Genomic DNA, 120,001 nt, shown 5'->3' with positions numbered 1-120,001 from the left:
TTGCCACGCTTCTACAAAATCTACTAAGGGAACCAGCCCCTTGAGGCTGGCCTCGGGTGTTCTTCGAGCACTGTTCTCGACCCCCTGAAGCGGAGGACTGGCAGGAATTGGTCGAGATTTTGTGACCATAGTTGATGCCCGTTTGCAAGCTTTTGGGACAGCACAATACAGTGTGCGTTCGCTGGAAATTGATGTGGCCCGAAGCATCCTGGAGGGGTGGCAGCCCTTAGAGGTCCTATTACTCAGGTTAGGACCTCTTTCCTGAAGCCCTCTTCACCTGAATGACAGCCCTCAGGTTGCCCTTATGGTCAGAGGACTTCGAGCAAGAGCGTTTCCTCTGTTGCCAGGCTCCTGAGGGAGGGACTCTAGAGGCAATGCTCTCCTTTTGTACCTGGCGGTACGAGGAGCTCGTTGACAGCTGAGGCTGAATGCTCGGTACAGCCTTCTTAGATTTGGATCTAGAGCGGCGAGGGAGGAATTGCTGGAGCAATCTGTGGAATTGCCACAGATTGCTTCCTCGCCTCCTGAAACCTGTAGACGACAGTATTTACTGCATCACCGATTTACTGCTGCAGGAAGTGCTCATCCAGCTTGCTTTTACTAAGCTATTCCTGTTTCTTATGCGGCCAGCTGATGTTTAGTCTGGCCACAGCACGAGTCACAACCTCTATGAGCTCCTCATAGGCGGGAACGTGAACTGGCGAGTCTAATTCATGTTCATCCGCCACGATGCTGAGCACATCCACTTCCTCAGAAGCAGACAGCTCGAGCATCAGGCCCTCGCCATGGGCATAAGAAGCCGCAGCGCGTGCTTCTGCACCATAAACGGGGGCCTCAGAGCCTTCAGATGAAGAATGAGAAGGTGCTGCAGCAGTCTCATTCTCATCTGCAAGGTCTCTTTGCGAACCCCATGATCTGAGTCGCCGCGCCGCCTCAACGGACGTGGGACCCGGACCATGGGGAACGCGAGCCTGCCATCCTCATCAAAGATAGCCAGGCGAGAGCGCAGCACTGTGATAGGGAGTGCTTCACAATCACCACAAGCAGCCCCCTCAAGAGCTGCCCGGCCATGCTGCACTCCCAAACAATTCACACACAACTGATGCGTGTCCCTACCCGTTGAAAATCTAGGGCAGGTGTGCACACATCTTTTGAATTGTTCACTCGCCACAATATATATATATTTCTGAGACAGACAATACCAAATAGTAAAAGACAACAACAGAGAGCGCTTGTTCAAGAGCGAAAGCTAACGCGTGTGTGTGCCGGCGTGACTTGGTGGATTGGCACATCAGGATTGGTGTTTCCAATCAGGATTGGAATAGAACAGGATAGTTTCATTCATAATTCAGAGACATACGAGAGTCCCCAAAAAGTCGTTTAACGACGCAGTGTGAGTTCCCTTGAAAGGGAACTGCCATTTTTTATCCCAGGACCATTTAACTACAAAATGATGCAATCTTTGTTAAGAGGCTTTCATTCTGTTGGCAATGCTTCAAAATGTAAATTTTTACTATTTTTTACCAGATGGTGCCTTTTTTTCAGGTCTGGCCTATAAAGCAAATACTTGCTTTATTCCTGTTTTCTGCTTCGGCATATTATAGCCAATTAGATAAATTATGCAACAATAATTGTGTGTGTGTTGGTATGGATGTCTGAGTGTGGTTTGTATGTGTGCAATAAAACAAATGTGTGTGTGTGTTTGTGTGCTTGTAATATTTGAGAGAGAAAAACTCTACTGCAAATAACAAATTCAATCACTGTGTGCACCAGTGGAGTTTTGCTGGCATCCAATGGGGAAAATCTGTTACTGTGCCAAGCTCATTTTTTGAGATGTCAGCCTCAAATTTGGAACACAACTTTTTTAGATTCATGGCTTTGATTTTCTAGCCGTTTTAGAGTTCAACTTGTTTCATAAAATATATATTTTATATAAGATTATGTTCATAAATACTTTTCATAAACTTAAACCTATATAACTATGTTTTGGATTTACTCATTAATTTGTTTTACTTAAGCAATAATCTGCCAAGGGTCTTCTTTAAAATGAGACCAAACTTAAGTCTGTGGTCACAAGCTTAAAATTTTTATGACAATTTTTTGACACGGACATCTTTGTCCTCTATCTGTGTAACTTTTTTCAAAAATTGATGCACAAGGGTTAAAGTGCCTGATTCAGTATATTTTCAGGATACTTTGGAGAAATAACCAAGCACACTGATGGCAGCCTATAGCCTTAGTGTATTCGGTAGGCTAGTCTACAGTTTTAATTCATAGAAAATATAAATAATTTAATAATATGTAAAGACAGAGAGGCTGCGGTATTAGGTGAATTGTTCTTAAAACTGTAAAGGTTTGAGTGTTTTAATACGATGTAGAGGGGGATGAGTTGTGGGGTCCGCAGAGAGGCGTGGAGTGTGTTGCCCCTTTAAGACTCACAGCATCTCAATAAAACAAAAGCGCATCGCCGCCGGTCAGATACGTGATGTAAAGCAGTTACACAGATTGTTTAAATCTTCGTTTAGTTATCAGGTGACAAGAGGTTGACTGAGCAGATAATCTAGTTTAAAGTGTTCGTGTGATAATATTGCTGTCTGTGAGACTCACTGGTTGCTGTGTTATCAGGTGTATGTAGCCTATGTATGAGTGTGGTAAATAAGACGCGAAATTCTTAATGATTCGAAAGCCGATGGATTATACGCGTTAATTCGGCGACCATCATCATGACCGCCGTCTGCAAAAAGTGAAAGACGTGCACTGCTGGTTTATTTCACCCTGTCAGACATCACAGGTGAGTCAAAGGCGTTCATGACAGATAGTGAAACAGCTCATTACACTCCTTTCTGCACAGCGAGCTACGCGACGCGATAAACAAGTAGGAAAACGTTATAGAGTTTGATCTGAACTGAGTTTGAGTCTTTTTCACTAATGTCAGTGTTTATCTAAGATACTCGCGCAAACAATACAATGGTATTATTACATTGCCTATTCTTGACATCTGGTTTAATGGTAACATGGGATTCTTTGGGTAGGCTATCATGTAAAATAACACGGGATAAGAAAATGGTAATCAGTAGCCTAACGTTACCATTGAATAGCTAGGCTATATAAGCGTACCATGCTTTACCATCTGATACCATCACTGTACCATACTACATAACTTTATGTGTTCAGGCTGTATTTCAAATGAAAACCATGCATTTTTTTGAATAGATAATAATATTTTTATTTATTTATTTATTTATTATTATAATTATTATTTTTACAGTTAATTAACAGTTCGGATAATTTACAATGACGTCACCCATCATGAAGACTTTGCAAGATTGATTTTATCACAAAGCTTTTATGAGATATTTTAGTTGTTTCCACTTCATAAATCATAAGGAAAAGATAGATTCTGTAATTATGATTATAATGGATATACTTTATACATGTATATGAGCGAAAACAACAGCTTCACTGCATGATGCTTAGGCCAAACATGTTTATATATTTTTTTCTATTATGGTTGTGAGACATTTGTCAAGGTTATTTGTTTTTATTTGCTATTTTGTAATTATAATGTTGCTATTTATTTTTTATTAAATTATATGTATTTAAATTCCTATTACCATATTTCTATTATTATTGAATTTGTTCTTTTTTTGATCTGTTCTTTTAACATGTGTTTGCTGGCTTGTGTGGGAAAGTCGACACCTCTTCAACTCCTACATTCTTTTCTTAGTCTCATTCATAAACATGACATGACCTCTCTGCTTCTGTTCCACTCTGTGTGTGACAGCTTTACCCACGTGTGCAGCGCCAGGGATGGTTTCCATGAAAACCGGTGATGTAGTCAGTGCACTCAATAAAAACAAGTGACATTGCAAAACGGGGTATATGACTTAGAAGGTCTAAGATGTTTAATATTTCAGATTTGATTGATTTTGTTTGGATTTTAAAATTGTTATTGGCTATAAGGTAATTTACATGTCTTCGACTGAATAATATACAATGTGAGACACCAACATGCCATGGAAAGAGGTTTTCAGTCACTCGTTTGGCACATTATTGTACACCAGGTGGCACAACAGCTGCCAAAGAGGGAAATGTGCTTATTAAATGATCAGTGTGTAGACACACAAAGACAGTTCTAAAAGCTGACCACAGATTGTCCTGAAACTTGAAACCAGCCAGCCAGTTACTTGACTAATGTACATCACAATCTCGTAATAAAGATCATCAATTAACTACTAAATTACATGCCTAAACACAGAACAGCTCTATACAAGATATACTCTCCAATTTTCCAGCTCTTTTGCTCCATTCAAATACCCTACAGTAGAGGCTCTTGGGATTTCATGTGTTGCCAGGCAACCGTTGCTGCAGCTGCGCACCCGGAGAGTTAATGCTATACAGTACTGTTAGTGCTGACCTCCCACTGTCATCTGCTGCCCTGACTGCCTTTGGTTAATTGAGCTTATGTGTGTAACTGTGTGAGTGTTTAAAACGGCTGTATCTGCGTAATTCAGAAGTATTTTGAAAAATATTGGGAAAATATTTTTGCTGGAGAAACTGTGAGTGGTGCTTTGTTTCTGCAAATTCACAAGTGGATGGCCGAGACTCAATGCTGTTTGCACCTGTTATTAACATGCTTCAAATGTGTCAGGTGGAAACAGGGCCCAGGGTATTCTGGTCTCTAGATATTTTAAGTCCCTTCTTCAGTGTAAGTCAATAAAGTCAGGCAAAACATCATAAGTCTAATCAGGCTACGTTCACACAGTGAAGCTTAGTGCTCAATTCCAATTTATTGCTCAGATCCAATTTTTTGTATAGCTGTTTACATTGTTTTTTTTAAATGTGGCCAATGTCAGATTCCAGTGTGAACAGATCATGGTCCTGGACTGACCCGCATGCGCAAAAGAATGAAAAATGACGTCACGCAACAAGTGATTGCGTGTTTATTTATAGTGTGATCTTCCTCCAAAGCCAGCAAATTTATGCGCAGGCAATATAAAAAAATCCATCCTTCCATTGACTAACTTTTGCAACTGTCTTGATAACTTCAGGTATGTAAAATCTTTGAAGTGACTCCCATGAGTGCAGAATTGTGACGAATGTTGCTTTAGAGTGACGTAAAAGCCGCATTAATTCCGATATGACTGTTCAGACTGAGGTTGCGTTGCAAAACATCTGACCTGTATTGGATTTCTGTCCACACATGGAAGTGGCACAAATCGGAATTGAAAAGATCAGATTCCATGTGGTTTGTGCTGTTTACACTTTCATGAGAACAGATCTGAGTCACAAGTGAGCAAATTTTTTTATTTAGGCCACATTTACCTGCAGTCTGAACTTTATATTACTTAGTGTAATTCATGTCCATAGTACAAATGATGCAGGATAAGTTACTGAAATTTAAGTTTATTTTGGCTTTGTTCAAATCCCCCTCCCTGGCGGATTTCCCTGACCGTGTTTCTATGGGCCGGAGTGCCAGGCTGTTGTTGAAAATAAGAACTTGTCCTTAAGTGGCTTGCCTGGTTAAATAAAGGTCAATAACAAGTGTGCAGGAATGTTGTTGTTACAACAGAACAGGCTGGGACGTTGTGTGCAATGGGCATGCAGCATGGGGCTCCTGAACGGGACCTCGAATTTAGTGGCATACCAATTGCTGACGGTTACATACATTAACCACTAAGGCGAGGTACAATCACGTCGCATGTCACACCTTGCCGCCATTTACTCTGGAGTCAGCAGCGGCTCAGGTTGCTCACCACCATTCACATTCCAGACGAGCTCAATAGTGTGGCTGATGTGCTCTCATGACTGCTCATTCTTCTAGGAGAATGGAGACTCCATCCCCAGGTGGTCCAGTTAATCTGGAGTCGATTTGGGGACGCACAGGTTGACCTGTATGCCTCCCAGGAGTCCTCCCACTTCCTGCTCTTTTACTCCCTGACAAGGCACCCCTCAGAAACTTTGGCACATTTTGCCCTGGGGGTCGACGCAAATACGCGGTTCCCCAGTAAGCCTGCATTACTGGCCCACCCGGACCTGGTTTTCGAACCTGATGCTCCTTGCGACAGCCCCTCCCTGGCGGATTCCCCTGAGGAAGGACTTTCTTTCTCAGGGACAGGGCACCATATGACACCCGCATCACAAGTCACTGGGAAAGCACGACCTGATCATCGGGTTCCTGAGAGGCGCCAGGAGGCTAAATCCTCCCAGGCCGCCCCTCACCACGTCCTGTCATCTCTCTGTGGTCCTTTACGGTCTGCAGAAAGCCCCCTGTGAGCCGCCGGAGTCAGTTGAGCTTAAGGTCCTGTCTCCAAAGACAGTGCTCCTGATCGCGCTCGCTTCCATTAAGAGGGTGGGGGACCTGCAGGCATTTTTGGTCAGCGAGTCATGCCTTCGGCATTCGGTTCGGGCTGGCCTCTTTAAGAAAAACAAGAAAAAATGTTGGGCGGTACTTCATTTTGTTCATTGGGAATTGATTGGATTGTTGAATCGTTGTCATTTGCTATTGGTGTGATCTCATGTGAGTGACAGGTTGTCCCACCCTTATACCAGTAAACATTTCATTAGAGAAGAGATGTTGCTGCAAGGAGATGTATTTTACGGAGCCCCTAAAGGGACCTTTGCAAAAATAAAAATATACAGACTTTCACGTGCTCAGGAGAAATGTATCCCGTGAGCACGTGAAAGTCTGTATATTTTTATTTTTGCAAAGGTCCTTTTAGGGGCTCCGTAGTATTTTGATTAATTTACAAGTATTTAAAAAAAAAATACATTTACAAGTAATTTTGATTAAAGGGCACATGAATAAAAAAAATAATGATGTGCACAAATAAATAATTAATAAATAATCCTTAAAAAATAAGAATTGTCAATTCTGATTTCATAGTTATTTTAATAAAACAATATTTTTATGAAAATTTGTGTCTTTAATATTTTATTTAAGTAGTAACCATTTTATAAATTGTATTTGAGGTTGTGTTAAATTGTCAAAGCTTTTTATATGTTTTTTTATAGTAACTAGTAACTTATTTTTTTGTAAACACACCCACATCCTTTGCTCAAAAACCACTACTTGGTGTAGATTGTAATTGCTATTTAATGTAGTCTCTGTCATTGCCGTGGTGAACCGGCACAAGGGAGAAAAAGAATAAATAGAAGCTGCGTGTACGAGCAGAGCTTATGGTTGTCTTGGTTACAACCATTCTCCCATGTAAAGTAATGAGAGGCCCAACTTGAGGGAGCGGAAAGGGGCTATTTTTAGCCCATTTTCACCAGGACCTGTGGATTTGTGCCTTTTTTGAACATTTGTTTGTTAGAGTTGTGTTCTTACACTGAGCTTAAAGGGGTCATGAACTGAGAAATCAAATTTTCTTTGAGCTTTTTACATGTAAGAGGTTATCATACTATAAGAATATCCTGTAGGTTTCAGAACTGAAAACTTCCTTGTTATTCCAAAAACAGCTTTAATTGTCACCAAGTCCAGAGAACGACTCGTCCTGGAATGTGCCTCTTAATGATGTAATAGAGTGGTGAAAGACCGCCCCTGCAGAAGAAAATCAACACCTACTTCACCATTGCAACTTTGGCCCCGCCCACTGGGGTGTTGAGATGACGAGAGTAGAGCTATACAGGATGAACCACAAATAGTATCTTGCAAAAGATCCCAAAACTAGGAATATGGTTATTTTATTTATTTTCGACAATGTGAATGTCTCATTTGAGCATTATTTATTTGTATGCGGTACATTTCACCGTGGAGTCTTTGGTAAAACCGTCGCAATTTTGGCACAGGCTTTGCAAAAAGACTTTTACGATATGGACTCGACAGTAATGCCACAACATGTAAGTAACTTAATTCTAATGTCTGATCAGTGACCGGTGATTTCTGATATGTAATGATTCATGTACAGTCAGATGTTCTTTGTCTATGTGCCAGTAAATCAAACCAGTGAGTGACTTAACGGTCTACTTCACATTGTTTCTCTTAGTAGAAAGAAAATAATCTGTTATTTAAACTGTGATTAAATTAGATATAGAACGCGATCACAGAATGCTCCCTTTACAGTCGCTGGAGCTGTCAATCAAACAGCGCGTGTTTATCAGTGACTGGACCAAAACTCCCATAGTAATGGGCCAAAATGAATCTCTTATTTCCATTGTGTTTGCACTGTTAGTTATGATGAAAGCATTCGTTAGTGTGCAGAAATCTAAAATCAGGCTAAAATCAGGGTAAGAAAAAATGCCTTTTATTTCTAAATTATGACAATTTTTTTTATATAAAAATCATACTAACATTATAAATGCACCACAGGAAACATTATAAAACAATCAAATAATGCAGTTCATGACCACTTTAAACTGGTATCCCGGAGTGAAATTTTGTCCATGTTAAACTTAATGTGCAGACACTACTTCAAAGTCATTTGTATGTTGTCATCCTTGTCATTTCCGAACAGAGGAGCGGTTTGAGCAACCTGTTTGAAACTCTCTGTTGAAGCTCTATGTTAATCTACTTCTGGTCTTGCAGTTTCCTAAGGAGAAACTGGAACGTAAGAGATCTTGAATTCTAGATTATCTATATCACTGCATCTTTTTACTCACTAATAGGATTCAGTTTGTATTGTCATATACACTGAAAAGCCAAAACATTATGACTGCCTGACTAATATGCTGTTGGTCCTTCGCATGCTGCCCAAACAGTGCCAGATTACTGAGGAATGCACTCTACAAGACCTCTAAAGGTGTCCTGTGGTTTCTGGCACCAAGACTTTAGCAGCAGATCCTTCAAGTCCTGAAGTTGTGAGGTGGATCAAACTTGTTGGTCCATCACATCCCACAGATGCTCAATTGGATTGAGATCTGGGGAATTTGGAGGCCAGGGCAACACCCTGAACTCTTTACCATGTTCCTCAAACCATTCATGACCAATGTGTGCAGAGTGGCACAGTGCATTATCCTGCTGAAAGAGGCCATTTCAGGGTGTACCTTTTCTGCAACAATGTTTGGGCAAATTTACTTCCACATGAATGGCCGGACCCAGTGTTTACCAGCAGAACGTTGCCCAGAGCATCACTTTCCCGCCACTGTAAACGGCACACACATACATGGCCATACATGTGATGTAAAAAGGAATGGGACTCGTCGGATCTGGCGACCTTCTTCCAATCCTACAAGGTCCAGTTCCGACGCTCGCGTGTCCATTGTAGGCACATTAGACGGTGGACATGGGTCATCATATGGCTCTCTGATTGGTCCCCATATGCAACAGAGTGCGATGCACTGTGTGTTGTGACACATTCCTCCATAACCATTATTAACATTTTCTGTTGGCTTTGAGCAGATGCCTTTGTTGCTCTCGTGCATCGATGAGCCTTGGGCGCCCAACACCCTTTCACCAGCTTTTGGTTTGTCCCTAAAACAGGAAAATTATTCAATGATGCAAACATTTGTTTATTTCACTTGTACAGCAGCTCTAAAATAAAATATTGTCATTTTTCAGCTGAAGTCAATTCAGTGTTGAAACAGTTCCGTTGTAAAGACCATCAATTATTAAATTAGTTTATTGAATCTATAAAGCAGTTTTGCAGAAAAACAGTAATGTCGTCATCCTGCTCAGTTCAGTTCTCATCCAACAGTGTCAGACAGTGCAGTCAAATAAATAATATTGTTGAATATTAAGTCACACTGATGTCACTTAATGTTTCTAAACGAAGTCAAATTGGTTAAGCCAATCAAGCCATTGTTTTAACAATCTAGGTCCATTCTGGTTTTAAGTGCATAAATTGAAATACTACCACCACATTTTTTACTATTACATTTGTAACATTACACAAATGAACATTACATAAAAAGTGTTGTGAATGACACTGACATGTGAATGAAAAAAACATTTCAGGATTCCAGATCATCTTCACGGCTCTAATACACTTTTAATGAGAATCCTTTATTCCTATATCATCCACATGAGAAGTGAAAACAAAGCATGTATTATTAATACTATTCACTATTATTATATTAATGTAGACTTGCCAGTGTATTGACTGACTGCTCTATAAAACACCCTCCTCCAAAGACATTAGCAAATACAAACACTAAATATGATTGACAGGCTCTAATTGCTTGCTAGTTTTCTGATTGGCTCACATGGTGGGCTGCAGATGTTCCAAATCTTTTAGCATTATGAGAATAAATATGTTTGTGAAATGCAGTTTCTTTCCTTGATCAGTAGAGATGGTCCATTTCATGTAATGAATGATAAGTGAGAAATCTGAGATTTTAGGAGGAGGAAAGTCCATTAGGTTAAAATCTATTCAAACGGTGCTATTAGCTCGCTTCAAGATGAAAAGGGTGCGTGTGCCTCCAGCATTTTCTTACTTCTCTGCAAGTTATTAACCTCTATCTCACTCTTTCTCTCCAGATCTGTTTCTCGTTACGTACTCTCCATCTCCCTTTATTTTAATTTAATTTTTTTAAATTACAGAAAGACTGAACAGTACACAGGATACAAACAGACAGATCTGCAAATTGACACTTATATTGTACATAACCGTAACATACATTATTGCAGGTAGTAAGAGGTCTACAATACGGTGGCCCAGTAGTGCACAACACAATGAAATTTAAAAAGCAAACATAAGTTCACAACACAACGGAAAATGTATAACACAACGGAAATAAGCCACAACACAACGAAATAAAGCCACAACACAACGGAAATGCTCCCAACCACTAGAGGGCTCCTGGAGCGCGGTAAAGTTAGTTTTCCTGGCCATTGTTCTATAGAGAAAAAATATATCAACACCAGGATTAGTTTTACCAGTATGTAGCTAACCATTGTATATCAATATTTATTAATTCGAAATCACCTACGTGCATTAGGCTATAGGTGCATATTTATACTCCAGAATGCTTTGACGTGCTTCCACAGCGCATGATCCTTCGGAAACATCTGCCAATTCCTCCAAGTTTTTAAAACTAATAATTTGTATTAATTAAATGTTCAGATGTTAAATGTTAAATGTTCAAAATCCAAAGCTTGATTGTATTGGTAAGACTGACTTACCACAGGTGATTACAGACAGGTGTCATAGAAAAGTGAAAGTTAATTTTAGTTAGGCGCAAATATATATATATATATATATATATATATATATATATATATATATATATATATATATATATATATATATAAAAAATTCTTACAGTTGCAGAGACAGGTGGGATTTCTCAAGTTACAAGACTTGATATTTGACAGATTGTCAGGACATTTTCTGAGTGACATTCCTTAAATGACCCCTTACAACAGCTTTAAAGTATAAAGCAGTTTGTTTTTATATTTTTTTATTTAAATATTAATTTTAAATATGTAGTTTTTAATTAATTAATTCTGTTTTAGTTGTAGTTATTTTGGTAAGTTAAACTACATTTAAATTGTTGCCTTGGCAGCTAGCTGAAAAAAAAAAAGTTTAGTTTTTTTTAAACATTTTATTTTTTGTTAATTTGTTTTATGTCAAGTAACGAAAATTTAAAAACTAATTATTTTAGTTAAATTTTACAAACCCTGCATCATCCAACCCGATCTCAAGAGAAAACAATTATTTTACAAGGCAATTACAGGAATTTGTAACATGTGATACTGATATGTACAGAAACAAGTAAACTTTTCGAAAAAAGTTATTCCACCCCTAACCCCATCCCTAAACCTGCTGTCAGTGGAGCGTAAGCATATTATATGTAAATGTATGAATGAGGTTATACAAATTCATAAGAATTAGGCATCAGCTTGCCATAACGCAAAATATACGAATTGCCATGAAAGTGTGTTGTGTATCAGCCATAAAGTAAAGCTGTTCCAGTTCCAAAACAATTTACTTAAACCACTGAATCCAGCTCAATAAAACCAGAAATTTTATTTGGTGACACTAACAGACTTCACCACTTTTATTGTGACAACTGAGCTTAGTTAATAATGTGATCAGGATTGCTTCAGGGTGTACCCTGTATTTCAGGGTACCAGTCGCCTTAAAATTATTAAGTAAATAAACTTTGAAAAAAAGTAATTGAAATTTTTTATAGCATATATATTATGTGAACTTGACTATTCCACATAACTTAATTTTTTCAATTATGCATGAAGTTTATTTATTTTTCTCACTTTTTATAAGTTAAGTAAACTGATCACTTTTTACCCTGCATAGCAAAACATTAAACACTATTAAATCCCCCACTTAACATTAAGCATGCACATAAAACATATAACACTTCATTTTAGCATTTACCCTTCATTTTGAGTGTCATGACAAAGCATTCTGGGAAATAGAAATCCCAGCCCTGTTTCAGTTAAATTTAAGTTTGTCTAAATTAAAAGAAACACGTTTGCTAAGCTCAAAACAATGAAACAATTCAGATTACTTAAAATCTGCAAGTTTTGTGAACTCAAAAGAAAAATAAAGTTCTAAATGTATTTATAAAAGTTCATTTAATTTAACAAACCAATTAATTGTTTTGAGCATTAGTGTTTACATTTTAGCCAAGTTTCCACTACTAAAAATATTAGTAGTTGAGATTACATGGTAATTTTAAGTTAAATGTATGAATTAGCTTACTCAAATATTTCAAGTTAAGAGCAATTAAAATGTATGAGTACAAAAGGTAACACTTTATTTCGATAGTCCACTTTAGACATTCTACTAACTATCAGTAACTTTGCAACTACATGTCAACTAACTGTCATTAGAGTATTAATAGACTGTCTGCTTAATATCTGCTAACACTTTATTTTGCTGGTCCCCCAGCAGACAATCGACTGTAAGGAACTTGGCAACTACAAGTCAACTTATTCTTCTAACCCGAACCCTAACACCTAACCAACAGTCTACTGACAGTCTACAACAGTCTACTAATACTCTAATGAGAGTTAGTTGATATGTAGTTGCAAAGTTACTGATAGTTAGTAGAATGTCTAAAGTGGACTACTGAAAATTTTTTTTTTCCGTGAACGTTTTTGTGCAAAAATATATTTCATTGTTATAGCTAGTAGACTATCATCAAAATGCATTAAGGCTCATTAACAACAACAACATTAATAATAATACATTTTGTAAATAATATTTTTATAAACTCTGACGGTATTTATTCCTGTTACTGAAGCAGGATTATATTGATTCATAAATTGGATTATGAGTGGTTTTGAATAAATAAGGTGATTAGTTATATATTCTTGCATTTTGTTAATTGTAGGTGGGGAGTGAGTGACACTGATTTTGCTGTTGAAAATCATCTTCTTTGTCTTGTGAACCAAAGGGAAAGTTCTTGATTTATGTTTTGATATGTTATCATTAATATTACACTCTGCTCAAAGTCTTTAGAAACCCTGTATTACAATGTTAGTAGTTCTCCGTGCTCAATCACTGCTGTGTTTCTGTGTTAAGAGTTCGGTTTTGACATTAAGCTAAGGAGAATGTTTAAGAGCACTGGAGCGTAATACACACACACTGACACAATCTCTCTCTCACATGCACATTCAGCTGGGTTATGCAAAGTCTTGCTGAGGTGCATAGTCAGAGTTTAACAGCTTCAGTGAGAGCTATATTTAACATGGTGCATGTGTAGTAGATGTGTCACACCGTAAGATAGCGCCTTTAAACTCCCCGTAATAAAGTGCCGTTTAGCTGTGTGTGTATCCAGGTGTGCAGCTCAGAGCTAAAACTGTGTGAAAGAGATGCCAAATTTGCCCATGGCTTCACACATTTTTATTTTCCCACTAGGATAGTGTAACGTGATTCCTTCTCAGGAAAGAAAAAGAGACTAAATGTTGCAATGATTTCTGTTTATTTCAAATGTAGAAAGTCTTGGAAAAGCGTTTGTTTGCTTACCTGAAAATTGGATGATTAAAAAAAGAAAAATTAAAACAGTAATGTATTTAGAGCTGGGTAGTAACTGATTATAAGTAACCTGAATTTTGTAATCAGATTCCAAAAAATAAGTACTTGTAATTGGATTATATTACATTTTAAAATGCTTATAATCAGATTAGTTACTTTTTTTATGGATGGCATGATTACATATTATTAACATTATTTTGACCTAAAATATTTACTTATTTACTTAGATTTGAAGTTAATATTTAAATAATTTGACAACACATTTGCATGTTCATGTGTTCTCTAATGTTGTTTAATGGTCACACTGGTATGCAGGTAAAAAAAAAAAAAAAAAAAAAAAACATAAAAAAAAAAAGTCCAAGTGTTGTTTTTATTTTAAAAGTATCTATTTTTTCTTTAAATTCACATTTTTATGATTCAATTAATTCCGTTTTCATCATCTCACAAACTCATTGCAGTTACTTACAAACCCCAGTTTGGGAAACCCTGTCATTTAAGGCCTTATGTTGCTGAGAATAAAGAATGGAATCAATTTTTTTCTCTTTGTATTTTTATATCAACAAGGTACAGAATAATCTTATTAAAATCTATGAGATAAACGTGTTGGGTCAAAAGTAATCTAAAAGTAATCAGAATACATTACCTAAAATGTTTAATCTAATAGATTACGTTACTAACTACAAGTTTTGTAATGTAATTTGTATTCAGTAATGGACTATAATTTGTAAGTACTCTTTCCAGAACTGAATGTGTTATAGCTCTGTGCAGAGAGGGGGGATTTGGGGTAAATACTTGGACTGACCATGTGATGAAGTTGCTTTTCATACAGAAACTCTCTCTCTCCCTCTTTAGTTGGACAAATTTGATACGCGGACAGACACAAACGAAAACGAAAATGCCAGTGGCGTCTGCCAGCTCTGACTCAGGTATGATGCTTTATTTTAACAGTTATCTGAACGTAGAGTTTGTTACCATGCCAAAATCTTGTTAGTCCACTAAAGGGTTTTGTGAAATAATGAGGAGGGAAAGTCAGTGACAACCTTAACAAGCCAGTCAGCCATTTCTGGCTGGAACACCACAATAAACTGGGATTAAATGTTACTGCTTCACTGAGCATCCACTCATCCACCAAGCTTTCACTGGAGAGACACTTGAATCAATATTATTGCATTTCTCTGGACAGCTACATACTGTAGAATGAAATCAATGCATTGTTCTGTTATGATGTTCTTTTGTTGAAAGAAAGACAAAAACAGAGAGATGATCACATGGTGTTGATGGAAAAACAGTGGTGATGAGACAAGTAACATAAGATAAGTAATTAGATTTTACAGCTGGTACAAATTTTTTAAGAATTAAGATTATGTAGAAGCAAAATGTGCATGAAAATAGAAACTAAATCCAACTATTACAGTTTATATTTAGATTGCTTGTCCATATAGGTATTCATTCATTTTTTAAATTGTACCTCATGGCACCATGATATAATTAAAGGAGAAGTGTGCAATTTTTGTAGTTTAAGGTAGGACTGTTTTTTCTAAACAATGGAAGATGGATAGTGTTTGAAACATGTTTGAAAACATTTTTGTACCTCTAATGTACCTGCACTGCAGAAATGACTCACGTTGCATTTTTTTTTTTTTTTTGCCATTTAATAACTCAGAGTATTTTAAAATGTCATGTGAAAAATTAATTAGAAGTTATTTTCATTTAATTAGCAGCACTTTACAATAAGGTTAAATTTGTTAGAATGCAGGTGTCAGGCCCTAACAATGAACGTTTCGGTTACTAACGTAACCTTGGTTTCTGAGATAGACGGGTGCACAGACCAATGATGTTTCAGCGTGCCCAAATGGGCGGGCTCATTTGCCTATATTAGCTGCCGCTGTGTGCCATTTCATCAGAATCTTTCAACTTAGGAAGCAGGCAAGTGACTGCTAACAGTGCAAGCATAATAACATGGCAAGCTTATGCAATGTTTGTTCCTGTCTATCTAAGGGAACCGAGGTTACGTTAGCAACCAAAATATTCCCTTTCGATAACAGTTCACTCACATTGCATCGATAGCTGATGCTATGGGGAATGCCAAAGGACTGTGCTTCGTCACCGGCAGCCCTTTAGCCTCCGAAGCACACAAAAAGCTGCTCTGATAGCCAGAAGTGGCTGGAGCGCTGAATATACACTCTAAGTGCCCGAACCAGGCACAGCGGGTGCAAAAACTGCTCGTCCACAGAGTCAGGGAGAGCCAACAGGGTTATGACCAGTGAAAATTTCTGGAAAAGTTCGCTACGGCTGGTAAACACTTTTGTACTACCTTTGGTCCATGGCGATTACATAAAAGGTAGGTGTGGACAGAGACTCCACCTTCTTTCACATGGAAATCTTTTCCGGTTTATTTCTCCTCTTTAGTCTGTCAAGGTCAGATGTGACCTGCAAGTGAAAACATGAACACACTGGAGAGTTGCTTAGTAGAAAATTAAGTTGTAGTTCTGATGAAATGAAACACTGACACTGTTTCTCATGTTTAATATGGTAAAGCTGCTTGATTTTAAGCAATCTATTGTATAAAGTGATATATAAATAAAAGTGACATGACTTTACTAGAGTGCCGAATTGCAAGAGCTTGTGCAAACATCCACATCCAGATGTGTTTCTTATGCTTTATTAAAATGCTTGCTGTTTTATCAATTTTGTTGTTTTATTTTGTTTATTGAGAGGAAAGCGTACAGCACATATTTACATATTCTTCTAACCATTACTCTCAGCAGAGTGGCCAGTGTCTGATGTTTGCGAACAGTGTACCGCTGGTCATATATTTCAAACTTCGTTTTACCCCTAAACGAAGAATGAAAAAGAACCTCACCGTGAGTATATCGGGGCCTTTAGGCACATAACCATGCCTTGGCTTAAGGATGAACTTACAGTCATTTGGCCCAAACTCAAAGTAGGATGTGCTAATAGAAAGTGCCTACAGGTTACCAACTCTCTTAACCGATGCCAGCACTAGCAAAAGAGCGGTTTTAAGCGAGAGTGCCCATAATCTGGCTGACTGTATCAGCTCAAACGGGGACCTTGGACCTGAGGACGGCGGACAGGTCCCAAGTCAGAACCTTATGGGGGTGAGTCAGGTTTAGTCTTCGGGCTCCCTTAATGAATTTAATGATCAGATCGTTCCTACCCAATGACTGGCCAGCAATGAGGATGTGGTACGGCACATTATAGACCTTAAACGTGGATGGGGTTCACCCGTCATCCAGCCGCTTGTGTAGAAAGGAAAGGATTAATTCCACATCACAAGTTACAGGGTTGTGATTCCAGACTGCGCACCAGTCGGAAAAGAGAGACCACTTAAGGGCATAATGGCGCCTTGTAGATGGGGCTTTCGTCTCCGCAATGTTGTTTATTGTAGGCTCCGCAAAGCCTGCTGCTTGGGAGAGGAGATCGTACTCTGGTTCAGCCTGCCCGGCACATGAGCAGAGGTTGTGCTGTGCCCACAGGAGGAGGCATCCACCGGCGACCACCATCATGTTTTCCGACCAGACCATGACGTGGTGGCCTCTCAGGTCTGGCAGAAAGGCCTTAAAGGGATATTTCACCCAAAAATTTTAGTTCTGTCAGTAATTACTCACCCTCATGTTGTTCCAACCCCGTAATCTTCTGAACACAAATTAAGATATTTTTGATAAAATCTGAGAGCTGTCTCACTCCTTCATTGGCTGCTTAATTGCATCTGCCGGCCCAGAAAGTTAGTAAAGTCATTGTTGAAATAGTCCAAGTGACTACAGTGGCTCAACCTTAAGTTTGTCAAGTGAGAACACTTTTTTGTGTACAAAAAACAAAACAAAAATAACAACTTTATTCAACTATTCATTTTCTGCCGTGTGGGCCTCTGACGTGAGTTCATGAGAGCGCCACGACGCATACGCGAGAACTGAGAAACATGCATCTTGCTGTCTCTAACTGTAGACCGGACAGTCCGAACCTTACCCTTGAAGCGGGTCATTGAGCAAACTGGAGTAAGTAGCCTCGTTTGATCGTGTCCAGGACTCAATTTGATACTCCTGGAATGGCCTCCCATGCATGCCGACAGGCAGCCAGAGGCAGGGATGCTCCGTGTGACAGTGTGAGGTGTGGAGCTGACCTTTGCGCTGTTAGGAGAGAGTGTGAGAGAGAGAAAAGCCCTTTTTGTGAAGGTGTTTGTTTTTTGTTTTTTGATCCGCTGTAACAGATTATTACGCACACACTTGGTGAGAATGTATGCTAGCCTTTTTTTAAGTTGTACAAATTAACATTTTATGTATTTTTAACGAGTATGAATTAACAATGAACAACAGTATATTTATGAATTCATCAACCTAGATCATTCAAATTGCGGAACCTGGGCCCTGGCTTGGTTCCATCCAGACCGTGGGACATAATTGTGCCATTTTACTGTACACACCACAAGCTCTCATATTCGTTTTAAGGTAATAATCTTTCGCCTCTATATCCTCTTGAATCGCTTAATTCAAGCCACTTTCCATTCCGTGCGCGTTGCTTCTCTGAACCTCCACTGGGAAGGAAATACAGAGACTGGAACTCTTAGAACTTTAATTGAATACCCCTGAACTAGATTAATAAATGTTGTAATAACTGTTGTTCATTCATTGTTAGTGCCTAATACCTAATGTGTTGACTAATGGTAACAAATTCAAACCTTCTCGGGCAAGAAGAGTAATGCAGTAATGAGTAATGAAGAGTTGGTGCAGAGGCATGATTTATAAAGACCCTGGGTTAGGCCTCAATAAGTCGTCCCCGGTACAATGGGTCTTTCTTGAGCAGGGTTAGGTCGTCTTTCGCCTCACGAAGAGACTGGGTTTTGTCTGCCAGACCCCGCCGTGCAGAACTAGCATATGGATTTGGGCCGCCAGAATAGGCTCCACTCACCTCGCTGAGCTACTGCTCGAGCGTCTGGTTGTAGGTGGGTGGCTTACAAGCAAGCCCCACTCCCCTAGGCTGGGCTCAGATAAAATTCTGTCACCTCTAGAGCCGCTGGCGGGCCCGCACCCTGTTAAATCTCAGGGTGAGGTGGTAGTATTCCCCTGTGATACAGGGTAGGTCTGAGTACTACACTTCAATTCTGTATTATCCTACCTCGCACCATTTTGGCTCTGGTCGAGCGTAAAGTTCTAACCTTCATTTCTTTTTGGTTTTCGAAGTACGCTCCTGTGAAGCCAGAGCATTGCCATGAGCTGACGTCCATGCGTACAGATGGTAGGCCCCTGACTCTGGGGCCTCTGTTGAGGCAGAGTGGTGTATGTTGTACTCCCCTTTCTTAAAGGGTGCTGCGTTTTTTTGCTGAGTACACTGCCATAGGCAATGTGATTAGGTACCGGGATGCTGTAGGCACTGTGTAAACAGCTTATCTGCCATTGAAGGCTGAGTCGGTAGGTAGTAGGCCTCAACAGGCCTCCTTTATTTAGATAAAATATATTTTGTGTTATGCAGTAGACACACCCATCATAATGATTTCTATATATTGCCAATCCTGCCTGATATAAACATTAGAGATAACATCCGAAGTAACAATTAATTTACATATTTCCTAAAAACTAATTCTGTGCAACTAATACGCTGTGAATCGGGTGATTTTAAATCAAAGTTTTGGCTGTCAGTATGTATATAGTGGGCTGTACTTTATAATGCCGCTTAGGATTTAATCATGTAGCGTTACCAGTCTCTAGTATCCAGCATGCTTTTCTGCATTGTGCTGAGGGAGCAATGCTATTTCAGCAGATTCTAAGCACCTAAACATGCTGATCCAGAAGGCCAGCTCGATTACTCACTGAATGAAGTGCATGGCAAAATGGTTCTTGGACAGAATGCCTTTAGCTGATAGGTTCTTAGGTGGGTTAGGACAAGATTGTCAAAGGTCTTCATTAAAAGGGATGTCAGAACGTTTTTGTTGCCTGTTGTTGGCACTAGCAAGGCTTTTTTTCTAAGCACTGGAAAGAACCTAATCAACCTTCCACTTAGCTAATGAGCACTTGTGAGCATCCCCTGCTCTTCCTTTATCCGATCAACTTAAGAAACTGCTTTCATTGCCATTACTGAAGTGTCAGTGTCAACCAGAGTCCTCGTTTAGCTCTCGATATATCACCTCAGTTGATACTTGTCATAATAAGGTCCAGTTTGCCACAAACACTGAGGCCAACGCTGTTGCTCAGTTTGCCACACAAACACTAGCTGCCAACATCCTGACAACTAACTTATTATACAGCATGACTCCCTCAGCCAGTTATTAGAAATGTGCATTCTTGTTTTTTTATTTTTTTTTTATTTACTGTTTGCAAGGTTATGTTTACAGTAACAGTACACTAAACATTTGCCCAATTTGCCATATGAATTGGGGTGTTTATTAGAAACTATTTCTTGTACTTGTAGAATCATTTTTTACAATAGTACTTCTACAATATATATTGCAGTTAAATATAAATAGAGTACTGTGACTTCACAATGAACAAGAAATGAATGATGTAGCAACATTGTGCTTTAGAATTACAGTGATTATATGTCTGTATTACAGTCATCTCAAAGTAGTTACATTCAAGCTAAGGCATGAATAATTATTTTTCAAGGAAAAAACATTTAAATATGTAATTTTGGCTGAGATAAAAAGGTTTGCAAAGATTAAAGAAGAAAGAACCGATTCGAAACTGCATGAAATGAGTCGTCAGTAATTCCAGTCTTGCTTCCTGCACAAACCAGCTAAATTCCTAAAATCTTCATTGGCTGCCCACAAACAATAGGTGTGTTCATCTTGATGCGGCGCTGTTCAGACCGATCGTTGTATGACATCAAAGTACCGCTAGAGAAATTAAAGAGTAGACGGTTCCGTATGCTTTCGAATTGCTCTTTCAGGACTTTGATATCATATACAGATCGGTCTGTGCAGTGCCGCTTCAAGTAAAACACACCTAGGGCCCTATTTTAACGATCTGAAACGCAAGTATCAAACACGAAACGCAAGTAACTTTGTGGGCGGATCTCGAATCTAAAATGGGTTGGTCTGAAGTAGCTACATTACTCATAGGTTTGGTTTGGGCGTAACGTGCAATATACCAAACAGAGCGTCATCTCACATTCCCTTTAAAAGCAGGCACGCTTGTTCCATGGCGGATTGCTATTATAACGGCGGATTTGCCAGGCGCACGCCAGGAGCGTTTCACAGCCGAGCAGACCGACGTTCTCGTCAGGGCCGTAAAACACAGAGAAGTGACATTGGGGATGGGAGAAACCCACCCAAATTAGCTTCGGTTAAACATGTATAATAATTTGGGTAAATATGTAAGCTAGATTTATGCCTATTTTTTCACATCTTCATGAACACCACAATGATGTCCCTCTGTGGTAATATGTTTCCTTGTAATTATGTATGATTTGCAAAAATGGGAACTGCTGCGTGTAGATGAGAGAAGCAAAGTGTATGCGCGTTGTTCACACGCTACATTATGGCCAAGCATGCGCCCTTAAAATAGCCTCTGAATAACGCGCAGCTGACTTTAGACTAGGTTTTTCCTGGTCTGTGGCGGAATTGTTTTCTGAAACTGCAAAATAGCACCAGGGAAAGTTTGCGGCGGAACACGCCTCCTCTTTTCGCTGAACCGCCCCCGGGAGCGTAAGTTCATACCCTAATTTACTGACGTGCGTCTGTGGAGGGAAAAGTCCACTGTGCGTTGGATGCAAAATAGGAACATGCGTCAGTGTACAACAGGGGTCGGCAAGTAACTTTGGCCGCGGGCCAATATTTTTTTTTAGCCAGTAGATGGCGGGCCAGCTACACGGAGTAGGCCTATGTATACAAATTAAATACCCTTAATGAACTCTGTCTCACCTCCCATTTTAATAGCAATCGCAATCGAATCGAATAGCAATCATGCCTCATCCGCTTACAGTCCGACTTTTGAACTTTATTCCTTTTTTATTATTATTATTTATTCGGGACATACACATACACACCTAAGGTTTAAGGAGGTCTGCGCAGGACTGTTTTTTTTCGTCCCGAAAATATAATGAATAGAATATAATGCATAGTGCTAGTAGTAGGCCTAAGTTTATTAGTCACATTCTTCCACTTGAGTAAACTTAGAATGAACTATCGCTACTTAATATATAATATAAATGAGCAAAACTTGGCCACTAAATATTTAATATTCAATTATTTTAATGATCACAATAAAAGTTTTCATTTTATTAAATTGAACAAGCGCAACATTCAGCATTCAATCAAATATTCTAAAAGATGTATTATTAATAATAATGTACTTTCAACATAATATCTCGTTATATCGACATAATATGTGTGCGTGCAACAAGCAAGATGTGCATTTGTAAATCCGAAAAAAAACGAAATTCACTTTAAAGAAAGGCTTTCTACAAAACAAAACTTAATGAAGTGGTCAAAATCATGTCTGGCCCGCTCCATGTCTCTCGATATATTGCGCATCCTATCTTACTCATGCTGTTCACTTTTCATAAATCAACATAAATGGAAAAAAATAACATTATAATATTTTAACAAATATGAAACTAAATGCGCTTATTTAATGGCTACAACAAGCCTACAGACTCTGCACATTCATTTAATTCTGAATTTTGCATACACAAGTTGAAAGGCATTTGTTCAAATCAAGTTCACGGATAATTGTGCGTGCATTTATTAATCATTATGATACTAAAATCATAACAAAGTAGGCTATGCTATGTACAAAAAATAAGATGAGCCCAGAATATGAATGCAACATTTAATTTAATTTTATTTTAATTTATTATCATATTATTGTATTTATTTATGAAATACAATAAACGTACAAATAAATATCGGAAATATCGTACAGTTTTCTAATTCTATTAGGATATTTGATGACAACAATACATTTGGAAACAAAATGCAGCCATTTCTGCTTTTTTTCTTTTAAACAAAAAAACAAGCTGCACCCTTTTTTAAATTTCATCTTTCATTCCGAAATAGAATAATGAATGAACGAAAACGTACACGGGCCAATACACGGGGCCTCTTTGTAAACCGTTTTTGTAAAATAAAAATAGGCTGATAAAAAAAAAAAAAAAACAGACTTCCAAAATAATCTGGCGGGCCAGAAAATTTTGCCTTTTGCCGACCCCTGGTGTACAAAGTCAATTGCGCTGGGTGTAAGATAGGGCCCATAATGTCTGTTTTGACCAGTCCTCAAACACTGTAGTTGTAGCTGAGTCCTGGAAGAGTTTGATTCATGTTGTCAACATGTCAAGCAGATGCTGTTCTGCACTGCGAAAGCAAATCCACTTTGCATGCACTTCCAATGGACTTGGGCTCGAATTGATTCAGTAAAACTGACTCCATTGTTACAGTTTTTTACAAGTGCTGAGGAAGCCACTGGAGCTGAAATACAGATATAATAATGGGCGTTTCATTTCCGACATGCACTGTAAGCTGTTGACCAATCACAATAGATTGGGCCATCTGACCAATCAGAGCTGAGTATGCTCTCAGAAAAGAGGGGTTTAGAGAAACAGGATACTTTATCAAACCATTTCAGACACTGTGATAAAAGACATGATGTGCAATGTATATTTTGAGAAAATTAAATGTTTTTCTTTCTTTTTTTAATACCTTGTATGCATGTTGTAAACCTATTGTAGGAGACCTACAAAAGAAATGTAGGGACACTAAAATAGAAAAATAGCTGCAGTTTTACTTATATTTGGATTTGAATTTTGTCTGTAAAATTATCTTGAAACATGTGAATGAAAAAACTTGTTTGAGTAATTTGAGTAAATTTTACTTATTTTTCAGTGTGGATATGATAGCTCAGATCATATTGGAGGTAGGCTACCTCACAAGAAATGTTTCATTGAAAAGTTAATATTGAGATCTCTGATTGCAGATGCATATTGGCAGGGTTTGAGATGTTGTTGATATCTGAAAATCTACAGCATCTGAGATCTAAGAGACCTAAATAAAAGACTCCATTTACTCTTATGTAATTTAATAGGAGAAACATTTAAGGAGATTAGCTTTTATAGAGATCTCTTAAGTAATTCTTCTTATACAGAGAATTTCCACTCTTTGTTCGCGATCGCATTTGTCATTTTGTCTTCCTCCTCTGTTCTTCTATATTCTGTCTTTCCCTTCTGCATTGTCTCCTCTTATTAGGTCTCTGCGTTTAGTTTTGAGCTTTCTCTGTGGGTCTATGCAGGCATTGAGACAGACACAGTCTTCAGCTGTTGAGAGGGAGTGATGGGGAGGAGGCTGAAATTTTCTGGCAACCTGTGTATTTGGAAACAGTGCTGTTAGAGTCAGATAGAAGCAAATTAAGAGGCAGAATGCAAAGACGCCCAGTTGTGTATGCTGCTTCAAACTACCTTTTATAGGGAGGGGGGATGAAGAGAGAAGACTAAAACGGGAAAAACAAGGAAACCTGAGGTGTTACCAGACAGGGAGGGAACAGTCAAGAAATTAAATATCTAGGAAGGTTCAAGCAAGAGGAAGAATGAGAGGTTGGGGAGCTTTCTGGTAACTGATGCTGACGTCAAGGAGATGAAAAAAAGGGAAGGAACAGAACATAGGGAAGGAACGCATGTGAATTAAAGGCAGGAAAAGAGGTTTGAACTATGGCTGGAAGTCTCTATAGATTGTCCCTGGAGGAGATTGGATCGATCAGATCTCTAGAGGGTCCAGGAGGTAAGACAAAGAGAACAAACGATCAGCTCAGCTCTTCAAAAGCATGCTGTGGTGTCACTGGATAAATAGGGACTTTAGTTTTTGTTGTGGTTTTGCAGTTATAACTATACATGCAACTATAATAATGGATGAATTGATTGAAATGCCTATGAAATGTTGGTATCGAGAGTTGTCATATTCTCATTGTAGTTGATAACATGATCAAGTCATACCACTTTTGGTGTTAAATTAAAATGTTTAAAAGTTAGATGAATCATAATCATTAGGCATTATTTGTGCACTATAAACATCTTTTTATAATTGCTATCATAGTGATTCTATTTTCCCATTCATGGTATTATTTTTCTATCAGGTCAAATTAATTGTTCTTTTGATCACAAATCACTAACCATAATTATGAATAATATAAATAATCGTAAATAGTGCTTTTTATTGCTGTATATATTTTGTATTTTAAAGGCATTCCTAATGCAATGCAAAATATACCAATATACCATATGCAATCTATTATATTTATTTCCACAACTTCTGATACATTATAATACTTAATTATTTACTCAATGCCAATAAGGTAAAACAAGACAAGATGCAAAAGCTTATGTAAGCAGTTGTTTAGTAAAGGACTAACACATTAAATTAAGTGAGGGTGTCAACTTGTATTTGATATACAGTGGGTTGTTTTAGAATGAAATAAACCAGCTATACTACAAAAGGCCACAGAAATAATCAAATCAATTCACAGTATGCTTGTGTTGGTTTTCCCTACAAAAATGAAATCACCTCTTGCAGATTGATGTCTTTAGTCCTTATTTAGCATTCATGACTCAATGTGTCAAAGTTCGCATGGGATATAATTGTGTGTAATTTATCTTGTAGAACCAGTATGTCCTATAAAAAATAACTAATATGATTTCTGATCTTTTACATTTGCAAATATAAGATTTTATCCAAAACATCAAAACACTGGATGGGAACATGAAAATGTACTAAGGCTATAAAGAATGTAACATTATACATGTTTGGCATCATGTTAACAGTGATCAACAGCACATTTCATGTGTTTTATAGTGCTATAACGCACAATACTATTGAATAGTGTAAAATCTAAGACCTTATTAATGAATTCCCTTATTCATACAGGCTTCATATAAATTGTCATAAAAAATTTTCATTCCTCTCTAGAGCAGACTGTGTGTGTGTGTGTGTGTGTGTGTGGAGAGGAGAGACAGGGAGTGGTGCATTGAAAGAGAAGTGACAAACTAGTGTCCAATTAGCTTTGTGTTTGAGAGCACATCCTGTGTTTGTTATCGCTGCCTGGAGAGAATGAGTCTGAGTCCTGTATTTCCACATTTCCTCTCTCTCTCTCTCCCTTTCTCTGAGGTTCAAAATACAGTAATTAATGAGTGGAATACATTCCATTGCATCTTTTCATAAAAAATGCAGTTTTCTCATATTAATACGGACAGTTTCGTCGTTAGACAACTTTTTATTCTGAATTAAAATTCCAGTGACACTTGAAATGGTTGACAACATATTGACAACGTGTCCTTCCCAAACACAGTAAGCAGCATCAGCCTCATGAATATTCAATCTGCCTTTTGAATTATGCATGATTACATTCAATCACGTGCTTACACACCTGTAGGCCGGCTGGGTATATTGCATGAATAGGTGGGCTGACATTTCCTATAAAATTTTTTGAAAGACCAACAAGATGAGCCGCTTAATATTCTAGATGTGATGTGTCAAGCTGTTGAGAAATCAGTCGAGGGAATTTCGGGTGTAATAATGACAGACTGCATCTAGGAACTCAAAGATTCAAATTCACAACTACAGTGGGATCGCAGATGGAGCGAAGGAGATTTGATCAGTTGTTCTGGGGATGATATGTGATTTCTCATCAGATGATATGAATTCTACAGGGTATTCGGCAGATGTGTGTGTTGTGTTCTTTAACGGTCCTCCTGGAAACAAAGCCGCTGTGACGCCAAACCCCCTCATAGAAGAAAAAAAACGTCATGTTTACAACTTTGACAAATGTACTTATCAGGATGAACTAAACTGGATTTACAGGATGAACTGTGATTAATTGCTTTACATGACGGTCAGACGTCTTCTAGGCCAATGAATACCTGCCGTCATTCCGAAGGTATAACTAGTGTGAACTGGGCATTACTTTACATTTTTTTCATTTCGCCCATGCTTTTATGAAGTGATTTATAAATGAGGAAAAATAAAAACAAATAATGATAGTTGTAACGATGCATGATCAGTCAAAGTAGGGTATTTATGTAGAAAAATATTTCAGATGACTGAACCTTTATACTTTTACATATAATGCAGTATTCCTCAGACGTTTTTGCATACTTAAACCCTTTCATATCAGAAAAGGGAGATATTAGAATAATTTTTTATTACATGCTTCATTTCCGGACAATATTAGTTTCTGTGGATCAGATATACATCTGGTATCGTAAGTAGATCATAAAAGAATCGCAATTACACTTGGCTCAGTTGCTGTTACAGTTGGCTCAACAACAAAAAATTAACACAACGCTTTGCATTTATTTTTTTGAGTTCTGACAACTTTGAATGAAACTAAAAAAAACGTACAAACATTAAACAAGCAAGTTATTAAAAATAACAGCATTAAACACTAAAAGGTCTTTCCCTTCACTAAAAAAAAAAAAAAACACACACACATAAAATAACACTTAATTTCAACATTTATTTTTAACACTTACCCAGTCCCATGCAAAGCATCAGACTTGTAACCCAAAGGTTGCCAGTTCAATTCTCAATACCAGCAGGAAAAATGTAGGTGGTGGAGTGAATGAACAGTGCTCTCTTCCACCCTCAATACCCACCACTGAGCTGCCCTCAAGCAACTAAGGTAACCCCGAGTATGGGTTACCATACTTAGCCTTCACATCACGTCACTCTAACAAGAAATCCACTGCCCATTTTCCCAAGTTAAGTCACTAAAACTAAGGGTGGATTGAAGGGTCAACACTGTATTTATTGATGTAAATACAGAAACCAATTAAAGATTTGGTATTACATGCAGGCATTTTTAAATGTAAGTACAATGTAAAAACATGTATGTACGCAATAAGTGCATTGTATTAAATGTTCAATTTAAATGTTAGTACAGTAGTTATAGACACTTAATATAGAGTTGGACTGAAATATTTTCACTGTTATTGTAGATATTTAGCCTGTGATCCTTTTTGGAGAGCTGTTAAAAGTGTAAAATGGACTTTTCAGTTATGTCAGGGCCCTAATTTGGTCTTTTAGTATTAGTAAATACATTTTTGGGGGCCTTTTAATTATAAGAGTTAAAAAAAAAAAAGTATAGCCACTGTTATGAGTGAGTGTGTACAGTACCAAATGCACAAACCAATATAAGATCACTAGTAAAAGATAAGACGAAAAGCATTAAAGCTAAGAAATTATCAAGATTGAACCCCATGAGAGGTTTGGAAATATGTAATTAGAAATTAGGTTGAGGCATTTTTATTCAAGTAAATGAGAAGAGGAATAAATGTGAGTAATAATTTGGGCTCTAGGGAATGAACAGATTGCATTTAATAGATCACTTGCAGAAATGAGTTGGAGGTTTAAGTTACTTCATTTTTATACACAAACATTTATAAAAAAAAAAAAAAAAGATATAAATCATTAATGCAAAATATATATCTCACGGTGTGGTGCAGGCAGAAGAAGAGGGAAAAAGTTCCAATGCAAACTTTTACTAACAATATGGCACAGACACACTTAATAGGACAGAGATAAGACGATGAACAAGGCAAAACACAGGGCTTAAGTACATGGGGAAACAGATCAGGAAAACGAGACACAGCTGACAAGACTAACGAGGTAAACAGATGAGTGGCGGGAAAACAGAACAAAGGAAGACATGTGACTTACGAAAATACAAACAAACACTGACACGTGACATTATATATATATATATATATATATATATGTATATATATATGTATATATATATGTATGTGTGTGTGTGTGTGTGTGTGTGTGTGTGTGTGTGTGTGTGTGTGTGTGTGTGTGTGTGTGTGTGTGTGTGAAAGCAAATCAAATTGCCAACAATGTCTTTTTTACTGATTATACGTGTCTATGAAGGTATTTAAGAGCAAATACATAAATATTGAGACATCGAATAACATTGAATGGCTGTATTTTTAAATACATGGCCATCTCTATGAAATGAATTGATTGTAACTGTGCTGGATGAATATTATTAGGAGACACAATCAGTCTCAAGTTTGTGCTCCACGTGAGGAAATGTCCCTCTAAATGAAAGCAAAAACAGGCATAAAGTAAAAACAGTGGCAAAATTTGACATTTAAAAAGTCATGGGATGAATCAGTTAAATAAATGAAGAAACATAATTTGATGACACAGTATGCCAAATTGTAACCTAGTTTGTCTTGTCAGCCAGGCTTCATGCAGTATGAGTGTGAAGGAAGGTTAATAGTTCCAGGAAATGACTGTTGTACTGGTGTGGAAACTAAATACCACAGGCTTTCTCCATTTCTGAAGGAGTGGTGGAATGGAAATGAATCAGAGGCCAAACGCTTAGTCCTGAGTTGGGAAAATAAACAGCAGTAATGTAGCTCTTACATATAGATAAGCATTGCAGAATTTCAGAGACCTGAATTTAACCAGTGCTGCAGCGTGAGAAAGACATATTGTGACAGTATACAGTGACAGATTCTTATTGAACATCAAGGCATGTCCTACAGGTAAATTTGCACAAGTTAGTCACGTACTGTATACGTTCCATACACCTCTCCATAAAACATGTTTTAGAATTCTAATCAAGCATAGCTTAAAAATCTCAGGGCTCAGACTCAATAAATGTGTGTATTTCTTTGGTGTGTCCTTTCAGCTTAAATGTCAGTAAGTCTCGGCAGGATGTCGACATTAAGCTAGTAATGAGCTTGACCCTTCTGCTCAGAGACACACCAGTAGGATGTGTTTCCATAGAGAGCTGTGGTATAAATTATAGCAAAGAGGTCTATAATACCTGGAGAGGGCTCTCCTTTAGCATACGCATTAATCTCAGTGGTTGTTGTTTGGCTGGCGAAGGACTCTCTCAGAATATGCAACCAAATCCTCTTTGCTCACGGACAACATCATCAACAACAAAAGAATCTAAAAGAGAAAGGAGTGGCATAGAGTTTTAGCAAAACTCCTTAAGCTGCTTTGGATTTCTATCTCATTAGAACCCAGATCACAAACTCTGTTCCAAACACTAGTCATTTGCTGTGAAAAAGAAGTACACTTTAGCATACTTTTAAAAAGAGTACTTAGTAGAGAAAGGATATACTTTACAAGAGTATACTCAATGCAAACTGAATGTATTGTTTTCAGACACTTAATTGCATGTTAATTGCAATTAAATGAAAATTTATCATAGTTTAGTTTTATATGAAATACAGTTAGCTGAACTTTTGAGAGCTTTTTTTTTTATCACCTATTACATGTTGGATTCAAGTACATCTTTATATGTAATTTGACATTATTACAAAGTGCACTTAAGTGTGTTAATTAACAGTCATGAAAGTGCACTCTCTTTAAGTACACTTAAGTGGCGGTTTGTTTCTTTAGTATTAAAAAATCTACTTTTAAGATTTGAATTTATACCATGTAGGTATATATTATACCAAGGACCCAAATATGATAATCCCCTATATATATATATATATATATATTTATGTTTTTACTGACCAAATTAATTGTATTTTTGTAAATATAAACAAATTTTGATTTTGATGGCTCCAACACACTCCATAAAAGTTGGGACCGAGGCAAAATAAAAGTGAATATCCGAGTTAAACTGTTTAGAAACAGTCCACAATTAGCAGGTGAACTGGTGATAGGTGATCGTCGTGATTGGGTATAATAGTACCATCCATCAAAGGCTCAATCTTTGCAAGCAAAGATGGGTCATGGCTCACCACTTTGTGCCAAATTTCAAATTTTACTTTGTGCCAGAGAATTGTCATACAATTCAAAAATCACATTTCTCAATGCAAGATTGCAAAGTATTTAGGTCTTTCACCATCTACCATACATAGTATTGTGAAAAGATTGAGGGAATCAAGAGAAATCTCAGTCCATGTAGGGCAAGGCAGGAAACCTCTGTTGAATGTGCGTGACCTTCGAACCCCCAGACAGCATTGCATGAGAAACCGTCATGCTGCTGTGTTAAATATAGCCACAACCATGAGTTCTCAGTCTCAAAGACGAAAAACACCATCCAGACTTTCATCAGCGACAGGTACAGGGCAAACATCTGTCATGGTATGGTGGTGCATCAGTGCAAACAGCATGGGTGACTTGCATATGTGTGAAGGTATATTTATGTGGAGGGGTATATTGGGATTGTACAGAAACATATACTGACATACATCAAGATGGCATGTTTCCTGGTAAGCAAGACAATGCTAGGCCTCATTCTGCACATGCTACGTACAACAGAGTGGTTTCTAGAAGAAATGTGCTTGACTGGCTTGCTTGCAGTCCAGGTCTGTTTCTTATTTAAAAAGTATGGTGCAGATTGACCATGAGGGTCTCGTGGATCTCTCTAGAAACATTTTTTTTTGGTTTTTTTCATTAAAATAAACTCTGTTTGAGTATGAGGAGATTGAGCTTTGATGGTTCTCCACTGCATTGATCTTCTCTCATGGCTGTTCCAGTGCTTCTCAAGTATGAAAAGAAACATGTCTTTTTTTTTTGCATCTATGTACAAACAAGGACTTCAATGGATAAATTATGGCTATTCAAGCAATCTATAAACATTATTTTAGCAAAATGACTCATAGAAGACTATAAATCATCTGCTGTCTCTCTGATCTGCCCTGGAACATGATGTTAGATGCTTTTAATGAGGCTTGTTTAAATAATGAGTTGCGCACTGAAGAGAAAGAACTTAGTCTTTGATCAGTGGGAAATACATCTATTTCCCATTGACATGTTTCTCATTTTAACAGTGTATAGGGGAGTTCTTCTGAAATAAATATAATTATCTCAATATTCATGCATTTTGTGGTTGCTACAATTTTTGTCTCCAGAAGTGTTTGTCATTAGTGTGTCGGCAAGTCGGCAAGAAACGAAAGTTGCAATAGTCTTTTCTTCCCTGTTGTAACATATATCCGAGTGAAACGGCTTCTCAAACTATAAGAAATGTATTAGTGTACTGATAAATCATTTATAATAATAGTACTTCAATATTCCATGAGAAATCAAGAATTGTCCATTTTTATTTTATGGTGAATTTAAACTGTAGTTTGAGTGTCCCCTCATGCTGTGGTTCAAACTTAATCCAGATTTATGTACAAACAGGCAGCATTTGCAGCAGACTTTATCAGCCTGAACCTTAGACACCAATGGGGCAATGGCATAGACTGCCAATGGTTCTAATAAACCATTGAAAACAGTTATGAAATGGCCTGAATCATTTTGTCTTCCTGTCCTCAGCAATGCTGAGTCTTCTGGACACCTTGAGTGACAGCACCAGTTCCACCACAGCCAATGACCTGGACCTCATCTTTCTGAAAGGAATCATGGAGAGTCCAGTGGTGAGACACCCACTTTCTTAACTTGATGTCCATTTGTCAACATGAGACTTTTCTTTAATTAAGAGTTGGGTCTCTGTCTGTAGATAGTTATCATATTTGATCCATTTATCAAAATTGAAAATGTGAGATATAAACAGGCAATTGCGATTTACAAAGTCTGAATTGTGAGATATATAAACTTGGAATTCCGAGAAAAAGTCAGTATTTTTCTTCCTCAGAATTGGGCTTTATACTGTAGCTCGTATTTGCAAATTTATATACTTTTTTTGTCGCAATTCTGCCATTTTTTTTTTTTTTTGTTTTTTTAATTCTTGAGTTATAAAGTCCAATTCTGAGGGGAAAAAATACTGACTTTTTTTCTCAGAATTGCAAGTTTATATCTCACAATTTTGAAAAAGTATCCCGCAATTCTGGCTTTATAATTCGTAATTGTGAGTTTATATCTCAGAGATGTAAACTTGCAATTATGAGAGAAAAAAGTCACAATTATCTTACATTTGTTTTGATTTGATTCTGTGGTGGAAACAAGCTTCCATAGCTTTGACAGCCACTGTCACTACAGCAAAATATTGTAAAGTTAGTAGGTTAGCTCCTGCTATACAATGTCTGATGTGTTATAAAAGTATTCACAACAGTGGCAGAAAGCATCCCAATCGAATCTCACCTTAACTTGTTCGGACCTCACATTTTCTTCATATTAAAGAACTTTTAATGTTTTGTGTGTGTGTAGTCTCGAGAGCACTACGAAGAGCCAAAGCTGGAGGCGGTGAGGGACAATAATTTGGAGTTAGTGCAGGACATCCTGAGAGACCTCACCACCCTCACATCTCACAGTCAGGCGGCGCATGAGCTTGTCTGCATCCTCAAAGAGCCTCACTTTCAGGTCCAGAGATTCAGTCTAGAGCAATATCTTCAATTGTGTTTCCTATAGATTTTTAAAGTGGTTTCCCTCAATACCTGTTTTTTTTGTCTACAGTCTTTGCTTGAAACACATGACTCTGTAGCTTCCAAAAGCTACGAGACTCCGCCTCCCAGCCCCTGTGCGTTCATGGACCCTGCGTTCATCAACCAGCCTGTTCCCCCTGATGCTGTCAGGATGGTGGGCATCCGCAAAGTGTCTGGAGAGCACCTGGTGAGACCTGACAAACTGTGTGCTGTTATTTGTTGTTATATGCTTCTTTTGTAGCTGTAGGTAATGTGAGCACTATGCAAATAAAGCTGAACCTGGATATTCAAATAAGCGAGACATGACTTTGCTTTCATAAAACTAAAATGGAGCATTGTAATGTGAGCTGCTCATTAAAGATGAAGCGTGTCATTTCTTTGCCACGAATAGAACAAAAACAAATGTAAAAAAAAACGACTGTTTCTAAATAGAGCTCTTTCACATTTCCAGATTTGGAACATGGACTGTAGTACTTTAAGATTTCTGTAGCAGTACATGCACCAGGGTTGTTATTGTTAAAGTAAAACTAAAAATAATAAAAAAAATATTTTTGTTAATTGAAATAATGCTGAAAAAAAGAAGCTAAATGTTGCATTGGCAACTAACTGAAAAAAAGTTAAAGGTGAATCACTGGAAATAAATAAAAATGACCTGAAACTGAACTAAAACTGAAACTAAAATAAAAACAAATGAAAGGTAAATAGTTATATTTAAAAAGAATAAAAACTAATAAAACACAAAATCACATAGCTAACAAAACTAACAAAATCACATAACAAACTTAAAAAAAAATAAACAAAAAATACAAAGAAACAATAAATATAAAAGCAAAATATTAATAAAAAATATAATAGTGTATATTTAAGGGCAATCATTTTAAATATAATTATTATAATTAATAACATTTTAATTTATATAATTATTGTATAAATGATTATGGATTTCTATTTATAATTTATTATTATAATTTACAATAGAATAGAATGAGTATAATAACAATATAATATAATAACATTAAACGTTTTTTTGTATTACCATTTGGTCCAACAACACAAGAAAAAAAAATACACTATTGCATTTCCAGGACGTTCAAGAGATTGATTACGGCATTTAGAAAAGTTTTACATTTCAAATGTATCGTCACTCCCTCATTAGCTCCATCAGACTAGTTGTTTGTAATTAAATGCCAGGGTAAAATAACAGAGTATTGTGTTATAAATGTACATCTCATTTTAAAAAAAAATTAAATACTGTATATATAAAAAACACTTGATAGATTTACAGAGTATGCATCATCACAGTCCCTGAAAAGGGTCCAATGGATAGAAGTATATTTAATAAAAAATTACACATTTCATCTGGGAATTAGCCATAACTTTTTGGTGAAAAAAGTTTTTTCTTTCATATATAGCTTTATTTTGCACTCTCACTTCTACCCTAGTGATCGATAAATGTAAATTAGTCGAAGAAAATTGATATTGTTATTTAAGAAGCACTCAGCAAAAAATGTAGTTTTTGTGCCACTTTTGTTTGAATCACATCCTGTATTCTCTACCAGGGTGTGACGTTTCGGGTGGAGGGCGGAGAGCTGGTGATTGCTCGGATTCTGCACGGGGGCATGATAGATCAGCAGGGCCTGCTGCATGTGGGTGACATCATCAAAGAGGTGAACGGAAAAGAAGTCGGGAGTGACCCGAAGGTTCTTCAGAACATGCTGAAGGAGTCCAACGGGAGCGTGGTCCTCAAAATCCTCCCCAGTTACCAAGAACCACACACACCTCGACAGGTGGGCAACATTCAGTTATTTTGCAGAATTGTTATCCTTTTTTGAGTAGTAATTGTAAATGTATGTAGACTATCCCCTCAATGAAATCACATTAAAAGTGGTCACAGAGACACATTTGAGACATGTTACTGTACTACCAGGTGTAAATGATGTGTTTTGCCTGTCTGCTAGTAATTTATTTAACCACTCCCACTGCTTTTATGTCACAAAATTTTACTGTTCGGGGTCTCTGGAGGACCCAAACATCCTGAGTGTACAGCTTTCGCGAACAGCGCATAAGGTTTAAGGCAATAATAAGTGGTGTTAACTCTAGCTAGCTATTTCAAATTAGTGAACGTTACTAGTATCATCTTACTACACTAGCTAGCTATTTCAAATTAGTGAACGTTACTAGTATCATCTTACTACTCTAGCTAGCTATTTCAAATTAGTGAACGTTACTAGTATCATCTTACTACTATGCAATTAGATAAATGACGTGACAAAAGCAAATAGAATCCAGTATATTAATTGAAGCTGTCTACAGTGGATGTGGCGCGGTACGACACGACAAATTCCAGACGATAAATAATGCCCCGTTCTACTTCTGATTTACTCCAAACACTTGCTGGGTGGGGGAAGATTTGTCAGACCACAATGTAGTTGTTTTTTGAGGATTTCCGTTTTTTTTTTATTATTATTTCAAAATAATAGTATTAAAATAGTAGGGTTCAAAAACTTTTAGTAAACTATTTTTGGTTTATTTTAATAAATAAAATGATTCATTTTTGTTCAATAAATATACTATCATTAAAATGTGTTCATTTTAAAAATACAGAAACTATTCTAAAAAATTATAAAATATAAATTCTAAAAATTATATAAAAAAATGTAAGATTCTGAAAGCATTGAATGAGATCCCATAATAATAATGTAATAAAGCTTTACTGTATAGTAACAAATACATATATCTAACCATGTCATGTCAACAAATGGAAAAGTCAGCCAGCTGTTTATTATCATGTTAATTATTGTGCCCTTCGCCCCGACTGCAGGGGCGCTTTTTACCCCAAATACCATACTTTTACATATTCTTTCGTTATTAAAAAACTGTATTTTTTATTTTTTTTTTACTTTGAACGAAACTGAAAATCGTTAAAGGAACACTCCGACTTTTTGGAACTTTAGCTTATTCACAGTATCCCCCAGAGTTAGGTAAGTCCATACATACCTTTTTCATTTCTGTGCGTTCTGTAAGTGTTATTTGACGCACCCACCGCTAGCCTAGCTTAGCACAAAGACTGGATGTAAATGGATAATGGTAGCATACTAATCCCAATAAGTGACAAAATAATGCAAACATTTTCCTATTTACATGTTGTGATCTGTATAGTCACAGCGTGTACAAATAACAAGGCTATATGAGATAGAGACCATTTTTCATCGTATAAATACTGGGAACTATATTCTCACTAGGCGTAGGAGCACTGCTAAATCAACAACAGGGTGTCTCGTGTGCTGCGCTAATCACTCCGCCCAAGTAGCCACTCCGCCCAAGTAGCTGTGCTCCTACGCCTAGTGAGAATATAGTTCCCAGTATTTATACGATTAAAAATGGTCTCTATCTCATATAGCCTTGTTATTTGTACACGCTGTGACTATACAGATCACAACATGTAAATAGGAAAATGTTTGCATTATTTTGTCACTTTGGGATTAGTATGCTACCATTATCCATTTACATCCAGTCTTTGTGCTAAGCTAGGCTAGCGGTGGGTGCGTCAAATAACACTTACAGAACGCACAGAAATGAAAAGGGTATGTATGGACTTATCTAACTCTGGGGGATACTGTGAATAAGCTAAAGTTCCAAAAAGTCGGAGTGTTCCTTTAACAAGACCATTGTCTCAAAATATAGACATTAATTTTAGCGATTCTTTTTGCTACATAAATCTACAACATTTTAAAAACATTAAATATGAGATCAAATTAGCGCAGAATCAACTTGCGCTGCTTTCAGCGATCGCGTCAAGGTATGTACAAACTAGTGGTTTAGATCTAGATCTAGTAGTTTAAAAGAAAATATGTGAAAATATGTAAGTCAAATGTGCCTTTTACCCGGTGTGCCTTTAGCCCCATTGTACCCTATTAGTAAAATAAAAAGACTCTCATTTGGGCGCCCCTGTGGATGAGCTGCGCCCCTAGCATTTGGCAATTCCGCTCATTGCCGCTGGCCGGCCCTGGGCATTCCAGATAAATGAACATGAGTGGAGATAATTCTCTCTCTTCTACAGTGTGATCTTTCTCTAAGCACATCCGAGTCCTAGCAGCAACTATAACAGCATGTCAAGTCCAAAATGGGTGAAGGTCTGTAAATAATGGCACAAATACCAATAAAGCATTAGTGAACATGTATCCTAAGTAAATCTAGACAGTGATTTTTAACACCAAAAGAGGGTCTGTTTGGTGCAAGCTGTTCGTAAAGCTGTTCTAGTCCCTAGTATCCAAATTACATGTGACATAACCACACCCTTTTACCATAGTCAAATGAATTTGCCAAAAAAGGAGGTTTGAATGTGTCTGACAGTTCAGTAAGCTTGAAAGCTCGACAGACAATTGACTATTTGGGCAGTCAGTCATTATTATCTGTTGTAAGGTCAATTGGATCACCCGGGTGACTATTAATACCGGGACCGAAATGCTCTGGTACTCGCATGCTGACACAAACATGCAAACACACATGTAACTAACATCTACTGTAATAACCTTGGTTCAACATTCCTCTAAATTGACATCTTTGAGTTCAAACTTTGGTTTGCCCTGCCAGGTTTGGGCACCTGTCTCCACTCCAGAGCATGCTGGGAGATTAGTGCATTATGCCAAAGCCCTCCCTGTTTTTGACACTGCACCAACCCCACAGATTGAGATGAGACACCGACAGTCTTCAAGTCTGCCCTTCTTCACTTTCAGCGGTTCTTACCCGCGTTCTGCATGTCAGAGATCTTCATCTTTGCTGCTTATTAAATGAGAATTAAATGAGTGAAGTTCTGTTTGTCTGCCCATATGGCGCCATATTCACAGCGTCCCATCTGTGCCTGTCTTCATTTGATCCCAAAATAAACAAACAGCTTCCTGTGCCTGCTGCTAATATGGGAATGGACATCACAGTGTGTTATGTTACTAATGTGATTCACGCTTACATGGTGGGAATATTCATGTTTTTAGGTGTTTGTGATGGCAGATGGTATTGTTGGCATGCGTCGAGTTGTTGTGTTGTGTGTGGAGTAGGCTATGCTTGTTGTTGACTGTTTGAATGATGTAATCCAGGCATATTTTCCGTGACATTGAGGTTCCAGCACCTAATAGCAACATTCCACTGGACTGCAGGTAACTACAGTTGCCATGACAACAGGGTTTTGGCTCTTACACTAACATTCGACTTAAAGGGATGGTTCAACCAAAAATTTAAATCCTGTCATCATTTACTCACCTTCATTTTATAAATGCTTTAAAATGCATCGTGTGAATATAAAGGTGTTAACTTTTAATGTTTTTGACATTTTGGTGTTATAAGGCTAGTTTTCTTAAGTGTGCTTAATTGAATTGAATGTGCACTTGTTCCTTAACTTTAAATCAGTGTTCTTCAACCCTGCTCCTGAAGGACCCCCAACACTGCACGTTTTCTTTGTCTCCCTAATCAAACACACCTGATTCAACTCATCAGCTCATTAACCCATGTGATAATGAGCTGATGAATTGAATCAGGTGTGTTTGATCAACTTAAATCAAATTAAATCTTAAAAGTATGTTTTTAAAAAAAAGTTTTTTTTGTGTGTTTTTTTTTACACAGGTTAGCATTTAATTTAAACAAATAATATTTAACACTTAATTCACATTTTACAGCTTGATTGCGATTGCACAACTGAGGGAGAGGTGTAATTTGTGTAAAACATAGTTTTTTTGTTCATATTTCATAATTTTTTAACAAGTAGTCATTATAAATTATTAAGTATTAATGAGTAATAATTCATATTAAATTGTAATTAATATTATATTATAGAATTGGTCAAATAATTAGTATTAATTCATATTTTGATTATGGTTTTTCCTTTTTTAAGATTGAAAACAAGTCTTAACAAGGGTAAAACTATGGAAAAAATTTAAGTTTTATTCTGCCCTTCATGTGACAAAAAGTAGTCAAATCAACCTAACATAAAAATGAAATTAATATAAAAGTGCCTGAAGTTGATCATTAGTGAGTGTATGTTTATGTTAATAGAATAAGGAATCATTAGAGATTCAGATAAGGCCAGAACTCTGCAGTCAGCCAGTGATAACAGTAAAGAATAGCTAACTGTAAAGTTTTCAACAGGCTGACAATATGACACTCTGATGGATGGGCATATTCAGTTATAAGAACAATGTGTTTGTGTGTTTTTACTGTATGTCTCTCTCTCTCTCTCTCTCTCTCTCTCTCTCTCTCTCTCTCTCTCTCTCTCTCTCTCTCTCTCTCTCTCTCTCTCTCTCTCTCTCTCTCTCTCTCTCTCTCTCTCTCTCTCTCTCTCTCTCTCTCTCTCTCTCTCTCTCTCTCTCTCTCTCTCTCTCTCTCTCTCTCTCTCTCTCTCTCTCTCTCTCTCTCTCTCTGTCTGCAGGCCTTTGTAAAGTGTCACTTTGACTATGACCCCAGTCATGACAACCTGATCCCCTGCAAAGAAGCTGGACTCAAATTCAGCAGTGGAGACATCCTTCAGATCTTCAACCAGGAGGACCCTAACTGGTGGCAGGTGTGTGTGTGTGTGTGTGTGTGTGTGTGTGTGTGTGTGTGTGTGTGTGTGTGTGTGTGGCAAATTAGCTCTATGAAATATTAATAATCAATAATAACTGGTTATAATTGATTATGAATGTTTGGATCAGTTAATATGATTAACTTACTGTCATAAATTAATATTACAATCAATTAACCTGTTTGTCCCGTGAACACTGATGATTAATTGTTTATTAACTCTAAGAAATGTACATTTCCGGGGCATGGGAAATGTCTTTCTTAATTTACAGTACTACTAAGAGCAGTAGCAAAAATCGATATGATTAGTGACTCCAGTTATGAGCTTAAGACACGGACAACTTTACGTGTGACATGAACAAGATTTTATTAACTAGTCTAAACACTTAAACTAGTCTAACATACACACACATACATGCATACAGTTTACCAAGGGAAAGAGAGCTGAAGCCGAATACAGGAAAGCAAGAAGTTATAGCATTGTTTGAAATTCAGCAGATCAACAGCCTTGAGCAAACCATCAGTTTAGTTCAGTAACACGCCCTTCTTTAAAGGGGTAAGGATGCTTAATGTATCAAATAATGAGACTAAGTTTGATACTTGCATGTCTCGCCCATTTGAATTAAAATGTCCTGATGCAATTTGTTGAGGCTCCAGTTGATCTTTGCTGATGTGGTCTTGATGAGAGAGAACCAGTGATTTCCAGAGTATCTTTGGTGAATGGAAAGACAAGGCCGCAGCCTGGCACAAGTTTGGTGGGTCCTTAGCAACTTCTAGTTCAGCATCTTCTTCACGTCAGCATTCCAGTACAGGAGTAAGAGAGAGAGAGCTAAAAGCTGATCTTGGGTTTTTAAAGTGTGAAGAAGTAACACCTTCTGGAGGTGCAAGAGCCAATGAGAGGATTTTCCTTTGGAGGGAAATTCTTTTACGACCATTGTCTTTGAACATGTAATCTGATTGGATGTTTAACACAAGAATCTTTAAGATGCTTATAATACTAATGCGTCACAAAGATAGCAAAATGTAATGTAGATTTACAAATCGGAGACGAAGATTGGATTTTTTAGGTACCAAACATGCCACACTTATGATTTTAGTTAACCATAATATGCAAAGTCTGAAACATTAACCCAATAGAGTTTACAAGAATACAAAAGCCACACCACATAAAAGAAAATCATGAGATGGGAAAATTAGATACATGTTTACACATTTCTCAAGTGGTTATATATAGAATATATAGGATTACAGGGTTTATTTCTCCTCCTCTGCCAGAATTTAAGTGAGATTCACAGCTTTCTGGACATTCCTTTCAATCGTAAAACTCAGTGTGTGTCCTGTAACAAGACACCACGTCCTGCCAGTGTGTTAGCTTAATTTGGGATGTTAGTTTTTGAAGGACGTTTCACAGGCCTTAGTTGGGAGAGTGAGTTTGCTGGATTATTCATTAAATAAATGAATAATGTGTGTGTGTCTGATTGGTCCAGACGCTACATGTGTGTGTGTGTGTGTGTGTGTGTGTGTGTGTGTGTGTGTGTGTGTGGCCTGGTAAACCCTATATCAGGGGTCGAAAATCTGAATGCGTGCCTACACTGGCACGGGGAGGGTTAATCGCTGGCACGTGAGCAAAAGCGAGAGAGATGTATGTATTCAGAAGTGGAGGAAATTAGTGAAAAGTCTATTAAGAATCGTGCCGTCTCAAAAACTATTTTTTTTTTCTTGACAAAATGGCACTCAACCCAATCAAATTAATCTAAACTTGGGTTTTCTGAGTAGACAAGGCATGTGTATAGTTCAGATTACTAGATTTTTACTATTATGTTAAGACATAAAGTAAAGTTAACTAAAAAGTGTTAGTTAGAACAACTGTTGGATTTTACAGTGTTGTTAATGCTATAAATATCAGAGATATTCAACATTAATATATATTTATATATGTGTAAAAGTGCAGAAAGTTTTGTGTGATGGGTAGGTTTAGGGGTTGGGTTAGTGTAAGTGGATAAAATATACAGTTTGTACAGTATGAAAATCATTATGTCTATGGAAAGTCCCCATAAAACATGAAAACACAATGTGTGTGTGTGTGTGTGTGTGTGTGTGTGTGTGTGTGTGCCCTTGTTTATATTACATTGTGGGGACCAAATGTCCCCATAAGAATAGTAAAACCTGAGATCACCTACATTGTGGGGACCAGCCAGCGGTCCCCACTTTTCAAAAGGCTTATAAATCACACAGGATGAGATGTTTTGAGAAAGTAAAAATGCAGAATGTTTTCTGTGATGGGTAGGTTTAGGGGCAGGGTTAGTGTAAGGGGACAGAATATACAGTTTGTACGGTATAAAAACCATTACGTCTATGGAGAGTCCCCACAAAGATAGTGAACCAGACGTGTGTGTGTGTGTGTGTGTGTGTGTGTGTGTGTGTGTGTGTGTGTGTGTGTGTGTGTGTGTGTGTGTTTGTGTGAATATATGGCCGTTACCTTGAGTCTGGTCTCGCCTGTAGGCATGTCATCTGGAAGGAGGCAGCGCAGGCCTGATCCCCAGTCAGCTGCTTGAGGAGAAGAGAAAAGCTTTTGTCAAGAGAGACCTGGAGCTCACTAGCACAGGTAGGACACAGGCCACTACAGAGTATGGATATGCAGTGGAATATTTATTGTGTGGAAGTTTGATGATTTCTGAATGATCATGTGACACAGAAGACTAGAGTCATGATGACAAGTAAAGACTAGTAAAGAGTAATGATGCTGAAAATTCAGCTTTGCCATCACATACAGTAAATAAATTACATTTTAAAATGGATTCAAATAGAATACAGTTCTTTTCATTTGTAATTATATTTCTCAATGTTACTCTTTTTATAATATATATTATCACATTCAACTTATGACTTATGATTGTTTTACGTGTATGTTTACATAAATGTAGCTGCCAAAAAATGTCCAATGACTCAGTCATGGTTTGTTAATCCTATAAAGACTACTATATCATATTTCATACTTGAATTTCTAAAACCTGTTGTACACAATCTTCTCCGTGCCTACTGTCGTCTGACTGACATAGTTGATACTTTTTAATTTTTTAGCAAGTAATAGACCTTTTATTGTAATTATAAAAATGCCACCTTTAGGTTGTGGTACACGTCTTTATACTGTGAAACCTTTAATGATTTTTATAAAGTAAATGTAAGATTAACTTATATATTGTTATTATATACTTCAAGAGGAACATTTACTGGACTGAAGCAACTTAAGTTCACTTGATTATCCATGCAGCATTTTTAGAAAAATAGTGTTAAAATGGAATCATCATTGTTTTGCGTTGCATTATATGCTTTGCCCCCCACAGTTAAAACTACAGAGCTTTGATTATAAAACTAAGCATTTAAGCATAATCTTAGAAAGGACGTTTTTGCAAGATATTGAGTGACAACTGATATTTATATGCAATTTATGTACGTAGTCTGCAAAACTGTTATAAAGATCTTATTAATACATGCTAAAGCTGTAAGAATTTCATATTACATATAAATAAAATCTGCACCAACATGCTCAGTTTGGACCTATGAATAAAAGGTGTTTTTTTCCTCCTTGATCATGAGCTGCATATTCTCATGATATGTGACCCTGGATCACAAAATCAGTCACAAGTCGCATATCTGTGGCAATAGCCAACAATACATTGTATGGGTCAAAATTATCGATTTTTCTTTTATGCCAAAAATCATTAGGATATTAAGGAAATATCATCCTCCATGAAGATATTTTGTAAATGTACTACCGTAAATGTATAAAACATTTATTTTTGTGAGTGAATGCAGCACAGCTGCGAACATAAATGGACAACTTTAAAGGCGATTTTCTCAATGTTTCGTTTTTTTGCACCCTCAGATTCCAGATGTTCAAATAGTTGTATCTCGACCAAATATTGTCCTATCCTAACAAGCCATACATCAATGGAAAGCTTATTTATTCAGCTTTCATGTATACATCTCAATTTAAAAAAATTGACCCATGTGACTGGTTTTGTGGTCCAGGGTCACATATCATAAATTATGAAAAAGTAGGACAATAATATCTTTCCATAGACTGCCCCTAACATGGCTTCAAAAGTAAAGACTTTAAATCATCTGCTAACAGCCTGAGACGACACTAAACTGAGAGTAGCGGAAGATCAACAGCAGAATGCTCTGGTGTTGATTATATTAATAGGCCATTATTTATTCATCCACATGTCATTCCAAAACTGTCTTCTGCTATTTTTCTGCGTGCACTTGGTTATTACATTAGAACGAACTGAAAGGTTTGATAAGTATGGCCTGAGGTTAAATGTGTTCGACTCCTGCAGTAGACAGGAGTCATGCTGTGTGTGTCTATACTACCAGGATGTGTGCTGATGTCCGCAGGGGCTCTGTGTGCAGGGATGGGGGGTAAGAAGAAGAAGAAGATGATGTACTTGACCACCAAGAACGCTGGTAAAGACGACTGCTCCATCTGTCCAGTGCAACGGATGCGCATGTGTCATACTCTTGATCTCGGTTGTGCTTGTTGTTGTTGAAGTCAGTTCTAGAAGTTTGTTTCATGCTAAAATCGTTTGATGATGAGTTTGCAGTCAGTTCCATTTCAGGGAAGATGCTTCAGGTTCATAAACGGAAATGCATTTGTTTGCTCAAAGAAAATGAGAACTACAGTACATGGAACCTCAATAAAACCGAACTGGAACTGACAAGTAATAAATATGGATATAGCGACTAAATCAGACAAACAAAAGATGAGATGTTTTCACTTTTCCAGAGTTCGACAGACATGAGTTGAGGATCTACGAGGAAGTGGCCAAGGTGCCTCCATTCCGCAGGAAGACGCTGGTTCTGATTGGAGCTCAGGGAGTGGGACGCCGTAGCTTGAAAAATAAGATTTTGGTGTCGGACCCGCATCGTTATGGAACCACAACACCCTGTCAGTGCATATTTAATAGTGCAATATTGATATATTAAATAAATCATAAATACATTTTAAACATTTTTGACATTTTAAAGGGATGTTACCCTAAAATGAAAATTCTGACGTCATTTACTCACCCTCATGTCGTTCTAAACCCAGAAGACTTTGGTTCATTTTCTGAACACAGATGAAGATCTTTTTAATGAAATCTGAGAGATTTCTGTCCCTGCACTGAAAGTCTATTCACCCAAAACTCTGATCTAAATTAAATCTGTTTCAGCAATCATGTCTCTTCAGAAGACTTGGATTGGAAACCGCTTGGTTATTTTACGATCCCTTTACGAATGTTTTGAAGCATAAGAATTTCTGGTGAATAGACTTTCAATGGAGGGATAGAAATCTCTCAGATTTCATTAAAGAATCTTCATTTGATTTCCTTAGATGAATCAAAGTCTAATGGGTTTGGAACGACTTGAGAGTGATTGATAACAGAATTTTAATTTTTGGGTGAACTATCCCTTTAAGTTGGCTTTATGTTAGATGCAATAAAGGTTCTGTCACATTTACTGTTCAGCTACTTGGTTTTAAAGTTACTTCTGTGTGAGCTGTGCTTCATACAGTTCTACACTACTGACAGTAGATAATGGACCTTTAATGCTCACGAAATTGTGACCACAATTTTATTATTATTTGTAATTATTATTAAACCAATAATTTACCAGTAACACTACCCTATCAAAAACAAACAACCAGATCAGAACCATCTAAAAAATACACTTAATATTAGCTTAATACTAGGAAATAAAATATACTGTTTGGCATAAATCAGATGATTTGCACTGCTAATGTTAACCTGACCCTTTTTGTCCCTGTGGACAGACACATCTCGCAAACCCAAGGTGGATGAGAAGGAGGGGCAGATGTACCTGTTTATGTCTCGCAGCGAGATGGAAGCTGACATTAAATGTGGCCGTTTTCTGGAGCACGGGGAATACGATGCAAACCTGTACGGCACCAAGATCGACTCCATACATGAGGTCGTGGACTCCGGCAAGATTTGCATTCTGGATGTCAATCCGCAGGTGCCCTTTGAAATGTTCTATATCCTATTTACAATGACCGTTCACTGAAGCTAAATACAACTAATGCATGATGCTGATTGTATAAAGCACTTACAGTGAAAGTGAGTGTGGATATTTTACATTTATACAGTTATCTCCTCATTTAATATACTTTTCATTGCATACATTCTTCTCCTACAGGCACTCAAAGTTCTGCGAACAGCCGAGTTTCTTCCATACGTGGTGTTCATTGAAGCCCCAAATTTTGAGGTTCTGAAAGACATGAACAGATCTGCCATCGAGGCTGGTGTTGTGACTAAACAGATGACGGTAATTCCTTTCTTTAAAGTTTTAACAGCATAACAGCAGTCGATGTGGGCTAAACTGTGGATTATTTATCATTGCTTTGGCACAAAATGCATGCAATGACCCGTTTTTCTTTTTTTAAATTACATGAATTATTTTCTCACTTAAACTCAACCACCGCAAAAACTCAATGTACCTACAGGCCAATTTGCACGTTTACATACTCTTTTCAAAATGGTTAAACTTAAGTTAAAAACTTAACATAATACAATACTGAACAAGACAGTCATTTGCTACATTTCTAAAATAATACCATATAGAAATATATTCCAAATCTAAAAAAATCAAATGCTATCAAAACCATTAGATTAGAATACATACACAGGTGTCAAGTCTTTCAATTTCATTACCATCTATAGCTACAAAAGGGAAAAACTTTGGAATAATTTTAGGAATAATTTTGAACTGTAATGTAAACATGGACATACTGCAGTGAATTATTATAAACAATAGAGAACTGTCATTCTTGTTTTGAAATTTTTTTTTTACAATAGCAAACATTGTCTAGTAGTGTAACCTGTTGTTAGTGTTTTTTAGGTCTGTGTTTTACGAGTGACAAAGTTTGTTTGTTGGATGACAGTCTTTGCTAGTGTTATGGAAGAATAAGTTGATTTGAGGCATGTATGAAGTGTTTTAGTGCATTTTGAATGTGAAATTAACTGCTGTGCCAATAAGAGAATTGTGCGAGAAGTTTTGAAAAAGTTACTCAAGTATGTGTCCCAGCGATTTAAAAAACAAAAAAACCTGTTATTCTTAGTTCCCTCAGTGTTGACTATATTGGTGTCTCTCTAGGACTCAGAACTTAAACGGACAGTGGACGAGAGCGAAAGGATCCAGAGGGCGTACAGTCACTATTTTGACCTGAGTATTGTGAACGATAACCTTGACGGAGCGTACCGCAGCCTCAAGAGGGCGCTAGACAGACTCAATACAGACCACCAGTGGGTTCCTGTCAGCTGGGTCTTCTGAGAGCAATTCACCAGTTGGGTTCTTCTCACAGTGGCTAGAGTCTAGTTAACTGCTGTAATCTATGTGAACTTGCCTGGTCTTTAGATTTTTGCACAGAAAATCATGACAATACAAAGCTAGTTTATTATTTTGTAAAAAAAAAAAAAAAAAACCCTGAACTGATCTGTATATCTGTATTTGTTTTAAAGGAGTTCTGTACAGTGCTGTATGTTTGTTATTCCTGTTAGAGTAGGGCTGTATATTTGTATAGAAACTGTAGAATATGTTTTAGCACCCTACGTTACAATGAAGATATTCAGAATCATGTTGGATGTATCAATGCTATATGATTACGTAGTGGTTTGCAGGGATTGTTTAGTTTTGATGTATTAATAGCAGAATTGAAGAGTGTTTTGGCGTGTTTACGGTTGTCATATTCTCCTGCATGTACTGATTTGTGTCTTTTCTTGTAACATTTGTTAGTATAAAATCGATTTCAGTTCAGAAAACAACAGCCAAATATTTCACAAAATATGTCATTTGAAATGGATTAGACTGTGCATTATAAAAGGTTCAAAGATTCAAATTTTATTATTCCATTCCAAGACTTCTAGAATACTTCACTGTGACTAATCAATCGCAGCATTCTGCAGTCATATATTTTTCTATAATGACTTAAAACTATATAATTGACTATACTGGCTATATAAACTATATTATTGATATAATTGCCCCAGGAAAGTGATTTCCCACAGATGTACTAGATTCACTGTGTCTCTTGTATCACTCCACACACTCTTTCTTCTCACATAATAAAAGAATATCAACTCAAATCAATAGTTCATGTCCATTTATTTATTTGGCGAGTAGCAATGTAATATGTTAATATTTGGAGTTTGCAAAAATGCTGTGCATATGTATCACAATGAAGAAATTAAATACAATTGGTATTTCTATTCATTGAATTAAAATTGATTTTATTAAATAACCACAGATTCATGTGACTTAAAAGCATTTAATTGTGATTAATTTAATAATTCAAAAATTAAACCAGATTCAGCAAGTATACAAAACAGCGTAATTGTGTGCATGAATGAGTGTACAGGTTTGACAATAGGCCTACTTGTGAAGTCTAAAATGTCCTCGCTAATGTAAGCCGACTGAAACCTGTTGAACACAGACTGAGCTGGACCTCACTAGTTAAAAAGGCTTATGAATTGGCCAAATCAGGTTTCTCATTTAGATTAAGTATTTTGATCGTGATTCTGTAAGGTTTTTAGTGGCCTCATTTATAAAATGTGTGTATGCACAGATTTGAACTTTGTGTACGCATCAACGTTCATAAAAACAGTCTTTGACGTGGAAAAGTGCTGGTACCACGTCAGATTCTGAGATGTAGGCTACGCACCTTTTCTTGTGGCAGAGTCGGAGTATCGCAGGTATTTGAAAATCTAAGCAATTCTTGCCTATTTTCAAGTTATTTTGACATTGACTGGTAGCCTAATCTTTTATATGTTAATGACATTAATTAGTTGGCGTTTACAAGGCGGATATTTGAACAAATTCAGCTGCGCACAATTTCAAGATAATTTGCGATTTATAGATTTCACTACTTAGCCTACTTTATCTTTTGGGGACACGTTTTCTTTATTGAAAAAATTCTGAAAGTTTTAGGCCTATGTTAGGGTTAAATGGGTAAGCAATGTTTTTCATAATAACTTTTTGTTATACTAGTTGAAACTCTTTTCACACCCTGATAGCAATCAATTAATAGATGGTCTAAATATAAAAAAAAAGTTGGCCTATCTTCTGTTTAAGTCGCAGGACCAAAAAATGTTCATCCAATCGTGGTATTTGGTCCAAAATCAGTCTGAATGCAATGATGCAATTTCCTACCTGCCTTCAATGTGTATTTAATATTTACAAACCTCCACACACCCTGCAGAGTTTTGCTTCAACCCTAATCAAACACACCTAAACAAGCTAATCAAGGTTATAGAAAGATACAGGCAGGGGAGTTTTTTATTAGGGTTGGAGCAAAACTCTGCAGGACAGTGGCTCTCCAGGACTGACGTTCACCACCCCTGCTCTGGCCTTTAATAAGGGTTTCCATGGCTCGATGAAAAATCTCAGGAGCTGACTTGATCCCAAATGGAATAATAACAATATCTTCCCCTGGTCTAGAGGGTGTCCGCGTATATATTTATGATCTTGTGGTCTTGTAGCTTCAGAGATCAGCTATAGCAGAAGGACATGTGACCATGGTGGTTCAGCTCTACCAGTCTCAGATGAGATGTTAAGACTCATTTGCGGAGGAAACTACTAAAGATGCTGAACAGCAGAGGGGGATTGCTCATCTTCGGCAAAGGTGGATCAAATTCAAGTGTCCACAATATTTTCCAATAAGGGCAGAACTGAATATGGTTGAGGGCATGCTGTTGCGAAAAAACAGAATTGTCATTCCAGTGTCAATGAACCGCACTAACAGAGCAATCGCACCAGGATTCGTTTTAATGGAACCAGACATGCCAGGTGTAAACACACTCTTAGTGTGGTTCAGTGGAATAAGTTTGAACGCTGCCACCCGTACCCTGGTGCGCACCAAACAAGCAGACCGCTGAAAAGATGGGTCTCTGTCCACTTCTAAATGAACGGTTCGAATGATATATGAACATAACATGGAACAAAGACATGTATAGGAAACCAAAAACAGGAAGATGCGACCCTAAAAAGGACAGAATGCTCACGCATACCTGTTTTTTCTTGTCATAGTCGTGATGTTGCCATCACAGTTCGGTTCAGGCGTCAGAACAGCGTCTCCTCACAGCAGATCTGCGTTTGTATGTGTGATGGAGGGATTCCTGTTTAGACTACTTTACACATTGTATAAGCTCTTCACGAGTTCTCAGATAGTCAAAATACCATCATATGTAGGATATGCACACAACGAGTGCATTTATCCCAGCACACAGCATTGTTTTGGATGTTCGTTTAGTTCTGTCTCAAAATAGGCAATACTTTATTTAAGCCGACAAATCAGGTTGTGAACGCATCCTTTTGCCTTTAGGTTTGGCGATTAAAAAATGCCAATCTGAACGCTAAGTGGACCAGGATACTTTTTTTTCTTTTTTAGGTACTGACCAATCGAAACGAACAACAAAGTGAATACACCCTAAGTCAGGGATCAGCAACTCCGGTCCTGGAGGGCCACTGTCCTGCAGAGTTTAGCTCCAACCCTAATTAAACACACCTGAACAAGGCAATCAGTGTTTTCAGGATTACTAGATAGATACAGGCAGGTGAGTTTTTATCAGGGCTGAAGCTAAACTCTGCAGGACAGTGGCCCTCCAGGACCGGAGTTGCTGATCCCTGCCCTAAGTGAACCGAACATGTCCCCTCCCGGTCACCGTACTTTGCAGACTCTGCTGTGCGCGTTCATGTGTTTTGGAGGAGACATGCCTTTGGAGACTTATGTCCCAAATGGCACCCTAAACACTCACGGTCTTCCTACGAGTCTTTTGTAATGTAACACCACTTTGACTGTTGGAAAGAAGTCTGCTGCGGAGCTTGCTTTAGTGCGGGCTTGGCAAAAAGTGCGCATCGAGGGCACAAATCAACCGCAAAGGCCAAGCACCGTTCTGAAACCTATAATGACAAGTGGGACACCCTACTAGGGTCTCATGGAGTTAACGCACACGGCACATGGCAGCCATTGTAAGTCCAAAAGGCCGAAAGTGCACATGAAGTGTGCCATTTGGGACAGGGCCAACGTGTGCTTGCTGTAAGAAACGCAAGAAGCTGGTCGGTGGAACTAAAAAAAGCACAAGGTCTAGAGCCGCGTTTTTAGAATGCCGTGTCATGTGCGAGACACTGCGAAAGATGCGAGCGCAATGGTTAAAGACATCCATTTAGTTTGTGTTTAGGCCTACATTGAAAAACAATGGAGAGCTATCCTCTCTGAAATTGCCTTCCCTATATTACTGATAACTTGCTGTATATAAAAACAGTCTAATGTATTTAGACAGGCTCAAGCTAAGCAGGCGTGTGTGATTGTGGTTTACTTGTTCAAAATAACGTTTATTTAAAACGGCAGTTAAAAATTTGTTAAAACCATATTTAAGCTTTTTATAACAGACTACAGTTTTCATGTACTTGTGTACAAAGTCATACACAATCTCCACAGAAACTTCAATGTTTTATTGAAAAGCAGCTGTACATTCACATGGGAAAGCAGGGAGCATTGAGCTGACCCTGTCTTACCGATGATTCTTCAAAACACATCTCAAAATATTCAGTGGAGCTAATATGCAGCATCCTTACCCACAATGCATCTCCTCTCATCTTATCTCACTTCACGAGGTAGTATTATATATAGCTGATTAACACTTCAAGTTGAACAGTATGGGTATTTTATGCAGTCAGACATTCAAGATAATGATTAAAACAGAACAATAATTAATTAGGAGTAAGCACAGCATGTTTCGTCCTGGAATAAATAATCTATCCTGATAAGGATAAAATGAAGCTGAATTGTACCTGAATAATACCTGCTTTTGTCTTTAATGAAATCTCTCAATAATATGTATTTAATATAATGTATGTAATATAATTAATATAAACCTCACTAGGACCCATTTCTCAATACTTAAGTCACTTCTTCAAAACTCTTTACACAAACTATCAAAACAATTAGATGTTAGGAATAATTTTGTGCTGCCTGTTGTTATTGTTTTGACATCATTGTTTTATGAGTGACAAAGTGTGTTTGTTGGTTGAAAACCTTTGCTAGTGTTGGTTTGAGACATGTATGTAGTGTTTTAGAGCATTTTGAATGTGAAATTAACTGCTGAGTCAAGATTAAAGTTGGTTAGGAGAACTGCGTGAAGAAAAAGTGAGAAATGGGTCCTGTAAAAAAACAAATGGAAATGCATTTCTAATATGTATTCTATTTCAATTTATCCCAGTTATACAAGATTTGCATAGTTACATCAGAATATGGTTAAACTTCAGCCATGCCAAGCCATGGTTCACAAAAGCAGTAAACGTTATTTCTTAAGATAAGAATTATCTATGACGTATAAACTATAAAGCTCCTTCTTTGGGTTTGTTGAGTAATCATATGTCAGACTTTGTCTTCTTGGTATGAACTTTCACAAACACATTTACAGATATGTAAAGATAAAATATAATAGTGCTATTAGTTATTAAGTTATTCTAACTCACACACCCAGTCTATTGTTGATGGCTGGATGATTGTGATGGCATATTTAGAGGTGGGCTGTATGGTGGGGGAGGCACGTAGGACGCCTCCATCTCTGAGTCTGGAGCCACTCGAACATCAGAAATATTGAATTTAAAGCTGGCCTGTAAAACAAAACATGATATTAAGTTTAAAAAATAGCATTTCAACATAGAGATTTACATTCTGTGGATAGAACCAGCCAAAGCTGTCCTAAGCTGCTCATAGCTGGTTCAAGCTAGTGTCCATATCTAACCTGCTGAAAAGGGCTTAAACCAGCCAACAGACTGGGAGACCAGCTAAGACCAGTTCAGCTGTTTTCTTTTCTGGCGGGTGGGCAGGTGGATAGATAGATAGATAGATAGATAGATAGACAGACAGACAGACAGACAGACAGACAGACAGACAGACAGACAGACAGACAGACAGACAGACAGACAGACAGACAGACAGACAGATAGATAGATAGATAGATAGATAGATAGATAGATAGATAGATAGATAGATAGATAGATAGACAGACAGATAGACAGACAGACAGATAGACAGATAGATAGACAGACAGACAGACAATGATGGACAGGCAGATAGATAGATAGATAGATAGATAGATAGATAGATAGATAGATAGATAGATAGATAGATAGATAGATAGATAGATAGATAGATAGATAGATAGATAGATAGATAGATAGATAGATAGATAGATAGATAGATAGATAGACAGACAGATAGACAGACAGACAGATAGACAGATAGATAGACAGACAGACAGACAATGATGGACAGGCAGATAGATAGATAGATAGATAGATAGATAGATAGATAGATAGATAGATAGACAGACAGACAGACAGACAGACAGACAGACAGATAGATAGATAGATAGATAGATAGATAGATAGATAGATAGATAGATAGATAGATAGATAGATAGATAGATAGATAGATAGACAGACAATGATGGACAGATAGATATACAATGATGGACAGGCAGGCAGGCAGATAGATAGATAGATAGATAGATAGATAGATAGATAGATAGATAGATAGATAGATAGATAGATAGATAGATAGATAGATAGATAGATAGATAGATAGATAGATAGATAGATAGATAGATAGATAGATAGATAGATAGATAGATAGATAGATAGATAGATAGATAGACTGACAGACTGACAATGATGGACAGATAGACAGACAGACAGACAGACAGACAGATAGATATGGCAGACGAACAGAGAGACAGATGACAGATGGATGAACGGAGGGTCGGATAGATGGATAGATGACAGACAGACAGAGAGATGATGGACAGACAGACAGAGAGATGATGGACAGCAGACAGAGAGATGATGGACAGACAGACAGAGAGATGATGGACAGACAGACAGATGGGTGGATGGACAGACAGATAGATGGGTGGATGGACAGACAGACAGATGGGTGGATGGACAGATGTACCTCTGCATATGTTGGTGGTGGACACACTAGCTCGTATGGTGGTGGTGTGTACTCAGAGTCTTCACGGGAGTCTGTCTCGTCTCGCTCGTCTCTCTCTTCTCTCACGTGAATGGGATTTGGAATCACATAGACATGGTCGCTGTCTGACAGGTCGAGGTCTAAGTCTGTGTCGGAGACTTTCCTGCAGACTTGGCAGCAGTATCTCAGTATACACAGAAGCACAGTCAGAGCCAGCAGTGGGGTCAGCAACGTCCTGCATCATGAGACAAACATCTTTTAGTCTGATGTAGTGCCTACATTCACAATGATTTTATGAAGAGTGTTGCTCTTACTGGAGATAGTAGAATATATATTCAGCCATTGAATGGGCCTGGAATGTCTGCAGAGGAATATTAGATATTAATTACTGTACATCTGTATGTGATCAGAACAAGCTGTGTAAAATGCATTTGATTCAATGATGTGACGCTCACTTTTGGTGTACAATTATTAATTTATTTAAAAATTCTGCTATAGAGGCAGTGATGCATGTCTTCTACAAGTTTTTCCATCTCTGAATTAAAATTAATTTGGATCATTTTTTGAAGGTCTTCAAGTTAAAAAATAGTGGTAGCATTATCCTGAGATTGTGATTTTATGAAGATAAAAGTCTCTGTAAAAGGCTGAAATTATTGAGAAAAAAATAGTTTCACATATATCTAAAAATATTCTTTCAGTTAATTTGTAAAAAAAAAAGAACAAAAAAAAAACTACTAGGCTACTACTAATAAATAGTGCTGTCAAATCGATTAATTGTGATTAATCACATCTAACATAAAAGTTTATAAATAAATTATATGTATATATGTATATATACTGTATATACAGTATATATATATAGTTATGTTACAATATTATTTTCTTCTCACTGTATTTCTGTACTGTTAGATGTTTTATTTATTTAGTTATTTTCTTAAATCATTATTTAATTCAATATTCCTTTATTTAATTTTAATATTTCATTTATTTATTTTCATTTTTTTGTAGTTTTCATCCCTGTATATTTCACGTTGTCAAATGTCAAATATTTGTCATTTGTGAAAAAAATTAAAACTACTACCTACTACTACTACTAATAACTAGTGCTATCAGAATCGTGTGTGTATATATACATAAATGTATCTATATGCAAACTTTCATGTTAGATGTGATCAATTGATTTGACAGCACTACTAATAAAACATTTTGATATACATCTTATATCTAAATATCTTCAAAAATTCCCTTTAATAACTACAGGACTGAATTTGTGTTTCATGATCTTAAAAACCTTTTGATCTAAAGGATTCATTTAAATGATGGACATTAGTTTTGTAGACAAATATAAATTATACCTATACAAACTTCTACACAAAGTAGAAAATAATATAAAAAATAAATAAATGGATGAGTTGATAGCGAAGGAACTCCATTAATTTGTTTAAAATGCATCCAAACCCTACATAACGACATGCTTTACATAATCTCAAATAACTTTCATAACCACCACTGAATTCATACTTGGTCTAAATTCTTTTTCAGGAACTTGTTAATTCTTCAAAAGTATGATTTCACATTAAAGTATTTTTCAGAAATGTCATACTCACAATAGTTGTATGTCATCAGACCCAAACCAGAAGAAAGTGGAACTCAAAGTCAGTCAGGCCGTACAGTACGTGCGCTCTAACAGTGTGTAACCTCTGACGTCCCGTTGAGGACTTTGAGCGGGACACAGTCATCCGGGGATGGGTTTGTAAACACCAGGATTTGCGCCATTCAGAACTGAGAATGACTTTTCATTTCCAGTTCTTTCCTCAATTTGAATTGAGACATCACAGGATGCAGACTTTTCATTCCCAAATTTAATCAACAGAACTACAATCAAAATGGAAACCTGTTGTTTTAAATAATACATTAAATTTTTTAATCATATCAATCAGTGGAAATTTGTAACAACTTTACATATATATTATATTTCATAACTCATTTCAGTTTATGGTTCATGGTGGAAGGAGAATTCATTTCCCACAATGCTCCAGTTTAGTCTACATATATTGTGCAATCAAAATCTCCTATTTATTTTGCTACGGTGGACATTTTTAGTGCTTCATGAAAAAGTCTGTTTTAATAGTATTGAGCTTATTTTAACGAAATATCCATTGAGAAAAAATATTCTACATATCAGGAGAACAAACAGTCAATGTTTAACCACTAAACTAGCACTGGACTACTGAAACAATGAGTTTCGTATGTTTTCAACATCCTGGGGCCTCATGTATCAATCTTGCGTACGCACAAAAACTTTGCGTACGCCAGCTTTCACGCTCACGGTCGTATGTACTAACAGTGAAATTAACGCGAGAATGTGCGTTCCTCCACGCCAATTTCATGTCTGGCGTACGTACATTTCTCATTGTTTTTGTCCGTTGGCGACTCTTACAGGCAATGAAGTGAAGTTGCAAACATTACATAACGAATTGTTCTACAAGTCTAAGCATTGCTATAAATTTGCAATTTATAAAATAATTGACATATATTGTCACATAAGCCTTATGGAAATATTTTCTATCAATTATGCAATTAAGTAAGAACATATAAAAGCATGCAAACTGATACAACCCTTAGTCTATGTCAATGACAGCTTTGGTTTAATGTCCACCTTTATATCAGACCATTTCTTTTTAAGGTCATTTAGGGTGGACGGTGTACAGTTGAGACATGTGTACAGTTGACAATAAGCACAAGTTATGATTTTTTGCTGTGCACGTGCATATTAGTGTCCTCTTTGATCGTGGGAAATTTGAACAACGGACGCATCTCCGATCCAAAGATATCGGGAAAAGTTTTTTTTTTTTCCTAAGATATGACGTTCACTTCACCATGCACTCTCCACAATGAATAGCTTATTATCCTTATGTGACTGTTAAACGTAACTGGTATCACCACAAACGTTATTCTGTGCCCTAAAAGCTGCCATATTTCATGGTATTGTATCATGCAAGGTAATTGCAAAATTTAGAGAAATGTGCGAGGTGGCCAGCGGGGGATAGTTGAGACCCATATCTAGTATAGAGTTCCGATAGAGTTCTATTAGGAAACACACTGTTTAGTTGTTCAGTGTTATGATAACAGGTTAAACGTCGTAATTAGCCAGCATAGGACGCAAATGAAAATAGAATTTGATATTTGTGATATTTAAACTGTGTATTATTAATAAATATTGTTACATATCTTGTTCCTGCTTTATACATTTTAACCAGTGCTAATTTAAAAAAAAATGAATGAATATAAATGGAGGAATAAACAAAAATGTTGCCCAATTGTTATTTTCTTTATTTGTCTTTATTTTTTATATTTACAATGAATGGTTAGTTACCTTTACATCATTAAAAATGGATGTCTCAACTGTACCACAGTTGAGACACCACAGTTCGTTTCTACCTCCGATAGCACCTCCAATTCACTTTCTGTAAAGTTTCGTTTCTTGCCGCCATTTTCTTACTGCTTTCTTTTGCCAAAGTGGACTCATTACCATATTTAAATTAATTTAATTAAGGGAGGAGACAGGGTGGGGCATTGTGCTCGTGCATGTGCGCTCAATTTTACGTTAACTGGGATGTACGAAGAGAATATGCGTGGGATCCTTCGTACGCAGAGATTCATACATCTGGGTTTTTTTGTGCGTACGCACATTTACAGCTTTGTCCGTACGCAATGTTTTAGTATGAATTCAACGCAAGTCTTTGTACATGAGGCCCCTGGTCAGCATGTGCCATATTTCATTAAAATTCACACTCATTAAAGGAACACTCCGACTTTTTGGGACTTTAGCTTATTCACAGTATCCCCCAGAGTTAGATAAGTCCATACATACCTTTTTCATTTCTGTGCGTTCTGTAAGTGTTATTTGACGCACCCACCGCTAGCCTAGCTTAGCACAAAGACTGGATGTAAATGGATAAGGTAGCATACTAATCCCAATAAGTGACAAAATAATGCAAACATTTTCCTATTTACATGTTGTGATCTGTATAGTCACAGCGTGTACAAATAACAAGGCTATATGAGACAGAGACCATTTTTAATCGTATAAATACTGGGAACTATATTCTCACTAGGCGTAGGAGCACAGCTACTTGGGCGGAGTGATTAGCGCAGCACACGAGACGCCCTGTGGTGAGGAGCAGAGAGTTCGCTCAGAGTTGGAGTAATAGAGTCAGCAATTACTAGATAGTAAATTTATAGTTTACAATCATGGGTGTTCGCTGTATCTTGTCTTACAGCTTCCAAAGTTTGTAACTCCTCGTCTGTGTATTCTGGCTCAAAACTATATGGTTCTGGATAAGTTGCTGTGCTCCTACGCCTAGTGAGAATATAGTTCCCAGTATTTATACGATTAAAAATGGTCTCTGTCTCATATAGCCTTGTTATTTGTACACGCTGTGACTATACAGATCACAACATGTAAATAGGAAAATGTTTGCATTATTTTGTCACTTATTGGGATTAGTATGCTACCTTATCCATTTACATCCAGTCTTTGTGCTAAGCTTGGCTAGCGGTGGGTGCGTCAAATAACACTTACAGAACGCACAGAAATGAAAAAGGTATGTATGGACTTATCTAACTCTGGGGGATACTGTGAATAAGCTAAAGTCCCAAAAAGTCGGAGTGTTCCTTTAAGTGAAAGAGAACCTTTACCTCTTGTAAATTTAAAGTCTCCTCTCCTTTGATAAATAATGCATTTGATGCTTTAACGTGAAAGCCAGTAAACGCATCACTCCAAAAACAACGTCCCAGACATAGCAGAGTGAACCAATGTTGAAATAAAATATCACTCAGCATCAGATTCATAAACATGAAACAGTTTTAAAGTCCCTCTGTGGTGAAAATCAAGCTTTTAATGTTGTTTATATGTCTGTGGTGTTTTGAAAATGCGAATGTCAACACCATTGCTGAGCATTTTGTCCTTAAAACTGCAGTGAACCAAAGACAGATCAGTTCTAAGCTGTTTCTGACGTCACAAACAACCTTGTAACCAATCGGGTCAGTGTGATCGTCAGTGAGTGGATCTCTGAGCTGGTGTGAGTGGAGGCGGGGCTCATTTGCATATTCATAGAACCACATAAACTAAATGAGGCAAGGGTGAAGAGTTGCATTCAAGCTATTTTGAGGCATGACTTTTTCTTTTATTTTTCAAGGAATTTTTTTTAAATATGTCATTTTGGTGATCAAAGATGAGTTTTAAGCAATTCAATTTTTGACTACAGGGGGACTTTAAAGCTTGCCCTTCATCTTTGTCTTAAATTGAGTTCTGTACTTACAGTGGAGATCTTGTGTCGGCCACAATATAAAAAAGGTAATTGTGATTTTTTTTCTCACAATTCTGACTATTTCTTACAATTGCTAGTTTGGACTTTATTTCAGTTGCGAGTTTATAGCTCACAATTTCCATTCATTTCAGTTCAATTGTGAGTTATGAACTCAGTTGTGAGAAAGAAAGTCAGAATTGTGAGAAAAAAATTGAAATTAGCTTTTTTATCCTGTGGCAAAAACAAGCTGCAATTGAGGTCTATGGGACAATCAACATTGTAAATGCATTTCTACAAAGTGGAAAGAAAAAACGATCATGCTAAGTGAGAAACAATTTATTTTTTAATACATTTGGGTGATGACAATAAAGCAACTTAAAGACAAAAAAAAAACCTGTAGATTATAGAGTCTAATGTTTACTTCCAGAGTTTCTTGATGGACATGTTTTTCTCACTGTCTTTCTGCATCACCTGTGAAAATATAGTACATTATAAATTAAGAGATATCCATGAAAACAAATGGTTCTAATATTAGGATTGGCAGGTTAAAATATTATTTGTACTAAAGCACAAATTGGAAAAAAACTAAATGTTTTCAGTACCTTTGCCACTGCCATTTCAAAATCCTCTTGGGTAACGTGGACTCTCCTCTCTCTCAGGGCGTACATCCCTGCCTCTGTGCAGACACCCTGTCAGATAAGCACAGATAAAAACTGATTTTCAGCACTGCTTCTCCTGAATAAGTGCCACATAGATGCCCATAAATGCCTGGAACTGATCCTGTGACCTCACCTTGACCTCAGCACCAGACGCTCCTGGCATCAGCTCAGCAATCTTACGCAGGTTAATACCACGTGTCAGGTTCATTTTACGGGAGTGGATCTTCAAAATGTCCAAACGGGCCTGCAGAGAACAAAATAACGCTATGAGGCTACTAGTATTTATGCCGTCAATATTAGAGAGTCACACATCACAAGAATGTCAGAAGCATCCGTATTTCAGAATCAAGATTAGGGCTATCACTAAAGATTATTTTGGTAATCGGAATCGGTCGATTATTTTGGCCATTAATCAGATTTCTTTTTGTGGTAATGAAAATAGACCAATGCAAACAACAGCAGATCAAATCCTTGTTTAGTATTGGCCAAACGACATTTAGTTCTTTATCTGTAATATTTATCCACTTCTTTACGGTAGAAATGCTACAGCCACTGTAATATCTTTAACAAGAATATGTGGACATCAAAACATGCAAACTCAGAGCGAGGGTATAAACTTTTATTTTGAAATCGCGATGAACAGATATTTAGAAACATACTTATGTATTCTCCTGTGTTGGAATAGGTTTATAAATGATTTATGTTACAAATCTGATCAAATGGCGCACGCTGCATTCCCAGAAGCAAGCCAAACTCACAGTATATGCAGAGATGGATTTTACTGAGAGCATTTACTGTCAACGGAGCTGCTCTGAGATGCACGTGACCTACATGCATGTAAATAATTAAAGCGCATATATTAAACCCGCAGGGCATATATTTATTTCATTGATTCAGAGTCTTTGTGAATTCTCAGTAGCATTATCTATGCTGTAGTATGGTTTTTAAATGGTTTTAATATTTCATGCAGTCTAATAATGCGGTTCATGGTTTCTCATTCGTGGAATGCGCCACTTCTAGTATTTTGCCGGTTACTCGACAAGGGTAAATTGAATCAAGCATTTTTTTAAATCAAGTACTCAAATTAAATAGAGGAATCGTGACAGTCCTAATCAAGATGATAGAGAAAATTTAAAAATATGTAACAATCCCAGCTTACCGCTTCATTGGGAGGGGGAAATTCAATCTTCCGGTCAATGCGGCCTGGTCGAAGAAGTGCAGAGTCTAGAATATCAATACGGTTTGTTGCCATGATAACCTGAGGGAAACAAGAAAATATTTTGTAAATTCATAAATTTCTTATAGAAAAATGATAAAAACACAGCAGGAGCAAAGCATAGCAATGGCATAGGTGTAAGTTTGGTCACAGCACCCCTGGTGGTGATGATTGGAAAGGCAGCTCAATGAGTCTGTGGTGCTGCAAACAAATGTATTTAGTACTCCGGCATGTGAGCAGCTAAAGACACGAGTAATGTAGTGGATGAAACCACGCCACTCATTCACACGCAAAATATGCAGACTTCCGATTTAAATAGCAATCTTTTTGCACTTTAATATTCATAGGCACTACAGCCCTACACAAGCTTACAGGCCCTACTTTATGCAACCAAAATGTGACAAATTCTATGCCTTTCAGCATTATACTTTGAATTCCATTTTTATGACTGGATTCTGCTATTCCACCTGCAAAATTATATAATAATAATAGTATTCAAATTTGTTTGATATATCAGCACACAGTTTACAGATGTTTGCTTCTCACCTTGATGTTCTTGGTGGCCTCGAATCCGTCCAGCTGGTTGAGGAGCTCCAGCATAGTTCTCTGCACCTCACTGTCTCCTCCTGATCCGCCCTCCAGCCGAGAAGAGCCGATGGAGTCGATCTCATCCATGAAGATGATAGAGGGCGCATGCTCCCTGGCCATGACGAACAGCTCACGCACCATACGAGCTCCTGACAACACAGAGAATACGTGGAGTCAAATTAGGACAATAAATCCAGCTTATTTTCCTATTTCAGAGCTATCAGATGGCTTCAGAAAACTTGGAATACAGCAGATTTGTCTTGATTATAGATTAATGGTGTGTGTTAGTTCTTTTTGGAGCTTGACAGCCCCTGGTCAATATATTTATTATAAGGAAAATAGCAGCGAGAGCATTCTTCTAACAGAAGAAAGTCATAGTGATCGATGGTGCAAACACTTCACTCGCATTTGCGACAAAAATTTGATGTGTTTTTAAAAAAATAATTTGAGGTCATAAAGTATTAAATATCTTAAATAGTGTAACTTTAAAATGACGATACAGCCTAATGTGACTATTAAACAAAAAAAAAAAGAAAAAGATTTAATTCAATAAATGCGAGCGCTGCATGTTCAAAGTAAAAACAGGAAGCTTTCGTAAGTTCTAGAGGCTCGAAGTTTCAGAGCAGTTCGCAATTAATGCTAAACGATTGATTTACAGTTTATGAATTATGACAATGTTTACTTTATGGTGTTAATAATGAAATTTTTTGTAGATGGTATTACAAGTGAGTATATTACTGCCCTCAACTTTTTGTCCTCTTTTATAAATATACACAGTATATATACATTTGTATATATGTGTGTGTGTGTATATATATACACACACAGTTTATACAGATTAAAGTAGGGCTATAAATATTTACAGAATTATTAAATATAATTTGAAGCATGAATATTTAAAAACCTAGTGTACTTTTTGTATTCTAATAAATCATTTTAATTTAAATCATGTAAATGTCACCTTGTATACCTTTAAGGAAAAACACATTATTTGATACATTTTTGTTCAGTTTGAGGAGTTTTTTAATGAGATCCTAAATTTTCCAACTCAGGTGCACATGTCCGTTTTGAAAAAAAAAAAAAAAAAAACCCATCAAGCCTTGTAACATGATTTTAATTTGTCTGGAAGCCAACCAACCTTCTCCTATGAATTTCTGCACCAGCTCTGATCCAGACACCCTGATGAAGGTGCAGTCGGTGTGGTGGGCCACGGCTCGGGCTAACAGGGTCTTTCCTGTGCCAGGAGGTCCATACAGCAGCACACCCTGCAGACCAACACACACACACATTACAAATTATGAAGCAGGTACGGCTACCCAACAGACCAGTAGCATTTTTTACATGACATGTTTGACCTGATAAGAATGTGTAATGCTATCACTTGCCTTAGGCTGTGCAATTCCAAGAGCCTCAAACAATTCTGGGTGCTTGACTGGAAGCTCAATCACTTCCTTGATCTCTTTAATTTGTTTGTCCAGCCCTCCGATCATCTCGTACGTCGAATCTGGCACTTTTTCCACCATCATCAGAGAGACGAGTGGGTCCACTTTGTTTGGCAGGATTTTGTGAAGCGTGTAACTGTCATTACGAAGTGCTACACGGCAATTTGGAGTTACCTGGTGGATATTAGAAATTAATGTACTATAAACGTTAATATAAAACAAGTTCACAAGTTAATACAAACCAGTAATCAGTCAGATTTTTTATATTTTCTTTTTTTCCGTTTAATGACCCTCATGACGAATACCATATTCCGGATCAGCTAGAAAAAGTAGTAGTACATCTCAAGTTCTGAGGTATCATTCATGACTTTAAAACCTAGGGCTGATTGATTGGCACTTCATCGCCATCACGATTTCCGCTTCTTATAATTAAGCAAGCATAATTGTCCGCTGTTTAGTTATCCTGAAAACCTTTATTTCTCCATATGACATTTTCCTGCTTGGGGTTGCCAGATGCCAAGAGTTTAAACCCTCCCATTGGAGATTTTCTCTTAATTAGATGCATTTTCTGCCCAGAGCTTTACTTAGTTTTCTGAGGTTATCTCTCTGCGGTGCAAAAAAATTTAAATAGCACTGATGATCTGAAAATACAACAAATATGTACACTACCGGTCAAAAGTTTCAAATAATTATGCTTTTTTATTTTTTTTGTTTAAAAGAAGTCTCTTATGTTAGCAGCACAACTGTTTTCAAACAATGATAATAAGAGATGTTTCTTGAGCAAAAAATCTGCATATCAAAATGATTTCTGAAGAATCATATGACACTGAAGGCTGGAGTAACGATGCTGCAATATTTAATATAGAATAAATAATGTAAAAATATTAAAATAGAAAACAGTTCTTTTAAAGTGCCCCTATTATGCTGTTAAAAAAGGTCCCTAATTTTGTTTTGGAGGTCTCCTACAATAGATTTACATGCACCCGAGGTAAAATAATTCTCATATTAATTTAATTCTCATAATAAACACTGCAGCATCACCTCATTTCTCAAAGAGTCTGAAAACAGTTTGCTCAAAGTTTAAGTCTCTCTAAACCCCTCCTTTCCAAGAGCCTAGTCTGCTCTGATTGGTCAGACGGCCCAGTCTGTTGTGATTGGTCTACTAACTGCGTGTGTCTGAAACGAAACGCCTACATTACCATATCTGAATTTCAGCACCAGAGGCTTCATCAGCACTTGATACACAGTGTCAGTGATACGAATAGGAACGATGCTGTTGGTATTTCCGTATCAAATCCAGCGTAAGTCTTCATCCTTTTGAAGAGCATGCAAAGTGAAGTTGCAGTGCTGAAAATAGTGTCTTCTAGACATGTCGACAACACAAACCAAACTCTTCCAGGGCTCAGCTACAACTACAATGTTTGAGGGCAGGTGTCGTTGTTCCAAACATAAATCTCGATTGTGGTTGCTGAATAAATTTCTCACTTACTCAACCTCTGTGCCACAGTGCAATGTTTTGTTTGTTTGAATAGAAAGTGATTAATATAATTCAGAATTATTGGAATTAATAACTAAACTTTTGAGAGAAGCTTCTTGACATTTTACCAGCTTTTATAATGTAGAGGTGTGTTGATGTATATGATGTAAACTAGGTAACTTTATGAGGTAAAATAAACCCTGTGTATGAGTTTGTTCTCTTGAATTGCTCGTATGTGAAAGTGCAATCATTCTGATGAATTGTAAAAATACATTTCTCAAATGAGAACAATCATTATGGAAAGTTCAGCCTTTGTAAAACCCAAACAAAACACTTACATCATTAATATCAATGTTCTTATCCACATCCACCACAAACTTTCCTTCAGGATGCACCTAAAAACAAAGCATAAACATACATGAATAAACAATCTCAGCACTGATCGTGCTCATGAGAAAAGCAGAAAAAAATGGCTGTCAAACCTTGACCAGCACTTTCTTCTTGTCCATGGCTCTCACCACCTCTCCAACATAAGAGCCCTGCTCCTGCAGTAACTGAAGCTCCTCACGCAGGAGACGCACTAAAGGAAACAGAGCAAAACAAATCCTGTCATGTCATACTGATGATATTTATAGCACAAGCTATTTGGCATATGCATCTGAACACCAAAAATGACATTCATAAAGTTGGTTGAAAGAGCTTTACCCTTGGCATTTAACTCGTTCCTTTGAGCCTGCAGACGTCTGAGATTTTGGCTTTTATCATTCACTGTCAACTGAGTAAAGAGACAAGGACATTTAGACACAAATTACCTTTGTGAAAAAGAAGTGCACTTGATTGTATTGAATGTGCACTTGTAGTGAAGTATATTTTTTTAAAACTGAACTTGCAGATAATATAATATTAAAGGTCCTGTATTATGCCCCTTTTCACAAGATGTAAAATAAGTCTCTGATGTCCCCAGAGTGTGTATGTGAAGTTTCAGCTCAAAATACCCAACAGATCATTTTTTACAGCATGTTTAAATTGTAATTTTTTGGGGCTCAGAAAAACGCGCTGTTTTAGTGTGTGCCCTTTAAATGCAAATAAGCTGCTGCTGGACGACCCAGGGGGCGGAGCTTAATGAGCTCACGCTCAGTCTCTCAGGACAATTTCATCTCACGGAATGATGATAATGTCAGAAACTCTCAGTAACGGTGTTCATTTCGAGTCGGACAATAATGCCTACAGAGTCAGAGTGCTGTATAGAGATGAAACAGGTATAGTTTAGTAGTTTAATTACGGTTATTATAACGTATTTGTCATCTGCTTGTATGTATCCATTATTTATTAATAGCCTACAAGTCTGCTGTCTGAATGATGATGAAACATACTGATGAGTTTAATAAAGTTTATTGTACATCACACAAAAGATGAAGTGTCAGTTTTACTTCAGAAAATCACCGTAAGAGCTGAGTAAACATTCCTGTGGGCGGAGGTTAGTCAAAAAACGGTTCTAGTGACGTCATTAAAGAAGGAAGTAGAGGGATGTAGTCCAAACGGGCCGTTCGATGTAGTCAACTTCTGTTAAATAAAATATCTTGCTTGGCATTGAACTTTGAGCTTTATAATTTTACAGATATTATTTATACTCTAACAACAACATTTCACACTAACTAAAGTTTGAAACATGGGATCACGAAGAACGGGACCTTTAACAAAATAAAAAGCAATTTAAGTGTACTTAAATAAGTACACTTATTTTGATGTGCTGACTTGCACACTAAAGCGCATGTAAAAGTACTAGATTATACTTTTAACTGAAGCATGTATTTTGATATTGCATTTTGAGTTAATATATTTTAAGTGTTGTAAATTGCAACTTCATCAATACAAAAGTGTATATATTTAAATACATTACACACAAGTTTAAACAGAAATGACATTAAAGTGTATTTTAGTTTGGCATAAAATATTTGTCATTACATCCAGCAGTACACTTTAACCATATTTCAAAAACAATAAAAGTAATGATGAATTTACATTTAGATGCAAGTGAATCAAAGTCACTTTTAATGTAAACTGCATTTAATATACATTTAAACCAAATAATTGATACAAAAATTTCATGTAATTGTAAATAAAACTTTTTGACAATGGTTCTTAATATCTACAGAATAAATTGTGTGTCAACCAAACTACAATATTTCATGACTATTCTCACCTGAAGCTCCTCGATTTTAGACAGGTAATACTGTCGGAGACCAGAGCCTCCTTTACTCTCCTCAATATCCATCTGCAAAAAATTATTAACAATAATATCAATAACACATACAGTCAGGTTATTAATGGTCAATAGTGTCAGGTGGAATTAAGTGATGATTCATGAGGTTTTCTTGAAATGCCACATTTACCATGTTATGAAGTATAACGAGAAATTTCTCACGTTATGATTTCATGATCAAAGAAGATATAATATTTCTTAAGTGTAATCAGAGATTTACAATTTTATTATTAGACATGAAAGATCTCTGTTGCTATTATCAGTGATTTTGCAAGTAAATACGAAACATTTATTATTTGTCATGTAATATATCCAGTTATGCCATGTTATGATCAGTCCAGTCAGTGACAATGAGACAGCAAACTCTGTTTCATTCGGAGCTGACGCGTTAAATTCAGCCATTTCAACTTATATTTCAAAACACTACAGTTACAACAGATTCCATCTATGAAATATGTGATGCTAACCGACAGCCAACCATACTGTTCATATTCGAAGATTTAACACATAAATAACACTTACTTGGTCAACCCCGTCCAACGCCATCTTGAATATACAAACTTCCGTTCGTCAGCGGCGTTTTTCCGCTTTGTTTTCCTCGGGCAAGATGCAGTGAAGGAGGCGATCTCTAGCGCCACCGACAGGCTGGAGAAACCACGGTAACGGTGTGGACAGAAAAATGTAACCCCCCTTATTTACCGTTTGCATTGTAATAGCTTTAATGAATAACGTGACTGTTCGAACCTATAATTGCTCTTGCTTTTGTACAGTATGTTTGCTGAAGCCCTCTCATCCCCAGTCTCCATCGTTCTTTGTACAAGTTTAGCAGCCCCAAAACAGTAGCGAAAAAGGGAACTCTACAAGTCTGTAGGACAGATGAGCTTTATTTATTCATATAATATTTTTTTTTTACAATCACCAGGGCACATTTCTCAATATTTAGGCCACTTTTTCAAAAGTCTTCACACAGAGGGCACAACATCATCATTACTTTGGGACAAAATGCATGAACTTACTAGGCCTACATCTTTCAAATTACATGAATAAATGTCTTATTTAGACAAACTCCACCAACAATATACCTACAGGTCAGTTTGCACATGTTTACATACTCTTTTCAAATTTGTTAAACTTAAGTTAAAAACCTAACACATAAAACCAAAATGATTAAGACAGGAATTTGTTACATTTCTACAGTAATAAAACCATATTGAAATATATTATGAATCTAAAAAAATAAATACTATCAAAATAATTAGGTGTAGCTGAAAACAACTGCTAGTTTTGTAAAAAAAAAAAAAAAAAAAAAAAATCTTACAAGAGAATTGTATAATGCTGCTTTAGTTTTTTTTTTTTAAGGTAGTTTTATGAGTGACAATGTGTGTTTGTTAGGTGAAAACTTTTGCTAGTGTTATGGAAGAATGAGTTGATTTGAGACATGTATGAAGTGTTTTGGTAGATTTAATGCATTTTGTGCCAAGCTGAAAGTTGGTTAGGAGAACTGTGTGAAAAGTTTTGTAAAAAAAAAAAAACCCAACTGTATAGAAGACCGGTATTACCAGACTAACCAGGACATCAAACACTACATGCATCAACATGACTGGTGTTTGGCTTTGTCTAACAAACAATCTACCCTCTAGTCCAGACCGACATACCTGATTTTCTTACTTCTGCATAAATATTTAATCTAATGCTAACATTTAATATTCCATCAAGGTTGATTAAACACAATGTCTTTTTTTCAGACATTGTATTTTTGATTACAACATATGCATATTATGCTCAGTCACATGTGAATTCCCTTTTATGGAAAGAACTTTATTGTTTAAAATATTCCAATTTCCCAGTAAAAAAGTACAAAAGATAAGCATTTGATTGATAAAAAAATATAAAACAGAACTTGCGTTGTAAGAACTTAGTTGGCACTTGCACAAAAAGGCAGTAGCACCTCAATGCAGTACAAAAGATCCGGGGGGAGGAGTCGGATCTCATATAAGGGGTGGAGATTGGTAGGTTTAGGGGTGGGTCTAGGGATCAGGGGGTGGAGTTGGGTAGGTTTAGGTATGTAAGGTGGGAGGAGTTGGATCTGGATCCGACTCCTCCCCCCGGATCTTTTGTACTGCATTGAGGACCACTCACATGTAGATCAAAAGTACAAGAGCTTGTGGCATTTCAGATCAGCATTAATACTGTCTGAATAACTATTAACAAAGCTATTAACAAAATGAAACCATCGAAAGGAACATTCATTTCAGCTCTATCGACAACATCTGTGGCACGCTGTCAATTATAACAAAATCGTTTCAACTCGTCCCTCAGAGATGCATTTAAAAAGACAGTCAGAATTTCATTTCGTTTTTTTAACCACTTTATAAACTGGAAAGTCAAAAACGATTTTCTGTGGTAATCAGCAGCATGTCACAAATGTTGAACCTGTTATATTCCTTAATTGAAAATTCAACTTGCTGTCAATACTTACCACAAATGACAACACCACCAAAATGAACGATCACGTATTAAAACCCACTTAAACAGAACATTTCCATCAGCTGTTTGGAATGTAGAAGTACACACTGAACTAAGCTACTCTAAAAATATGACTTTGAATACCTGAAAATAAAGAATATGCTGATGGTTAGCACACAATTGTTCACAAATTCAGTCACTGCAGTACGGTCTCTACCACTTCAGCAGACTTTTGAACACTAAATAAGAACATGTACTGGCAATCATTTAAAAAAAAAAAAGTAAACACTAACGAGATGAACATAGAAAGTCTGGTATACTGAGCTAAACCAGCTGGACAACCAAATGTGCTGGAGTTCTCGTTGGGGGTGGAAACACAAAAAGATGGCTCTTGAACGCAGTGCAGCACATATTTTCCTGAGAGACCAAATGAAAAAATCCACAATATCGAAAGAAGAAAAACATTGCGTTTTCATTACTAGTCAACCTTATTACAAATAACTGCATCCTGACTCAAAAATTGTGCAATTCATTTGTGAAAACAGAAGTCTTTGCGGTCAGAATTCAAACATTTCAGAAACAAAATGGCGAATGTAGACCGAGTTTGGCAATTCCTAATTAATTAATTAACTATAGTCATTAATTAACTATTAAACTATAAACATCCTATAAAAAGGATGAACAACAAGAAGCTGTGTTGCATGTGTTACCTTATAGGGGTTTTAGCCAATTAGCTACATTACTGTATATCTTACTGTAAAATATACAAAAAAGAGCCCTATTTAACATGATATAATAAAAGTAAAGATGTGTAAGTCAAAAAACTGAACCATGAAGAAAATGAACTGAATGGCTTATTTTCATATTACATTTTCAGAATATATAAAACAAAAATCAGAGATTGAATTCAAAAAGGGAGATACACACTGAAGAATTCCAGTTAATGTAACAGCATTTGAAATTTGATGTGACCAGATGTTTTACAGTCTGCAAATGCTGCAACTGACAAGAAGTTTATGACAGTGCAATATAGCAAACAATACCAGCACCCAAAACTTCTACATGAAGTGCATCTATTGGCTTTTTTCTCATCTGTATTTGAGCAAATTCCATGGATGACTGGATCTGGAGTCTGAATCTTCTTAAGTGAGTCTGATTCCTAGTACCTGTTCCAATTCTTGTCTCCTCTGCTGGACCTGAAAAACAAACAAATAAATAAAAATATAGATATAATTTATTTATAGTATTATAGGTACTATAGCATCTGATGTGTTTTGTAATGGAAAGAAATACTAAGCACTCACCTTTGAAAATATGTAGCGTCCAACAGCTTCTGTAACCCAGTTTGAGTGATAAAACTCAGTTCTCCTCTCCTCCTCTGGATTACCCACAGTGTCCGTCATTAACTGCATAAACCGAGACAAAACATCATAAATGAAGGATGGGGAAAAAATATCAGAATGACCAAATCCAATGAGGGAAATCCAAATCATGGTGCAAGCTCTGAGGATACCTTGAGGTCTCGGCTCTGAGACTTGAGCCAGTCCTGGATGAAATCCTGCGGGTTGTTACTAAAGCTGAGCATGAAGTCCCTCTGGGTTTTCAACTGGTTGATGGATTCAATAGTCTCATGGATCTTATGGAGAATGAAATGTTTGGTTAAAAATAGCCCCTTTACCGTATAATGAGTGGAGAATAATTCACACAAGGTGTCATTTACGTCCTTGCACACACACCTTCATCTCCAGGGTAGCAATCTCCTGCTGATTGGTTGTGGATGACAGGAAGCTGGTCATCTGAGCCTTCAGAGGGTCGTCCACCTCAACATCGATATCAAAGCATGCAGTCTTTTTCTGATCATTGGGATCCACACTGACAAAATGAAAAACGAGAGAGTAAACAAAAAAAACTTTTTCAAATGAGTATGTAAAGTAACTACTGAGAACATTCAGACCAGAAACCATAAGCACACACCTGATGTTATGATTGATGACGATGGGGTCAGGGTGCTGAAGGAGGCTGGCGAGCTTCATGGGAATATCCGAAAATCTCATCCTGGGGCATCCAAAAATCTGCAGGATTATAGCAGTTCAGTGACACATGGCTCAGTCTATAACCAATGAGTTCCTGGTCAAGCACCTATCCCATAGTTGTCTTTGCACAAAGCATGCTATACAGTATATCTCAGATCAAGTACTAAACTAAATTCTAAAGACAATTAGAGTGGCGCTTCCCTATTGCAAAGCTCCCTGCCACTGTGCAGGGTGTTTCTATATGGTTGCTAAGGTCTTCTGAATGGTTGACAGGGGCATTGCAAGGTGGGCCCAAACAAGTCTCTATGATAAACAAGTCTTTACATTTGGCTTGGGTCTCTCTTTCTTTGTATACATGGACAGTTTGAAAAGAGATCTGACATTGAGAGGAAGGACATAAGTAACACGGGAGCTAATGCAGATTTGAGTGTCATCAGCTTAACAGGGGAAAATGCAACCAAGTAAAATAATACAGTGGTTTCAAGCAATTCAGATTTAGTAAAAGCACATAGACTACAAAGATAATTGGGCCAAGAACCGAGCCCTGGGGGACACCTCTGTTGACAGGTCAGGAGAAGTGGAAAATTTCTTTCTCTTGAAAAAAGACAAATTGCTATCTATCATTTAGGTAGGATGTGAACAAATACACAGCTGTGCCAGTAATAACAATGGCTCAGAGGCAAGTGAAAGCAGTGGCAGACAGTGCCAAATGCAATGCTTAGATACCAGGGTTTCTGCAGTTTTTCTGTTCTAATGTGTTTTAGATTGAGCTTCTGTAGGGGGCTGCAGAAAACCTGTTAGTTAAGAAAAAAACCTTAGTGATAATTCATTTATAATTAAAAAGGGTCAAATTTTAAAAAGAGCTTTCTTAGCGTAAGTGGTTTGTTGCAACCTGGATATTAAAGAATTGTGAGAACAATCTAGGGAGTGCAAAACGTTTTTTTTTGTACCTGTCTGAAGTATCGGTTGCAGTTAATGTACTCTTTCTCATGGCAGTCTTGCAGCTTGTTGTTTTTAATGTAGAGCCACAAAGCTTGCATGATACTGGCTCTGGTCTGAGTGTGGACTCCCAACAGTCGAGCCAGACGTGGATCCAGCTTATACTGCGGAGGCTACGTCAAGTACAAAGACAACCATTAAAGGCAACCATATACTTTGTAACAAACAAACTTATGACATGAATAGTCTGAAGTTTTATTTTATTTTGAAAAAGTTTTTTGGCTTTTAGTCCATGTCTGTGAGCTTGAAGGCTATATTCTAGCGTTCTCTTAAAAGTACACAAAACAAACTTTAAAATTAAAAAAATTGAAGTTAAAAATGAACATTCATTCATTATATCTCTTAAGAGAAAATGTACCAAAAAAATAATGATTCCGCATCTTGCATTCATGGGCGTATCTAAACCGTCACCTGCTTCTGACTAGCAAGTGGTAGTAGCATGATTCACAACATTAAAATTCTGTTTAATGATAATGTGATGTAAACGAATGAAAACTGGCTATCAAAAAATACATATATACACACACCGCCAGTCAAAAGTTTGGAATAATTAATTAATTAATATTTTTCAAACAAGTGTCTTATGTTAACCCAGGCTGCAATTATTTTGATAAGAAATAATATTGTATTTCTATTCTATTTGAATATATTTCAAAACGTAATATACTCTTGTAATGCAAAGCTGAAATTTTAAGCATCATTACTCCAGTCTTCAGTCACACGATCCTTCAGAAATCATTCTAATATGCTAATTTGCTCCTTAAGAATATTTTCTTATTATTATCAATGTTAAACAGTTTTTTTTTTGTATGGGAACTGTAATGTATTACCATTCAAAAGGCAAGTACAATAATAAAAAAACTGACAGTAAAGACATATAATGTTACAAAAGATTTCTATTTCATATAAATAAATTCCACAAAAGAGTTGCCACAAAAATACTAAGCAGCAAAAACTTTTCAATATTGTTTTGATAATAAGAGCCATTATTAATAATTGAGCACCAATAATAACTGATAAATTTGAGAACCAAATCAAGCATATTGGAATGATTTCTGAAGGATCATGTGACGATGAAGACTCAAGTAATGGCTGCTGAAAACTCAGCTTTTCCATTACAGAATGAAATTAAATTTTAAAATATATTAAAATAGAAAAAAGTTCCTTTAAATTGTAAAAAAATATGTCACAATATTATTGTTTTACTGCAGTCTTCATCAAATAAACACAGCCTTGGTGAGCGTAAGAGACTTTATTCAAAAACATTTAAAAATCCGGTATTGTATGTGTTTGTGAGATGTGTATGTGATACCTGGTGGTCTAGCATGAGAAGGAGAGTACATTTCACATTCACATCTCCTGGTCTCTTCACCTGAAATCCATCAGTCTCCTGAGTTGTGGGCATTCTGTGCCACTAAGACACACAGAAAAATATATGACTACAGATGTAATGACTGGATTTACTGCATGTTGTGTTTGATGAGGTCATCATTATTTAAATGGATTTATTCATTGCATTATTATTTTTATAATAACACTATAATGTCATACCTCCACCAAGTGGTTGTCTGGGCCATAAAGTTCTTTGTCCAGTTCAATGACCAGGCTTTTAAAGAAGGATGAAAACTTTCGTTTCTGTTTCCCAGGCTAAGGAGAGTTAGAAAGAGAGAAAGAAGTAGGGAAAAGGGGAGAGAGAACACAAAATGTGTTCATGCCATTGATTGATACTGCATTGTTTGGAGCTGACCGCACTGGAGGGATTTTTTTTTAGAAGCAGCTCACACAGCTATTGCGCCAGTATGTGTTTGCGCAATGCCTTGCTTGTCCCTCCCTTGCAGTACCACACAACTTAAAACAACTCAGGCAGAAGAAAGTAAAGAAAAAGAATAATTTCCTCTTTTCATGTGGCAGCAGCACAGCCAGAGGTCTTTAGCTGGCAAACACATGCTTAGACGTTTACGGACTAATTTCACAAAATGGACTAAAGTTTCAATTCCCTTTCCTTGAAAAGTCTGGGAACATGGAACAGCTTAGAGCACATCTGGTTTGAAGGAGTGAGCTGAGGACATGAGCCAGTGAAGTTAAGCTGGCCAACAGACCAAGAGACTCAAGACTGCCAAATAAAAAAGAATTAAGGATAGGGGCGACAAAGTCAGATTGTATCTAGAGCCGTAGCTTGTCATGAAACACTGTAAATGGACTCCACTGCGTGATTGCTCAAACTTGCCTGGAGTTCATACGTGCCAACAAGTGAACACATAGTGAAAATCATTACATACATCCTCCAGGAGTTTGCCTTCCACTCGAAGTTCCCAGGATGACACTCTTTCAGCCTCCTCTCCCTCTGGCTTGCCAGGTGTGTAGGTGTTAGAAATGTAGATCCTCAGTTTGCGTTTTTGCTGGATGAGTAGAACAAAGCGCATTGAGATCATAAACAATTTGGTTAATTTCTTCATATTGGCATAGAGAGGAAAAAAAAAGTCTAGTAGCCAGTGGATTCCGAAGCTAAAGCAAAAAGGGTTAGTTCTGTCATAATTTACTCGCCTTGATGCCGTTTTAAACCTTTATAATATTCTGTGGAACACAAAAGAAGATATTTTGAGAAATGGAAGGTCACCAAAACAGGTTGGTTACCAGCATTATTTAAAATATCTTCTTTTGTCATACAGGTTTGGATATGACATGAGGGTGAGTAAATGTGTGAGCTTCCCTTAAACTTAGCTAAACTAAGAATTCATCTCTGAATTGCTACTCCAGTCTGTTACATCTACCGTGATCGGCTTTTTGATGGCCTCCTGTATCTCCATGCGTTTGCGTGCAATGGTCTGATCCAGCTTTCTCTCAAAGGCCAGAAGGTCCATGTAAGCCTGAGACTCTGGGACCAGATCCCTGATCTGAGGAAAACCAAAATCATGAGAAACTATGCACTTCAGCATCACAAAAAAGAAAAGAAAAAATTGACACTAATCTGGTTAAACTCACCCTCTGTGGGAGCACTTTGTCAGCCATCTTACGCCTCTTCACCCTGAAAATGTAGAGCAGATGTGTAAGGAACATGACTCAACACAAACATATGTTAAAATATTATTTCAATTACAGAGTGCAAAGTTTAAAGCACTGGAGATCTAAAGTGTAAGCCATATAATTATCCTCAAACAAACGTAACTTTTTCTTCATAAATTTTACAGTGAAACAATCATTATTTTGGATAAACATTTGAAAACGATGAATCTGTCCTGATCGAGCTCAAATGCTGAATAGCTTTAACAGCAGAAATATTTTTATAAAATGTAATGTAATAATGCTTTCAGCAATAAATGAGAGAGTTTTAAGGGTGTGTTCACACTTGGAATGTTTGGTTTGATTAAACGAATCCCGGTGCGATCGCTTTAAAGATTGGTCTCGAACTCTCGCTTTACTTTCAAACGAACTCTGGCGCAGTTTGAATTAAATATGAAGGCAACAAGGACCAAATGTAAACAAACCAAAAATGGGACATGATGTCACAAGATGCGACCCTAAAAAAGGACAAAATGCTCAAGCACATCTCTTTTTTCTTGACATAGTCGCGATTACAGTTCGGAACAGGCATCAGAATCACGTCTCCTCGCAACAGATCTTTCTTTGTGTGTAACGGAGGGATTCCTGCAGCTGTTTTGACTCCTTAACAGATTTTATAAGCTCTTCACAAGTTCTCAGCTGGTCAAAATACCATGTAGGTTACGCACATAAAACGAGTGCATTTAGCCCAGCACACAGCATTGTTTTCATAAAAGCCGACCAATCAGGTTGTGAACATATCCCTATGCCTGGTATCTTTAGGTTCAGTGTTGAAAAAATGCCAATGTGAACGCTAAGCGGACCAGGTACAGGACTACTTTTTTTTGGTCCGGGCCAAACTAACCAAGCGAACTGAACTACAAGTGTGAACTAAATGCACCCTAAATCCATTCTGCCCCAAAATGAAAAAAAAAAAAAAAAAAAGAGTTTTTTTCCCCCTAAAATTTCAACAATTCCAGTTGGGCCTGCTAATAACACAACAATAAACAAGATAAAAGAGGAATGTGATTCATAAGGAGTCTCTTATGCATAAATTTGCAGCAATGCATGAAGCACCACTCACACAGAAGTCGTTTTCAACCTAAGCATTTTTCTGTTGGTCAACGTGACTAATTCATCAGACCAAGTTAAACATGAGTGAAATCTGCATGGGGAACTCTTTCGCCTTTCCGCAAAACTTCTGATCGCATGGATTCCTATTGAAATGACTGGATTTTGCCTACAAAATTTTGCAGAGCAACGATAAATGTGACCACACCTTACGTCTGTGGGGTTTTATCATTCAAAACCCCCCAAAAAATCATCTGCTTGTATTAGTAATAGCATACCTCTCCTCAACTACATGCCAAATTAAAAGTATTAAGGCCCGTTTACACCAAGAACGATAACTATAAAGATAACCATATTAGCATCAACAACAGTGGACGATATTCTGTTTAAGCATGTACTGCAGTTTTGTCATCTGCCGATTTAAATGCTCGAGCTCAAAGCAGAACGGATTCTTATTGGTTGTCAATCTTTTTTATTGTTCATCAGCTGAAAAAAAAAAAAAAAACTTTCTGAATGTGATTCCAATGATATCGTTTCTCTGTGCTATTATCTTTATATTTGCAGTGTGGACTCTGCTATTCTTTTCATTTCACATGCTTTAAGACAAACCATGTGTAAATTCATATCAACACCATTACTGAGTATTTTCTCCTTAAAACTGCAGTGAACTAAAGACTCAAAAACACGGTTTGAAATCACTGGTGTTTTTCTGACGTCACAAACTACCTCGACCTTATCGTAACCAATCACGTCAACATGTCGTCAACGAGTGGATCTTTGAGCTGGAGTGAGTGAGTGGAGGCGGGGCTAATCTGCATATTTATCGAATCGCATATACTAAATGAGACAAGGGTGTAGAGTTACATCCAAGCTATTTTAAGGCATGAAGAAATATTTTTCAAGGAAAAATAAATGTCATTTTGGTGTTCAATGATGAGTTTTAAGGGATAAAATGATTGACTACAGGCCAGGGTGACTTTAAGTGTTTAAAAATAGAGGTGAATAAAGTGTGAAAGTATACATATAATATACATGTATCCAATTTCAATGCTATGGCTTTTGTAAAGATATTTAAAGATTAAAGACTGTTTGGATTAGTTAGCCTGGGAAAACCCAGACAACTTCCGGCAAATTTAGATTTGCTGAGCAAGTAGTCTGGCAAAGAGCTCATTCAAGCCCATTTCTAATCCGTTGAAATCGCGGCACCAATCAGAAACGTTGGGGCGGGCTTTACACAATGACGATCGCTCTGATTGGTTTTAGGTCTATCCAATTGCGCCCAGAGGAATTTGAGCGACGTCCGTTGGTGAAGCGCATCAACTTTTAAATGCATTATTATGTTCAAATTGCAAACACATGAGGACAGTCTCCATGAAAGACCCACTGGCAGATGAACGTGCTACTACATTTCTCTCCGAAACGATAGGAAATTAAATTAGATTTAATAGAGGATTTTAACTGTGACAAGATGATTGAGTTTAAACCTTGAGTTTAAACAAGAAGTTTAAGTGACAGGATGCATGCGACAGATCCGTCCGATAAAGATGACGAAGTAGTATGTCCCAAAGCTTGCCTACTTTTTTGCTACACATTCAAAAGTAAATACATTTTCTTCACAAAAAGACTACAAACTTTTATGGCGAAGTGTAACTTAGGCGAATTGGGACGCAGCATATGGCTTTACACGATGACGATCGCTCTGATTGGTTTTAGGTCTATCCAATTGCGCCCAGAGGCATTTGAGCGACGTCCATTGGTGACGCCCCTTTGGAAATTAGTTATTAATGAAGCTTTGCCAGACCATAACTCAGTTACTACTGAGAATAGTCTGGTTTTAACCAGGCTATGAAATAGTAACATTTTACAAAAAGAGTCCATTTGAAACATTAACTAAGGTTAATAAAAGTATTGTTCATCATTAATTAAAACATTTACTAATACATTTTTTACATTTTAAAGTCCTATCTCTTAACATTGTTAATGCACTATGAACTAACATGAATGATCAAGGTATAATTAATATTTTTTTATATTTAAAAAGTACAGTACATATGTACAGTTTTTCAATTTTTGTAATAAAGCTCAGCAATATTTTATGTTTGTTTTCATTCAGTCTCCATTTGAAAAACTATCGAATGATTAATCGGTTATTATCAGCCAGCGTGGTCCAACCTAGTTGTTATTATCGGTAAAATCCACTATCGGTCGAACTCTAGTAACTGCATTGACTGACAGCCTGTCTAGCACGCACAGAGAAATATATCAGCACTTTTTGAAAGCCTCTTGTCCCATTTGAGAATCAGAACATTTAACCCAACAAGCTATTGCCGTACTTATTATAAATGATTTACTTATGCACATCATTCTTTTGTTGTGTGTGTCCTCGTAATTTGGGCATCATCTAAAACAAACTTTTCTTGGGGCTCCAAAAATAAAACTGTCCTTTGTTCATAAGGCCCATAACCCAGACACAGAATTGTGAAGTGACATGAATGCTACAATAACTTAGCATTCATGCACAAGCAATGATACTAAATGTACTAACCCCCTTCTCTGACCCATAAGACCACCGGACTGCTGCTGTTGCTGCTGAAGAAGTCTCTTCCGGTTGGGGTCCATCGCGGCTTGAGGCATCCCAGGTCGCATGGGCATGGCTCCACTATAAGACGGACCAGGTAGAGGGGAACCCATAGACCCCATGCCCCCCATTGGCATTCCTCGGCTAGGTGGCATACTTGGGCGCTGTGGGTACGGTTGCAGGATTTGAGTATTAGGCTACTACTTTTAACACTCACAAAGTGTTATAGGTAAAGTTTGTCCAAAGTAAAACTTCACGTAGGACTCCATGACTAAGATGGCCTATAAAGGCAGCTTACAAAATACATTAAAACTTCACAATTAGGTTCCATTTGTTAAAATTAGTACATTAGTTAACATGAACTAACAATAAAAAATAATTCTTAAGCATTTATTAACCTTAGTTAATTTTAGCATTTACTAATACATTATTAAAATCAAAAGTTGCATATATTAACATTATTTAATGGACTTGAGCTAACATGAACAGTTGTTTTTTTGTTAAAATGTTAAAAAAGATTAATACTGTTACACATTGCTCTTTATTGCTAATTTTAATTAATTCATTAACTAACTAGGCTAATGTGAACTTATTGCAAAGTGTTACTAAAAATACTGTGGCGGTGCCATGATACAGTGATGATATCAAATGGCTTTGAACTTTACTTTGATACATATCATGAGATAATGAATACCATATTCATACACGACATTTGTGTGGTAGCCTACTCAACCGCGCAATAAATATTAAAATATTAAAATTACATGTTCAAACACCTTGGCATTACCATGATATATGTCCAAACAAAATCTTATTACCATGGAATAACAAAATGGAATAGTATTACCGTGGTACTTTTTTGTTTTAAGTCTAATGTTTGCAAGTAACTTATTCAAAGTAAAGCACGCGCGTTTTCTTCATGGTGGGACTCAAATGCGGAAGTAGATGTTTATTCTTCATGGGCCTCAGCGCTCTTAGAATGATTTTTAAACATTTTCTTTTTGTATTTTTATAAAGAAGCATCATTGTAGATTATTTTCTGACATATTTCATGTCATAAATGTGCCAATAAATGCATATGAAATGACTCTTCCTCAATTAAGACAGAAGGGAAGACTTAAGCTATGGCGTGATGCTAAACGCAGATAACGAATAAAGAGTGGTTACTTCACTTACTTGGTGATACTGGTTCGGAGTACTGCCCATCCCTCTGTAGGGTGAATTCTGTGGCATTGCTGACATTCTCATTGCGCTGCTGTGACCCGGGTTCATGAGGTTCATGCTGGGGTTTATTGGGGTAACGTTACTGTGGTTGACGGGGAAACCCGATCTAGAAGCCATTTGTGATTATTTTCACAGCTACTAATAGTTAAGAAGTTAAATTAAAACCGTTACGGAGTCACTCGATAAACGTACGTTGGAGTCACGCGTAACCACATCTCGTTCAAATATCGATTTATTCCTCCGCCTTTACTTGTCGATCGACGACGTCCGCTGAATGTGTCATATCTTCCTCTAAAGCTAGTCAAACCCCCATTTATCTTAATGATTTCCTCTCAACAACATTTTAAGAGCCTGACCAATGTCGAATACAGTTATCAGTGTGTGGCTTCTCAGATCTCCTCCCCCTGGGTTGCCAAATAACTTTCCCTCGTAATAATAAGTTTGAAAGGTGTTTTTAAACTTTTAGATGCCTTGGCCCTCCAAATGCGTTAATCACTTTGCGACAGACCCCCTCCTAAAATGTAAAGACAGATGGGCCTATATATTTTAATGTATAAAAACCAATATATATATACTTTTTTAAAGGCAATTTAATTTGAATAATTAATATATATATATATATATATATATATATATATATATATATATATATATATATATATATATATATTTTTTTTTTTTTAATTATTCAAATTAAATTGCCTATTATATTATTATTATTATTATTATTATCAATGACTGTATATCTAAGATTTACACAAGCGTTCTATTCATATTTGTTTTCTCTCATGATTTATGACCAGACTTGGGAATATTTTAATATGATATATTATCAAATTTGGTAAATATGAATGTAAAAAAAAAAACCTAATTGTATTGATAAATTGAGAGCTCGTTAACTTTGACAGCCCTAAAAATACAATATGTAATGTATATATTTTTTTATTTTTTTTGCGGATGCCCTAGCACCCGCTGATTAAGTGGGCCAATAATATTCCCTTACATGAACTTCCACAAAGAGATATAGTTCCAAGACGAATGAACAATAATATTTGTGTGCGATAATAGACAGAGGTACATGAAATATAGCCTATTTAAATATCACCAAGTGGGATTCGTATAATTTCAAATAAAGAATAAAGACAAATAATAATAATAAAATGCCAAAAGTGGATAAATAAACAGAAGTGCTCTAACGTTAGGTCAGGGTGTACTTAAAATGTTACCATTTTTCCCCCAAAAAATATTTGCAGATGGATGTATCTGCAGCAGTCTTTAAGTATTTTTTTTTTTTTTTTCTATTTTGTAACTGAATCTTTTAATTTTGAATAGTAATTTGAACCAGCACTTTGGGACCATAAAAAAAAGTTTTTTTTTTAATCCAATTTCATGTAAAATCTCTCGGTGTTCGAAATGGGTGCCTTCACAACACCCAATAAATCTTTTGTGAAATAAATAGTGTAGCACACACATGAAGCATGTTCAGAGTTCTGATTTGTTTTATTACATGGATGACATGCCCATAAGCGTATGGCTCACGGTCAGGATAGCAGCATCTTTCACCTAGTCAAATATATATACAGTTACAAACAAAGTGAGACCGCACAGGACACTTCACACTGTAAACATCTAATACATAAAAACAAGTTGAGAGAAGAATAACAAATTACAATGCTAAAGATTTTTTCAAGACTTAAATCTTTCTGGAGATCTATGTCAAACTCTCTTTGTAACCAATAACTTACTATTGAATTTTTTTTATTTTATTTTTTATGATAATATGCTATAGAACTAGTGACATAACATAGTACAACTGTACCACATTTTGGCTATTGAACTACAGAGAAAGGAAACAACTCTACTGGATCATGATTCTCCAAAAAAATTACATTAAAACATTGTGTAGTAATTACCTAATGGGGAACGGTTCACACTGATTTATGATCATGATTTGCAATTAATCTTTAACAATTTCATTATTAACGGATGCAAAATCCTCCCAGAATGAGAAATTACTCATGAAAATGTATGCGTTAGAGAGAATCCTGCACCTTAGTTATGGGAGAGCTCAACTGGCCCAGCGTCTACGACTCGGCTCTTTCTGCCTGCCGACATGATGATCTGAGTTCTAACTTCCTCCCTGAGAGCATCGTGCAAGTTCCTCTATCCTAGATGTGCCATTTTTGAGAGACCAGCCATCAAAGCTGCATGAACAGGATATGAGAGATTGTGCAAAAATTTCTGAAGACGAAACATGAAGAAAAAAAACTAATGTAAACTGAATGACAGAAGAATTAGTCCACATCTCCTCCACTGATCAGCATAACTCAGCTCACACAATCCTGTGATAAGGTAAACCGTGTGGCACTGTGGGTAGTGAGTGACTCCTGCACAGTGTTATTGAGAGAATGTCTCGTCTCTTAGCAAAACACACGAACTGTCCTGATTCTCCACACGCCGTTTAGGAACCAGCAAAGCTTTAAGAAAATTATTCACCAGACAGTTAATAATAATGTCTTATCTTTTTGTTAATAACTTTCACTGACTTAAAGACTGCTAGCATACAATATCACTTACAACATTTTTCAACCAGCATGTAAGGCTTTGAAATTGGACCTTGAACATGCTAAATGCACCGTAAGGGGCCGTTAACACGGAGTCTGTTTTTGCATTCCACTGCGCTGCAATTCTGTTGGTTTCACTGCAAACCTGCTAGACGGATGTGTTCGATTGTTGCGCTCGTGTATTTTGCAGAGTCACGTGCATGGCACGGCATTCTAAAAATGCTGTGCTTAAGATAAAAGTAGTTCAACTATATATATAAAAAAAAAAAAAAAGTGTACTTGCATTTTTTTTTTTCATTCCGTTTTTCGGCGCAAAAAACGCGTTCTGTGTGAATGGCCCCTAAAGGCCCCGATATACTTCAAGCAAAATTGAAGAAAGCTGAACTTGTGGGTATGTCATTTTGAACAAAATCAGGCCAAAACAAAGTTCATTTTGGGAGTCGAAACAGCTTGGCAAAGCAAACTTTCCAGAAAAGTTTGCTCCAGTTAGTAAATCCCTTCGAAACTACCATCGGTCCATGGCGATTACGTAATGGTAGTTGTGGCTCTGAGGCGCCGCCTTCTTTGATGTGGAAATCTTCTCCAGTTCATTTCTTCTGTTCAGTCTGTCGAAACACAGTTGTAATTCTAATTGAAAGTCACACTGATTTTTTCATGTTTAGTAATGTCAATCAACTTGCTACCAATCTATTGTATAAAGTGCTATATAAATAAACATGACTTGACTGAAGTGCTGAATTGCAGAGCTTGCGCAAACATATCCATATCGCTATCAGACACTTTCTTAAGTGTTTTCTCACCGCTGTCATTTTTGTTTTGTTTATTTTGCTATTGACAGAAATGTACGCGATGCATATTAACATATTCTTCTAATTGCTGCTCTCAGTACTATGGGCGGTATCGGGATGTTCGCTAATAGTATATCACTGCAGAATTATTTCAAAATTATTTTTACCTCTAAGCCAAGAACAAAAAATATATATCGGGTATCGAGTATATCGGGGCCTTAACACTTGATATACTGTTAATATACTGTTAGAGATTTCACACAATCGGTTTGTTTTGGATGGAAGTGCACATACTTACCATTTTTATGTTTCATGGATTTAGATCTTCTTGGTGAATTTGGATTCTGTACAGAAAAAAAAAAAAAAAGACGTCAAACATTAGCCTGCAGCCAGGATATGCAAATGAAAGTAATGAAAAGACATTGTAAAAGAATGATGCAAGCAACAGTACGCTACACTCCAGCACTGATTAGAGAGATAATGGGCCCTATTTTAACGATCTAAGATCATGGTTTAAAGCGCACGGCATAAGCGCACTTAGAGCATGTCCGAATCAACTTTTGCTAGTTTTACGACAGGAAAAATGGTCGGTGTGCCCGGCGCATGGTCTAAAAGGGTTGTGTCTATTCGCTTAATGTGAGAAATGTGTTTTGGGCATAACGTGCAATAAACCAATCAGAGTCTCATCTCCCATTCCCTTTAAAAGCCAGTTGTGCTCGCCCCATGGCGGATTGCTATTTACATGGCGGAATTTGCAAGCGGAAAAACTGAGCACTTCTCTAGCAAGGAAACTGATCTGCGCGCGAGCAGGACAAAGTGTGCGCGCATTGTGGACCCACCTATAGGCGCATATTATTAACGCGCTCTTTAAATAACAAAAAAAATTATAATATTGCGCCATTGACTTTAGACCAGGTTTCAGCTGGTCATTGGCGCAGTCTATTTCAGTTGCCTCAAAATAGCAACGCGCCAACAATGCACTTGAATGCATTTGCTATTTAAACAACGTGGCGCAGTACGTGAAAATGATAACTGCGTCAGGCTGAAACTAGCAAAAAACACTTGCGTCGCACCTGGCGCTGCATTGCGCCGGCTGTTTGATAGGGCCCTGTGTCTGTATAAACAGCTTGTTTCCAAAACATTATTGTTGATGGGAATTGTGGATAAGAATTCTACACCCTTTAATAAACTAATGTTACAGCTAAGTCTAGAGCACCAGATTATGTGGCTACAAATGCTGAGACACCATCTAAGAGCAGAAAAAAACATCCGTAACAGTAAAACAAACTTACCAAGAGTACAGGTTGTTTCAAAGAATGTAAAAATACCTTATCTGACTTTCTCTTCTTGGCTGAAAAGCAAAATATTGTAATATAAATGTTAAAATGTAAAAACACACAGAGATATTGATAAATAGTTGCAGTCACTATTTATGCAATGAAGTCTCTCGAGTGGTTTAGCAATAATCCAGAATATTCCCAAGAAAGGTGATGTAAACAGTCTCACCTTTCTTTTCTGCCCCATAAGACCAGTCATTGTCGTTGACATCATCGTTGTCTTCTTGATCGCTCTCTGATTTGTTCGTGTTGTTGCCGCTTGCAATTCTAAATATACATTTATACACACACATTACCCTCACATGTTCCAAAAGCGCAGTCACATGACCAGCATTATCAAATAATGGATTCCAGAAATTCAGACAAGCACAACCCTTTATGAACATGTGCCTGGAGTTCAAGTGGCATCTACAGTTTCCTATGGGCGGTGAAGGTAATGTTTAGACATAATACCTGCGGTTGGCGATGCGACTGCTGTTGCGGCCCATGCCGAGGCATTTCTCCAGGTGAGGAGCAAAGCGTGAGGCGGCGATGCTCCGGCTGCAGTTGGGACATACGCACTCTTTGTTTTTCCACTGGTTGTACACTTGCCCAAAAATGTCTACTCCAGGCTGGTCCACGATTTCTACAAGAGACAGTGAAAAATTAGTTTCAGGTGGATTTTCAGTTAAAGACTGCTTATATTTGGGTCAGTTCCTCCAAATACCGCATACATCAAGTAGGTTCACTCACTCACATTAGAATAAATGGGAGAAAAGCTGCATTCATACCATGCCATAATAACCTGAACTGTGGTGGAGGGGCAGGGAATAAGAAAAATATATAGGACAGGACTTGATTTTGCCCATCTGGAATTGATTAGATGGTTGTGGTTTCTATTGCTGTGATCTCATGTGAGTGACAGGCTGTTCCGCCCTCACACCAGTAAACACATCATATCAGAGTGTTGCTGCAAGGAGGAGGGGAAGTTATTTTGATTGAAGATTATTGTAAAAAATAATGATGCGCACAAATAAATAATTTATAATAAATACGGCAATATTCCATAAAATAAGAAGATGGCGACTTTTAAAGGGGTGGTATAATGCCCTTTTCACAAGATGTAAAATAAGTCTTTGTTGTCCCCAGAGTGTGTATGTGAAGTTTTAGCTCAAAATACTCCACATATATTTTTATATAGCATGGCAAAATTGTCACGTTGTTTTTGTGTTATTCCCTTTAAATGCAAATGAGCGGCTGCTCCCGGCACAGGGGGCGGAGCTTCAACAGCTCATGTCCTTTTACCTCACACAGACATGCACTGCAAATTTCAAAAACTTTTAGCCTTTTATGTTTAAACCAGAGTCAGACAATGATGGAGAGACTCAAGAAGAAATGACAACATGTAGAATGCAACAGGACGTTTCTGAATGGTTAGTTGATGAATTTATGTAGCTTATGTGTAGTTATCTTCTAGTCATTGATTAGCATATTCTGTCATGATAATCTATAAATCGCGTTCCCGGGGGTGGGTTTATGTAAATTTTAGGGTTCGTGATGTCACTAACACGGGAGGAATGTCTTGTAGTCCCTACCAGCCGTTTGTTGTAGTCCTTCCTTAAAAAGCAATTTCTTGAAAAAAAAAAAAAAAAGAAAATATCTCCCTTTGCTTTGAACTTTGTGCATTGTTACTTTGCAGATGTTGTTTATGCTCAAACAGCAACATTACACACGAACTAAAGTTAGAAAAGTGAAATCATAATCAACCACCCCTTTAAATGTTTATGGTATAGTTCATATAAAATTTTGTTGCTGATCTGAAATGTATGTTGTTTAAATTTGAGTTTAAATAGCAAGCAGTTTTTGAGCTTTCGGTATTTCCCCATTCAAGAAGATAGGACACATTCTCTCTGCTTGCAGTGCGTCAATCCCATTTTTCAGAAAAGAACACACACACACAAACATATTGTTTTACAGAATCATTCTTCATCAATTGTGGTTCACTTTTTAAAGAGGACTTGGGTATGTTCCGCAGGTGCAAGCTAGAGTTCGGAAAACATGATTGTTCACTTCATCCAAATGGACCCAGGTGTACACCAAAAAAGATAGCCTGAAAGCACCCTAACACTGCAGATCCAATCTACTTATTTTATGGAAAAGGGAAGCATGAATATTCTTCAAAATACCTCTTTTTGGGTTTAACAGAAGCAAAGAAAGTGCTGGGTTCGGAATGACACTAATTTTCTTTAATTTTAAATTTTTAAACTAATTTTATTCCTTTACAGCCCCTTCCCGACAGTTCTGAACCATCACGTCTAAAGGTGTGGTCACATTTATCGATGTTCACGAGTTTTCATGGGCACAATCTATCTCTAAATTGGAATTTACGATTGAAAGATTCTTTGAAAGATGTCCCCATGCAGATTTTGCCACGGGTTTAAGTTGGTCACTCGAATCCATGCCGTGGACCAAAAAAAAAAAAAGCTGCCTGATTCGAAAAATAGATTTTTGTGTAAGCTGTGCGTCATACATCGCTACACTAATGACAATGGACCTTTTTGCTAGTGGAATTTTGAATACATTTTGCTAATGTGACTGAACTAAAGTTCCTGCTTTAAAATCATTATGGAAATGTATTTAAAATTAACCACTTTAGTGAAATGACCGCACATGTCTCTTTTCATATCTATAGTTATGTTTTCATACAAAGTTGCAAACTCAAAAGGATAGTTTGAAAACAATTCTGTCATTAATTACTCACCCTCATGTCATTTCATCTTTGGAACACAAGTGAAGATCTTTTTGATGAAATCTTACAGCTTTCTGTTCCTCCATAGACAGCTACGCACTTGCCACTTTGATGCTTCAAAAAGTTCATAAAGAGATCGTAAAACTAATCCATATGAATTGTAGCCTGGAAATCCAGACCTAAATCTAAAAGATTAATGGTCTGGCGTAATGAAAATCGGCAAGCTCGAGGGGCGGCACCAAGCATGCATTTGAAAATCTCACTGCACGCAATTGGATAACACTACGACCAATCACAACAAGTTATTGCTTAGCTTCCAGCGGAGCTAACTGGTAGATTAGACTCTTACCGTATCCGGTCGGCAAAACATCAAAAAACGGCAAAGTTCCTTCTTGCAAAGGAACGATTCGAGCGCCGTCTTCTGTTCCTCTTTTAGAGAAAAAGTCTAAATCTTTCATTGTAGCGGCCAAAGCCGTTTCAAACAAATGGTGTTCATCCATAGCCATCTTGCAATGTTTACTAATGACTTCGACGTGGCAGCGCTGTCGTCATCTCTCCTCTGGCCGCCTATATCAGATAACCCGATGTGATTGGTGCAGCTCAGATAGAGGGGCATATTTAATGAGCATCATTACTCGACACCAGAGTAACTCGCTGAGCAAATTCAACTTGTGCTTTCGCGAGAACTCTGGATTACCAGGGTATATGAATTGAGCATTTTAGTCCAAATTTTCTGAAGAGGCACAAATTGCTTTATATGATGAAAACATTTAATTTAGGCTTTTATTCACATATAAACATTCATCAACTCACACATCAGTTGTGATAAATGGAAGCTCAAGCATGTTCGCTTTACATGCAAGAACCAATGAGGTTTATTCTCGTGTTACGCAGCATGTTTGACCTTCTGCGAGAACCAGTGAGGTTCATTATTATGTTACACAGCATGTTTGAGCTTCTGCAAGAACCAATGAGGTTCATTATTATGTTACACAGCATGTTTGAGCTTCAGCAAGAACCAATGAGGTTCATTCTTGTGTTACGCAGCATGTTTGAGCTTCAGCAAGAACCAATGAGGTTCATTCTTGTGTTACGCAGCATGTTTGAGCTTCAGCAAGAACCAGTGAGGTTCATTCTCGTGTTACGCAGCATGTTTGAGCTTCAGCAAGAACCAATGAGGTTCATTCTCGTGTGACGCAGCACATTTGAGCTTCAGCAAGAATCAATGAGGTTCATTCTTGTGTTACGCAGCATGTTTGAGCTTCAGCAAGAACCAATGAGGTTCATTCTTGTGTTACGCAGCATGTTTGAGCTTCAGCAAGAACCAATGAGGTTCATTCTTGTGTTACGCAGCATGTTTGAGCTTCAGCAAGAACCAATGAGGTTTGTTCTTGTGCACCAAGCAGGTGGTTGAGCTTCTGTTTATGTTTGCTGATCAATGGTTAAAAGTTAATAGAATCCTAAATTAAATCTGTTCATCATATAAAATAAACCGCTCAATTTATATGAATTAGTTTTACGATCTCTTTATGAACTTTTTGAACCGTCAAAGTGGTAGCTGTGTAGCTGTCTATGCAGAGAGCTCTCAGATTTCATTTAAAATATCTTAATTTGTGTTTCGAAGATGAATGACAGTCTTATAGGTTTGTAACGGCACGAGGGTAAGTAATTAATGACAGAGTTTTCATTTTTTGGTGAACTATCCCTTTATCATAAGTGCTAAAGTGGAATATTGCATAAAACATTTGTGAAATAAAACTCTGTTTCCATCCATGTATTCAAGAGACCAAACAGGTGATTGCCATAATCAAGAAACGTGTCAGAGTCTCACCAAAGTCTTTCATACTCTCCTGGTCTGTATCATCCAGGAAAAAGTATCCCTGTTTGACAGCCCTGTGAACTTCAAAACAAAGACCCAAACAGGTATCTTCCACCAGGTCAGACAGGATCTCTTGAGCAAAGCCCTGTGGGTGAAGGCGCGACACATGCAAGCTTTAAAGCGCTTGAATCACACAGTAACATTCAGAAAGATTAACATCACACTCACTAGACACAGCTGGGAAAACCAATGAAATGAGTGTAAAATGTATATCCTAAGAGATGAGCTTCATGACACACCCGCATAAGCTTTTGTTTATTTAACACTGATCAAATTAAGCAGAATGTAACATGAAAAACAAAGTCTCACCTCCATCTTACTGTTGTCCATACTGGACAGAGACACGTCCTCCATTTTCATTTGCGAAAGCTCCAGGAGAAAGCACTGCTGTCTACATGCTGTAGTGCAGCAGTCATGGGCTGAGGAGAGGCTGAAACAACAACAACCCAAACAAAGGAAGACAAACAGAGAAACAGGCAGGGAATGAGACAGCAATATATGATCCCGGCTGAAATTATAAAAGCACACAAAAGAAAAGTCCTCACCGTGTATTTATGGATGTACTTATAATATTATGAACAATCGGATATAATAAATGATACACACCGCTGTGGAAAAAAAACTGTTAAAGGAATGAGCGATAGTCAATGCTTTGCCTTGAATAAGAGCCGTTTACACTGCGTATTGCAAACACTCGCATATCATAACGCAATGATTAAGGCTGTTTCGTATTAACAAGGTTAACATGTATCATATAATTTTGTCAATCGATGATTGATAACGATAACACGTAAGTTACATCCCGGCTCGCCTTCGTTCGCCTTGACTGAAATAACAGGTTACGTTCAGAAGCTTGGACACAGATTAACTAAAATGCTGTAATGGCATAAGATAATAAGTGACAAAGTATGTCATTAAGTATGATTGATGCAAAACATTTTATTATTATAAAGATGTTTACAGGTTAAGACTTGCGTCCATTGGCTTGGATAGCCGCCCTCTACTGACTGACTTGAATTTGAGTCGTAAGAGGTTATACTTCATACTGCTTCCGAAAATCCCAACAAATACTGTCGTGTGATCTCTATTGTTTATCTGTATTATATGGACATTACTGTCTGTTACTCACCAGCTCTGGAATGGAGGCTGTTGCTGTTGTCGGTCTGTTCACTCCACTGACTGAAGCTGCTCATCTGATCAAATCAATAATGAAATCTGTCTCTACTAGGTCTTTGTCCCATTAATGGTATGCGCATGAAATGGAACACATACAACAGGTCCAATGAGACATTTCCCTTAAAGTATTTCCTCACTGACAAAACAAAGTTCCACATTCAGCGTTCAATCTCTTATCCTTGTCCGCAGACTTCCATTTCCCTTTACCCAGACCTGACCAATCGATTCTCGTTCATCGTATGCTGCTGAAATGCCTCACCGTCACCGCAGAATCGTCTAGCCAGGTCTGAGAGAAGGAAAATGGAAATTAAACGAAAGTTCTCACTTATCTTGTCGTATCTGCTATATATTCTTTTACAGAAACACAACAAAATTAATAAAGTTGAACTAAAATTGAAATGTAAACGGAAAACATAACAGCTAATTTAAAATATTAAAGTCCCCCTGTAGTCAATAATTGTATCCCTTAAAACTCATCTTTGATCACTAACATGACATATTTAAACGTTTTTTAATAATAATAAAAAATCTTTCATGCCTTGAAATAGCTTTACAACCATGCCTCATTTAATGCGGTTCTATTATGCAAATTAGCCCCGCCTCCACTTACTCGCACCAGCTCGTAGACGATCACACATTGGTGTGATTGGCTAAGGTAGTTTGTGACGTCAGAAACACCAGCCATTTCAATCTGTGTTTTTGAGACTGTCTGTGGTTAACTGCAGTTTTAAAGAGAAAATATTCAGCAATGGTGTTGACTTATGAATTTACACATAGTTTATGTGTTTTAAAGTAGCCATATATTAAAAATACCACATAGACATACAAACAACATTGAAAGCTTGATTTTCACCACAGGGGGACTTTAATAAAAACAAAAACAAAAACAGTATCTCACTGATACTAAATTAATACTGTTGCATTATGTTTTGTTTTGTTATTTGAAATCTTTCCTGCTAGTGATTTATCTATATGCAAGCTGAGAGTCATATTGGAACATTGAATCCTGTCCATGAACACCTAGAGCAAGTGAAGTGTGTGTCTGAAACCATATTAATTCACATGCATGTACAGTCGTACTCAGAATTCAATTAATCATACCCCTGGTAAATATGATCAAAAATTGCTGTAAAAAAAATAAATCTGCATCGTTTATCCTTTTGGTCTTTCATTCAAAAAATTGGTAAAAATGTAACCTTTCATTGAAGTAAAATAATTGAAAGTGGGGGGGGAAATCACATTATGAAATAAATGTTTTTCTCCAAAACTCATTGGCCACAATTATTCATACCCCTAGAATTTTTTATGAATAAGATATCTCTTAAGTATATTCCCATTAATATTTACCTTTTTTAGCACACCAGGGTGACTAGGACCATGACATTGTCTAGCTATGACTTCTTGTTTCACAGGAGTTAAAATATGAGGAAACACAAAGGCCAAATTCCCTTGCTCATCCATCACAATGAGTAAAACCAAAGAATATAGCTCTGATGTGCAGCAAAAGATTGTTGAGCATCACAAAATAGAGAGTGGCTGTAAGAAAATAGCTAAAGAATTGAAAATCCCCATTTTGACCATCAGGGCAATAATTAAGAAGTTATAATCAACTAAAGATGTTACGAATCTGCCAGGAAGAGGACGTGTGTCTATATTGTCTTAATGGACGGTGAGGATGAAAGTTTAAGTGGCCAAAGACTCTTCAAGAATCACAGATGGAGAATTGCAGAGATTAGTTGAGTCTTGGGGTCAGAAAGCCTATTAAAAAAAAATCAAACAACCCCTACATCCCCACATGTTGTTTGGGAGGTTTTCAAGAAAAATGCTCCTTGCTCATCCAAGAACAAACTCCAGCATATTCAGTTGTCAGACAGGACAGCACAGGGTTCTGTGGTCAGATGAAACTAAAAAAATAGTTTTTTGGCAGCAAACACGCTAGATGGGTTTGGTGCACACAAGGATAAAAAGTACCCCATGTGTACAATTTAATATACCCTTGGATCTTTAATGTTGTGGGCATATTTTTCTGCTGGAGGTCCTGGACTTCTTATTCAGATACATGGCATCGTGGATTCTATCAAATATCAACAGATAAAAAATCAAAACCTGACGGCCTCTGCTAGAAATCATATAATGGGTCGTGGTTGGATCTTCCTTCAGGACAACGATCCAAAACAAACATCAAAATCAACACAAAAATGTGTTAGGGAGCACAAAATGAAGCTTCTGCCATGACCATCCCAGTTCCCTGACCTGATGAGTGGAGTGAACGAAGAAGCACCAACAAGGATCTGGGAATCTGAAGGATTGGAGAGATTCTGTATGGAGGAACGGTCTCTGATCTCTTGTCAGGTGTTCTCCAAACTCATCAGGCATTATAGGAGAAGACTCAGAGCAGTTATCTTGGCATAAGGAGATTGCAAAAAGGTATTTAATAAAAGGGTATGAATAATTGTGGCCAACATGTTTTGGAGAAAAACATTTATTTTATAATGTGATTCCCCCCCCACTTTCAATTCTTTTACTTCAATGAACCGTTAGGATATTGCCAATTTTTTGAATGAAAGATCAAAAGGATAAACGATGCAGATTTATTTTTTACAGCCATTTTTGATCATATTTACCAGGGGTATGATTAATTCTGAGCACGACTGTATCTCCATATCTGCTAGTATTTAACAGCTGATTTTTTTCAACATCATTAATGTTGGATGTTGCATATGGTACTATATGTACAAATAAGCTCTTATAAATATTATTAATCATCAGAGAACTCTACCAAGATTCCAATGGTTCTTACAACCATAGCTGCACAAAGTTGTGGTATTTTCAATAAAAAAATCATTGTTTGTTAATGTGAGTGATAACCTCATTTGAATTCTTAACCATTCAAAGATGACGGCATGCGTTGACATATGGAAACTAACTTTAGGCTCCCATATGTTACAGCATTCTGTTGATGGTAAAGCAAAACAGCATAACAACAAACTATTATGGCCATATTATATACTGTAGCATTAGAAGAATTTTTATTCCAAATATGTCACTATTATGCATTGTCACATTGGCTGTTTTTTTGTTTTGTTTTTTTGCCTGTTACATAGAAAGGAAATAAGCTTGTACATGTTTTTTGATGTAGATCTATCTGACAGCATAACATACATGCATTATTTAAGAAATACACTGCAGGTCAAAATTTTGGAATAATTAAGATTTTTTTTTTTAGTTTTTGAAAGATCATTACTAGCCTAGCCCAATGACATCTAGACCAGTAATAGCACATCTTTATGGGGGCAAAGCAAATCTTCTCCAACAAGATAAAGTAGGCCTATTTGTAAAAATGAAACATAAATAAAAAACATAAAATAAAAAAAAGACCTAGGCTACATTAATAATTTCTTTATATGCAGGGAGAATATCTTATCTGTGAAATGTGCTGGTCCTATGTGCATTTTAAAGGCCTTCATAATGCAGTACCTTACTGAATATTAGTGCAAAAGTTATTAAAGGCACTTGTATATTTAAATGTTGCATGTCATGATGACGTCATCTTGTAAGAACTGTATTAGACCATTGTAATATCAATTTACAGACAGAAAAACCACACACAGCAGTAAAATGAACATAATTCATTGTTTTGTCAAATTTTTCATGTGCTGGCTGCACTCTAAAAAATGAGTTTGGTTGCAGGAAAAGGATCTATAATGGCATCTGAGATTCAGAATACACATCCACTCCTGGCTCCTCTTCAAATGTTGCCTTGGAATCATCACCGTCAAGCTATATTGAAGATACAAAGTACATTGAATTATTATGAAAAGTTAAATGGAAAGTTCACTAGGTTCACTATGACTTGGAATATAGCATGTACGTCAAGTAGACTACTGCTAGGCTACTCTGACTAGGCTAGTCAGTGTACCACTTACATATTTTATCTCTTGCTCAGTGAAAAGTCGTCCAGTCATGAACATGCGCAGAGGGATGGTGAGTATCAGGATGAATGGTAAAGCCAGTGACACAGGGCTCGATTTCACCATCCACAGGACTGCCAGACACACCATCTGAATCGCAGTGAACACGTGCATCCTACTGGTGCTGACCTGCAGAGGGAGACAGAGACCACATGCAAAAGGCAACCAACCTTGCGAATAAAACATTTACAAGAAGAAGAAATCGAATGCAAAGAATTCCAATAGAATAATGGTAGCACAAACATACTCTTGTAGCATAGGGTTCATTGGGGTGATATTTTTTGGGAATGAGGAGGAGCAGAATTCGATCCCAAAGCTGAATCCCACTGAGGGATGTGATTCCCATGTAGAGAAAGATTCCAAACAGAGCCGCAATAGGAATCATTTTTAGAATGGGCTCCATGAGGATGGAAAGACCTGCAAACGGACAGACAGAGATGTTAATGTATCTCTAGGAAGCATAGTACTGTAAGAACCAGATTTAGAAGAATGTTAGACGTATGTCAACATACCAACAAGCAAAGCCACTATTACTCCACTGACTCTCTGTTCCAGAACCTTCTCAATCTCAGGTTTTGGGCCCTTGCTCATGACAGTCAGGGCATTGGCATGAGATACGGATCGTACGGTTGCGGCACTCAACCAAGGAACACCAAATATGGCACCCAGACCTCCCATGCTCACCAGGATGAGAAGATCCATGTGGAAGCCAGAACCCTTGACCATTTTTCGCTCCGGTTTACTCACAATTAGTCTTGAAAAATGAATGAGAGACAAGTAAAAAGATCAGTTTATAAATAAATTAGCATTGCAAATCATTATTCAGAGAGATATATTTGTTCTATTTTTATGTTCATTTGAAAGCATTAGTAGAATCTTTCATCTCTATTCTAGTAAGGGTCATCAAACTAACCCAACCAGTCACTTTCACTTTCTGTCACACTGTGTGTAATACTGCTCCATATAACTGTATATTTTACTTTAGGTTGAACTCTTAAAATACAGGTTCCAAATGGGGGTTTTCGCCATGATGCCATAGAAGAACCATTCTGGGTTCCCCAAAGAACCTTTCTGTGAACAGTTCTTATAGTCCCCCTGTGGTGAATATCACGTTTTAATGTTGTTTATATATCTATGTGGTGTTTTTAACATGCTTTAAGACAAACCATGTGCAAATTCATGGCAACACCATGACTGAGTATTTTCTCCTTAAAACTGCAGTGAACCAAAGACAGTGTTCAAAACGTGGTTTGAAATTACAGTTGTTCTCTATGTCACAAATATTGAAACCAATTCCGTCACGAGAGGGGCGGGGTTTAGTCTTTAATTAACTATGCTGCGAAGTAGGGGAGTATCAAGACAAGCCAGGTATATTTTTCTGTTGATATCAAATATCAGGTAGATTTAGCAATATAGCAGGTGAATTATGTATATGATTTATATTATGATGTTTTGATGAATTATATGACTTTCTCCAATGACGTTCTGAGTTGTTCAAAGCGTTTCTAAGGATATTGATTTTTTAGAAGGCTGTCTGACTCTGAGATGGTGAACGGGAACATGGTTTGTGTAACATTAGAACCACATTATTAGCCGTTTGATAATGTAATCATATCAATTACCGTTATGTGTCGACGTTGTAGAGAGCGGCACATAAAACGCATTACGATTCTGATACATCGACATGTAAACGACTCTGCATAATCCACTTCTTCTGAATCAGTTTTAACTATTTAAATGACAAAATAGCAGAGAATAATGCATAAGTATACAAATTTTCAGGGAAGATTCCATGTTAATTATTCTCCATGGAACATCAATGGTAATAAAGAGCCTTTATTTTTTAGAGTATGTGCAGCATTTTCACTTGAGAGAGGACCAAAAATTTGTTGGAGCCTGATTCTGTCAGTTAACGAATTGTACCAGAAATTGATTGTACCAAATCCTCTTCCTCCAGAAAACATTACTCACGTGGTGATCTGAGACTCAAGGAAGATGAGGATGAAGACCAACATAGCTGGAACTACAGAGGCGAACATCATCCACACAGGGAAGGGCTTGTGTTCACCCATAGGGTTGATTATCCAGCCCCGCATCTTAGGGTTGGACACCTGAAGACCCTTAGGCACCACCAGTTTCTGTAACACAAGTCAAAGGTCAGAGAAGTCAAGACAGTAACTTTACAGGATCGGATCTGAATTGGTGCCCTAAAAGTGCTATCTATCTAAAGGCATCCAATGCCCATCAGAAACCTAAAAAATAAGGAATCTAGGACTCTACTTCTAATCTAAAATCAAAATAAAGATTCCATGGAATTTACTTATAATTAAATAATATTCACCCACACCGAAAAAAAAAATATTGAAATATATTTTAAAGTGTCAAAAATATATGTGGCATATATTCCAAATACATTGAAATATATTTGCATTGTTGTTCACTTATATTTATCATTTTGAAATATATTCTGAAATATAACAGAAATATATGATGTTAAGTGTGAAATATATTTACATTTATAACATGTAATGTAAAATATATGAAATATATAAAATGTTTAGCTTGCCAAAGAAGGGTCGAAAATGTATTTTGATCATAGTAATTCCTCTACCTTTTCCCCTATACACAACAGTAGGCTACCATATTTCACTACTGTATTATGACACACAGCTATAATAAATACTGTACTTACATTTAAATGACTGCAATGTAAAATGACAGATAGTTGCTTTCCTAGGAATATTAGGCCATATTAGTCTTTGTCTTAGGTGAAAAATCCAGAAGGGGTGAGACTGATCTGCAGCGGGAAGCACTGGACTTTTTGATGAGATGGCAATTGATTTACTTAACATTCAGTCAGGTGGTGATAATGTTACAATGTGAAATGTGATGTTAACACAGTAACACACTCAGTTGCCAGTTTATTAGATATACTGTATCTAGGAAACAAATGCAGTTGCTACCTATGCTGAAACACTGATCACATCTAATAGCTAAACCTAAACAAAGTGTCTATCCTTCTTCCCCCAGTCGCAGTGTTGAAGAAATTTCCACAGGCCACCAAGGGACAACTGGGGACAGCTGTCAACTCAAAAATAGCTGAACTCAGATTTAAAATGAAATAAATAAAAATGTAAAAACTAAATTGAAAATGTGTTGTTTGTTTGTGAAAATGTTCACTTTTTTAAATTTCAAAATATATTTCAAATGAAACAATTTGCAAAAGTTAAAACATATATGAACATGTGTTACATGTTGTTAGTAAATATATTGACATATAAATATATTCACTTATTTAACTAAAATATATTTTCAAAAAAATTAAAAATATATTTACATATATTTAACTAAAATATATTTATTGGGCCAATTTCAAATATATTTCTTTTGTGTATGGGCACAAATACTAAATTACAAACATACCTGAGTGTATGTATCCTCAATATTGATATCGATAGCAACCATGAGGAAAATTGCAATGGGAACTCCAAAGTCACCGAGCAAACGTCGAATCTATGTACCAAACAGATCTTTATATTTTAAGCAAGAATTTACAAACAGCTGGTACATTATAAACAGTCAAGTTCTCATATTTTGATCACAATATTCAATAATCTATTTACCTTGCCTGGCAGGAATGTGCCATTCTTGAACATGCGTAGGTAGTATGCAATGGAGAAACAGCCAAACATGAGACACATGGACAGAAGAGCGGTGTTGGGATAAGGCTGGTGCTGAACGCTTCTCACGACAGACACATTTCCTGTAGCATTATCCAGGAGTCTCTGATAGTTGACAACTGAGTGCCAAGGGTCCTCAACTGTACTGTTTAAATGTTCATAATTCAGGATGAGAGGATGTTCCTTGAAAATCTATAATGAAGAATGAAACAAAGAGAGAAATGTATATTATTGTACAATATTTGTACATTAATGTCTTGAGAGAGTATCATCACAATGTCTTTGCTGTATTAGCTGTTGCAAATTAGGAAACAAATTTGTGAAATGTGAGGAAAATTAAGTGATTTAATCATTGGCTCAGTGCTATGGGGGTTGCTACACTGTTGCTGAGGTGTTCTGAGTGGTTGTTAGCCTGTTGCTAAGTGGTTGCTAGTGTGTTCTAGGTGGTTGCTATGGCACTGCTACGCAGTTGCTAAGGTGTTGTGAGTAGTTGTACGCACACTGCTGTGCTAGGTTGTTCTGCTTGGTTGCTGGTAGCATTAAAGGACAATTCCGGTGAAAAAATTAACCTAGGGGTAATGGTTACCGAGTCGATCGTTCCCTGGGATGCGTTTTCATGAAAATCGAATGTAAAGAGTTTTATCTCTAAAAACAGATTAGCTCATAACACTAGTATATGGGGCCACGAATAAGTAAAAGTTAATCACGAACGCCGTGCTAAGTGAGCTGGTCGATAGGAATTGCGTTTTTGAAATCTAATGTTGCACGGCGTTCGTGACTCGACTAATCGAGACTGTTTTCCAAGATGCCTGATGCCTGTAAACGCGTAATGTACTGTCTTTATAAAGTATCTTCTTATTAAACTGTTTGTACACTTACAAAGTTCTCGATGCTTCGGTTTGCATGTAGGGACCCTCATTATGCTACCGTGTTAGTGTGAGGTTATTTTGAGCCTTGTTAGTGGTATTAACTAGCGATTTACTTATACTTATTCGTGGCCCCATATACTAGTGTTATGAGCTAATCTGTTTTTATAAATAAAACTCTTTACATTCGATTTTCATGAAAACGCATCGCAGGGAATGATCGACTCGGTAACCATGTGTTAATTACCCCTAGGTTCATTTTTCACCGGAATTGTCCTTTAAGTGGGTGTATGACGGTGCTCTGGGTGGTTACAACTTGCTAAGCGGTTAACGCTGGCCCAGTAGCTGGTCCAGCTTAGACAAGTAATAACACTTTTCTCCTCAACAACCCATGCAATTTGAGGCATGTCATTTTCCTTAGAAAGCACCAACAATTACTATAATTATGCATAAGAGTGATTACTGTTGAAAAAACTTTGGAAGATATTAATTTTCAAAGTATGCTAAAGTAAATTGAATTATTCTAGGTTTGATTGCCTTTTGCGTGTGATAACAGCATGGTCTTCTGTCTCCAGGTAACGAAATTCCTACACTCTAAAAAATCTTGGGTTATTTTTTCTACCCAAATCCTGAGTTAAGCCTTTTGGGTCATTTATTGTTTTTGTTTTTTTTCAGTGTTTGGATAGTTTTTGTGTTACCCAGCTCCTGGGTCAGAGGTAACAACCCAGTGTTTGGGTAATTTTGTGTTACCCAGATCATGGGTCAGACATAACAACCCGGGGTTGAGTTATTTATCGCGGGCTTTTTGCAACCTCTTCTTCAGGAGAGAGCAGTGCAGCTCCGTCAAATTGGTGCATGTCTTTGGTAAAATGCAGGTTTGTGTACATTTTATTTTATCTATAAATTCATTATTGTGCTGTATATAGTTTAATTTTATGCAAAACATCATACAGGGCCATGATGTGAGTCACCTACACGACTGTCATCTGACTCGCGTCTGTCTTTTCGCGTATTGGAAACGCCTGATGCTTGCATAAAATTTTATGATTTTATTCAAAAAGAAACAGAATATAAATATTTAGGATGTTAAAATATGTTCTCAGAACTGAAACTGTTTGTTTATGTACAGGTTATGGAGTCAGTCACAGCATGTTTTGCCTACGAGTGAAACGCAGGGCGGTGGTCTTAAGTAAGAAGTTCCCCCACTGAACATGATACAAGCTCTGGCACGAGATCCAGTGGTTAAATCAACCCAACATGCTGGGTCAAATAAAAAACCCAATTTGTTGGGTAAAATTAACCCAACATGTGTTCTGTCCTATATTTAGCCAGCCCTTGGGTTAGTCTTTATCATGCAGCAAAAATGTATGAAGCCAAAAGATATACAGCGATGGTTGAATGAAGAAGTAAAAGAATGCAGCAAAATACTAAAATGGCAAAAAAAAGTATGTACCCTGCCGAGCTTTGCAAAGGTCTCGTAGATGAAGATGAGAGAGATGAGGATGGAGAAGATCTCTTGAGTAAAACGGGAAATGAAGCGGACCAGAAAGCTTCCTTCCAAGGCAACAATGACCACAACGATGACCACCAGCCACGCGCCAACCCAGACTCGGCCTACGATGTACTCAATGCCCTGAGACTTACAGAACTACAGCCAGGAGGGAAAGCATGATGGGAGAATTTCAATTACACAAGATCGCTTCTGTATATCAGATAAACATTGTAAAGAGAGACAACCACTCACAGTAAAAAAAGCCTCTTCAAACACCAGCAGCGGCCCAGAGAAACCGATAACAAGCACAGGTTGGGCAGCGACCAGGCAGAAGATAATGCCCAGCACTGAAGTGGAGATCATCAGCTCCGACACACCCATCATGTTATCCACCTTATCAGCTGTGGAGAGAAGCATAAGAGTGCCAAACAAACATTTATAAGGTCAGTTTTCAAAAGTCTTGATTTGCACTGTTCGCTCTCTTCAGCTTTGTTTAGAGAGGAAGAAAGAATCAGATTTTTGGTGTAACTGATCAGCTGAAAAACACATGCAGACCTATGGAGCTAAAGTTTTTGTATGCCATATTTTACTTCTTTGAATTTATAGTTATATATTTTCTAGACATTTAACAAAATTTTATATATAGATATAGATTATAAAAAGGCAGCTTCAAAATTCCGATGTTCTGAGCTTCATTCATCTAAAAAAATTCAAAAACTTTTACAATCTGATTATTCGGATACAGAACATGATTTCAGCACGATGCTTCAACTGTTTTATGATACAAATGTTTTACAACCAACAGTAATATGATGCAAATGAGTTGACTCTTTCGTAAAAAAAATTGTCACACCTCTAAAAGCACCTCAGAGCAAAAATGAACTGTTTAAAAATATATAAATCTATATAAAAAAATGCCACGAACAGCTGAGTTTGGTAAATGTCACGTATCTACAATTCAAATTTATTTAATTCATTAAATCTTTTTTAATCAATTTATTAAATTGAATTAAATATTTGTATTATTTTTCTAGCTTCATCAAGACTGCGCCCAATCCGGATTTTTGTGTATGTAATGTTAAACACACGCTCATTCGCTCAATATATCCCAATATAATGGACTGTGTGGCATTCACTAGTGAACAATGAATGTGAAAATGTGTAATAATGCCTCTGAAATTTCACATTTTATGCATTTTATTCTCTTTCCACACTGACAGCTATTCTCTAAAAAAAAAGAATCAATTACTTCACTTGCAAAATGATAGTGTGAATGTTCAGTCCTTAAGACCGGATTTGGGAAACATGCATACCAAGGAGACCTCCAAAGGTGATGGCAGGCGAGAGTGCAGCAAAGTAGATAAAGATGATGGCAGCAACAACCTGAGCATTCAAAGCATCCTTGATGTCACTGACATAGTGTTGGTATCGTCTCTTCATGTCTCTGATCATGCCACCGAATGGAACACCGGTACGTGCTAGTGGATCTTCTGGAGGGGGTCCTAAGGATTTTGAAGCTGTAGGAAGATAGATTGGCATTAGATATATGTGGTCTGATTAAAAAATAATTTGTCATAATCAAAGTGAACACCAACAAGGTGATCATGACCCAAAGTTGAGGCAACTTATATCACCCAGAAGGGGTTTATTTTATGATAATGACGGCCTGATTGTACATTTCCCACTTATTTCACAGATTATTAATATGAGTATTTTATTGTCAGGCTTCAACTAAGAACCTAAAACAGCCGTGAAGGAAATCTGTTTCGGGGTCACTTGTATCTTGTAGTGCCATTATACAAAAATATTTAGTAACGCTTTACTATGAGTTTCCAATCTCAGCTAATATCAATTTCAACATTTACCAATACATTATTAAAAATCAAAAGTTGTATCTGTTAATATTATTTAATGGACTGGAGCTAACATGAACTAACAATAAAATATGTATGTTTATTTACAAAGATTTAAAAATACTGCAACAAACGTATAGCTCATTGTTGATGCATTAACTAATGGGGCCTTATTGTAAAGTGTTACCAAATATTTGAGGTTGCAAACTGAACAATCACAATTTAACATACCAGTAAGTTTTTATTCTTTGTAATAAAATTAACTCAACTAGATTTGTGCACAAATTTAATTTACATTATATCCAATTTCCATTTTGTTAATAATTAATAAGGTCACTTTAAGCTTATATAGTGCTTATAATAAAAAAAAAGCACTTTTATATTCAGTACTCCTAAATCAAATGCTCTCATGCTTTTCAGGAAATATTTTTGGGAAATATTTCTGCCATTTTACATTTTCTGGGAGCTACTTTCAAAATGGACCTAGCCTGTCGGTCCAATGTACTTAAAATTTTAAAAGTATACCATCTAGAGATAATCCTGCCAAAAAGTTATTCTCGAAATTTTGTTTCATATGAGCCAATGAAATTGTTGGGTGTGACAATAATGACAATATCTTCTTAGTAACACTTCCAAACTTAACTAAATTTTGTACGCATAGACACCTGAATAATCTGAGGACACATGCTGAATTTCATCCATAACAAGAAAACTCTCCAATCATTTAAGGAAGTTTTAGACTACTTTTAGACTACAATTGTGTCCCACAATGCATAGCATAGCAATTGAGGTTTCAACTGCTTGAACCCCTCATCTACTTGTAGTTATATATATTTATCACTCTTATGCAATTATTTATCATCATGAATTTTGTTTGCCAGTAAGCACTTGAGTTATGTGTATATGCACACATACAGTTATCTTACAGGGTTGCCAACTTTTGAGTTTAGCTCGGAGTGAGACTTCTCCAACGGGGGGGTGGGGGGGGGGGTTGGCTAGCTTTAATCATTCTGACATTGAAGAGCTAGACCGCTGAACTTTTAGTCATCCTAACACCAAACAGAGCGGTGCGTAATGGAGCGCATCAGAACAGCATCAAGAATATCAAATACATTGCAGTGAATCTTTTATTTGCATCTTAAGTTTATAGGCAATAATAATGACAGGTTTGCGAAAGTGTAGAACTCGGTGAGCTCGCGCAAAACACATCTTCAGCACAGCGACTCATTTAAACGCCTCTGATTGGCCAATGCGTTCAACAGACATGTCAGTGATTGGCTACAATGCTCAACGCTGCCGTACGCGCGCTACGGTCTCGTATGCGTGCTCGCTCTAGATTCCGGGAGATTTTAACTAATTTGCGCCATAAATAGTGGTCCATCCAGTAGTTAAGAGCCTGAATTGTTTATAGTAATTCTGAAATGTAGTGCACATGAGTGAAAAAAAAATACAGCACAGAAGAATGTCTAATTTAGCGTGAGATTTCTTTGTTAAGCGTGAGAGCGTGAGATTGAGGCTGAATGCGTGACTGTCACGCCAGATGCGTGAGAGTTGGCAACCCTGATCTTATCCTATGGGTTGTACTTTGTGTATGTGTCCTTACGTTTGCGAGGTTTGACTTCCAGGCGGAGTTTGGGGTCAGAGGGGCGGAGTCTCTTTTGCAGTAGTCTCTTCTGGAAGGGGATGAGTGATGTTAGCATAGACTCATTCGGAATCTCAGTGGGCGGAATCACAATGCAGCAGTCTGTGAAGTCTCCCACGGCATCAGTCAGCTCGCGGTCACTCTGGGCCTGGAAAGCTGCTTGGTTAAACACCTGTGTGTGAAAGATAAGCGTAGGGAAAACATTAGAGAAACTGCATAAAATGTGCTGTTTCTCTTTGATAACTTCAGATAGACTGAATTAAGATGAAAAGATTGTTGTTTTGTGGTTCACATTCTCCTTTTTCTCAGCATGCCCTGGGTCATGAATAATTAAAATAGTAGCTCTATTAGACCGCACCACTTTTTTACATTTTTGTTGAAGATTTTGTTGTTATTTTATTGTGATGTCAGAAGGAGCCTGTTTAGAATTATTTATTTGTAACATTCGTAGTGTTTCAAGTTGACCCTTTAGCATACTTTTAAAAAGAGTACTTATTACGGAAATAATATACTTAAGTTCGAAATGAATGTAATGTTTTTCATTTTAATTTTAAGAGAGCTTTTTTTTTTTACTCCAGTACGTATTTATATGCAATTTCATATTTACTTCTATTGTCTTTAATATAACCAAATGCACTGACAAGTATGCCAAACTAAAATATATTTTATGACATTTCTATTGAAACGTGTATGTCATGTTTAATATTACACATTTTAAGGATGAAGTTGCAATTTAGTACATTTAAAAATATTTTAACTTTAAAACACTACAGTTAAAATTACATCAAGTATTTTGTGTGTGCTTTAGTATGTCAGTCAACACATTAAAATAAGTTTACTTAAAAAAAAATGACAAAATATTACTACATAATAAAACTTTAAATTTCACATTATTACAAAGTGCATTTTTTGAAAGTGTACTTAAGTGTGTTAAGAAACAGTCATAAAAGTCTATTCTCTTTAAATTACACTTAAGTGGTTTATTTCATTTAATGAGTAGTTCACTTTCAAATGAAAATCAGCCCATGATTTACTCACCCGTGTGTATGACTTTCTTCTTTCAGACGAATACAATCTGAGTTATATTAAAAAATGTCCTGGCTCTTCCCAGTTTTATAATGGCAGTGGATTGCAACCAACAGATTGAATCTCAAAAACGTACATCCATCCATCATAAAAGAACTACACACGGCTCTATGGGGTTAATAAAGGCCTTATGAAGCAAAACGATGAGTTTGTGTAAGAAAAATATTCATATTTAAAACTTTATAAAGTAAAATAACTTGCTTCCGGCCAAATGAACATATGGATTCCACTTAAGCATAAAGCGCAATCTATGCGAGTAATGCGATGTACTGCTGATATTTACGCTATGCCATTACGCATGCTACTGCTGACGTCATAAGTTTGTGAAATGCTCATTTTCACTCAATCTCCTGTTAATCTTGAGTACCTATAGAGTAGTATTGCATCCTTCATATCTCCAAAACGTCTTTAGTTTTATTATATTTATAACAGAAAGATAGGCTGTACCGAGTCTTTCCGGAAAAAAACGAGCGGCTGGGGGCGGGCCGTGTGGGCGGTGTGCTATAGCTGTGCTAACCGATCTAACAACAACACAGAGAGACATTTTAAGTAGTTTACTCACCGCATGCAACAGCGAACCTTTATCATTGTGACTGCTCGATCCTTAAGCATTAGACGATCTGCAAATCCGTCGATCTGGGCTTTGTTTATAAAACAATCATCGTCGAAATGCAGGGAACAAAGAGTCTTGCACAACCTCCGTTGATGCTTCGAAAAAACAAACTCCATCCACGGTCCCTTAACGCTGGGTTCTTTGGGAATCTGTGCAGGGTTGTCTTGCCCTGGCAACCAAAAACCCACTTCTTTGGTGACATTGACTTCCCTAAAAGCCGAGCATAGCGCTTTGAGGTAACGTAATGCTTTCGCTCTCTTCTCTCTCTGGTCTACGAGTGCGCGCGCGCCCGCGGAGAAGGGCCCTTAGGACCCATATAAGGAAATTCCGCCCTATCTTACGTAAGACAGAGCCATACTCGAAAAAAACTTTCCGAAACTTGTGACAAACCGGAAGGAGTGTTCCAAAAATACTCCTTCAAACGTACAACTTAACTTTTGAAACTTTGTCCATGTTTAGCATGGGAATCCAACTCTTTAACAGTGTAAAAAACTCAGTATGCATGAAAAAAGCAATTCACCCCCCCTTTAAGTTGCGCATTAGGAGCAAGTATTGCCGTTTGGCCGGAAGCTAGAATTTTACATTGTAACGTGTTAAATATGAATATTTTTCTTACACAAACTCCTCGTTTTGTATCAGAAGGCCTTTATTAACCCCATGGAGCCGTGTGAAGTTTATTTATGATGGATGGATGCACGTTTTTGAGCTTTAGTCTGTTGGTTGCAATCCACTGCCATATAAAGCTTGGAAGAGCCAGGATATTTTTTTAATATAACTCAGATTGTATTCGTCTGAAATAAGAAAGTCATATAGGCTACACCTAGGATGGCTTGAGGGTGAATAAATCATGGGCTAATTTTCATTTTAAAGTGAACTAATCATTTAATATTATATTATCTGCAAGTTTTGTTTTTTTTAAGATGTAAAGCACATAACAACTGCACATTCGGTACAATTAAGAACAAGAGGAGGTCTGTGTGTGTAGCGTTTTAACATTATAGAAAACATTAACATGATTTTGATTAAGTTATGACCATGTAAATAAAGGGAGCACTTTGCATACTGCAGAGCTTTTTTAAAGGATAGAAAACTCATGCTAAATCTAAATAGGTAACTGTTGCAATTTGGTTTTCCTTTCAGTTCTCTTACTTTGTCAGCTAGTAGTGCTGCCATTGCTCGGCCAGACTCATGATAGTCCATGTCATTTGTGGTAGGGCCAATCAGGATAAAGATGAAGCGCACAGGCACGGGAGCTTCCAGAGCCGACTCTAGCACCACAGCGTCCCGTAGACGCACGAATGCTACTGTAGGCCTCTCTAGGAACTCCAGAGCACCTTACACACAAACACACACACCATTATTGCTGTAAAAAATACAGTCAATGTTTGCTAACAGAAACACATTACTAATTTAGTAAGTCACACCTTTGAATGTAAATGATCGGACATATTAATGAAAACATCCTCACCTACGAGCACCATTGAGGCTTCTGCAACATCAGCTGTGTCCCTCTTTGGTTGAGAATAAAACCACATAGTCAAAAAATGTCAAATGACTTGTCAATGCATTCAAAACTAAGAAAATAAATTATGAATGACATGTATTAAAGCCCGTTCACACCAGCAGAAGATATTGTTGCTTATTAGTCTGCATGCGCTGCAGTTTTGTTATCTGCTGCTTTAAATGCTCAAGCTCTTTATAGCAGAATGGATTCTGACTGGCTGTCAATTTTTTTACTGTTCATCAGTTCAGAAAGTGATTCCAATTATATTATTTAAATATAATATTATATATTATATTAAACTAATTATATTGTTTCAGTGCTGTTCTCATTATAGTGTGCTGTTCTTTTATATTTGGAACGATTTTTAGAACTTCTTTTAGAACTATTTTATCATTATAGTTATCGTCCTTAGTGTGAACGGGCCTTTATAGTTATGCTTGGAACAGTTACAACAAGAAAACGTGTGCTCACTTTCTCTGTGACAGAGAATTTCTGCATCTCCATGCCTGAAGTCAGGGGCTGGGTCTCTACTGACTGGCTGGAGAGAGAGAGAAAGAAATAAAATGAATGCTTTTAAAGGTGAATTGGTTCATGATGACAACACTACAAGTCTGAAGAAAATGAGAAGCATGACCCTGCAAAATTCACTGGCATGATGGTATTCTGTTGTAAGTGGTTGCTACGGTGTCCTGTGTGTGTGTTTTAGTGCATTGTTATGCAGTTGCTAGGGTGTTGTGTGTGATTGCTAAGTGGTTACTAACTGGGCCCTAAAGAGTACACCCCCAATTCTCTATGATACTCCGATTCTTCAAATGTCTTGTATTTTGTACTTGAAAGTAGGGGTGTAATGGTACACAAAAATGATGTATCGATATCGTACCTCGGTTTTGAAGACACGCAATGTTTTCTGTATAGCAGGAGGAGAAACATATACATATTTTTTCCTATGTATTTAAAAAAAAAGTCTTTCAAAAGTCTTACAATTCAGTCGCAGCTGTTTTAAAATCTTTTGGGGGCAAAATATTTAGCTAAATTGATATTTTAGAATTATTGCACTCCCATTCTAATGCGCACTGGTGCTCCTTCAGTGGTGTCTGTGTAGTTTACTCGCGTGCTGTCAGCAGTATGAGCCTTTTTGCAAAATAGAAAACTTTCTAACATTTACAAAAAAGAATACAGCCGTAAAACAAGTCTCAAATACATATCTGACAAGCCTCTTTAAAGTCTTAGGATTCAGTCTGGATCTATGGAAGCCCATTTCGGCCACATAAGAAAAAAATTATTATTCTGAAAACCATGATTATGAGATAAAAAGTCGAAATTATGACATTAACCTCCAGTTTCACAGACAAGGCTTAAGCCTAGTCCCAAACTAAAAGGCATGTTTGAGCTGTTTAACTGAAAGCAACTTGCATTGATATATCTTACAGTATGTTAGTGCCATTGTTTTGTCTCGAGATGCTTACAAGTAATGTTTTTTTTTTTCTAAGGCATGTTTATAAAAGCTACTTAAATGTCCTAATTGAACTAAGGCCTAATCCTGGCTTAATCTAAGCCCTGTTTGTAAAACCAGGCCTAAAAATCTAAATTATGACTTAGTATGCTATAATTTTGTTTTTTTTTATATCATAATTATGATTTAGTATTTCATATCTAATAATTTCAACTTTATCTTATAATAGACCTTTATCACACTTCCGTGTTCGAAAGCGGAAGCTTCAAATAGGAGCGTAAAAAACTTCTGCTGCAGCCTGTATCAATCACTGTGCCCGCAGGATTGTTTTGATTTATGTAAAATTCAGAACAGATACTTCTAAAGACACCAATCTCAGTTTACAATCTTTAATTGAGTATCATGAAACAAAGAAAAAAGGTGTAATCATATTCCAAGGCATATTTCGAGTCTGATCACCTTATTTTATTACAGAACTGCAAGAATATAATACAAACAACATATCACATTAAAGACTGTTAGAATTAGACAAAGCTTAAAATATTAATTACGACTTGTATTGAAAACTTATTCACATTTAATTTATGATGCAATCATCAATAATTAGATCAGTTTGAAGTTAAGTAAAGTTACGTTTATTGGTATGATCAAATAAATTAGTTTAATTTTCGTCTCAAAACTGGCATCCGTCCATTGACAATAATGCAGGCGGAATTTCGTTTACACTAGGCCTATTGTCACCATTATGTCCAGTTTAGCTTTAGTTTCATTTGAACGTGGACTTTTAGTATGTTTCTCTTTAGTTACCCGTTTCCTTTGTTCTAGTTTCCCATCACTAATCAGTTGTCATGGACATTTTCTTTTTAACAAGCACACCTGTCTGTATTCTGTTCATTATCTCTGTGTATTTAAGTTCCTCCTTGCATTCAGTTCCTTGTCCTGTATTGTTGGTGTGTTTGTGCTTACATGCTGTCTCCCATCTGTGGATTATCTGAGTTGACTTTAAATACACTTCTATTTGAATATTCTTCATCTTCTTTGGACTGAAACATAACAATTAGGACTTAGTATGTCATAATTTTGACTTTTTATATCATCATTTTGACTTTTTCAGAATGATCAGAATTATGACTTATGACATTGTGGATGTTAGTCCCATGCCTTCATTTGTGTGTGTGTTTGCTCATGATTGTGCCAGATATTTTTATATTTTTTTGACAAATTATCCAAATTTGAGAATATTAAATATATATATATATATATATATATATATATATAATTTTTTTTTATATAAATTTAATATAAATTTGATAAACCCCTCATATTTTCCATTCAATACTACAAAATGTTTTACATTTAAAAAAATAATAATTTCAGGTCAAGAAAGGGTGAGGGCAATGCTGCCATCGCTCAGTGCACGTGTACCGAACCCGGAAGACTCATACTGAAAACGTTTGGTAGGAATACTGCTATATTCATACTTGACACCTAGTGTGGATGCAGAGTCATGCAAAGGTACATTTTTTCAATGCTTAGTGCACTGTAGAAATGCCCTCTTTGCAGTCAGGCATCTTTGGTGGTTACAAACCATGATTTGATACTTTTTAGTATTTGTTTATGTGTAAAACATTTCAGTGAGGGAAAATGATTGAGTAGGCTATACCTTGATTTTTTTTGTTTTTCCCATAAAGTGTGTGCAGTACCTCTGTTTGTGCATTAATGCTTGAAGAACCTTATCTCTGTCCCCTGGCTGAATCTCCCTTTTGCTAACTAGGGTATCCACAATCTTCTCAATAATACTGGAAAGCATCTTCTCCTCTCTGTCCAGCATCACCACACCTGATCCAAGCAAAAAACATGAAAAAGAATTCAATGCAAAGGAAAGATTAAGGCAAAAGAGAGGATGAGGGCTTTCCACAATAAACATATAGACACTATGGCCAAAGCTGAGGAGCACAGGTTGAGCAGGTTTTACGGGACACTTACTATCTACTACCATCTCATCTGAGCATGTGCAGTAAAGTTACATTCTTCCTCATATTCCAGTCAGGACAGGACTGAGACTAGAATGTGAGTTCAAGTTAATCCTTGGAAACGCGTCCATAACTCTCATTTATGAATCATTACCAAACATACATTACCATAATTCTTAATATATTAGTAGAGAAGCTTTTTGTACATCAATACATCAACAAAATTATCTGTTAATCATTATATGATGTAATACTTTTTTAAAACTATTTTTTATTAAACATGTTCACTTATTTTTACTGCAAGCTACTGTAAAATGACAGCTAAATAAAATAATGTGCTTCATATATAAATTATTTTAAGCTGCACTGCAATAAATACTTTTACATTATTACAAGGAATTTCTATTAAAAATAAATGCTGTTCTTTTGAACTTGATATTCATAAAATATTCAAGGTTTCCACAAAAATGTCAACATTGATAATAATAAGAAATGTTTATTAAACACCAAATCAGCATATTAGAATGATAATTTCTGAAGGATCATGTGACACTGAAGACTAAAGTAATGGCTGCTGGAAATTCAGTTTTGCCATTACAGAAATAAATTGCATTTTAAAATATATTATAAACGAAAACATTTAATAATAATATTTCACAATACTACTGTTTTTTTACTGTATTCTTGGTCAATTAAAGGCTTGGTGAGCATAATATACTTCTTTTAAAACATTTAAAGTCTTACCAACTCCAAACTTTTAAACAGTAGTGTATAATAATGTATAATAACAATTACTATTATATAATGTTTGGTAGAGTGAGACAGCTTTGACAAAGGAAATGTGAAGTGATTTGAATTGAACTTAACGTAAATTAAATGTATTATATAATAATTATATATTATATAACATATTATTTAACTATAACTACTAAGAGGTAAGCTGAGGTTTGACCCCAGTCACTCCCTCACCTGTGTTCATTGTTCTGCGTAACTGCACCAGGCTCTTGAAGGTGAGGTAGGAGATGTGGGAAGGACCCCAGCGGCCCGCCTCAACATCATAGGTCTCTTCATAGCCCATCCATCTGCCCGTCTCCCGCCAATAGCTCTGCTGGTCTGGGTTCTTCACTGACTCATTCATCTCCACATAAGTCTGACCACAGATAACAATAAAAATGACACAATAAACGGCTTTGCTAACTACCATACATAGGTACGCTAAACATCACAATGAATTTAAAGCATGGCATATTGAGTAATAATGGGTCATTCACAGTTAAATAAAACAATACTGAATATTTACATAAAACATTAATCAACTTTCATGCCATATGGTTTTCCATACACAAATGAACCAAGATTCACACAAATTCTTAAGGATTGGCGCTAGGTAGATTACTGACAAATTGTAGTCTATTACTGAATAATAATTACATGATTAAAATTGTAGTTAGTAATCGAATCTATTACATTACACATTTTAGGTAATATAATCTGACTACTTTGATTACTTTTACTCCTAACTTGTCATAACATTGATTTGAATAGTATAATCTTATTTGATAGTTGTTGTTTTTTTAGAAAAGAAAATGTAAAAGATAAAAAAGAATAATAAGACAGAATAAATGAATTCTGAATAAGTAACTGTAGTATAATTATGAGTGTTTTAAAACGTAATATAATCTAAATACAAGTATTTACTTTTTGGAATCTGATTACGTAAACTAGATAACATGTAATCAGTTGTAATCCAGCAACTAAGGATAGAGATTAAGAACAATAAAAATAAAAAAAAGCCTCGAGCAGCAATTATTAGGGTTTAATGCTTTAAGGCCTATAAGCATATTCGTAAAAAGGGATTATGTTTTATTTAGCAAGCATGTAACCACAAAGATGGAAAAGACCATTAACAGCCAATAAAAGCAAATTTCTAAGGAAATATAATAGTTTTAAATAGTTAACAGTTATTGAGGTTGTTCTACCATATGGTATGAACGCTGTGGGCATGTGTGAAAAATCATGTGGTATACAATCCTTTACTCATGTGAAAAATGCTAAGGTGCCCCTGGTGGTTGATTTCTCTCAAATTTTTTCACAGGCCTCTAGGGCCATGAGTCAAACAGGCCCAGCGAGTTTCGTGCCGATCGGCATTCGTAACCTCGTCTGACAGTCACTAAAACTTCATTGGCCAACGGAGACCGTGTTTTTCGAGATACACAAATGTCCTCGTAGACAATCGCAGCACCTTGGACATACACACAGCATGCCGGTTTTCAAGCCAATCAGACTGACTGTTGCGTAGCTATAGCCGTTTAAATACAATTTATTGTCATACATATTTTTTTAATGAGTGAAACCATTAAATTAGTTTGTGTCTCTCAAACTCCACTCCACCATGATACATAGTTGCTATTTCCCCTTTAAAATCTTAAGTATATGCCCTAAATCCCATTACTTACTAGAAGTGACATAATTTCCTTGGAGGGAAAGCAACCCTAATAGCATAATTTTTTCTCTCATTTCCTCATTTTCAAAAGACTTATCTAAACACGTAACACATAACATGTCCACACTGTTGTGTCAGTTTTATACCATTACAATTTATTTATTTTAAATTATTTTTCAAAATAGATTTTATATTGTATATCTATCAAAATTCTTTATGAATGTTAATTTTCTGCAAGAATATTGTTCTTTCCTAGCTAATAGGCTTTAGTAGCTAAAACCCTGTTACACACATAGTAAAAATGTAATGTATCAGGGTGGACAAATTTCTTACGATGTGAATGTGAAATATTAGGCCAGGATTATTAGATTATACTAGCTCGAGCTTGATCATTGTGTTTTTATGATAGACAGACATTTTCTCCCTCTGACAAGACAAAAAAATAATTGGGTCCCACTTTATATTAAGTGGCTTTAAGTACTATGTACTTGCATCGAAAAATAAGTACAATGTACTTATTGTGTTCAGGTTGTATTGTAAAACACTTGTGCTGCTACTGAGGTGTGATACGGGTAAGGTTAGGACAGGTGTGGTGGTATGGGTGGGTTTAAGGGTGGGTTAAGGTGTCAGGGAAGGGTCAACAGTGTAATTACAAATGTAATTACATAAATGAATTACAGCTGTAATTACATAAATTAATTACAGCTGTAATTACATGCAGGTATTTTCAAAATATAAGTAATGTAAAAACATGCATGTACACAATAAGCAGATTGTTTTAAATTATTTATTCCAATGGAAGTACATAGTACTTAAAGCCACTTAATATAAAGTGGGACCAATAATTCTTTAATAAACCTGCTCAGTCCAAAATCCACCAAACTGTAGGAATGACATACATGTATATTTTGATCAATTACAAGTAGATTGCATGAATTTATGTTCTTATGCTGCAAAGTGTTTGTTTTGAAGGTTTTGGCAGGTAACCTAAAATATTCTTCATGTGGGAACTTGTAAATTAACAGATTTTTTTCTATTAATGAATGAGTTTTAAATTAACATTTTACTGCATTAGGTTAGACCAGCGCAAGTCATTTAAAGGGTCAGATTAAATAAGATTGCAGCACATCCTGTATGGAAAAACTGCATGTTATTACTTTTTAGTGAATTGAAACAGTGAGATGTCATATAACATCCTTCTTGTTCTACTGGTTGTTATAGTTCAAAGCAGAGATGTAGACAACTTAAACATGATGGCGGGACCTCTGGTATGACTATATTTGTGTGTGTGTTTCCTGTACAGTGATGACTGATAAATTAAAGCTCATGTTTACCCTCAAAACATCAGGAGTGTGAGTGGCACAAGGCAGACTGCAAATGTGGAAACTAAGTAAATTAACAGGAAGTCATATCAGAATCATGATGAACTAAGGAATTGGATTTTGGATTTATGTGTGCCACTGCTTACCAGACAGTGTTCCTGGTTTTGATATTCACATTCAGAGCAGCTAGAAACAGTGTTGGGGGTAATGCATTACAAACAATGTGAGTGAATAATCAGATTACTTTTGTAAAATAACTAGTAAAGTAACGCATTACTTTTAAATTTACAAGTTACTTTTTCAAATAAGCAATGCAAGTTTTTCCATTTATTGACTGACATTAACCCCATGTTGAGAGAAATGGAGAGGTGCTGTGTGCGCTGTGTGTAAATATAGATTGATATTGTAGTTCTAGAATAATTGTGAGCATTCATTTACTCATCTTACTTGCACAAAACAGATTCAGTATTCCTCAAAATGTATAAAAACAGTAACTCAGAATATTCACAAACCAGCAATAATTAAATTTGTTAAATAACACAAATATACTTTATGCATTTAAGCTCACTTTATTAACCAATGACATTGCTGCTGCAATGATCCAATTCAACTATAACAATAAGCAAAATCTGTTTTTAGATTAATTTAGTATGTCCGAAATTGCCCCCTATACCCTTAAATAGGTATTCACTATTTGAAGGGACAGCCAGTTGTGGTAGTGTCCGAAACCATAGTGGACGTTATCGAGCACACTCATTCAATCCCACAATGCACTGCAATATCGAGTGCACAACCCATGTACTGTCAACAGCTAGAGAATACCCATAATGCACTGTGATGGTCGCGTCAAATGAATTCCGGCCTCTTGCCAGAAAATGCCGCAGGCAGCTGAATCATCCATCCATCCATTTTCCAAACTGCTGTTCCAATGTGGCTACAGCGTAATATCATACAGGTATAAATTCCCTTTTAATTGATTATTAAATTGTTTAATTAAGATTTTTTACATGCTAGTTTTCATGATAGAGTTGAAGATAAATCTTTTCATTACTAATGGAGCTGTCAGTTTGCTAAGTTTCAAATGATTGATTATTGCTATGATTATTAAACAGCAAGCACAAGCTATGCAAATGAGGCAGGCCTTCCGGCGCACTCAGTGTCCGAATTTCTCGTTTTCATTCACTCCTTCATTTGAACTATATTAGTGGAGTAATGTAGGGTATAGTGAATGAGGGTATAGGGGGCGATTTCGAAAAGAGCCAGAAAACTCTTCAACTTTCTTCTCTTATGCAATCCAGAATGACAGAGCACAGCTGAAAGGTTTGTTTGAGCTGTGCCCTCTACTGTACAGGCATGTATTTTCAGTACAATATAAAACTGTTTATTGACTTCTGTTGTTAAAGGCTTAAAATTATGGGTCACACTGTATATTAAGTGTCCTTAACCACTATGTACTTACATCAAAAAATTAGTATAATGTCCTTATTGTTTTCATATTGTATTGCAAAACACTTGCTGCTATTGAGGAGGGATACAGGTACGGTAAGGACAGGTTTGGTGGTATGGGTAGGATTAAAGGTGGGTTAAGGTGTATTACACTTAATTACAGCTGTAATCACATGCAGGTATATAAGACAATATAAGAATAATGTATAATATACTGTATAAGAATAACTGTTTGGGGTTAGTTTGTGTTGACCCTTGTACATAAGAAGTGTGTAAATAAAGTATTGCATGAGACTAATACTTTGAGCTCATGCAACAATTTTTGCTATTGTTTATGTGCAATTATAGCATTATAGCAATTATAAGTGAAGCTTTGTAAAAAGAAATATTGTTCCATACACTTTAACATCCAATGAACAATTCATTGAAAAATTTCAATATATATTTTTTAATTTAATTGCATTTTCTATTTTGAATAGAATGTTTCAAATATTTGATAAATATCTATAGCAGTAAACCCCAGTTTAAAACAAATTAAATGAAAGCATTACATATGTAAAACAACACAACTAAATTACAGTTAAAAACCAATTGTGACATTAATTGCACTTACCTTAAATTTCTGACCCTACAGCTCAAGCAATATTCTCTGTCACAGACCCTCACAAAAGTGCGCAGACCTTTATAAAGTCTGTGTACACCTGCAGCTATCAGACACACCTCTACACACACACACTCTCCTATACATACAGAGTTAAAAAAAAGTCTGCAGACAATCCTGTAAAATCTTGTGGGCACATACAGTGACCCCTAAAAAAGTACTTTGACACTGAAGGCACTTTAATATTCAAATATCATTGCATTAGAAAACAAAATATCGTTGAAAAATGACACACAAAAAAAGTGAAGTTAATAGTTAAAAAACAGCATTGTCACTTTTTAGATATTTTCAAAGTGTTCATATAATTTTTTTTATAAATATCTAGGGTCGTTTTATGTACATGTTTAGATTTGACTTTGAACACAAAAAAGTATTCAAATGTATCCATATCTCCCTTTTTTCTTTTTCTATATCACACACAAACACATCCAAGACAATGTGTTCTTGGACTCACCCATAATATTGATGCAGTAAACAATATGTCTTGATAAGTGCACTGGTTGAAAAGAATCCAGTGTATGTGTGTGTGTGTGTTCTCTGTATCTTATCATACTTATAGAGCCAGTGTCACCTACACACACTCTAGTGACACCAGTTTCCTCTCACCTTCAACATCTCTACGAACAGTGTGCCGCCTGAGGAAGATTCCCCTCTGCTTCATTTCTTGTCCCATATTTTTGTCCATGAAGGCTCACAGGGTCAAGACTCAGGTCATAGTGTTCATTATGAACTGGGCAGGCCTGCGTGAAACCAAATAAGAACGTTGTAAGCGTCAATACATACAAATACATTTCTGCTGTAAAAAAATAAATGTTTTTATACAATACTATTAGTTTAACATTATTATCCGCATATGTACTGTATATATATTGCCTGAGTAATTGAATATATTATTCACTTTAATGACTTGTTTTGAAATGTGGAAATTGGTGAGCATTAAGAATGAGCAGGCATATCCACACTTTTGTATATTTTATTCATGAATTTTGTATTGTGTTTGAGTTTAGAAACACATTTTGAGTTTGGTTTGGGTAATTTTGATTTATATCAGGCTTTATTAAAACATTCATCTTTCTGTTATATTTCTGTTAATCAAAGCACCATCACATATTTTATTAGATTTATCTTGATCCCACTACCACTCTCAAAAATAATTATTTCATTTCTGACCTGGAAACTCTCCATACATGCCCACTGCTGTTCTGCATTCTGTGTTTGTGTGAGCAATTTCCACCACAAACAAAAGTCATGTTGGAAAATATTTGTGAAAAAATGAAACAGCATCGCACTTCCCCTAGGGATGAAGCGGGTGATAAAGTCTTTGCAAAATGCAAAATTTTGAGAAATGCATTTTATGATTGTGATTTATATGATTGTAATCATATGATTTATGATTTTCAGTATCATTACTCCAGTCTTCAGTGTCACATGATCCTTCAGAAATCATTCTGAACTGCTGATTTGATGCTCAAGCATTGCCCTAGGAACGTATATTAGGTGTGTTCGTAACCCCTGACTTAGGGTCATATAGGTCACCAACTAAATACACTGTCCGGCCAAAAAAAAAGTTGTTGTTTGGATTAAAATAGGCAAATGCTTAAGAGTCTATGATTGGATCATTATTGCAGTGATTATTATGTTTCTAGAGCATGTTATATGTTTGGCAACAGTCTAACCCTAACTGATGTAGTGTGTAGCTATTCATTTCTTAAACAACCATGTAGTCAAAATGTAGTGATCAACATAAGATACAATTCGTATTTGGTGTATATCTACCGGGCTTTGGGTATATCTAACGGCCAATCGTTTTGGCTGAGGGAAAAGTTTCCTAACTACTTTTATTCAATGTAAACCTTATTCTAGAGTGCTGTTGTAGTTTTAACCAAATTTTTTGCTTGTCTTTATTTCATTTTTGTACCAAATGATTTTAGAATTGTATTATTGTTCATTAAAACTTAAATTAAGCATTATTTTTTATCAATGGACTGCTGAGGAAACTCAGGCCCTGATAGAATGGCAGGCGGCCAACGAAAGCCTTTTCACTTGGATGAAATTGAATTGAATTGAAATTGAATTGATTTTTAGTGCTTGTATCATTCCCTGTATGTCTGAAGGTTTGGAGCTAGATTTAGACAGTCTTCATCCATAAAAATGAATACGTTATTGAAGTAGCATCATATCAATCTTTATGGCTTTCTTTTGCCAAGGCACTTCGTTTCCACTTCTGGTTTGGCCATAACTGCCAAACAGGCCAAGAAGAATTGGAACAACTTGAAAGATTAATACAAGGTAATCTGCCTGTTTCTCTGCTTTCTGTTGCTAACAGAGCCTTACCAAGATTTGTGTAAAGATTAGCCAGTCATATATGAAACCTAACATGGATGCATTGGCCCTTACATTTTATCTTGCATAGTTTACTCTGAGACTGTAAAAAGAATAGTTCACCCCAAAATTAAAATTTTGTCATTTACTCACCCTCAAGTTGTTCCACAACTATTTGTTTTGCTCTAAACAAAGGAATATATTTTGAAGAATATTTGTAACCTAACAGTTCTGGGGCACCACTGATTTCCATAATTTTTTGGTGCCTCAAAACTGTTTGGTTACAAATATTCTTCAAAATATCTTCCTCAAGTAGTCATGTTCACTCAGACACGCCGGCAGTTCCTCAGGAGAAGAAAGCTGAGCAGCAAGACATCCTCGGAGATGGTTCCCTGATAGGTCCCTCTCATTCACTGCTGCATTCTCATCATCCTCGCCATCCATCTTGTCCATGGCTTTCCTCTTCCTCATCCAGGAGATCAGCTCCAATCACATAAATGTTGTGGAGGATGCAACAGGCATCAATCACCTTTGAGGCAAACAGTGGCCTGATCTCCAGGGCCCTCAAGAAAATGGCATGCCAGCGCGTCTTTAACATCCCGAAGGTACGCTCGATGATGTTTCTTGCTTGTGCACGATGCCTGTTGTATCTGGCTTCAACTTGTCCTGTAAATCAAAAATCGTGTAGAAAATGTGCGGTGTATTGCAAGTCATGAAAGTAACAATTTGCTGTATCTTCTCTCTCTGTGTGTGTGTGTGTCTGACACAAAAAAGAGTGTTCTTAATTGCGACAGGCTGGGGTCATGATCGCAATAGGATACTGCAGGCATGGGTATCCACCATCTCCCAAGAGACAGCATCCAACTGGTGGACACAGAGCCTGTTGGTACACTGGTGATCTGTGCAGCACAAAATGCATCATGTACAGAGCCTGGATTGCCAATGTACACATCTATAAATGCGCCCTTGGCATCACAGGTGCCCTGTGGAATGATGGAAGGAAAAATCTTTCTGTTTATGTTACACTTTTTTGTGGCTCTGCAGGAGGAACAATCCTGATGTGGCACCCTTCGAAGGCACCAGCGGCACCGCAGAA

At 36.7% G+C, this 120,001-nt stretch overlaps 5 protein-coding genes across 21 annotated transcripts; 1 reads left to right on the top strand and 4 right to left on the bottom strand.

Annotated features, from left to right (window-relative positions):
• Positions 1-2,443: 2,443 nt before the first annotated feature.
• mpp2b (MAGUK p55 scaffold protein 2b) lies at positions 2,444-47,846 on the top strand. 12 transcript variants are annotated; one of them, XM_081392583.1, is made up of 13 exons: positions 2,444-2,791; positions 14,736-14,809; positions 32,110-32,210; positions 32,941-33,093; positions 33,187-33,342; positions 34,715-34,942; positions 39,574-39,705; positions 42,207-42,309; positions 44,106-44,174; positions 44,494-44,655; positions 45,520-45,722; positions 45,903-46,031; positions 46,860-47,846. In XM_081392583.1, exons 2-13 carry the CDS (start codon positions 14,779-14,781, stop codon positions 47,034-47,036), a joined length of 1,644 nt encoding a protein of 547 aa, XP_081248709.1. In that variant the 5' UTR covers positions 2,444-2,791; positions 14,736-14,778; the 3' UTR covers positions 47,037-47,846. The 12 variants fall into 12 exon arrangements, with proteins under 12 accessions (XP_081248709.1, XP_081248710.1, XP_081248704.1 ...); XM_081392584.1 differs by having other exon boundaries at positions 2,477-2,791; positions 44,121-44,174; XM_081392576.1 differs by lacking the exons at positions 2,444-2,791; positions 14,736-14,809 and adding exons at positions 16,063-16,224; positions 16,649-16,747 and having other exon boundaries at positions 44,121-44,174.
• Positions 47,847-59,371: 11,525 nt separating this feature from the next.
• On the bottom strand, positions 59,372-67,363 carry psmc5 (proteasome 26S subunit, ATPase 5). Its single transcript, XM_081392083.1, has 12 exons — positions 67,219-67,363; positions 66,637-66,708; positions 65,139-65,208; positions 64,916-65,013; positions 64,772-64,828; positions 62,900-63,130; positions 62,653-62,779; positions 61,473-61,663; positions 60,870-60,968; positions 59,844-59,954; positions 59,654-59,740; positions 59,372-59,522 (listed from the first exon to the last, which is right to left on the bottom strand). Exons 1-12 carry the CDS (start codon positions 67,240-67,242, stop codon positions 59,469-59,471), a joined length of 1,221 nt encoding a protein of 406 aa, XP_081248209.1. The 5' UTR covers positions 67,243-67,363; the 3' UTR covers positions 59,372-59,468.
• Positions 67,364-68,495: 1,132 nt separating this feature from the next.
• smarcd2 (SWI/SNF related BAF chromatin remodeling complex subunit D2) lies at positions 68,496-80,489 on the bottom strand. Of its 2 annotated transcripts, XM_081393102.1 has the most exons (13): positions 80,059-80,489; positions 78,850-79,046; positions 75,177-75,219; positions 74,966-75,088; positions 74,474-74,593; positions 73,746-73,841; positions 73,507-73,608; positions 72,146-72,307; positions 71,137-71,234; positions 70,899-71,034; positions 70,676-70,798; positions 70,467-70,568; positions 68,496-70,358 (listed from the first exon to the last, which is right to left on the bottom strand). In XM_081393102.1, exons 1-13 carry the CDS (start codon positions 80,221-80,223, stop codon positions 70,305-70,307), a joined length of 1,521 nt encoding a protein of 506 aa, XP_081249228.1. In that variant the 5' UTR covers positions 80,224-80,489; the 3' UTR covers positions 68,496-70,304. The 2 variants fall into 2 exon arrangements, with proteins under 2 accessions (XP_081249228.1, XP_081249227.1); XM_081393101.1 differs by having other exon boundaries at positions 69,612-70,358; positions 70,899-71,234; positions 80,059-80,455.
• A 1,094-nt stretch (positions 80,490-81,583) lies between these two features.
• atxn7l3b (ataxin 7 like 3b) lies at positions 81,584-91,174 on the bottom strand. 5 transcript variants are annotated; one of them, XM_081393115.1, is made up of 8 exons: positions 90,532-91,174; positions 89,712-89,832; positions 89,355-89,487; positions 85,249-85,420; positions 84,965-85,062; positions 84,787-84,809; positions 83,757-83,802; positions 81,584-83,275 (listed from the first exon to the last, which is right to left on the bottom strand). In XM_081393115.1, the coding sequence occupies exons 2-8, from the start codon at positions 89,760-89,762 to the stop codon at positions 83,271-83,273; spliced, it is 528 nt and encodes a 175-aa protein (XP_081249241.1). In that variant the 5' UTR covers positions 89,763-89,832; positions 90,532-91,174; the 3' UTR covers positions 81,584-83,270. The 5 variants fall into 5 exon arrangements, with proteins under 5 accessions (XP_081249241.1, XP_081249240.1, XP_081249237.1 ...); XM_081393114.1 differs by having other exon boundaries at positions 84,751-84,809; positions 90,532-90,819; XM_081393111.1 differs by having other exon boundaries at positions 81,584-82,583; positions 84,751-84,809; positions 90,532-90,812.
• Positions 91,175-93,586: 2,412 nt separating this feature from the next.
• slc4a1b (solute carrier family 4 member 1b (Diego blood group)) lies at positions 93,587-117,323 on the bottom strand. The gene is made up of 17 exons (XM_081393117.1): positions 117,190-117,323; positions 111,681-111,861; positions 110,442-110,577; positions 107,757-107,823; positions 107,250-107,292; positions 106,931-107,115; positions 104,044-104,254; positions 101,901-102,104; positions 100,840-100,988; positions 100,549-100,743; positions 98,173-98,421; positions 97,973-98,062; positions 96,521-96,687; positions 95,062-95,303; positions 94,797-94,966; positions 94,505-94,678; positions 93,587-94,358 (listed from the first exon to the last, which is right to left on the bottom strand). Exons 1-17 carry the CDS (start codon positions 117,196-117,198, stop codon positions 94,278-94,280), a joined length of 2,553 nt encoding a protein of 850 aa, XP_081249243.1. The 5' UTR covers positions 117,199-117,323; the 3' UTR covers positions 93,587-94,277.
• Between the last annotated feature and the right edge of the window lie 2,678 nt (positions 117,324-120,001).

The sequence above is a fragment of the Scardinius erythrophthalmus genome, assembly GCF_964197995.2.
Source record: "Scardinius erythrophthalmus genome assembly, chromosome: 18".
Classification (NCBI taxonomy): domain Eukaryota; kingdom Metazoa; phylum Chordata; class Actinopteri; order Cypriniformes; family Leuciscidae; genus Scardinius; species Scardinius erythrophthalmus.
Note: the sequence above shows the minus strand (reverse complement) of the source record. Positions and strands in the feature narration are given on the sequence as shown.

What these genes read in the sequence shown, in the direction of transcription:
- slc4a1b (XM_081393117.1), bottom strand. An exon ending in AGCCTCAATGGTGCTCGTAG is followed by an intron (nt 107,116 to 107,249) that starts GTGAGGATGTTT and finishes TTTGTGTGTAAG; the next exon opens with GTGCTCTGGAGTTCCTAGAG. An exon ending in CTTGAGTCTCAGATCACCAC is followed by an intron (nt 95,304 to 96,520) that starts GTGAGTAATGTT and finishes TCATTTTTCAAG; the next exon opens with ACTAATTGTGAGTAAACCGG.
- psmc5 (XM_081392083.1), bottom strand. Translation starts at nt 67,242, where the DNA reads ATGGCGTTGGACGGGGTTGACCAA. An exon ending in AGAACATTGATATTAATGAT is followed by an intron (nt 63,131 to 64,771) that starts GTAAGTGTTTTG and finishes AATATCCACCAG; the next exon opens with GTAACTCCAAATTGCCGTGT. An exon ending in CGTCTGGTGCTGAGGTCAAG is followed by an intron (nt 59,741 to 59,843) that starts GTGAGGTCACAG and finishes CTTATCTGACAG; the next exon opens with GGTGTCTGCACAGAGGCAGG.
- atxn7l3b (XM_081393111.1), bottom strand. Translation starts at nt 89,762, where the DNA reads ATGAAAATGGAGGACGTGTCTCTGTCCAGTATGGACAACAGTAAGATG. An exon ending in AGTCGCATCGCCAACCGCAG is followed by an intron (nt 85,063 to 85,248) that starts GTATTATGTCTA and finishes ATGTATATTTAG; the next exon opens with AATTGCAAGCGGCAACAACA. An exon ending in TTATGGGGCAGAAAAGAAAG is followed by an intron (nt 84,810 to 84,964) that starts GTGAGACTGTTT and finishes TTTGCTTTTCAG; the next exon opens with CCAAGAAGAGAAAGTCAGAT.
- smarcd2 (XM_081393101.1), bottom strand. Translation starts at nt 80,223, where the DNA reads ATGGCTTCTAGATCGGGTTTCCCCGTCAACCACAGTAACGTTACCCCA. An exon ending in AAGGCAAACTCCTGGAGGAT is followed by an intron (nt 73,842 to 74,473) that starts GTATGTAATGAT and finishes AACTCTCCTTAG; the next exon opens with CCTGGGAAACAGAAACGAAA. An exon ending in TTCTCATGCTAGACCACCAG is followed by an intron (nt 72,308 to 73,506) that starts GTATCACATACA and finishes TACTTGACGTAG; the next exon opens with CCTCCGCAGTATAAGCTGGA.
- mpp2b (XM_081392574.1), top strand. Translation starts at nt 14,692, where the DNA reads ATGAAGTTGCTTTTCATACAGAAACTCTCTCTCTCCCTCTTTAGTTGG. An exon ending in AACCACACACACCTCGACAG is followed by an intron (nt 34,943 to 39,573) that starts GTGGGCAACATT and finishes CTCTGTCTGCAG; the next exon opens with GCCTTTGTAAAGTGTCACTT. An exon ending in CCTGGAGCTCACTAGCACAG is followed by an intron (nt 42,310 to 44,105) that starts GTAGGACACAGG and finishes TGATGTCCGCAG; the next exon opens with GGGCTCTGTGTGCAGGGATG.